This window comes from Pseudophryne corroboree, chromosome 1 (genome assembly GCF_028390025.1).
Source record: "Pseudophryne corroboree isolate aPseCor3 chromosome 1, aPseCor3.hap2, whole genome shotgun sequence".
NCBI lineage: Eukaryota > Metazoa > Chordata > Amphibia > Anura > Myobatrachidae > Pseudophryne > Pseudophryne corroboree.
The window spans coordinates 620,436,025-620,580,203 of NC_086444.1; the positions used below are offsets into that span (position 1 = coordinate 620,436,025).

General features: G+C 48.0%; 1 protein-coding gene across 1 annotated transcript; it reads right to left on the minus strand.

Moving 5' to 3' along the window:
* Positions 1-1,277: 1,277 nt before the first annotated feature.
* On the minus strand, positions 1,278-118,609 carry MIER2 (MIER family member 2). Its single transcript, XM_063954689.1, has 13 exons — positions 118,568-118,609; positions 118,077-118,160; positions 117,868-117,999; positions 117,678-117,762; positions 68,133-68,173; positions 47,592-47,655; positions 29,319-29,467; positions 29,045-29,126; positions 28,734-28,828; positions 15,965-16,089; positions 5,083-5,159; positions 4,766-4,795; positions 1,278-2,390 (listed from the first exon to the last, which is right to left on the minus strand). Exons 1-13 carry the CDS (start codon positions 118,607-118,609, stop codon positions 2,104-2,106), a joined length of 1,293 nt encoding a protein of 430 aa, XP_063810759.1. The 3' UTR covers positions 1,278-2,103.
* Between the last annotated feature and the right edge of the window lie 25,570 nt (positions 118,610-144,179).

Consider the following 144,179-nt stretch of genomic DNA (forward strand, 5'->3'; position numbering starts at 1 on the left):
ACAATGGAAAAACTCCACTGTATAAATAAAAGTGAAATGTTGCTTGCTAGAAAGCGTTGGATCTCCGTAAGGAGCAAGCCATTTTACATGATGTTTTTTCAGGTTGTAGACGTCTGTATGGACTGAAGAGGAGCCCCTGTACCACATAACTGAGGTCAGTAATAATTTGGGGAAAAAGGGTATTTATAAGCAAAGGTTTTGCAATTCAGTATCTGCGTGCTGTTAATTTCACCTTGGCCCCAGATGGCAGAGGTTGAAATACTACAAGCACTAGAAAGCTTGAACACTTAAAGTTGGCCTGTGCATGCAAGAACCTGTTTTGTCTATGACAAAGGTAAATTGAAAGACCGCACAGGAAAAAAATATATAGGTTAAATTGATACAAATATATGAAATATTTATGTCTCTCCTATAACTGACATATGAGAATTAGTAGCATAAATTCACAGCATATTCCAAAAACCACTTTAGGACCTTAATCCCTGTTGACACACATTGGATTGCCAGTAGTACTACCCAGGATCATAACTCATATCTATTAGGTTACCGACACAAAAGAGAGAAGGAAAATAACTTTCTGGGGGCACACTTTCATTGCGACATATGTTTATGAACTTATTAGGTAACTTTTAATAACTTATTAAAAACTTCAGCTAATGGGGGTGTTCATTTTCCAAATTTGAAATTATATATTCATGCAGGAATAACTATCAAGATTGTATTTATGGTTCGGATCTTTATACCATTCTCGAGATTGAACAATCCTTGTTACCAACCAACATCCAGGTTCTTTGCATAATTTTGTCCAAAAGTATGGGTCTACTCACGCAGTCCAGGTGACATCATCAGTTAGGTCCCTAACATATTAAAGGTTCAAGTCCAGGGTGTGGGGCCACCTGATTTGGCTTGGGTGGGCTGCTTCAGGGCATCACAATGTAACACTTAGCACTTTACAGCACCCTATTTGTTTTTATCAATGTAACACTTTTAACCCATTTATTATTCTCTCTCACCCATGTAACATTCGACCCATAGTAGATTTAACACTTTACTTGCTATCTTTCACTAGTGTGGTGCCTTGGGGTGGTTTGGTTGTGCCGGATACAATAATCCAGCAAAAGGTAGATCAAAGCACCAGATGCATTTTGAATGCAGATTATATTTGAAGCTACATCTTTTCCTATATTTATATAGAAAAGTGATGTAACACTAAGGAGCAGTGCTATATAAAATAAACCTGAAACACATTTCCAATGAGAATGAGTAACCATAAAGAATTTAAATAAGAAATGTCATTTATTTGTGACTGCTAAAAGGGCAGATTTTTGTAATATGTCACTTTATTGATTTTATGGTTACAAAACCAAATAAAAATTGGCTCCAATTTACCTTTAAACAGAGATGGTGCAAAATACACAGATGCTGAGTACATAACATGGGATGTACATCCTACAGGAAATCTTATAGGAAGGTTTTGATACAAATGCTCCTCTAGGGTCCAGCATTACAATTTCTCTAAATAGGAAATTAACAAAATAATGACTCAATAACGGATCATTCCTTAGACGGGTGGAAACCTGTCCAGAATCTTAGGAATACTTACTGTTAAATCAGCAACATTAAAATGATTACGTTTGTTTCCCATAATGAAATCATGTGAGACAAGCAAACAAATGGATATTTACCAAAGACAACCAAGAAGATTTTGCAGCATGACTCTCCTTGGCAGCATACTAACCCACAGTGAAATGAATAAAACAAAGAAAAACATAGGTACAGTATGAGGGGCATTTCACGTACATCTTCTGTGTGTGCTTACAGTACCTTACAGAACATAAAATTAAATAAATTGCTGAACTAAGTCCAGCACCTACGCAATACTTGGAATAAAAAGCTGTCACAATTTCTGGTACTGTTAGGTATATCTTCCTGAGTTAAATAAACTGAGCATCAATATCCCAATGGCTGATAATAACACAAGGAGCTGGTGAATCATCTGCTACAGTGGACAGAAACCCCCCCCCCCAAAAAAAAAAAAAAAAAAAAATGTCCAAAGCAGCCTTGTCCTTCAGTTAATTTATAAGATATGAAATGCCAAACAGGTCAGGGGGAGAGAGTATTGGTACAAAGAAGAGATGGTCTTGACAGAAAGCCTGCAAGAGACAAGTCGGCCATGCTAAACGTGTCCAGATGGTGGTCTTGTTTCCTCACGTCAGGCATTAAGGGCAGTTCTGGACGACGGAGGTCTCGACTGATCTGATCACTGTTCATTGGAGGAGGTTCTTGATGATCCCCTTGGTTGGCACAAGGTAGGGAGTGAAGTTCGCAAGTAAACTGACCATTAGTGCAGGAGCAGGAACTGTCCTGAGAGGAATTCTTCTTGGAAGCAGCTGTGCTCAATTAGAGAAAATCAATGACATGACCAGATGTTATATATCACTGAGAAAGGCAACAGAGGAACAAGCTGTATTGAGTGGCGCGCTGATAAGCCAAAGAAGAGAAATTGTAACACATTCCTAGGTCTATTGTAAGTGTTTGAGAGGTTATAATTACATATACCTGACTGCCGAAAAACTAACAAAGCCTCTACCTGTTGGCATATATAACATGATATAACTTGCAACACACTCTTCTGTCTTAAAATATTAAAACCATGGGAGATTATTTATAATAAAATACACAGAGAAAAGATATTCAGCAGTGATTGTGTAAAGATATACAATTATTTGCAGTATTAAATTACATCCACTTTCTTCTCATATGAGATTAGAGAGGTTGAACTTTTAAATCTGAAAATAGGATTTTTGGTATTTACCATTAAATCCCTTTCTCCAGTATATGCTCACAACATCCAAAAGTGACAAGTGACCCTAACTGGTTGTAGATATCCCAAAAGCAGGAAGAAGAATTTCCTGATTATGGTGAAAAGCAGGCAATGCCTTTGGTTGAAAGGATGTCTCTGTGGGCCTAATTCAGAGTTGATCGCAGCAGCAAATTTGTTAGCAGTTGGGCAAAACCATGTGCCCTGCAGGATGTGCAGATATAACATGTGCAGAGAGAGTTAGGGTGTGTACACATGGTGAGATCCTTGCTATGCCCGATTTTCACTTGCGATTTCCCTTGAACTCCCCGGAGCCCAGATAGCACAGATTTTGACTAACTTTTCTTGAGATCTGTACTATGTGTGCTTACGATTTTGGTTTATGTGAGATTTTGGCTTATGTGAGATGTCATTGACATGTGAGATGAACTAGATAGTACACCGATCTAGCAAGGATTGACTTGCCTGCACAGTCTATCTTTTCTTTCGATGACGACCTGGCGGGACCGCGCATCGGGATCGAATCGGGATCGCAAGGTGACTTTCACCCTGCGATCTGCACTAACTTTTCTTGCGATTTTGACTATATAGTCAAAATAGAAAGAAAATAATTCACCGTGTGTACACACCCTTAGATTTGGGTGGGGTGTGTTCAATCTGAAATCTAAATTGCAGTGTAAAAATAAAGCAGCCAGTATTTACCCTGCACAGAAACAAAATAACCCACCCAAATCTAACTCTCCCTGTAAATGTTATATCTGCCCCCCCTGCAGTGCACATGGTTTTGCCCAACTGCTAACAAATTTGCTGCTGCGATGAACTCTGAATTACCCCCTGTGTGTAATACTGTCCTATCTTAATGTATCACATTTCCAGTGGTTCAAGTGGTGGTAACTGAAGAGTTGATAAAGCAAGGTTCTATCAGACTATGGAGTTTTTTCCAGACTCTATGATAACTGTATGAGGATACCTGCATCCTAGCCCTAATTATTCCGTAGCTAAACTAAAAGATTGAGCTCTGAAGTGAAAATATCTTACTTCGATTGCAAATCAAAGAAAGCAATGGTGTCCTTCCTAAATTGGCACATGGAGGTAGGCATCCTTGAAGTTTATGCATGCCAAGAATTTGTGTACCTCCACGCCATATATTATTATGATCTCACAGATTCCATTTTCAATCTGTCTATACACAGCCTTAAGTTTAGAGTACAACGGGTGGCTGTGCAGGATGACGGCCGAACTCGGAAATCGTTTTAAAGGGGCAATCATGTACAAAGCATGGTTTAGCATGGTACATGACTGCCTCCTTAAAATAAACTTCCGAGTTTGTCCGGGACCCTGCCCTGCCGCCAAACTCGGACATTATTACATCCCGGCCCAAGTTCAAGTTTGGTCCTTAACTCCTGTCCGGTTTCTGGAAGGAAAATAGATTGGAGTAAAACCCTCAGGGTTTCCCGATTGCCTGGTACAGAAATAATTACTCCTGAAGCCGGAAGAGATTCTATTAACTACTGTAAAGCCAGACACTTTTCCTTGTCTATTGGTGGACCCGGGAAGCAGGGGATATAACCTTTCTGTATGATACCAGTCATACAGGGGCTTGAAGCGGACATTCTTACTGATGCCTAAATGACAGTAGATGAGCATCCACCACAGAGATGTCTGTGAGTATGCCCTTCCCATCATATGGTCTCATCATGAAGCTTAGGAGCTTCTCATTGGTCTGGCTCCTTCCAACCTGTTTAAGTCTGTTAACCTCTTCAAGAACCAACTCAGAACAAAGAAGCCCCTCTTTTAGCCTTATAAGATGCTGACAGGTTCCTTGTTGAAAAGGAGGCCGAAATGAACGAAGCCTGGTATTCTTAGCAGAAGAACTACCCAACGGTACAATCACTAACCACAAAATCTTTGAATTCAATAAGAATGCACCCAATGCAGACTCACCTAAATAATCTGCTTCTACCTTAATTTGCTCTGCAATGTAAAGTAACTGAGATTTAGACAGATCTGTTTGAATACCTTCCTCCATAATGTAAGATCCTTGGAAACCCATGCTGAAGAAATATTAAGCGTTAGAGCTGTCCCTGTGGCTACATAAATTGATTATAGCATGCTCTCACTCAAAAAAACACAGATGATGTAAAATATAAATGAATGGGCAATAATGTAGTTTTTATAATCAAGGACAGTAAAACACAGCTAGCAGAAAATCAGTGTATCACAACATCCAGACAATACAAATGCACTGGAATTTGTCTTACCAGCAGCTCCCCTGCCAAATACAGATTCACGTAATCCAAATGGACACTCCAAATTTGGCACGTCACACTCATACTCTCTAGCAGTGGAGAGAAAACAATTTCCACTTTAGTGTGTACACAAGCTTTACCTTAAGAAACAAAAAGGAGAGTTTTGGTAGACTTACCACTGCTAACTCTCTTTCTGCGAGGTACATTGGGTTCCACAGGGAAACATCGGGGTGTAGAGTAGCTCTTGATCCAGAGGCACCAACAGGCTAAAGCTTTAGGCTGCCCCAATTGCCTTGCACAATTGTTCTGCGGACGCGCCACGGAGGGCCGCCCAAGAAGGTCCAACAGACTGAGTAGAATGGGCATTAATAGCAGCAGGAGCCGGGAGACCAGTCTGCGCATAAGCTTGTGCAATCACCATTCTAATCTATATGGCCAAGGTTTGCTTATTCGCAGGCCAGCCACGTTTGTGAAAACCAAACCAAACAAAAAGGGAATCTGACCTCCTGATAGAGGCAGTCCTCTCCACAGACACACATATATATATATATATATATATATATATATATATATATATATTCTCTAACGTCCTAAGTGGATGCTGGGGACTCCGTAAGGACCATGGGGAATAGCGGCTCCGCAGGAGACTGGGCACATCTAAAGAAAGCTTTAGGACTAACTGGTGTGCACTGGCTCCTCCCCCTATGACCCTCCTCCAAGCCTCAGTTAGATCTCTGTGCCCGAACGAGAAGGGTGCACACTAGGGGCTCTCCTGAGCTCTTTGTGAAAGTTTTAGTTTAGGTTTATTATTTTCAGTGAGACCTGCTGGCAACAGGCTCACTGCATCGAGGGACTAAGGGGAGAAGAAGCGAACTCACCTGCGTGCAGAGTGGATTGGGCTTCTTGGCTACTGGACATTAGCTCCAGAGGGACGATCACAGGTCCAGCCTGGATGGGTCCCGGAGCCGCGCCGCCGGCCCCCTTACAGAGCCAGAAGAGCGAAGAGGTCCGGAAAATCGGCGGCAGAAGACGGTCCTGTCTTCAGATAAGGTAGCGCACAGCACCGCAGCTGTGCGCCATTGCTCTCAGCACACTTCACACTCCGGTCACTGAGGGTGCAGGGCGCTGGGGGGGCAGCGCCCTGAGACGCAATAAATCGATAAAAACCTTATATGGCTAAAATAAATGCATCACATATAGCTCCTGGGCTATATGGATGCATTTAACCCCTGCCAGAACATACAGAAAAACGGATGATAAGGCCGCCGAGAAGGGGGCGGAGCCCATCTCCTCAGCACACTGGCGCCATTTTCCCTCACAGCTCCGTTGGAGGGAAGCTCCCTGGCTCTCCCCTGCAGTCACTACACTACAGAAAGGGGTTAAAAAAGAGAGGGGGGCACTAATTAGGCGCAGTATAAATAATACAGCAGCTATAAAGGGGAAAACACTTATATAAGGTTATCCCTGTATATATATAGCGCTCTGGTGTGTGCTGGCAAACTCTCCCTCTGTCTCCCCAAAGGGCTAGTGGGGTCCTGTCCTCTATCAGAGCATTCCCTGTGTGTGTGCTGTGTGTCGGTACGTTTGTGTCGACATGTATGAGGAGAAAAATGATGTGGAGACGGAGCAGAGTGTCTGTAATAGTGATGTCACCCCCTAGGGGGTCGACACCTGAGTGGATGTACTGTTAAAAATTACATGACAGTGTCAGCTCTGTATAAAAGACAGTGGTTGACATGAGACAGCCGGCTACTCAGCTTGTGCATGTCCAGACGTCTCATGGGCCGTCAGGGGCTCTAAAGCGCCCGTTAACTCAGATGGCAAATACAGACGCCGACACGGATACTGACTCCTGTGTCGACGGTGAAGAGACAAACCGTGTTTTCCAATAGGGCCACACGTTACATGATTGAGGCAAAGGAAAATGTTTACACATTTCTGATAATATGAGTACCACCAAAAAGGGGTATTATGTTGGTGAAAAAAAAAAAAAACTACTTGTAGTTTTCCTGAATCTGAGAAATAAAATGAGGTGTGTGATGATGCGTGGGTTTCCCCCCGATAACAATTGATAATTTCTAAAAAGTTATTGGCAGTATACCTTTTCCCGCCAGAGGTTAGGGTGCGTTGGGAAACACCCCCTAGGGGGGATAAGGCGCTCACACGCTTGTAAGAACAAGGGCTCTACCCTCTCCTGAGATGGCCGCCCTTAAGGATCCTGCTGATAGAAAGCAGGAGGGTATCCTAAAATGTATTTACACACATACTGGTGTTATACTGCGACCAGCAATCGCCTCAGCCTGGAGGTGCAGTGCTGGGTTGGCATGGTCGGATTCCCTGACTGGAAATATTGATATCCTAGATAAGGATAGTATATTATTGCCTATAGAGCATTTAAAAGATGCATTTCTATATATGCATAATGCACAGCGGAATATTTGCCGACTGGCATCAAGTATAAGTGCGTTGTCCAATTCTACCAGTAAAATGGTCAGGTGATGCGGATTCCAAACGGCATTTGGAAGTATTGCCTTTAAAAGGGGACATTTGGGGTCGGTCTTTTAGACCTGGTGGCCACGGCAACAACTGGGAAATCCACGTTTGTACCCCAGGTCGCCTCTCAAAATAAGACGCCGTATTATCAGGCGCAGTCCTTTGTTGGCAAGCGGACAAAAGGTTCCTCTTTTCTGCTCGTGACAGAGGGAGAGGAAAAAGGCTGAAGAGATTACCCAGTTCCCAGGAACAGAAATCCTTTCCCGCCTCTGCAAAAGCCCTCAGTATGACGCTAGGGCCTTACAAACTCAGGCACGGTGGGGGCTAGTTCTCAATGAATTTCAGTGCGCAGTGGGCTCACTCGCAAGTAGACCCCTGGATCCTTCAGGTAATATCTCAAGGGTACATATTGAAATTCGAGACGTCTCCCCCTCGCCGTTTCCAAAAGTCGGCTTTACCGACGTCTCCCTCTGACAGGGAGGCAGTTTTGGAAGCCATTCACCCAGCAGGTGATAATCAAGGTACCCCTCCTGCAACAGGGAACGGGGTATTATTCCACACTATTGTGGTACCGAAGCCAGACGGCCCGGTGAAACCGATTCTAAATCTAAAATCTAAAATCTTTGAACACTTACATACAGAGGTTCAAATTCAAGATTGAGTCACTCAGAGCAGTGATTGCGAACCTGGAAGAAGGGGACTACATGATGTCTTGGGACATCAAGGAAGCTTACCTTCATGTCAAAGTTTACCCTTCTCACCAAGGGTACCTCAGGTTATGGTACAGAACTGTCACTATCAGTTCAGACGCTGCCGTAGGGATGGTCCACGGCACCCCGGGTCTTTACCAAGGTAATGGCCGAAATGATATCCCTTCGAAGGAAGGGAATTTTAGTTATCCCTTACTTGGACGATTCCCTGATAAGGGTAAGATCCAGGGAACAGTTGGAAGTCGGTGTAGCACTATCTCAGGTAGTGTTGCGGCAGCACGACTGGATTCTCAATATTCCAAAATCGCAGCTGGTTCCGACGACTTGTCTTCTGTTTCCTAGGAATGTTCCTGGACACAGTCCAGAAAAAAGGTGTTTCTCCCGGAAGAGAAAACCAGGGAGTTATCCGAGCTAGTCAGGAACCTCCTAAAACCGAACCAAGTCTCAGTGCATCAATGCACAAGGGTTCTGGGTAAAAATGGTGGCTTCCTACGAAGCAATCCCATTCGTTAGATTCCACGCAAGAACTTTCCAGTGGAACCTACTGGACAAATGGTCCAGGTCGCATTTTCAGATGCATCAGCGGATAACCCTGTCACCAAGGACAAGGGTATCCATCATGTGGTGGTTGCAGAGTGCTCATCTTCTAGAGGGCCGCAGATTCGGCATTCAGGACTGGGTCCTGGTGACCACGGATGCCAGCCTGCGAGGCTGGGGAGCAGTCACACAGGGAAGGAATATCCAGGGCTTAGGGTCAAGCCTGGATACATCACTTCACATAAATATCCTGAAGCTAAGGGCCAATTACAATGCTCTAAGCTTAGCAAGACCTCTGCTTCAAGGTCAGCCGGTGTTGATCCAGTCGGACAACATCATGGCAGTCACCCACGTAAACAGACAGGGTGGCACAAGAAGCAGGAGGGCAATGGCAGAAGCTGCAGGGATTCTTCGCTGGGCGGAAAATCATGTGATAGCACTGTCAACAGTATTCATTCCGGGAGTGGACAACTGGGAAGCAGACTTCCTCAGCACGACCGCCACCCGGGAGAGTGGGGACTTCACCCAGAAGTCGTCCACATGATTAAAAAACTCGACAGGTATTGCGCCAGGTCAAGAGACCCTCAGGCAATAGTTGTAGACGCTCTGGTAACACCGTGGGTGTACCAGTCAGTGTATGTGTTCCCTCCTCTGCCTCTCATACCCAAGGTACTGAGATTGATAAGATGGAGAGGAGAAAGCACTATATTCGTGGCTCCGGATTGGCCAAGAAGGACTTGGTAACCGGAACTTCAAGAGATGCTCACGGAGGATCCGTGGCCTCTACCTCTAAGAAGGGACCTGCTCCAGCAAGGACCCTGTCTGTTCCAAGACTTACCGCGGCTGCGTTTGACGGCATGGCGGTTGAACGCCGGATCCTGAAGGAAAAAAGGCTTTCCGGATGAAGTCATCCCTATCCTGATCAAAGCCAGGAAGGATGTAACCGCAAAAACATTATCACCGCAATTGGCGAAAATATGTTGCGTGGTGCGAGGCCAGTAAGGCCCGACGGAGGAAATTCAACTGGGTCGATTCCTACATTTCCTGCAAACAGGAGTGTCTATGGGCCTGAAATTGGGGTCCATTAAGGTTCAAATTTGCGGCCCTGTCAATTTTCTTCCAAAAAGAACTAGCTTCAGTCCCTGAAGTTCAGACGTTTGTAAAAGGAGTACTGCATATACAGCCTCCTTTTGTGCCTCCAGTGGCACTTTGGGATCTCAATGTAGTTTTGGGTTCCAAAAGTCACATTAGTTTGAACCACTTAAATCTGTGGAGTTAAAATATCTCACATGGAAAGTGGTCATGCTGTTGGCCCTGGCCTGGGCCAGGCGCGTGTCAGAATTGGCGGCTTTATCCTGAAAAAGCCCTTATCTGATTTTCCATTCGGACAGGGCGGAATTGAGGACTCGTCCTCAGTCTCTCCCCAAGGTGGTTTCAGCGTCTCACCTGAACCAACCTATTGGTGGTGCCTGCGGCTACTAGGGACTTGGAGGCCTCCAAGTTGCTAGACGTTGTCAGTGCCCTGAAAATATATGTTCCAGGACGGCTGGAGTCAGGAAATCTGACTCGCTGTTTATCCTGTGTGCACCCAACAAGCTGGGTGCTCCTGCTTCTAAGCAGACTATTGCTCGTTGGATTTGTAGTACGATTCAGCTTGCACATTCTGTGGCAGGCCTGCCACAACCAAAAATCTGTAAATGCCCACTCCACAAGGAAGGTGGGCTCATCTTGGGCGGCTGCCCGAGGGGTCTCGGCTTTACAACTTTGCCGAGCAGCTACTTGGTCAGGAGCAAATACGTTTGTAAAATCCTACAAAATTAATATCCTGGCTGAGGAGGACCTGGAGTTCTCTCATTTGGTGCTGCAGAGTCATCCGCACTCTCCCGCCCGTTTGGGAGCTTTGGTATAATCCCCATGGTCCTTAGGGAGTCCCCAGCATCCACTTAGGACGTTAGAGAAAATAAGAATTTACTTACCGATAATTCTATTTCTCATAGTCCGTAGTGGATGCTGGGCGCCCATCCCAAGTGCGGATTGTCTGCAATACTTGTACATAGTTATTGTTACAAAAATCGGGTTATTATTGTTGTGAGCCATCTTTCAGAGGCTCCTCTGTTATCATACTGTAAACTGGGTTCAGATCACAGGTTATACGGTGTGATTGGTGTGGCTGGTATGAGTCTTACCCGGGATTCAAAATCCTTCCTTATTGTGTACGCTCGTCCGGGCACAGTATCCTAACTGAGGCTTGGAGGAGGGTCATAGGGGGAGGAGCCAGTGCACACCAGTTAGTCCTAAAGCTTTCTTTAGATGTGCCCAGTCTCCTGCGGAGCCGCTATTCCCCATGGTCCTTACGGAGTCCCCAGCATCCACTACGGACTATGAGAAATAGAATTATCGGTAAGTAAATTCTTATTATATATATATATATATATATATATATATATATATATATATATATATATATATATATATATATATAATATACACATACGAAGAGCCCGTACCACATCCAAAGACCGCTGTTTGGAGTACAAATCAGAAGAGATATAGACCGGAACCACAATCTCTTGGTTAAGGTGAAAAGATGACACCACCTTAGGCAAATAACCTGGGCGAGTTCCATGAACTGCCCGGTCACGATGAAATATTAGAAAGGGTGGACGACAGGACAATGCGGCTAAGTCCGACACCCTTCTTGCAGAGTGAATAGCCAGTTAAAACAAGATCTTGGCCGTGAGCCATGTAAGGTCCACCGTCTCAAGGAGTTCAAATGGAGGCTCTTGTAGGGCATTCATGACAACAGACAGATCCCATGGAGCCACAGGAGGGACATAGGGAGGCTGAATCCATAAGACACTCTGAGTGAATGTATGTACATCAGGTATAGACGCAATTTTTCTCTGAAACCATACCGACAAGGCAGATATGTGAACCTTGAGGGAGGAGAGATGAAGGCCTAAGTCCAGGCCTCTTTGCAGAAAAGCCAGAATTCTGGAAGTTCTGAATATGTATGCATCATAATTCTTATCAACACAACAGGTGAAGTAAGAATTCCAGACCCTGAAATAAATCTGAGCAGATACTGGTTTGCGGACTTTTAACATAGTTTGGATGACCGCCTCAGAGAATCCTTTGGCTCTCAGGAGTGATACCTCAAGAGCCAAGCCATCAAAGCCAACCTGGCCAGGTCTGGATAAAGACAAGGGCGCTGAAGAAGTAGAAGAGGGCGCTCTGTCGATAGACCCTGCAGGTCTGAGAATCAATGCCGTCTGGGCACGCTGGAGCGACTAGAAATAGAAATCTTCTACTTGTTTGAACTTCTGCAGGACCCTGGGCAGGAGTGACACTGTAGGGAACACGTAGGGCAGCCAAAAGTTCCATAGAATTGCCAGTGCATCCACGAACGCTGCTTGAGGATCCCTGGTCCTTGATGCAAAGACCAGATTTTTGACACTTCAATCATAGCCATGCGGCTTGGAGTGCCTCCTTGATGGTTTATGTACACCACTGTAGTGGCATTTGTATGACCATACTTGAACTGACCTGTTCTGTACCAGAGGCAGGGCGAGAGTCAATGCATTGGACACCGCCCGCAACTCCAAAATGTTATTGGGAGGAGTGGCTCCTCCTTGTTCCAGCGACCCTGAAAAGAGTGTTGCTCCAACACCGCACCCCATCATCTCAGACTCGCGTTCGTTGTCAGCAGGATCCAGAAGGGACGGCCCCTGCTCAAGTGCTGGTCCCATAGCCATCAGGTGAGCAACAGACAAGCCTCCGGAGTCAAAGTGATCATGTGAGATCTGATCAGATGAGGTAAGCCGTCCCACTTGGAAAGGATTAACCTCTGCAGAGGGCGAGAATGAAATTGAAAGTACTCTACGATGTTGAATGCAGACACCATCAGGCCAAGTACTTGCACCGCCGAGTGTATCAACACTCTGGGGCGACAAAGGAAGCATCTTTTCCTGTTCTGAAGTCTCAGGACTTTTTCTGGAGACAGAAACAGTCGTTGACTGTGTGTGTACAGGAGTGCCCCCAGGTGCACCATGACCTGAGCTGGGACCAGCGAGGATTTCTTCCAATTGATGAGCCACCCGTAGGCTTGTAGGAAGCTTACCATCAGTTGCAGATGACTGAGGAGGACATCGTAGGAGTTTGCCAGAATCAGCAAGTCGTCCAGATACGGCAGGATCCCGACTCCCTGGCGACGGAGATGGGCCGTCAGTATGGCCATGACCTTGGTGAAGATCCGAGGAGCCGTAGCCAGTCCAAATGGCAGAGCCTGAAACTGATAGTAAACGTTGCCAATAGCAAACCGCAGATACTGCTGATGCAACATGGCAATAGTTATATGCAGGTACGCATACTGTATATCCAGGATTACCATATAGTTTACGGGTTCCATAGCCAGTATAGTTGAGCACAGTGTTTTCATACGGAACTTGGACACTTTTACAAACTTGTTCAGTGATTTGAGGTTGAGTATAGGCCGGAAAGACCCATTGGATAGTAACCTCTGCCTCTCTGAGCCAGAGGAAATGGCACTACCACTCCTATATTCAGGAGAGAACTTTAACGGATCTGAAGGTATAACCGTGGTGCAAAACTGGCAAGGGGGACGTCTCTTGAAGGAGACTGCATACCCGTAAGAGACCACTTCTTGCACCCATGCGTCTGAAGTGGTCATTAACCAGACCTGGGCGAACTGCAGAAGTCAGTCTCCCACCCCGGGGTCCCCCAGGGGTAGGCCCGTCCCGTCATGCGGTAGTCTTGTCTTGTTTAGAAGCAGACTGATGGCCCGCTGAGGACTGCTTTGCCTTGAGCTTAGTGGTTTTGGGAGCACGAGATTGTATCAGGTATGCCTGAACTTTTGCTTTCCCTTGAGGCCGAAAGGTACGAAAAGTGGTACCTTTTGCCTTCTGTGCAGAAGGATTGGTATTTGGGAGAAAGGCAGTCTTAGCAGCCTCCAATTTATTTATGTCTTCCTCAAACAAAATGTCCCCCTTTAAAGGGGAGTACCTCCAAGGTCTTTTTGGAGTCTAGGTCTATCTTCCATGATGTCAACTACAGAATACGGCGAGCAAGGACAGACGTAGTCGACACCTTGGATGACACACCTGCCTCAGAGTACGCCTCCTGAATGTAATAGGCGGCGGTGGTAATGTGAGACAGGTATTGTCAGATATTTTCTCCGGCAGCTCTTCCTCTAATGCCTGAACCCATGCTTCAATTTCTTTTGCAGCCCAAGAGGCCGTAATAGTGGGTCTAGGTACAGCACCTGTAAAAGAGTAAATAGATTTCAGGCATTCCTCCACACGCTTATCTATCGGGTCCTTCAGTAAAGTGACAGTGGTGACAGGCAGAGTGGATGACACCACTAGGCAGGTGACATGAGAATCCACTGGCTGTGAATTTTCCCACTTGTTACATAACTCCGCAGGGAGAGGATAGCGAGCCAAGACAGAGGGCATTTCTTCCCTGGATTAGACCAGGGCTCCTGCCTGATGCCCACCAAATGGTCAGAATGGGGTAATAGATTTTTAACCACCTTCTGCCATTTAAACGTATCAGTTTTCTTAGCCACAGTGGTGGAATCCTCATCATCAGTGATTTGTAGGATTTGCGTAATAGCAACCACAAGGGCAGGGACATCAATTTGCAATGGAGAATCCTTGTCAGAAACACCTGATTCAATGTCTGACAGGACAGTATGCTCCCCCTCCTCTTCAGATGAAACATCTGGGAGATTTGTGGATTGTGAGGAGGAAACAGCCTGTTTAGATGACCCAGAGACATTAGAGTGACCTGGAGTAGATTTTTATCTGACCAAGGAATGATTTAATTGCTGCAACTGGTTAGACAAATTTTCCGCCCAAGGCGGATTAACCATAGGGACAATTTGTGGCTGTAATGGCACATATGGTCCCATAGGGGGTGTAAGACGTTGCACCAGAGTACCCAGTAGGTTTGTGAACGCAGACCAGGGTGGCTCCTGATTGGTTACAGCACGATCCTAGTATCATCAGAATACTTGTGCAATATATCCTGTAAATAGGTAAATTTTTTCTTAACTAACACCGTCTGTATAAAGACATGTAGAATACTCAAGTGTTTATAAAGTCACAGCGTTGTATACAGACGGCTTTACAATGCAGACCTTGCCCTGCAGTCCCAGAGACTAGCGGCTACTATGCTTATAAGATGGCGCCCAGTGTCTCAGTTAGGGAGTGAAGGAGAGTGTGAGGCAGCTCCAGGGCGGGAAAACCTGCAGTAGATGTCGCCCTGGGATGGGGAGAGGCTACAGGTCACGCGCCAGCTCCCCTATGCTGGACTTCCACCCCAGGTACTAGCAAGCCTTATTAAATCGGGCGTTAGTACACCCAACCTGTGCTCTATTGCCCTGGTGGTCTAGTGGGATCCCTGCTCAGTGACAGTGTCCACGCCAGCGCCGCGAACAGTCTCCCTAGGTCACGGACGGAATGCGATTTAATGGCGGGTACCGCCTGGAGGACCCTCTTACCTCCTCCCCGTAGCAGCCACGCGAACCAGGAGAGTGACTGCGACTGTGTGCCTAAAGCCGGAGTGTCTCTGCTGCAAGTACCCCAAAACAGGCCGCGAGAGTATGCGACGCCGCTTGGGAGGTGATGGAGCTGCAGTGCTTAAGTGTCACCATGACATACAGTGCTGACAGCCCAGTTTTGAAGAAACTGTCTGTCAGAAAAAGCTTTTTCAGGGTTGCCCAGTGCAGCCCACCTGTTAAGTGACCTGCTACTGCAGACACCAACTGAAACTCAGCTCACAGTGCCTGGAGGCGGGGTTATAGAGGCGGTCCCAATGCATTCTGGGACAGCCTAAAGCCTTAGCCTGTTGGTGCCTCTGGATCAAGATCCACTCGACACCCCGATGTTTCCCTGTGGAGACCAATATAACCTGCTGCAGAAATAGTTTTATATATAATATAATAAAATAAATAATAATAATAATAATAATAATAATGATATATTAACACCGTGTTCAAATATGGTTAGTACAAATAATAAAAAATAAATAAAACACTATGTGGTGCAAAGCATAAGTGAACTCTATCCTTTTATTAGTGATGGATCCTTGTTTTCCACACTGTATAATCATCATAACGTATGACCACTCACACTGATGTTGCATTTATCAGCTGCTTCCTCCTGCCCAAGCGACTCTGTGTGAAATGCTCATAGCGCTCAGACTTCTTCCAGGCGTAGTAGTACTGTACGCACTCGCCTACTGACCGTGTGCGGACCTTTGGAAGAGACATTGTGATGGGATTTATGAAAACTAGTGAACAAATAACTGTAATGCTATAACTCGTAGTAGTCACATTCTGTGATTTTTCTAGTATATTATATATATATATATATATATATATATATATATATATATAATAGAAAGCAAGGTCTGATTACTTAATGTTTCTTCACCCAGTCTTTATTTATGTTCCCCAATGAAGTCTGAGTCTACAGATTACCATGGACTATCATATGACCTCTTGCAAATGCACTATATCACTTGCACATAAATACACCCACTTCATGAGACATATAAAAAATACAAAGATGCATAATAATAGGATTTTAATTACCTACCGTAAATCCTTTTCTCGTAGTCTGTAGAAGATGCAGGGGTCCACATTAGTACCATGGGGTATAGATGAGTCCACCAGGAGCCATTGGCACTTTAAGAGTTTGAGAGTGTGGGCTGGCTCCTCCCACCAGACTCAGTCTAGAAACTGTGCCCGAGGAGAGGGACATCTTCGAGAGAAGTATTATACACAGATAATGGCGAGATTCATACCAACTCACACATACAAGGCACATCAAGCTAACTAGCTTGAAAACTCAGCAACTGCTGAAACATTACTTACCAAGTAACAATACAGTACTTAACTAAACCAAGCTGTACTGAACCATAAAACCACTGCAGGATCACGAAGCGCTGGGCGGGCGCACAGCATCCTCTAAGGACTACGAGAAAAGGATTTACCGGTAGGTAATTAAAATCCTATTTTCTCTTACGTCCTAGAGGATGCTGGGGTCCACATTAGTACCATGGGGATGTACCATAGCTTGAGATATAGAGGATCGCACAGACATGTAATATGATCAACTTATTTTATTATATGTTATTGTCTTTTCCCCATTTAGAAAGTTATCATACAAATGAAATAAAATATCTATTGGGGGATGCTCCTGGAATAGAAGTTTGGCATACAGTATTGGTCAAGAAGAAAAGAAAAAGTATTCCTTTTAATAAGGCACACTAAGACTATTACATATTGAATTTACTTCAAGTCATTATCCCGTAGAAAAATGACCATTAATATTAAAATATAACTTTTCTTAAATATACATTATTAGCCAGCGAAATATGTGAAAGTGAAAAGAAAAAGTGTATAAGTAAAATAAAGTGATAATAAAAAGCTAAACCACTGGATTTCTGTGTGCTTGGTTTTTATTTTCCCGTATCGGGATATATTTCTTATGTTGCTGAATAAAATATACTTCGGCTGCTGCAACACTGTTGCTTTTCAGAAATGCTGTAGTGTGAATTATTGTATACTTTGTATCTATTGTGGGGTAATCCCAATAATGTTGTTATGCCCGAGCTTAATTATTAATAGAGCCTCAAATTGTTGGTGATAATGGAGAATAACAAAGTAATTTCAATATGTAATAGTCTTAGTGTGCCCTATTTAAGGAATACTTTTTCTTTTCTTCTTGACCAATACACAATGTACCAAAGCTCTCAGAACGGTAGGGAGGGCTTGGAGGCTCCTGCAGAACTGACTGACCAAACTTTAGGTCCTCAGAGGCCAAAGTATCGAACTTGTAGAACTTTCGAAACGTGTTCGACCCAAACCAAGTAGCCGCTCGGCAGAGTTGTAAAGCCGAGACACCCCAGCCAGCCGCCCAGGAAGAACGCACCTTACGCGTAGAGTGGGCCTAAAGACAGACGTAGGACACGGCAAGCCTGTCGTAGAATACGCATGCTGGATAGTGAACCTGATCCAGCGAGAGATAGTCTGCTTAGAAGCAGGACACCCAATTTTCTTGGGATCATTCAGAACAAATAAAGAGTCCGATTTTCTGTGACGAGCAGTCCTCTTCACATAGATTTTCAGAAGCCTTACAACATCCAAGGACTTTGATGAGATTGAGGAGTCAGTCGCAACTGACACAATAGGTTGGTTGATATGAAAAGCCGACACAACCTTCGGAAAGGGACTGCTGATGTGTCCGGAGCTCAGCTCTATCTTCATGGAAGATCAAGCAGGGGCTTTTACAGGACAAAGCCCCCAACTCCGACACACGTCTAGCAGAAGCTACGGCCAACAAAGTGACAGCTTTCCACGTGAGAAACTTGACCACAACCTCCTGTAGAGGCTCAAACCAATCCGATTGGAGGAACTGCAATATCACGTTAAGATCCCAGGGCGCCATAGGTGGTACAAAGGGAGGTTGGATGTGCAGAACTCCCTTCAAAAAAGTCTGAACCTCAGGGAGGGCAGCCAATTGTTTCTGGAAGAAAATGGATAAGGCCGAAATATAGACCTTCATGGATCCCAACCTCAGGCCCATATCCACACCTGCTTGCAGGAAGAGGAGAAACTGTCCCAGTTGAAACTCCACCGTAGGAAACTTTTTGGACTCGCACCAAGATACATATTTTTTCCAAATACGATGGTAATGTTTAGACGTTACTCCTTACCTAGGCTGTATCAGGGTAGGAATAACCTTGTTTGGAATGCCCTTCCGAGCTAATATCTTGCGTTCAACCTCCATGCTGTCAAACGTAGCCGTGGTAAGTCTTCATAAGTGAACGGCCCCTGCTGCAGCAGGTCCTCCCGAAGAGGAAGAGGCCTCGGCTCTTCTAGCAGTAGATACAGAAGATCTGCGTACCAAGTCCTTCTTGGCCAGTCTGGAGCAATGAGGATCGCTTGAACTCTTGTTCTCCTTATGAGCTTTAGAACTCTTGGAATGAGTGGAAGTGGAGGAAACATGTACACCGACTGGAACACCCACAAAGACACTACGGCACCCACCGCCACGGCTTGCGGGACCCTCGAGCTGGAACAATATCGCCGAAGCTTCTTGTTGAGACGAGAGGCCATCATGTCTATTTAAGGTACACCCCAAAGATCTGTTACCTCCTTGAACACATCCGGATGGAGACCCTACTCCCCTGGATGGAGATCATGTCTGCTGGGGAAGTCCGCTTCCCAGTTGTCTACTACTGGAATGAAGATTGCTGACAGCGCCAATGCGTGTTTTTCTGCCCAGAGGATGATTCTTGTTACCTATGACATTGCAGCTCTGCTTTTCGTTCCGCCCTGTCGATTTATGTAAGCCCAGTGGCTTACAGTTCGTTACATTGTCCAACTGCACTTGAATGGCCTGGTTTCTCAGAAGATGGGCCGCTTGGAGAAGACCGTTGTAGACGGCTCTTAGTTCCAGAATGTTTATCGGTAGGCCGGCTTCCAGACTTGACCACCTTCCTTGGAAGATTTCCCCTTGAGTGACTGCGCCCCAGCCCCAGAGACTTGCATCCGTGGTTAGAAGGATCCAGTCCTGAATCCCGAACCTGCGGACCTCCAGAAGGTGTGGAAATTGAAGCCACCAGTGGAGTGAAATCCTGGCTCTTGGCGACAGACGTATTCTCTGGTGCATGTGTAGATGAGATCCCAACCACTTGTCCAGGAGATCCAGTTGGAAGGGCCGAGCAAGAAACCTCCCATACTGCAGAGCCTCGTAAGAGGCCACCATCTTCCCCAGAAGGCGAATGCACTGATGAACCGAGACCTGGCTGGCTTCAGGACATCCCAGACCATTGTTTGTATCACCAACGCTTTCTCCTCCGGAAGAAATGCCCTCTGCACCTCCATGTCGAGGATCATTCCCAGAAAAGACAACCTCCTGGTTGGTTCGAAATGTGATTTCGGAAGATTCAGGATACAACCGTGTTCCCTGAGCAGATGAGTCGTGAGAACAATGGACTGTAACTGCTTCTACTTGGACGATGCCTTTATTAGCAGATCGTCCAGGTACGGGATTATATTCACCCCTTGTCTGCAGAGGAGAAACATCATCTCCGCCATCACCTTGGTGAACACCCTCGGTGCCGTGGAGAGGCCGAATGGTAAGGCCTGGAACTGAAAATTATTGTCTAACAGTGCAAATCGGAGATAAACCTGATGCGGCGGCCAAATCGGAATGTGGAGGTACGCATCCAGGGATACCAGGAATTCCCCCTCCTCCAGACCTGATATCACCGCCCTCATAGACTCCATCTTGAACTTGAACTCCCTCAGAAAGGGGTTTAGTGATATTAAGTTCAAAATGGGCCTGACCAAACCATCCGGTTTCGGTACCACGAAAAGGTTCGAATAGTAACTGGTTTTGCAAATGAGGTGGAACTGGTACAATGACCTGTGACTCCACCAACTTTTGGATGACTTCTTGTAGGATAGCCCTGTCTGCCAGCATAGCTGGCAATCCTGATTTGAAGAATCGGTGAGGTGGGAGATCCTGAAACTCCAGCCTGTATCCCTGGGACACAATATTCTGCACCCAGGGGTCCAGACCGGACGACACCCAGACATGGCTGAAACGTCTGAGCCTAGCCCCCACCGGCCCTACTTCCAGGACGTGCAGGCCAACCGTCATGCTGAGGACTTTGATGTACCCCAAGCAGGCTTCTGTTCCTGGGAACCCGCCGCAGCAGGTTTCTTGGATTTTGCCCGACCTCCTCTAAAGAAGGTGTTAGACGGCTTGGCCTTTCTTGTTTTAGCAGTCCGAAAGGACTGTGATGCAGCTGAAGAAAATAGGATTTTGGTACTTACCAGGTAAATCCTTTTCTTTGAATCCATAGGGGGCACTGGAGTACTCTTGGGATATGGACGGGCTTCCGTAGGAACAGCACTGAATATTTAAATTTAGAACACTCCACCCCTCCATATCCCCGAGTACCTCTCAGTGTTTTTTACTGAGCCGAACAGGAACTATAGAGATGTTGACAATGGAGTATTACATATAACATAACTGACAATAACGAAGTTAACACATAACGTTACTGACAACTAAACAGTTGACACCCTAACCAGCACTTGTAATTTGAACCAGTCGGTGAAAGTGTGTTACCATAAGATCCTCAGAACTAACCACAACTAGGTAAAACTGCTCTGGGTGGGCGTCCAGTGCCCCCTATGGATTCAAAGAAAAGGATTTACCTGGTAAGTACCAAAATCCTATTTTCTTTATCATCCACTAGGGGTCACTGGAGTACTCTTGGGACGTACCAAAGCTTCCCCCGTGGGCGGGAGAGCTGTTTGGCACCTGTAACACTAGGCGGCCAAAGCTAGATGCTGATGCCGCAAACGTATCAAACTTGTAAAAGCGCACAAACATGTGCACTGAAGACCATGTAGCCGCACGGCAAAGCTGCGTCGTAGAAGCCCCACGACCAGCTGCCCATGAAGTTCCCACAGAACGTGTGGAATGAGCGGTTACTGACGTAGGCGGTTGTAACCTAGCATGAAGGTAAGCCTGACGTATGGTCAGTTTTATCCATCTGGATAAAGTTTGTTTAGACGCTGGCCAACCTATCTTGGCAGCATCATAGAGAACAAACAACGTATCCGTCTTACGAACTGAAGACGTTCGGGATACATAAATGCGTAATGCGCGTACCACATCCAGAGTTCCAGAATGTGCTGTCAACACAGGAACTACTATTGGTTGATTGATGTGAAAAGATGACACTACCTTTGGTAAGAAAGCGGGATTCGTCCGAAGTTCCGCTCTGTCATCATGAAACACCAAATACGGTGCCTTACATGACAAGGCACCCAAATCCGAAACACGCCTTGCCGAAGCTAAGGCTAGGAGAAAAATTGTTTTCCAAGTGAGAAACTTTATATCCACTTGCTGTAAGGGTTCAAAATATGAAGACTGTAAGAACTCTAAAACCAGATTCAAGTCCCATGGCGCTGTAGGTGGAATGAATGGAGGCTGTACTCTGAGTACACCTTGGAGAAAAGTGCGTATAGACGGCAATAGAGCCAATCGTCTTTGAAAATAAATTGACAAAGCAGATACCTGCACCTTTAGTGTAGATAAACGCAGTCCTCCATCTAACCCTGTTTGTAGAAACAACAAAAGGCGGCATAACTTGAAAGATGATGTCGGAAATTTCCGAGCTTCACACCAACCTATATAGGCACGCCATATTCTGTAATAATGAGCTGCCGTAACCGGCTTCCTAGCTCGTAACATGGTTGGTATAACTGAATCTGGAATGCCCTCTCTTCTTAAGAGGGCGGTCTCAACAGCCACCCCGTCAAACGCAGCCGCGCTAAATCGGGGTAAAGGAACGGACCCTGTTGTAACAGGTCTGGACGTAGCGGGAGCGGCCAAGGATCGTCTGCGAGTAATCCTCGGAAATCCGAGAACCAAGCTCTCCGAGGCCAATGAGGCGCCACTAGTATGACTGTGACCGACTCCCTTTTGATTCGTTTTAGCACCAGAGGGAGCAACGGAAATGGTGGAAACAGATACACAAGACTGTACGGCCACGCGACAGTGAGAGCATCCACCGCCACTGCCTTTGGATCTCTTGTTCTGGACACATACTGGAACGTTTGGTGATTGTGTCGAGACACCATCAGGTCCACCTGAGGATAACCCCATTTCTGAACCAACATGTGAAACACTTCTGGATTTAATGCCCATTCGCCTGGATGAAAATCCCGACGACTGAGATAATCCGCTTCCCAGTTGTCCACTCCCGGAATGAACACTGCCGACAATATCACCTGGTGGCATTCCGCCCAATTGAGGATACGAGCTACTTCCCGCATTGCCATGCGGCTTCTCGTTCCTCCTTGTTTGTTGATGTATGCGACCGCCGTCGCATTGTCCGACTGCACTTGGACAGGCTGAGAGCGAAGCATATGCACTGCTTGTCGTAGCGCATTGTAAATTGCGCGGAGTTCTAGGACATTTATAGACAGCAATTTCTCGTGATCCGCCCAGAGACCCTGGAGCTGACAATTTTGAATTACCGCTCCCCAACCTCTGAGACTGGCGTCCGTAGTTAGAATTATCCAATTCCAACCCCCGAACCGTCTTCCTGCGGTTAAATTGTGTTCCTTGAGCCACCAGAGCAGAGATACTCTTGCCCTTGGCGACAACCTCACCCTGTGGTGAATCTGCAGATGCGAGCCTGACCACTGGGCGAGCACATTCAGTTGAAATGGACGAGAGTGAAATCTTCCGAATTGAAGCGCCTCGAAAGCTGCCACCATTGTGCCTAAGAGGCGAATGCACAAGTGTACCGACACTGTGCTTGGTTTGAGCACTAATTGTACTAGATGGCGTAGAATTTGTACTTTCTGCTGTGGTAGGTAAATTCTTTGATTGACCGTATCTAGAATCATACCTAGGAATTGAAGGCGTTGAGACGGAATTAGATGTGATTTCTTGAAGTTGACAATCCACCCGTGGTGAACCAGTACATCGTATGTTAGCAGCGCATGTTGGAGAAGTATCTGTTGAGACGGAGCTTTGATGAGCAGATCGTCTAAATACGAAACTATTGTCACTCCCAGGGATCTGAGATGAGCTATCATCACAGACATCACTTTGGTGAATACCCGAGGTGCTGATGACAGGCCAAACGGTAGAGCCTGAAACTGGTAATGGTTCTGGCGTATTGCAAACCGTAAGAATTTCTGATGAGGCTGCCAAATTGGAATGTGTAAGTACGCATCCTTGAGATCTAGCGCAATCATAAATTCCTTTGGCTCTAACCCCGCAATCACCGAACGCAGAGACTCCATTTTGAATCTGTAGTAAGTTACGTACTGATTGAGACCCTTTAAGTTCAATATTGGTCTGACTGAGCCATCCGGCTTTGGTACTACAAACAGACTTGAATAATAACCCTGACCCTGTTGGTGTACAGGGACCGGAATCAAAACTGCTGAATCCAGTAGGGACTGGATGGCAATTTGCAGAACCGTCCTCTTGTCGTCCGACAGAGGCAATCCTGTCTTGAAAAACCGCAGAGGCGGAAGACAGTCGAACTCTATTTTGTAACCTTTTAACACTAAATTGCGGATCCACCCATCCGCGGATGTGTGGAACCACGCCAAATGGAACGTCTGAAGACGTGCTCCCACAATCGGAGAACCGAGATGGGCTGGTAGCCCGTCATGCCACTGGCTTGTCGGTAACCTTAGCGTCTTGGCGAGTTGTGTTGGTTTGTTGGAAACCACGTCCGCGACCACGTCTAGCAGGCGTGGCTGTTCCCCTGCCACGTCCTCGAAAGGGCTGAGGTCTAAAGGATTTGAATGAAGGTCCAGCGTACCTTCTTCTTGATACCGGTGGAGGCAATGGTAAGAAAACAGACTTACCTCCCGTAGCCTCAGCAATCCATGCGTCCAATTCAGGACCAAACAACTTCTTGCCATCGTAAGGCAACGCTTCTATACCTCGTTTGACCTCTGCCTCCTCATGATAAGCACGCAGCCAGAGTGCTCCTTGTGCCGTAACTAGCGACAATGAAATACGAGAAGTGAGCTGACAGACATCAGTAGACGCTGTACAGAGATACTCGACAGCCTCAATCATTTGATTTACAAGAAGTATCAGGTTTTCGTCATGTAAAAGAGATTTCAGTTCTGTAAGCCATATTATGAGCGCCTTAGTGACCCAAATGCCAACCAATCCAGGTCTCAGCATCACACCTGCTGCTACATACATGGATTTTAGCATAGTTTCTATCTTGCGATCTGAAGGGTCTTTAAGCGTAGTAGCTGCTGGCACTGGTATGGTTAATTTCTTGGTAAGCTTTGACACTGAAGAATCAACTATTGGTGGATTCTCCCATGTACATGTTACCGAGTCTGGAAACGGGTAACTAGACTTAAATCTGCGAGGTATAGAAAACAGTTTATCTGGATTCTGTCGTGTTTCTACTAACATCTGATTAAGAGATTCCGACACAGGAAAACTTATTGGAGTTTTTTGTCGTTTAGTAAATACGACCTGATCATTTGTGAGAGGCTCCTCAGTTTCAGTAAACTTCAGAGACTGACGTACCGCTCTGATGAGATCATCAATGCCGGAACTGTTAAAATCCTCGCCATCTGACTCCACTTCGCCCTCCTCACCCTCATCTTGTTCCGTGAGGTCTGGCATGGAATCGTCAGAATGCAACATAGCAGACACTGGAAAATCATAAGACATATGAAATTTATCCCGTTTACCCAAAATGGATTTGGACCTTACGCAAGGCTGAGACGCCTCCGGTAGTTCTGGCGGTCTCACCCTAGACTCAGATCTTACCGTTTCCCGCTCCTGACGAGCGGCGGTCAATTCTGATTGTAACCTATCCAGTACATTTACTAACATACCCCACGGAGGGTCCGGTGAGGAAATTGGTTGTAAAACAGGAGCAGAAATGGTATTCTGAACCGAATTCACAAAACATACTGTACATGTGGTAGATCCATCCGGTAATACACTGTTACAGACTTTGCAATTATGCTTTTTAGTTTTTGCTGGTGCCTTACTCATTATGGCGACAGACAATACAAAACACAAAAACCAGACACCTGCACGACTCAGTAAAATAGCAGTAAGGTGTCTCTGTATATAAATGTGGCCAAGTGCAGTACACGTGGCCAGTACTGTGAAATGTGATCCCAAATTCCCACTAACACCCCTGCGCCTCCGGTGGAGTAGAGATGTAGTACTGGAACGTTCTGGAATCACAGCAGGAAGACACAGGAAGCATGGTTAAACATGGCTGTCATGCATGCTTACACATATAATCCTAGTGCTGGTTACAAACTTTCACTGATTATAACCCTGCAATTATCCCTGCAGCCTAGCATCTGGTGCTGCAGTATTTGTTATGCCGCTTATTGCCCCCTTATTTATTTATTTATTGCCCCCCCCTTCCTCACCCTTGTGTAATGGCTGCCTGCTCTTTCCGAATCAGAGCAGCGGCAGCGCAGCGTGTGGGGCCCCAGCGGGTATCGCCGAGCGCTGTGTCTGAGCCCGGGTGAGCAGCGCGTCAACCAGCGGTGGGACCCGGAGCAGTAGCGGCGGCCGGCTCCGTGAGCGAGAGAGCTGCGGCGCCGGCACCCTCTGAGCGGCAGATCAGCGGCGGCCTGTGTGCGGAAGAACTGCTGTGGCCGTCGCCATGTGGGGAGGGCGGCTGAGTGGGGAGAGCAGCGGCGGGACGGGCGGCTAAGTGGAGCGAGCAGCGGCGCTAAGCGCTAACAATGTCCCCACACCTCGGGGCGGCAGCGGGAGCTGACCGCCCCGTTCACATACCTTTATCCTGCAGCTTGTGAGGAGGCTCCGACGGGGCTTCTGAACAAGCGCCGGCCAGCCTGTGCAGGAGGCTGTGTGTGTGGCTGTGAGGGAGCTCTTTCAGAGAGGCCCGACACGCCCCTGCTGCTATCAGCAGCTGTACTATCCCTGACCCTGCCTTTTGGAAGGGGGAAAGGGATGTAAAATAGAAAAAATAAAATCAAATAAAAATAAAAATTCTTCAAAGTAATCGTGACTTGAGTCACAGAGCTGTTGCTACGTCGAGCACAGAAAAAACACTGAGAGGTACTCGGGGATATGGAGGGGTGGAGTGTTCTAAATTTAAATATTCAGTGCTGTTCCTACGGAAGCCCGTCCATATCCCAAGAGTACTCCAGTGACCCCTAGTGGATGATAAAGAAAAGGGTTTCTTCGTAGCAGGTGCAGCTGAGGGAAGAAAAGGTGACTTACTCGCTGTTGCCGTGGAAATCCACGCATCCAATGCTTCCCAAAAGAGAGCCTGACCTGTGTAGGGTAGGTTCTCCACATCGGCCGACCACTGGCGCAGCCAAAGTCCTCTACGAGCTGAGAAAGACATGTAAGATATCCCTGCAGCCATCGAACCCAGGTCTTTCATCCTGCAGAATCCTGTACGTTACGTAAAAACAATACAACGTCACTTTTATCCATTGTATCTGAATCTTCAAGTAACGTGCCTGACCACTTTACTATAGCTTTGGAAATCCATGCACAGGCAATAGTAGGATGTAGTATCGCCCCTGAAGCCGTGTATATGGATTTGAGCTTAGTGTAAATTTTGCGATCAGCCGGTTCTTTTAACACAATAGATCCTGGCACAGGTAAAACCACCTTTTTTGAGAGTCTGGAAACAGATGCGTCCACTTTGGGTGGGTTTTCCCATTTTTTCCTATCCTCCTCAGGAAAAGGGAAAGCAACCAGAACCTTTCTGGGGATCTGAAATTTTTTCTCCGGGTTTTCCCAGGATTTTTAAAATATAGCTTTTAATTCCTTAGACGCAGGGAAGGTTAGCGAGGCTTTCTTATTGTCAGTAAAGTAAGCCTCCTCAACCTGCTCAGGTGTTGTATCAGTAATATTCAACACATCTCTAATGGCCTCAATCATCAACTGCACCCCTTTTGCAAGAGATGCCGCCCCCCCGCAGCACATCCCCATCACCGTCTGCTGTGTCAGAATCGGTATCCGTATCATCTTGCATAATCTGGGCAAGATCACGTTTTTGAGAGCGCACGTTAGGGGGCCCTAAGGTAACAGAACCGGACCAAACTGCCATAGAGTTCTGTAAAACCTGAGTTGCAGTCTCATTTTGTGCAACCCTAGTAGAAATCTGAGAAATCATATTTTTAAGAGAGACTAACCACTCAGGCTCCCTTGCAGGGACCTGTGCTAACACAGTGAAATCCTGATTACACAGAATGGATCATCCTGAGAGGAATTATCCTCTGCAGCATATGACACAGAGTCCCTGGACATAGGTTTATGGAGACAACAAATCTCCCCCCCCCCCCCCCCCCCCACACACACACGGAAGGGGCAGACAGAGTTTCCCCCCAAGAATGCCAAGGGAGAGACAGAGATTGGAGCCAACCCACACACAGCGCTTCAATATAGGGAAACCACTTCCCGGCGCTTACTGTGTACCTTAATAGGTTACACAGTACAGATATATTCAGTCTCCCCCCAAATCTACAACCCCCTGGTACCGTACAAGATAGCTGGAGTTGGTTTGGAGGGACAGCTCTCCCTGTCAGCTCTTCTGCAGGCAGGAAAATGGAGCTGAACGCTGCTGGGTCCGCTTTGAGAAGCTCCGCCCCCTTTCATGGCGCTGCTTCCCGCTCTCCTGTAGATTATACTGGCCTGCGGAAGTGTGCTGGCAGTGATCCTGGGACCCTGACAGGCTTTCCGAACAGTGTAGGGTGTAGGTGCTGGCTCAGGGCGCCCCTCACAGCGCCACACTATGTACCGCTGAGCCCCGGAGCGCAGTTAGTACTGCGCTCCATACCCTGTTGCCGCCATCTTCACACCGGCTCCCCGCTTGCTAGGGGGGCCGGTGACTGACTCGCCACTGATCTTCTGGCTCTGTAAGGGGGTGGCAGCATGCTGCTGGGGTGAGCGATCCCCTGTGGCGGGCAACGTTCGATCCCCTCACGAGCTCAGTGTCCCATCAGCGGAGATAGTGGCTCAGACCCCGCAGGGCGGACACTACTCCCCTTCCTTAGTCCCTTGAATCAGGGAGGCTATTGCCAGCAGCTGACAGGTGCCTAAACTCTTATCAAAATAATAAAACTAAAAGAACTCCTATGGGTCTCCCCTAGTCTGGTATGAGGGGCATAGAGGGAGGAGCCAGCCCACACTCTCAAACTCTTAAAGTGTCAATGGCTCCTGGTGGACCAGTCTATACCCCATGGTACTAATGTGGACCCCTGCATCTTCTAGGACTTGAGAAAAAAGCCTTAATATATCCCAAAACACTATATAAATAAAGAGAAAGCGCACATTTAAACACTGTATCTGCAACCCGCCTCACCTTGTTGGCTTGGATAAGGTGGAAGTTTTTCCCATATACTCGAAACCCTTGCTCAAAACTTCGACATTCGTCCTCACTCCAAGCACAGAGGTGACCTGCGGAGGAAAGAGGACAATATACAGATATAACAAAAAAATGCAATCATAATGCAGTAGATCCCTTGATATCGTCATCAAAACACTTATTATTCCCAACTTAAAATCTGGATCTAATTCAATTAGATGATATAGTACATACATCAGATGTGTGATAACACTAGTATGATTTGGCTTTATCATTAGGGTCATTTTATTCAATGACCCATCTTTCACCTTGTACAACCTTGACGTTAAAGCAGAGCCTTCGCAGAGCCTCCTCTGTGTGAAATCTACACTTCACCAACTCGTAGAGAGCCTGATAAGAAGGAAAATAGTCTATCAGTGTATGTTAGCAGAACATGGAGATTATGTCAGCCAATGGGTTGCAATCCTAAAGTACCAAATAGAAAACCTAATCAGAAAAGTAAAGAACAGCAAGTGAAGGATCATAACTACTCTATGCACAAGGAAGGAACAGCCAATCAATGATGGCCATTCGCTCTCTCACCTGTTCGTTATCCCTCACATGTCCCTCTTCTTGGCTATATTCTTCCCCAGATCTTTGCTGACATTCTGCTGCGCGACTCAGGTAGTTCTCCACTTCTCTCTCTGGAAGAACATTGGGATCCCAAAGCAGTTGGTCTTTCTCCTGAGAATCTGAAGAGAATATACAGATAGTGATGTGATGAAGCAACGTGACACAACATCTCCAGCCATCTCTGCTGTGGGCTACTCTAGTGCATTGTCTATGCTCAGATAACCAACATGTTGTATGCAATAAAGATTGCTGTGACATACATTAGCTACATATAAACACATTGATATAAAAGATAAGGAGTACCTTATACAAAGGGAAAACAAAGTTTAGGTTTTGATTTACCCATAAACATAGTTGCCAATGATTTACTGTAGTACCATAAGCAATCTGGAAATGATGAAGCCTATACAAAACTTTGCCCAACTAACAGATGTGTAAATAACTAGGTGCAAAAAAGTAAAAAATTACCAACCAATGTTACAGAAAAAAAGATGGTGTTGCACTTATATTGGGTCCTTATTTAATACAAACTAATGGTGCCCATACACTTGAGAGATAATCGGTGCTAACCTTCGATTTCGACAGCATCTGTGAGAGAAATCGAAGGATTGTATGCACATTTTAGGTACCTTTCAACGCGATGCGCGGGCACGCTGGTCGAATCTCACGTCTCAAGATAGTATGTGCTGCACTTAATATTTATCGAATCGCAGTGCGATCGCATGTGTTTTTTTAAAACACATGCTATATATCGCACTGCGATGTGCGATGGGGACCCGCCCGGAGCAGATGGAGGCCGCTCCCACTCGGCGGTGACGTGCCCATCACGTGATTACCAAAAACCAGACGCCTGGAAGTTCTGAAAGTATATGCATCATAATTCTTAGCAGCACACCAGGTGAAGTAAGAATTCCAGACCCTGTAATAAATCTGAGCCGACGCTGGTTTACGGGCTTTTAACATAATTTGAATGACCGCCTCAGAGAATCCTTTTGCTCTCAGGAATAAAGCTTCAAGAGCCACGCCATCAAAGCCAGTCTGGCCAGGTCCGGGTAGACACATGGGCCCTGAACGAGGAGGTCTGGGCGTTGAGGAAGTAGAAGAGGATGCTCTATCAAGAGACCCTGCAGGTCTGAGAATCAATACCGTCTGGGCCACGCTGGAGCGACTAGAAGTAGTATTCCTCCTTCTTGCTTGAACTTCCGTATTACCCTGGGCAGGAGTGACACTGGAGGGAACATGTATGGATGCCGAAAGTTCCATGGAATTGCCAGTGCATCCACGAACGCTGCTTGAGGATCCCTTGTCCTTGCTCCGAAGACTGGAACCTTGTGATTGTGTCGAGACGCCATCAGGTCTACATCTGGTAGGCCCCACTTGTCCACTAGGCGTTGAAAGACTTCTGGATGAAGACTCCACTCTCCGGCATGCATGTCCTGATGACTGAGGAAGTCCGCTTCCCAGTTGAGGACTCCTAGAATGAACACTGCCGATATGGCTGGCAGATGGCGTTCCGCCCACTGGAGGATTTTTGACACATCCATCATTGCCATGCGGCTTCGAGTGCCGCCCTGATTTATGTATGCCACCGTGGTGGCGTCTGACTGTACTTGAATAGGCCTGTTCTTTATCAGAAGCAGGGCAAGTGTCAACGCACTGAACACTGCCCACAATTACAGAATGTTTATCGGAAGGAGAGATTCATCCCTGGTCCACCGACCCTGGAGAGAGTGTTGCTCCAACACCGCACCACAACCTCGCAGACTGGCGTCCATTGTCCGGAGGACCCAGTTGGAGATCCAGAAGGGATGGCCCCTGCTCAATTGTTGGTCCTGTAGTCCCCAGCTCAGGGACAGACGGACCTCCGAAATCAAGGAGATCATTTGAGACCTGATCCGATGAGGCAGGCCGTCACACTTGGAAAGGATTAACTTCTGCACTCTCTGGCGAGAGAGGAAGCATCTGATCTTGTCTTGAAGTTTCAGGACCTTCTCTGGAGACAGAAACAGTCTTTGGCTGTGAGTATCCAGCAGCGCACCCAGGTGCACCATGCTCTGAGCAGGGACCAGTGAGGACTTCTTCCAATTGATGAGCCACCCGTGGGCTTGTAGGAATTGGACAGACAACGCCAGTTGACTGAGGAGGACATCTTGGGAGTTCGCCAGAATCAGCAAGTCGTCCAGATACGGCAGGATCCTGATTCCCCGACGACAGAGGAAAGCCATCATCACTGCCATGACCTTGGTGAAAATCCGAGGTGCCGTGGCCAGTCCAAAAGGCAGAGCCTGGAATTGAAAATGAAGGTTGTCAATAGTAAACCGCAGATATTGCTGATGCGAAATGGCAATAGGTATGTGCAGGTAAGCATCCTGTATGTCCAGGGATACCATATAGTCCTCGGATTCTATGGCAAGCAAAATAGAGCGCAGGGTTTCCATACGGAATTTGGACACTCTCACAAATTTGTTTGAGGTTGAGGACAGGACGGAAAGACCAATTTGGTTTCAGAACAAGAAAAATGGGCGAATAGTAACCCCTGCCTCTCTGGGACAGAGGTACCGGCACTACCACTCCTGTTTCCTGGAGGGATTGTACAACCAGGTGTAGAGCTTGCGCTTTCACCGGATCCGAGGGGATTACCGTTGAACAGAACAGGGGAGGGGGACGTCTCTTGAAAGAGGTTGCGTACCCGTGAGAGACAACTTCCCGCACCCAGGCGTCTGAAGTGGTCTTCAACCAGGCATGAGCGAACTGCAGAAGTCTGCCTCCCACCCTGAGGTCCCCCAGGGGGAGGCCCGACCCGTCATGCAGCAGACTTGTTTTGTTTGGAAGCAGGCTGACAGGAGGCCCAGGATTGTTTAGATTTAGGCTTTGTGGTTTTGGAAGCACGAGCCTGTCGCGGATACGCTTGACCCTTTGCTTCCCTGGAGGTCGAAAGGAACGAAAAGTGGTGAATTTAGTCTTCGGAGCAGAAGGATTAGTATTTGGGAGGAACGCAGTCTTGGTCGTAGCCAAGTCAGTTACAATCTTGTTCAGATCCTCCCCAAATAGGATGTCTCCCTTAAAAGGGAGCACCTACAAGGTCTTTTTGGAGTCCAGGTCCACCTACCAGGACCTCAACCACATAAATCGATGAGCCAGGATAGACGTAGTAGATGCCTTGGCCGTCATCACTCCTGCGTCAGAGGCCACCTCCTGAATATAATGGGAGGCTGTGGTAATATAAGACAGATATTGTCTGGCAGTGACAGAAAAATCCTGGGGCAGCTCATCTTCAATTGCTTGAACCCATGCTTCAATTCATTTTGCAGCCCAAGAGGCTGCCATAGTGGGTTTATTCATAGCACTGGTAAGAGTGTTAATAGACTTCAGGCAACCCTCCACACGCTTATCCGTCGGTTCCTTCAGCGAGGTGACGGTGGTGACAGGCAGAGTCGAGGACACCACAAGGCAGGCGACATGAGAGTCCACTGGCGGTGGAGTTTCCCATTTGTTACTCAACTCCGCAGGGATAGGGTAACAAGCTAGCATCTTCTTGGACAGGGAAAACTGCTTTCCTGGAGACGCCCAGGATTCCTGACGTATGTCAATTAAATGGTCAGAGTGTGGTAAGACTACCTTAGCAACCTTCTGACGTTTGAATTTATCAGGTTTCTAAGATGTAGAAGTGGGTTCAGCGTCATCCTCCATTTGGAGAATCAGCTTAATAGCCTCCACTAGGTCAGGAACATCAACCTGTCTTATAGAATCCTCATCAGAAGCAACTGTATCAGTGTCTGACGGATCAGTACATTCCCCATCTTCATCAGAAGAATTATCCGAAATATTAGTGGATTGGGAAGAAGAAATGGCCTGCTTGGAGGACCCCTTGGCCCCTTTCGAGGGGTAGGTTGAGCAATAAAAGATTGATATAATTTTTGCACCTGAGTAAACAGTGAATACGCCCATGGCGGGTTTACCACAGGAACAAAAAATATATATATATATATATATATATATATATATATATATATGAGACCCTGACGCACCTAGCCTCCGAGGGTACAGAATAAAGCGATAGCGAGTAGTGTGATACACAAGAATGGATTCCACACAACAGCTCCAGGCACACACAGTCACAGGTACAATGCACAGGTTATTACATATAAATCAATAAAACTGCACTGGACTAGTAATTTACATATTACAATGTATGAGTATAGATAACGAGATTTATGGTAAGAACTTACCATTATTATATCTCTTTCTGCGAGGTACACTGGGCTCCACAAGGAATAACATCGGGGTGTAGAGTAGGATCTTGATCTGAGGCACCAACAGGCTAAAAGCTTTGACTGTTCCCAAGATGCACAGCGCCGCCTCTTCTATAACCCCGCCTCCGTGCACAGGAGCTCAGTTTCGTTAACCAGTCCAATGCAGTAGCAGGTACCAGAGACGACAATCGTTAGTAACCACATACACCACACACACACTACAGGAGAGGGTGTCAGCGGCTAACGTCATACCAACCCAAACAAGCCAAGTGCGTCAGGATGGGCGCTTTGTGGAACCCAGTGTACCTCACAGAAAGATTTAACAACGGAAAGTTCTTACCATAAATCTCGTTTTCTGCTGCGGGGTACACTGGGCTCCACAAGGATTAACATCGGGGATGTCCTAAAGCAGTTCCTTATGGGAGGGGGACGCACTGTAGCGGGCACAAGAACCCGGCGTCCAAAGGAAGCATCCTGGGAGGCGGATGTATCGAAGGCATAAAACCTCAGTGTTCACTGAGGACCACATAGCCACCTTGCAAAATTGTTCAAGGGTCGCACCATGGCGGGCCGCCCAAGAAAGTCCGACAGACCGAGTAGAATGGGCTTTAATGGTAGCAGGAGCTGGATGGCCAGCCTGTACATAAGCATGTGCAATTACCATTGTAATCCATCTGGCCAAGGTCTGCTTGAAAGCAGGCCAGCCACGTTTGTGAAATCCAAAAATCAGACTTCCTAATGGAGGCAGTTCTCTTCACATAGATACAGAGAGTCCGTACCACATCCAAAGACCGCTCTTTGGAAGACAACTCACGAGAACTAAAGGCCGGAACCACAATCTCCTTATTAAGGTGGAAGGAAGACACCACCTTGGGTAAATAACCCGGACACGTTCTAAGAACCGCCCGGTCATGGAGAAAAATTAGATAGGGGGACTTACAGGATAAGGCACCCAAGTCCGAGACCCTTCTAGCTGACAGAATAGCCAGCAAAAACAAAACCTTAAGGGAAAGCCACTTAAGGTCTGCAGACGCAAGAGGTTCAAACGGAGACTCTTGCAAGGCCTCCAGAACCACCGAAAGATATCAAGGGGCCACGGGTGGTACATAAAAAGGCTGAATCCGCAACACACCCTGAGTGAAAGTATGAACATCCGGTAGGGTAGCAATCTTTCTCTGAATCCAATCCGACAAGGCAGAAATGTGAACCTTGAGGGAGGCCAGACGAAGGCCTAAGTCCAGCCCCTGTTGTAGGAAGGCCAACAGTTTGACCGTACTAAACTTGAAAATGTCATGATTATGAGACGCGCACTAAGTAAGAATTCCAGTCCCTATGGTAAATCCGGGCAGAAGCCAGCTTACGGGCCTTCAACATAGTTTGAATGACCGCTTCAGAAAAACCCTTGGCCCTCAAGACGGAAGCTTCAAGAGCCACGCCGTCAAAGCCAGACAGGCCAAATCCTGGTAAACACAAGGGCCCTGAACAAGGTGGTCTGGTCGTTGTGGAAGTAGAAGGGGACGATCTAGCGTGTGGCCCTGTAGATCGGAGAACCAGTGCAGTCTGGGCCACGCTGGAGCGATCAGAAGTAGGATTCCTCCTTCTTGCTTGAACTTCCTTATTACTCTGTGCAGGAGTGACACTGGAGGGAACACGTACGGCAGCCGAAAGTTCCATGGAATTGCCAGAGCGTCCACGAACGCTGCTTGAGGATCCCTTGTCCTTGCTCCGAAGACCGGAACCTTGTGATTGTGTCGAGACGCCATCAGGTCAACATCTGGAAGGCCCCACTTGTCCACGAGAAGTTGAAACACCTCTGGATGGAGGCTCTACTCTCCGGCGTGTACGTCCTGGTGACTGAGAAAGTCCGCTTCCCAGTTTAGGACCCCCGGAATGAACACTGCGGATATGGCCGGCAGATGGCGTTCTGCTCACTGAAGAATCCGTGATACTTCCCTCATTGCCATGTGGCTTTGAGTGCCGCCTTGATGATTGATGTAAGCCACCGTGGTGGCGTTGTCCGATTGTACTTGAACAGGTCTGTTCTGTATCAAATGCTGGGCCAGGTTCAGTGCATTGAACACCGCCCGCAGTTCCAGAATGTTTATCGGGAGTAGAGAGACTCCTCCTCGGTCCACCGGCCCTCAACACCGCGCCCTACCCTCTCAGACTGGCATCCGTTGTCAGCAGGACCCAGTTGTATATCCAGAAGGGACGACCCCTGCTCAATCGATGGTCCTGAAGCCACCAGCTCAATGACAGGCAGACCTCCAGAAACCAGTAGATCATTTGAGATCTGAACCGGTGAGGCAGGCCGTCCCACTTGGCAAGAATTAACTTCTGCAGAGGGTGAGAATGGAACTCCACCATGGGTGGAACTCCACCATGTCGAAAGCCGACACCATGAGACCTAGCACTTGCATTGCCGAATGTATCGACACTTGCGGACGAGATAGGAAGCATCGAATCCTGTCCTGAAGCTTCAGGACTTTCTCCTGAGACAAGAACAACCGCTGGTTATGAGTGTACAATAACGCTCCCAGGTGCACCATGCTCCGAGCAGGAACCAGGGAAGATTTCTTCCAGTTGACTAGCCACCCGTAGGCTTTCATGAACTGGACAGTCAGATCTAGATGACAAAGGAGAATTTCTGGGGAATTTGCCAGGATCAACAAATCGTCCAGGTACGGCAAGATCCTGACCCCTTGACGGTGGAGTACAGCCGTCATTACCACCATTACTTTGGTGAGGGGGACATTTCTTGAAGGATACGGCATAACCTCGAGTGACGACTTCCCTTACCCAGGCATCTGAAGTGGTCTTCAACCATTCCTGGGCAAAACCTAGAAGCGGGTCCCCCACCCTGAGATCCCCCAGGGGGAGGCCCGCCCCGTCATGCGGCAGGCTTGTCAGTTTTGGAAGCAGGCTGACGGGAAGCCCAGGCCCGCTTTGGTCTGGGCTTGGCAGGTTTCGATGTACGAGCTTGTTTCGGGTACGCCTGACCTTTTGCTTTTCCTGGAGGATGAAAGGGCCGAGAGAAAGTACTTTTAGCCTTCGGTGCAGAAGGAGCCAGACTTGGTAGGCAAGCTGTTTTAGCAGAAGCCAGTTCAGCCACAATCTTATTGAGGTCTTCTCCAAAAAGAATGTCTCCCTTAAAAGGAAGCACCTCCAGGGTTTTCTTAGAATCCATATCCAGGATCTTAACCAAAGGATACGTCGACCCAAGATGGACGTAGTGGCAGCCTTGGCCGCCAGCACACCGGCATCGGAAGCCGCCTCCTTAAGGTAAAGAGAAGCCATGGCAATATACGAGAGACATTGTCTAGCATGATCAGAAGCGTTGGAAGGTAGCTACGCCTCCAGCTCCTGAGCCCATGCTTCAACAGCTTCAGCAGCCCATGTCGCTGCAATGGTTGGTCTATGCATAGCCCCCGTTAGGGTGTAAATCGCTTTCAAACAACCCTCCACACGTCTATCCGTCGGTTCCTTCAGAGAGGTGACGGTAGTCACTGGCAGAGCTGAGGAAACTACGATGCGTGCAACATGTGAATCTACAGACGGAGGAGTTTCCCAATTTTTACATAGCTGCGTAGAGAGAGGATAGCGAGCCAACAGTCTCTTATGCGGTGTGAATTTTGTTCCCTGATTTTCCCAGGATTCCTGATGTATGTCAGCCAGGTGTTGAGAATGAGGTAAAACTTGTTTAACCACCTTCTTACGTTTAAATCTGTCCAGATTTTTAGAGACAGCCGCAGGCTCAGGTTCATCAGCGACTTGAAGAATGAGCCTGATAGTCTCAATCAAATCAGGGACATCCACCAGTAACTTCCCTTCCCCATCAGAAGCATCAGAGTCAGTGTCTGTGGGGTCAGTATATGCACCATCCTCCTCAGAGGATGTGTCCGGAACAGCGGTGGATTGTGAGGAAGTGGTGGCCTGTTTAGAAGACGTCTTAGGTGGGCGAGAGTGAGACTTATTTTTAGTCAGCGATCGGTTCAAGTGCTGTAACTGAGATGAAATTTGATCTGCCCATGGCAGATTGACTGCAGGGACCATAAACCTCTGCACTGGCATAGGAGGTCCCACAGGGGGCGTAAGTTTTGTTACCAACGTATTTAATAAAGTGGAGAAGGTAGCCCAAGGTGGGTCATTATTGGCCCCCGGTGCTACAGACCGACTGGGAGGTAAGGAACGCCCAGAACCTGAACTCTCTGCTGCCATGTTTTCCTCAAAAGTGTTTGCAGCATCACCTCCATGCAATGTGGGAGAAGCCCCAGTTCCATTGCCCCGTGTAGCTGACATAACGATAAGCTCAATAACAGGCAACCTAGTACAATATTAGCAGCAATATAACTAGCAAGAACTCCCAGGGTAGTGTGTCAGCACAAACCGGAAATCCAAGAGATATATGGTGACTATAAATCACAGAGAAAAATACACAGTAAGTATATCTTGTGAAACAACTATATTAGTTAATAAACCTGAAGCACTTAGCCCCCTCAGGTTACAGAATATAGTAGTAGCAAGCTGAGTGAAACACACGAGATGGAAGCCACGCAGCAGCTACATGCACACACACATATAGTCACAAATGTACAATGCAGAAGTTATACCAAATAATAAAACTGCACTGGACTAGCAATACAAAGTAATACTCAGGATAGCTATATATATATATATATATATATATATATATATATATATATATATATATAAAAACAACGGAAGGAGGCGGCACTCAGAGACTTTCAAATATCAAATGTGAAGTAGTTTTAATGACACATCTACGAAGCCCCGTTGTCAGGACGGGGGCTACAGCTCCGAAACGTAGATGTGTCATTAAAACTACTTCACGTTTGATATTTGAAAGTCTCTGAGTGCCGCCTCCTTCCGTTGTTTATATTGAGGGCTGCTCTGTCCATGAGGAAGGCACCGTGAGCACATTATCATTGCAGCCGAGGGCCTGCTGGAGTGCCGGACCTGTGTGTGTGTGTGTGTGTGTGTGTGTATGTATGTGTATATATATATATATATATATATATATATATATATATATATACACACACATACATATATATATATATATATATATATATATATATATATATACATACACACACACACACACACACACACACACACACACACACAGTAGATATATAAAAACACAGTAAATACTGGCTGTATATCACAGGGTGTTTGTACCACACAGCCCTGACTGTATGCACCCTTTCTTCACTAACACTGTCTACTGACAGGTAGAATACTTAAGTGTCCTGTAAAATGCATGGCGCTGACAAGCAGGCGGCTTTACAGAGGAGGACTTGCCCAAGCAGTCCCAGGAACAGCGCAGCAAAGTGTAATGGCGGTTGACAGGGAGTGAGGGAGAGAAATGCAGCTCCAGGGAGGGAACATTTACCCAAATGGTGCCCTGGGGCTAGGGGAGGGGCTACAGGTCAGGACTTATCCCCCTGCTGGCTTCCCCACCGGGCGCTGCGGGCTGCAATGAAACGGGTTTTAACAGAGATAAAAACCCAACCTATGCCCTGTGTCCCGGAGGCTAGTGGAGCGGCTGCCCCTTATAGTGTCCATGCCAGCACGTGCGGTCCGCCTCCCACGGCCGCGCCGGATCGCGATTACAGCGGGCCAAAGAGACCCCTTACCCCCCCTTTGAACGCGGCCACGTGATCCGGGAAACAGCGGCGAGTGTGTGACTAACCGAGAAGAACACCGGAGCCCCCGCTGTAGTTACCCGGCAACCAGGGCGCGGGAGTATACAGCGCCGCTGTGGGAGTGATGGAGCTGCAGCAGGGGATGTCTGACAGACATCTAAGGGGCCCTACTCATTACATGATGCGCCGCCGAGGTGCCCGACGGCCGAAACGGCCGACGAGCGACCCGGCGGCGGGGGGGCAGTGACGGGGGTAGTGAAGTTTCTTCACTCCCCCCGTCACGCGGCTGCATTGAAGTGCAGGCAAATATGGACGAGATCGTCCATATTGGCCTGCATGCACAGCCGACGGGAGACCAGCGATGAACGAGCGCAGGGCCGCGCATCGTTCATCGCTGGAGTCTCCACACTGAAAGATATGAACGAGTTCTCGTTCATTTATGAACGAGATCGTTCATATCTTTCAGAAAATCGACCAGTGTGTAGGGCCTATAACACTGCTGCAGCCCTTGGAAGTTTTCAATTATTCTTTTTTCTTCTGAAAAATAGCTTTTCTTAGGGCTGCAGGAGCAGCCACCCTGTTGTATGCCTGCTTACTGCATGGCACCAACTTACAAACTGAGCTCCTGTGCATGGAGGCGGGGTTATAGAGGAAGCGGCGCTGTGCATCTTGGGAACAGTCAAAGCTTTGAGCCTGTTGGTGCCTTGGATCAAGATCCTACTCTACACCCAGATGTTAATCCTTGTGGAACCCAGTGTACCCCGCAGCAGAAATAACAATTCACAGTAGATACTGGATGTATATCACAGAATACTTGTACTAAATATTCAGATAGCAGTACACTTGTTCTTAACTAACACTGTCTAAAATGACATGTAGAATACTTAAGTGCCTGTAAATGCACAGCGCTGATGAGACAGGCGGCTTTACAGAGGAGGCAGATCCCTGCAGTCCCGGAGATCAGCCTAGCTAGTAGTGAAGATGGCGCAACAATCTCTGTCAGGGAATGAGGGAGAGTGAAATGCAGCTCCAGGGCGGGAACACCAGCAGTAGATGACGCCCGGAGCTGGGGGATGGGCTACAGGTCAGCGCCTTATCCCCTCTGCTGGACTTTACCATCAGGTACTGTGGAGCCTACGTAAATCGGATTTTTAACAAATCCAACCTGTACTCCTTGCCCTGGTGGATATAGTGGGGTCCCTGTGCGGCACAGTGTCCACGCCAGTGGCGCGCTCCATCTCCTGGGACCGCGACCGGAACGCGATTTACCTTACCTCCTCTCTTCTAGTGCAGCCACGCAATCCTGGAGAATGACAGCGGTGGTGTGCCTGAAAAAACGGTGTGTTTACTCTGCAAATACCAGGGAACCAAGCCGCAGAAGTATGCAGCGCCGCTGAGGAAGATGATGGAGCCGCAGCACAGCATCTCATAAAGACATAGAAAGTGCTTTGGCCCTTGAAGTCTTCTAAAAAGCTCTTTTCAGGGCTGCCTATCGCAGCCCCACCTGTTAGCTGCCTGCACTGAGGCACCAACTTACAAACTGAGCTCCAGTGCCTGGAGGTGGGGTTATAGAGGAGGCGGTGCAGTGCATCCTGGGAACAGTCAAGCTTTAGCCTGTTGGTGCCTCGGATCAAGATCCAACTCTACACCCCGATGTTATTCCCCGTGGAAACCAGTGTACCCCGCTGCAGAAAATTATTATTACATTTATGGCATAGCCCACAAGAAATAGTCCTGACCTTCCCACTCCCAAAAGCTTTTTAACTGTAAGAAGAAACACTATATTATGAAGCCACTCACATACTCACAGCATAACAAAATATCCTGTAAATCATGGAGTAAAAGGCCTAATTAATCAAGTGGCTAACCTATACAATAGCACTATAAAGAAAAGCGATGGTTAAACATACACCGGTACCAATGTGCAGGTAGGATTTTGTGAATGTGGCCAATCCATCCATTCTGCATGGCTAAACATTAAGATTTGACAGAGCGCCAATAGTACAGTCAAACAATGACCCTATACACAGTCAGCTGTGTCCCAACCAAATCTATGGCAGATCTTGGCTGAGATTTAACAGATCTTGAGAAGATGTTGCTTGAGAAAGCCTTTTTGGGCCCATACACTCTGCAGCTAGTTACCTTTCCTAACTAACTGCCAAAACGGGATCGGCATGAAATACCTCCAATCAAAATCCCGACGGTTGAAATCCCGACAGCAATTGACAGACGGTCAAAATCCTAACAAGGTCAAAATCCCGACATGGACAAAATACCGACATTTAAAATACCGACAAGGTCAAAATACGACATGTAAAATGCAGATAGGTCAAAATACCAACATGCGTTTTTCATGCGCTCGACACACTATTATATTCCCCCTCCAGGTCCACTGGGATGGTAAAGTATGAACAAGTCGGTTTCAATGAAAAAAATAAGAATTTACTTACCGATAATTCTATTTCTCATAGTCCGTAGTGGATGCTGGGGACTCCGTAAGGACCATGGGGAATAGCGGCTGCGCAGGAGACTGGGCACATCTAAAGAAAGCTTTAGGACTATCTGGTGTGCACTGGCTCCTCCCCCTATGACCCTCCTCCAAGCCTCAGTTAGGATACTGTGCCCGGACGAGCGTACACAATAAGGAAGGATTTTGAATCCCGGGTAAGACTCATACCAGCCACACCAATCACACCGTATAACCTGTGATCTGAACCCAGTTAACAGCATGATAACAGAGGAGCCTCTGAAAGATGGCTCACAACAATAATAACCCGATTTTTGTAACAATAACTATGTACAAGTATTGCAGACAATCCGCACTTGGGATGGGCGCCCAGCATCCACTACGGACTATGAGAAATAGAATTATCGGTAAGTAAATTCTTATTTTCTCTAACGTCCTAAGTGGATGCTGGGGACTCCGTAAGGACCATGGGGATTATACCAAAGCTCCCAAACGGGCGGGAGAGTGCGGATGACTCTGCAGCACCAAATGAGAGAACTCCAGGTCCTCCTCAGCCAGGATATCAATTTTGTAGAATTTTACAAACGTATTCGCTCCTGACCAAGTAGCTGCTCGGCAAAGTTGTAAAGCCGAGACCCCTCGGGCAGCCGCCCAAGATGAGCCCACCTTCCTTGTGGAGTGGGCATTTACAGATTTTTGGCTGTGGCAGGCTTGCCACAAAATGTGCAAGCTGAATTGTACTACAAATCCAACGAGCAATAGTCTGCTTAGAAGCAGGAGCACCCAGCTTGTTGGGTGCATACAGGATAAACAGCGAGTCAGATTTCCTGACTCCAGCCGTCCTGGAAACATATATTTTCAGGGCACTGACAACGTCTAGCAACTTGGAGGCCTCCAAGTCCCTAGTAGCCGCAGGCACCACCAATAGGTTGGTTCAGGTGAAACGCTGAAACCACCTTGGGGAGAAACTGAGTACGAGTCCTCAATTCCGCCCTGTCCGAATGGAAAATCAGATAAGGGCTTTTTCAGGATAAAGCCGCCCATTCTGACACGCGCCTGGCCCAGGCCAGGGCCAAAAGCATGACCACTTTTCATGTGAGATATTTTAACTCCACAGATTTAAGTGGTTCAAACCAATGTGACTTTTGGAACCCAAAACTACATTGAGATCCCAAAGTGCCACTGGAGGCACAAAAGGAGGCTGTATATGCAGTACCCCTTTTACAAACGTCTGAACTTCAGGGACTGAAGCTAGTTCTTTTTTGGAAGAAAATTGACAGGGCCGAAATTTGAACCTTAATGGACCCCAATTTCAGGCCCATAGACACTCCTGTTTGCAGGAAATGTAGGAATCGACCCAGTTGAATTTCCTCCGTCGGGCCTTACTGGCCTCGCACCACGCAACATATTTTCGCCAATTGCGGTGATAATGTTTTTGCGGTTACATCCTTCCTGGCTTTGATCAGGATAGGGATGACTTCATCCGGAATGCCTTTTTTCCTTCAGGATCCGGCGTTCAACCGCCATGCCGTCAAACGCAGCTGCGGTAAGTATTGGAACAGACAGGGTCCTTGCTGGAGCAGGTCCCTTCTTAGAGGTAGAGGCCACGGATCTTCCGTGAGCATCTCTTGAAGTTCCGGTTACCAAGTTCTGCTTGGCCAATCCGGAACCACGAATATAGAGCTTACTCCTCTCCATCTTATCAATCTCAGTACCTTGGGTATGAGAGGCAGAGGAGGGAACACATACCCTGACTGGTACACCCACGGTGTTACCAGAGCGTCTACAGCTTATTGCCTGAGGGTCCCTGGACCTGGCGCAATACCTGTCGAGTTTTTAATCATGTGGGAGACTTCTGGGTGAAGTCCCCACTCTCCCGGGTGGAGGTCGTGCTGAGGAAGTCTGCTTCCCAGTTGTCCACTCCCGGAATGAATACTGCTGACAGTGCTATCACATGATTTTCCGCCCAGCGAAGAATCCTTGCCGCTTCTGCCATTGCCCTCCTGCTTCTTGTGCCACCCTGTCTGTTTACGTGGGTGACTGCCGTGATGTTGTCCGACTGGATCAACACCGGCTGACCTTGAAGCAGAGGTCTTGCTAAGCTTAGAGCATTGTAAATGTCCCTTAGCTTCAGGATATTTATGTGAAGTGATGTCTCCAGGCTTGACCATAAGCCCTGGATATTCCTTCCCTGTGTGACTGCTCCCCAGCCTCGCAGGCTGGCATCCGTGGTCACCAGGACCCAGTCCTGAATGCCTAATCTGCGGCCCTCTAGAAGATGAGCACTCTGCAACCACCAAAGGAGGGACACCCTTGTCCTTGGTGACAGGGTTATCCGCTGATGCATCTGAAGATGCGACCCGGACCATTTGTCCAGCAGGTCCCACTGGTGCGTGGAATCTGTCGAATGGGATTGCTTCGTAGGAAGCCACCATTTTACCCAGAACCCTTGTGCATTGATGCACTGAGACTTGGCTCGGTTTTAGGAGGTTCCTGACTAGCTCGGATAACTCCCTGGCTTTCTCCTCCGGGAGAAACACCTTTTTCTGGACTGTGTCCAGGATCATCCCTAGGAACAGAAGACACGTCGTCGGAACCAGGTGCGATTTTGGAATATTGAGAATCCAATCGTGCTGCCGCAACACTACCTGAGATAGTGCTACACCGACCTCCAACTGTTCCCTGGATCTTACCCTTATCAGGGAATTGTCCAAGTAAGGGATAACTAAAATTCACTTCCTTCGAAGGAATATCATCATTTCGGCCATTACCTTGGTAAAGACCCGGGGTGCCGTGGACCATCCATACGGCAGCGTCTGAACTGATAGTGACAGTTCTGTACCATAAACCTGAGGTACCCTTGGTGAGAAGGGTAAATTTTGACATGAAGGTAAGCATCCTTGATGTCCCGAGACATCATGTAGTCCCCTTCTTCCAGGTTCGCAATCACTGCTCTGAGTGACTCAATCTTGAATTTGAACCTCTGTATGTAAGTGTTCAAAGATTTTAGATTCAGAATCGGTCTCACCGAGCCGTCCGGCTTCGGTACCACAACAGTGTGGAATAATACCCCGTTCCCTGTTGCAGGAGGGGTATCTTGATTATCACCTGCTGGGAATACAGCTTGTGAATGGCTTCCAAAACTGTCTCCCTGTCAGAAGGAGACATCGGTAAAGCCGACTTTAGGAAACGGCGAGGGGGAGACGTCTCAAATTCTAATTTGTACCCCTGAGATATCACCTGAAGGATCCAGGGGTCTACTTGCGAGTGAGCCCACTGCGCGCCGAAATTCATTGAGACGGGCCCCCCCACCGTGCCTGATTCTGCTTGTAAAGCCCCAGCGTATACTGAGGGCTTGGCAGAGGCGGGAGAGGGTTTCTGTTCCTGGGAACTGGCTGATTTCTGCAGCCTTTTTCCTCTCCCTCTGTCACGGGGCAGAAATGAGGAACCTTGTCCACGAAAAGACTGCGCCTGATAATACGGCGTCTTCTCATGTTGAGAGGCGACCTGGGGTACAAACGTGGAATTCCCAGCTGTTGCCGTGGCCACCAGGTCTGAAAGACCGACCCCAAATAACTCCTCCCCTTAATAAAGCAATACTTCCAAATGCCGTTTGGAATACGCATCACCTGACCACTGACGTGTCCATAACCCTCTACTGGTAGAAATGGACAACGCGCTTAGACTTGATGCCAGTCGGCAAATATTCCGCTGTGCATCACGCATATATAGAAATGCATCTTTTAAATGCTCTATAGGCAAAAATATACTGTCCCTATATAGGGTATCAATATTTTCAGTCAGGGAATCCGACCACGCCAACCCAGCACTGCACATCCAGGCTGAGGCGATTGCTGGTCGCAGTATAACACCAGTATGTGTGTAAATACCTTTTAGGATACCCTCCTGCTTTCTATCAGCAGGATCCTTAAGGGCGGCCATCTCAGGCGAAGGTAGAGCCCTTACAAGCGTGTGAGCGCTTTATCCACCCTAGGGGGTGTTTCCCAACGCACCCTAACCTCTGGCGGGAAAGGATATAATGCCAATAACATTTTAGAAATTATCAGTTGTTATCGGGGGAAACCCATGCATCATCACACACCTCATTTAATTTCTCAGATTCAGGAAAACTACAGGTAGTTTTTCCTCACCGAACATAATAACCCTTTTTTGGAGGTACTCGTATTATCAGAAATGTGTAAAACATTTTTCATTGCCTCAATCATGTAACGTGTGGCCCTACTGGAAGTCACATTCGTCTCTTCACCGTCGACACTGGAGTCAGTATCCGTGTCGGCGTCTATATCTGCCATCTGAGGTAACGGGCGCTTTAGAGCCCCTGACGGCCTATGAGACGTCTGGACAGGCACAAGCTGAGTAGCCGGCTGTCTCATGTCAACCACTGTCTTTTATACAGAGCCGACACTGTCACGTAATTCCTTCCAACAGTTCATCCACTCAGGCGTCGACCCCCTAGGGGGTGACATCACTATTACAGGCAATCTGCTCCGTCTCCACATCATTTTTCTCCTCATACATGTCGACACAAAAGTACCGACATACAGCACACACACAGGGAATGCTCTGATAGAGGACAGGACCTCACTAGCCCTTTGGGGAGACAGAGGGAGAGTTTGCCAGCACACACCAGAGCGCTATATATATATACAGGGATAACCTTATATAAGTGTTTTTCCCCTTATAGCTGCTGTATAGTTAATACTGCGCCTAATTAGTGCCCCCCTCTCTTTTTTTAACCCTTTCTGTAGTGTAGTGACTGCAGGGGAGAGACAGGGAGCTTCCCTCCAACGGAGCTGTGAGGGAAAATGGCGCCAGTGTGCTGAGGAGATAGGCTCCGCCCCTTTTTCACTGACTTTTCTCCTGCTTTTTTATGGATTCTGGCAGGGGTTAAATGCATCCATATAGCCCAGGAGCTATATGTGATGCATTTTTTTTTGCCATCCAAGGTGTTTTTATTGCGTCTCAGGGCGCCCCCCCCCAGCGCCCTGCACCCTCAGTGACCGAAGTGTGAAGTGTGCTGAGAGCAATGGCGCACAGCTGCAGTGCTGTGCGCTACCTTGTTGAAGACAGGACCTCTTCTGCCTTCTGGCTCTGTAAGGGGGCCGGCGGCGCGGCTCTGGGACCCATCCAAGCTGGGCCTGTGATCGTCCCTCTGGAGCTAATGTCCAGTAGCCTAAGAAGCCCAATCCACTCTGCACGCAGGTGAGTTCGCTTCTTCTCCCCTTAGTCCCTCGATGCAGTGAGCCTGTTGCCAGCAGGTCTCACTGAAAATAAAAAACCTAATCTAAAACTTTCACTAAGAAGCTCAGGAGAGCCCCTAGTGTGCACCCTTCTCGTTCGGGCACAGAGATCTAACTGAGGCTTGGAGGAGGGTCATAGGGGGAGGAGCCAGTGCACACCAGATAGTCCTAAAGCTTTCTTTAGATGTGCCCAGTCTCCTGCGGAGCCGCTATTCCCCATGGTCCTTACGGAGTCCCCAGCATCCACTTAGGACGTTAGAGAAAAATCATTAAAAACTCATGTCGGCATTTTGACCTGTCTGCATTTTGACCTTGTCTGTATTTTAAATGTCGGTATTTTGTCCATGTCGGGATTTTGACCTTGTCGGGATTTTGATCGTCGGTAAATTGCTGTCAGTATTTAGACCGTCTGGATTTTGATTGGAGGTAAATTGACTGCATCCTGCCAAAATAGTTCAAAGTTCGTAATATCCATAATATTTTTTTAAATATACTTCATAACTACTAGTTTGAGTCTAAATCCGGTTTGCTAAATGAAGACTAACCTAACACTACCCTGTAGCATGTTTATATATCTCCACTCATTTCCTTACCTCTTCCACCTGTTGGGGTATATCTCATATATGGGAGCTGAGGCTCAGACCCAAACATGGCCTCCTGGAAGAAGAAAAAATATTAAAACAGAATATTTATTCAACCAATAGCAGAGAATTCAAAATGATTTCTAAAAAAGTTATAAAAGTATGGCAATATGCTTTCATAATTGCACTCATCTAGGAAAATGTGTTCTAAAGCTGCCAGTTGATCCTGCAGTAATATTTTATATTGGGTCAATTACGAAACGTTCTGTTGTAACAAATGTAACAAAAGGTCTGGCTTTACATAATGGAAGCAAGCATTTTGTCAGCTGTACCAATGAGAATACATCCTATGACTTCAGGAGGACCCGTGACATCACAGAAACAACATTAAGCATGCTGACCTCTGTCAGATCTCAAACTAGGGTCTATGTAAAGAAAATGATGTACGTGTGTGAGATAGCTCATATAGGGGTAATGTGGGCTTCCCTTCTAGACAAAGCAAAAATGGCTTCCCCATTGGATATTTGAAAGCTATCGTGCCAGAAAATGTGTGCTACAGTGATGTGATCACTGTGCAGTGTACAGATGCATCCTCATACATCAAGACCCAATACGCCATGAAGCGCAAGATGTCTGGCTTGAGTGAGCCGACAGGTACTGTGTATCTCTGGTAATGTCGGGCTTCTTTTTTGGACACTTCTATATGTCTGTGGACTTAGGGCCTGATTCAGTGAAGACAGCTGCAAGTGCGGTTTTCTTTGCAATGCAACTGCTGATATTGGCAAGTGAAGATGACATCCAGAAATTAAGAGAGACATCTGCCGGAGCGACTGCAACTCATTTGCAATTGTGCACAAAATATGCAGCTTATACACAAGAGCGGGAAACATCGACTGCTCAAGTAGGTATATGGCTAAGCAGACTAGACACAGCAGTAGTCACGCAGGTGCCATGCTTTTGTACACTTAAGTTCGTAGCTGACGTCGGACAACGGCCATGACACACCAGCGTTTTTACGACCACTCCCCACTAACACCATTTTAACACCCCCAAACGGTCACTTCCTGTCAATCACACTGCGATGGAATCATCATTGTATGCAATGTGTATGCCGCACACATACAGTTTGCCAATAATCGCTCCGTTATGTAGAACATTGGCTTTGCGTAATTCTCTGAATCAGGCCCTGAGTTTGTATACAGGGCTGAACAGAACTTGTGTTGGAAAAAAGCTGTGGTTGCTATATTGTCACAGACATACAAGTGTCATATCAAATTAATCAGCAGTCTCTCCTCGTGCATCGTAGTCACATTGCATTGCGACTAAGATAAATTTTTGGCAAAAAAGAAGCAAAAAAAAAAAAAAAAAAAAAAAGACTTTCAGTGCTAGAAAATTCTCGCGTGACTTGGCATGCAAAGAGGAGCTGTTTGGCGTGACTGCAGGAAATATTTATAAGGACATAGTTGTATATGGGGCCTGATTCAGAGTAGCGCGCAATTTCATCTGTGAACGGAACTCAAGATTTTTAACAAACTGACCACGGCACCGGAGCCTGCTTACACAAATTTAAAGCAAGTACGGGCAATTCAGGGTCATGGATCTCAGTCATATTTCCTCTTGTGGCTGAGTGGGTGTAACTGAGCGGGAATTGGTCCGCACACCAGAGCTCGTCACTGTACACGCCCAACCACCTCTGAGACTGGATAAGCACCCTCACTTGGCAGTTTCCCCAGGCTCCACCACCACCACGTGGCACTGCATCACATCCGGAAGTTTTTCTAATACCAGGTACTGCCAGTTTCACACTTTTCACCTTCTTGTAAAAAAATTCTTAATTGGAGCAACACTGCTCACCAGGAATCGCAGACTCAAAACAGGCACACCACTACTAGGGATAGACACTGTCCACAATGAGACACTGTGTGCACATCAAACTGCTATTAAACCATCCAGACTGAAGAGGAACCAGGAGCTCAGAAGGGTCACAACAGCAGGCGCAACTTGCAACTGCTCACCTACCAGTAGGTTACCCCTTTATCAGAGTATCTCTACAAGTGCGTGACGATGCCACTATTTTCTCTGTACCACAGGTCTACCGATGGACACATGCTGGTCAAAAACCACACAGTAAAAGTTCTCCCTAAAGGATTTACCTCACCTACCCCCAGACCCTCCAATCTTATAGAGTGGGAGTATAGCAATAGCTATGTGCTCCACAAAAAGAGAATACCTGAATATGCTGCCAGCACCATCTTTAAAGAAGCACCGTGACGACTTACGGATAAATGGTCGATTTCCCAACTACAGTATATCAGTCTCCTCATTTCACACCACACTACAGCACTACATACCTGCACGCACCCTCCAAGCACAACCACAGAATATCACATATACGAACTACTCACACACTACACAACAAAAAAGATTTCATTATTTGTTCAGTAATAATTTTTTTTTAATGAAAATGCACGTAGCCATGATAAAATTTAAACTTTAAGTGTGCTTTAAATGTCCAAATGATATGTAGCCTGTATTTTTCCTTCACATCAATTCCCATATTATAAGGTTTATGTTACAGGATGACTATGCTGGCAGGATCCCCGCCAAGGTGTCCCGTTTTTATTTGTGCTTTTTTTTTGTTTTTTTTAAATACAGTAACTCTAGGCTGGTACAAATATGTGCTAATAATAACTGCTATAACAAGCAGATTAATGGGGGCAGCATGGCCACTTTAATGAAGACAACTCTGAAAACAGGCAGAGATCCACATTTTCTAGCATGGAATGTGGCTGCAATTGCAGCCACCATATGTGCAACTCTAAATCAGGCCTAAGGTATGTGACATGTATTCTTGTTAGTCCTATCAAACAAAGGCAGCCATTTTACTTACCAAAGATTGCAACAATATGGTTTAAGCATATTAAAATAAGAATTTACTTACCGATCATTCTATTTCTCATAGTCCGTAGTGGATGCTGGGAACTCCGAAAGGACCATGGGGAATAGCGGCTCCGCAGGAGACTGGGCACAAAAGTAAAAGCTTTAAGACTAGCTGGTGTGCACTGGCTCCTCCCCCTATGACCCTCCTCCAAGCCTCAGTTAGGATACTGTGCCCGGACGAGCGTACACAATAAAGAAGGATTTTGAATCCCGGGTAAGACTCATACCAGCCACACCAATCACACCGTACAACCTGTGATCTGAACCCAGTTAACAGCATGATAACAGAGGAGCCTCTGAAAAGATGGCTCACAACAATAATAACCCGATTTTTGTAACTATGTACAAGTATTGCAGACAATCCGCACTTGGGATGGGCGCCCAGCATCCACTACGGACTATGAGAAATAGAATTATCGGTAAGTAAATTCTTATTTTCTCTGACGTCCTAGTGGATGCTGGGAACTCCGAAAGGACCATGGGGATTATACCAAAGCTCCCAAACGGGCGGGAGAGTGCGGATGACTCTGCAGCACCAAATGAGAGAACTCCAGGTCCTCCTCAGCCAGGGTATCAATTTTGTAGAATTTTACAAACGTATTTGCTCCTGACCAAGTAGCTGCTCGGCAAAGTTGTAAAGCCGAGACCCCTCGGGCAGCCGCCCAAGATGAGCCCATCTTCCTTGTGGAGTGGGCATTTACAGATTTTTGGCTGTGGCAGGCCTGCCACAGAATGTGCAAGCTGAATTGTACTACAATTCCAACGAGCAATAGTCTGCTTAGAAGCAGGAGCACCCAGCTTGTTGGGTGCATACAGGATAAACAGCGAGTCAGATTTTCTGACTCCAGCCGTCCTGGAAACATATATTTTCAGGGCCCTGACAACGTCTAGCAACTTGGAGTCCTCCAAGTCCCTAGTAGCCGCAGGCACCACAATAGGTTGGTTCAGGTGAAACGCTGAAACCACCTTAGGGAGAAACTGAGGACGAGTCCTCAATTCCGCCCTGTCCGAATGGAAAATCAGATAAGGGCTTTTACAGGATAAAGCCGCCAATTCTGACACGCGCCTGGCCCAGGCCAGGGCCAACAGCATGACCACTTTCCATGTGAGATATTTTAACTCCACAGATTTAAGTGGTTCAAACCAATGTGACTTTTTGGAACCCAAAAACTACATTGAGATCCCAAGGTGCCACTGGAGGCACAAAAGGAGGCTGTATATGCAGTACCCCTTTTACAACGTCTGAACTTCAGGGACTGAAGCTAGTTCTTTTTGGAAGAAAATTGACAGGGCCGAAATTTGAACCTTAATGGACCCCAATTTCAGGCCCATAGACACTCCTGTTTGCAGGAAATGTAGGAATCGACCCAGTTGAATTTCCTCCGTCGGGCCTTACTGGCCTCGCACCACGCAACATATTTTTGCCAAATGCGGTGATAATGTTTTGCGGTTACATCCTTCCTGGCTTTGATCAGGATAGGGTTGACCTCATCCGGAATGCCTTTTTTCCTTCAGGATATGGCGTTCAACCGCCATGCCGTCAAATGCAGTCACGGTAAGTCTTGGAACAGACAGGGTCCTTGCTGAAGCAGGTCCCTTCTTAGAGGTAGAGGCCACGGATCCTCCGTGAGCATCTTTTGAAGTTCCGGTTACCAAGTCCTTCTTGGCCAATCCGGAGCCACGAATATAGTGCTTACTCCTCTCCATCTTATCAATCTCAGTACCTTGGGTATGAGAGGCAGATGAGGGAACACATACACTGACTGGTACACCCGCGGTGTTACCAGAGCGTCTACAGCTATTGCCTGAGGGTCCCTTGACCTGGCGCAATACCTGTCGAGTTTTTCCCAACGGTTTATAATCATGTGGAAGACTTCTGGGTGAAGTCCCCACTCTCCCGGGTGGAGGTCGTGTCTGCTGAGGAAGTCTGCTTCCCAGTTGTCCACTCCCGGAATTGCTGACAGTGCTATCACATGATTTTCCGCCCAGCGAAGAATCCTTGCAGCTGCTGCCATTGCCCTCCTGCTTCTTGTGCCACCCTGTCTGTTTACGTGGGTGACTGCCGTGATGTTGTCCGACTGGATCAACACCGGCTGACCTTGAAGCAGAGGTCTTGCTAAGCTTAGAGCATTGTAAATGGCCCTTAGCTTCAGGATATTTATGTGAAGTGATGTCTCCAGGCTTGACCATAAGCCCTGGAAATTCCTTCCCTGTGTGACTGCTCCCCAGCCTCGCAGGCTGGCATCCGTGGTCACCAGGACCCAGTCCTGAATGCCGAATCTGCGGCCCTCTAGAAGATGAGCACTCTGCAACCACCACAGGAGGGACACCCTTGTTCTTGGTGACAGGGTTATCCGCTGATGCATCTGAAGATGCGACCCGGACCATTTGTCCAGCAGGTCCCACTGAAAAGTTCTTGCGTGGAATCTGCCGAATGGGATTGCTTCGTAGGAAGCCACCATTTTACCCAGAACCCTTGTGCATTGATGCACTGAGACTTGGCTCGGTTTTAGGAGGTTCCTGACTAGCTCGGATAACTCCCTGGCTTTCTCCTCCGGGAGAAACACCTTTTTCTGGACTGTGTCCAGGATCATCCCTAGGAACAGAAGGCAAGTCGTCGGAACCAGCTGCGATTTTGGAATATTGAGAATCCAACCGTGCTGCAGCAACACTACCTGAGATAGTGCTACACCGACCTCCAACTGTTCCCTGGATCTTACCCTTATCAGGGAATCGTCCAAGTAAGGGATAACTAAAATTCCCTTCCTTTGAAGGAATATCATCATTTCGGCCATTACCTTGGTAAAGACCCGGGGTGCCGTGGACCATCCATACGGCAGCGTCTGAACTGATAGTGACAGTTCTGTACCATAAACCTGAGGTACCCTTGGTGAGAAGGGTAAATTTTGACATGAAGGTAAGCATCCTTGATGTCCCGAGACATCATGTAGTCCCCTTCTTCCAGGTTCGCAATCACTGCTCTGAGTGACTCAATCTTGAATTTGAACCTCTGTATGTAAGTGTTCAAAGATTTTAGATTTAGAATCGGTCTCACCGAGCCGTCCGGCTTCGGTACCACAACAGTGTGGAATAATACCCCGTTCCCTGTTGCAGGAGGGGTACCTTGATTATCACCTGCTGGGAATACAGCTTGTGAATGGCTTCCAAAACTGTCTCCCTGTCAGAAGGAGACATCGGTAAAGCCGACTTTAGGAAACGGCGAGGGGGAGACGTCTCGAATTCCAATTTGTACCCCTGAGATATCACCTGAAGGATCCAGGGGTCTACTTGCGAGTGAGCCCACTGCGCGCTGAAATTCATTGAGACGGCCCCCCACCGTGCCTGATTCTGCTTGTAAAGCCCCAGCGTCATACTGAGGGCTTGGCAGAGGCGGGAGAGGGTTTCTGTTCCTGGGAACTGGCTGATTTCTGCAGCCTTTTTCCTCTCCCTCCGTCACGGGGCAGAAATGAGGAACCTTTTGCCCGCTTGTCCACGAAAAGACTGCGCCTGATAATACGGCGTCTTCTCATGTTGAGAGGCGACCTGGGGTACAAACGTGGATTTCCCAGCTGTTGCCGTGGCCACCAGATCTGAAAGACCGACCCCAAATAACTCCTCTCCTTAATAAGGCAATACTTCCAAATGCCGTTTGAAATCCGCATCACCTGACCACTGTCGTGTCCATAACCCTCTACTGGTAGAAATGGACAACGCACTTAGACTTGATGCCAGTCGGCAAATATTCCGCTGTGCATCACGCATATATAGAAATGCATCTTTCAAATGCTCTATAGGCAATAATATACTGTCCCTATCTAGGGTATCAATATTTTCAGTCAGGGAATCCGACCACGCCAACCCAGCACTGCACATCCAGGCTGAGGCGATTGCTGGTCGCAGTATAACACCAGTATGTGTGTAAATACATTTTAGGATACCCTCCTGCTTTCTATCAGCAGGATCCTTAAGGGCGGCCATCTCAGGAGAGGGTAGAGCCCTTACAAGCGTGTGAGCGCTTTATCCACCCTAGGGGGTGTTTTCCAACGCACCCTAACCTCTGGCGGGAAAGGATATAATGCCAATAACATTTTAGAAATTATCAGTTGTTATCGGGGGAAACCCACGCATCATCACACACCTCATTTAATTTCTCAGATTCAGGAAAACTACAGGTAGTTTTTCCTCACCGAACATAATACCCCTTTTTGGTGGTACTTGTATTATCAGAAATGTGTAAAACATTTTTCATTGCCTCAATCATGTAACGTGTGGCCCTACTGGAAGTCACATTTGTCTCTTCACCGTCGACACTGGAGTCAGTATCCGTGTCGGCGTCTGTATCTGCCATCTGTGACGGCCTATGAGACGTCTGGACAGGCACAAGCTGAGTAGCCGGCTGTCTCATGTCAACCACTGTCTTTTATACAGAGCTGACACTGTCACGTAATTCCTTCCAACAGTTCATCCACTCAGGTGTCGACCCCCTAGGGGGTGACATCACTATTACAGGCAATCTGCTCCGTCTCCACATCATTTTTCTCCTCATACATGTCGACACAAACGTACCGACATACAGCACACACACAGGGAATGCTCTGATAGAGGACAGGACCCCACTAGCCCTTTGGGGAGACAGAGGGAGAGTTTGCCAGCACACACCAGAGCGCTATATATATACACAGGGATAACCTTATATAAGTGTTTTTCCCCTTATAGCTGCTGTATTGTTTATACTGCGCCTAATTAGTGCCCCCCTCTCTTTTTTAACCCTTTCTGTAGTGTAGTGACTGCAGGGGAGAGCCAGGGAGCTTCCCTCCAACGGAGCTGTGAGGGAAAATGGCGCCAGTGTGCTGAGGAGATAGGCTCCGCCCCCTTATCGGCGGCCTTATCTCCCGTTTTTCTATGTATCCTGGCAGGGGTTAAATGCATCCATATAGCCCAGGAGCTATATGTGATGTATTTTTTTGCCATATAAGGTATTTTTATTGCGTCTCAGGGCGCCCCCCCCCAGCGCCCTGCACACTCAGTGACCGGAGTGTGAAGTGTGCTGAGAGCAATGGCGCACAGCTGCGGTGCTGTGCGCTACCTTATTGAAGACAGGACGTCTTCTGCCGCCGATTTTCCGGACCTCTTCTGCTCTTCTGGCTCTGTAAGGGGGACGGCGGCGCGGCTCTGGGACCCATCCATGGCTGGGCCTGTGATCGTCCCTCTGGAGCTAATGTCCAGTAGCCTAAGAAGCCCAATCCACTCTGCACGCAGGTGAGTTCGCTTCTTCTCCCCTTAGTCCCTCGATGCAGTGAGCCTGTTGCCAGCAGGACTCACTGAAAATAAAAAACCTAATTTAAACTTTTACTCTAAGCAGCTCAGGAGAGCTACCTAGATTGCACCCTTCTCGTTCGGGCACAAAAATCTAACTGAGGCTTGGAGGAGGGTCATAGGGGGAGGAGCCAGTGCACACCAGCTAGTCTTAAAGCTTTTACTTTTGTGCCCAGTCTCCTGCGGAGCCCCTATTCCCCATGGTCCTTTCGGAGTTCCCAGCATCCACTAGGACGTCAGAGAAATATAGATTAAGCTTCATTAAGGCTGGGTACACACTGTCCGATGTGCACCCGATATATCGCACAAGCCGCTGCCTCGTATGATATATCGGTCACATCGGACAGTGTGTACGGGAGATATTGTATATGATGCGCGGCCCGCCGGTCGTATACGATGTCAGGTATCTTTTGTTCTGTACTTGAGAGCAGAAGATGGCTGACAAGCCTACATGCTCCGGGATGTGGGTGGATGCGGTCACAGATGATATATCGTCAGTGAATACACACTGTACGATGTATCGTTTGCGATGTTGCATCTGCCAGACATCGGACAGTGCATACCCAACATGTTATTTTTAAGAACATGGACAAAATTACGTGGGCTATGCTATAAAAGCAGTTCTCTCATTTCTTAGAGTACTGAAAGTTACCAATGAAAGCATTGGACTGAGCAATGATGTAGTACCTGTAGTACAAAATAAATAATGTGTTATGTGGTTATTACTGCTGTGCTGCTGAAGAGTAGAACAGGTTCACAGTGAATATGAAAAGGAAAAATTAAGGGTTCTACAAAATAAATACATGAAAGCATAAATGACTAGCCATGTAACGGATTGTGGCATGACAAAAACAGTAATCTTCTAGCTCCATTTTCCACTGTGTGACATTATTGCCAAATCTGTTTTGATTTGAACATTGTCATTTTATTACACTGAACACATTTATACGAATATTTTACAGTAGTCTAGTTAAGGAACACTGGGGCAGATGTATGAAGCCTAGAACAGTAATAAGAAAGAAAGAAGTGATAAGTGGAAGCTGATAATGCACCAGCCAATCATTACGGATTTGAAAAAACATTGGATTATACTCACCGATAATTCCTTTTCTTCGAGAGACTCCATGGCAGCCTTACATTGGGAATAGAACCTGTCCCCCCCACCCCAGAATAGACAGGACATTTTTTCAGGGACCCCCCCCCCCCATGCTATATATTCAGGCACCAACACTCACGGAAGGGATTCTAATGGCTGCCATGGAGTCTCTTGAAGAAAAGGAATTATTGGTGATAATAATCCGATGTTTTCTTCTTCGTTCCTTCGTGGCAGCCTTACATTGGGATACACCAAAGCTTACTTACACATGTTGGGGCAATAATACCAATAAACACATAATTACTGCATAACCAATATATTTAAGTGTCCCTTGTAGGACTTTATTTCCAAAATGAACTTCTGATACATCCAAAGCATAATGACTTGTGAAAGTATGCACTGATGACCATACAGCTTTCCAGATATCTTTGATTGATGCATCCGCTTTCCTTGCCCAGGATGTTGCCACTGCTCACGTCGAGTGTGCCTTAAGACTTGCTGTTTTTTTCAAACCTTTTTTTTCATGCACAAAACTGATGATCTCTATTATCCATCTCACAATAGTCTGTTTAGTAGGGGCCTGCCCCTTCCTGACTTCTGTCAGTAACACAATTAAATAATTTGCTTTCCTAAATTCCTTTACTCTTGACCTATATATGGAGATCGCCCTTACCAGATCTAAAGTGTGTATCTTTCTGTATAATTTTTTGGTTCAGGAAAAAAATAAGAATTTACTTACCGATAATTCTATTTCTCATAGTCCGTAGTGGATGCTGGGGACTCCGTAAGGACCATGGGGAATAGCGGCTCCGCAGGAGACTGGGCACATCTAAAGAAAGCTTTAGGACTATCTGGTGTGCACTGGCTCCTCCCCCTATGACCCTCCTCCAAGCCTCAGTTAGGATACTGTGCCCGGACGAGCGTACACAATAAGGAAGGATTTTGAATCCCGGGTAAGACTCATACCAGCCACACCAATCACACCGTATAACCTGTGATCTGAACCCAGTTAACAGCATGATAACAGAGGAGCCTCTGAAAAGATGGCTCACAACAATAATAACCCGATTTTTGTAACAATAACTATGTACAAGTATTGCAGACAATCCGCACTTGGGATGGGCGCCCAGCATCCACTACGGACTATGAGAAATAGAATTATCGGTAAGTAAATTCTTATTTTCTCTAACGTCCTAAGTGGATGCTGGGGACTCCGTAAGGACCATGGGGATTATACCAAAGCTCCCAAACGGGCGGGAGAGTGCGGATGACTCTGCAGCACCAAATGAGAGAACTCCAGGTCCTCCTCAGCCAGGATATCAATTTTGTATAATTTTACAAACGCATTTGCTCCTGACCAAGTAGCTGCTCGGCAAAGTTGTAAAGCCGAGACCCCTCGGGCAGCCGCCCAAGATGAGCCCACCTTCCTTGTGGAGTGGGCATTTACAGATTTTTGGCTGTGGCAGGCCTGCCACAGAATGTGCAAGCTGAATTGTACTACAAATCCAACGAGCAATAGTCTGCATAGAAGCAGGAGCACCCAGCTTGTTGGGTGCATACAGGATAAACAGCGAGTCAGATTTCCTGACTCCAGCCCTCCTGGAAACATATATTTTCAGGGCCCTGACCACGTCTAGCAACTTGGAGTCCTCCAAGTCCCTAGTAGCCGCAGGCACCACAAATAGGTTGGTTCAGGTGAAACGCTGAAACCACCTTAGGGAGAAACTGAGGACGAGTCCTCAATTCCGCCCTGTCCGAATGGAACATCAGATAAGGGCTTTTTCAGGATAAAGCCGCCAATTCTGACACGCGCCTGGCCCAGGCCAGGGCCAACAGCATGACCACTTTCCATGTGAGATATTTTAACTCCACAGATTTAAGTGGTTCAAACCAATGTGACTTTTGGAACCCAAAACTACATTGAGATCCCAAAGTGCCACTGGAGGCACAAAAGGAGGCTGTATATGCAGTACCCCTTTTACAAACGTCTGAACTTCAGGGACTGAAGCTAGTTCTTTTTGGAAGAAAATTGACAGGGCCGAAATTTGAACCTTAATGGACCCCAATTTCAGGCCCATAGACACTCCTGTTTGCAGGAAATGTAGGAATCGACCCAGTTGAATTTCCACCGTCGGGCCTTACTGGCCTCGCACCACGCAACATATTTTCGCCAATTGCGGTGATAATGTTTTTGCGGTTACATCCTTCCTGGCTTTGATCAGGATAGGGATGACTTCATCCGGAATGCCTTTTTTCCTTCAGGATCCGGCGTTCAACCGCCATGCCGTCAAACGCAGCCGCGGTAAGTCTTGGAACAGACAGGGTCCTTGCTGGAGCAGGTCCCTTCTTAGAGGTAGAGGCCACGGATCCTCCGTGAGCATCTCTTGAAGTTCCGGTTACCAAATCCTTCTTGGCCAATCCGGAGCCACGAATATAGTGCTTACTCCTCTCCATCTTATCAATCTCAGTACCTTGGGTATGAGAGGCAGAGGAGGGAACACATACCCTGACTGGTACACCCACGGTGTTACCAGAGCGTCTACAGCTATTGCCTGAGGGTCCCTGGACCTGGCGCAATACCTGTCGAGTTTTTCCCAACGGTTTATAATCATGTGGAAGACTTCTGGGTGAAGTCCCCACTCTCCCGGGTGGAGGTCGTGCTGAGGAAGTCTGCTTCCCAGTTGTCCACTCCCGGAATGAATATTGCTGACAGTGCTATCACATGATTTTCCGCCCAGCGAAGAATCCTTGCAGCTTCTGCCATTGCCCTCCTGCTTCTTGTGCCACCCTGTCTGTTTACGTGGGTGACTGCCGTGATGTTGTCCGACTGGATCAACACCGGCTGACCTTGAAGCAGAGGTCTTGCTAAGCTTAGAGCATTGTAAATGGCCCTTAGCTTCAGGATATTTATGTGAAGTGATGTCTCCAGGCTTGACCATAAGTCCTGGATATTCCTTCCCTGTGTGACTGCTCCCCAGCCTCGCAGGCTGGCATCCGTGGTTACCAGGACCCAGTCCTGAATGCCGAATCTGCGGCCCTCTAGAAGATGAGCACTCTGCAACCACCACAGGAGGGACACCCTTGTCCTTGGTGACAGGGTTATCCGCTGATGCATCTGAAGATGCGACCCGGACCATTTGTCCAGCAGGTCCCACTGGAAAGTTCTTGCGTGGAATCTGCCGAATGGGATTGCTTCGTAGGAAGCCACCATTTTACCCAGAACCCTTGTGCATTGATGCACTGAGACTTGGCTCGGTTTTAGGAGGTTCCTGACTAGCTCGGATAACTCCCTGGCTTTCTCCTCCGGGAGAAACACCTTTTTCTGGACTGTGTCCAGGATCATCCCTAGGAACAGAAGACAAGTCGTCGGAACCAGCTGCGATTTTGGAATATTGAGAATCCAACCGTGCTGCAGCAACACTACCTGAGATAGTGCTACACCGACCTCCAACTGTTCCCTGGATCTTACCCTTATCAGGGAATCGTCCAAGTAAGGGATAACTAAAATTCCCTTCCTTTGAAGGAATATCATCATTTCGGCCATTACCTTGGTAAAGACCCGGGCTGCCGTGGACCATCCATACGGCAGCGTCTGAACTGATAGTGACAGTTCTGTACCATAAACATGAGGTACCCTTGGTGAGAAGGGTAAATTTTGACATAAAGGTAAGCATCCTTGATGTCCCGAGACATCATGTAGTCCCCTTCTTCCAGGTTCGCAATCACTGCTCTGAGTGACTCAATCTTGAATTTGAACCTCTGTATGTAAGTGTTCAAAGATTTTAGATTTAGAATCGGTCTCACCGAGCCGTCCGGCTTCGGTACCACAACAGTGTGGAATAATACCCCGTTCCCTGTTGCAGGAGGGGTATCTTGATTATCACCTGCTGGGAATACAGCTTGTGAATGGCTTCCAAAACTGTCTCCCTGTCAGAAGGAGACATCGGTAAAGCCGACTTTAGGAAACGGCGAGGGGGAGACGTCTCGAATTCTAATTTGTACCCCTGAGATATCACCTGAAGGATCCAGGGGTCTACTTGCGAGTGAGCCCACTGCGCGCTGAAATTCATTGAGACGGGCCCCCCACCGTGCCTGATTCTGCTTGTAAAGCCCCAGCGTATACTGAGGGCTTGGCAGAGGCGGGAGAGGGTTTCTGTTCCTGGGAACTGGCTGATTTCTGCAGCCTTTTTCCTCTCCCTCTGTCACGGGGCAGAAATGAGGAACCTTTTGCCCGCTTATCCACGAAAAGACTGCGCCTGATAATACGGCGTCTTCTCATGTTGAGAGGCGACCTGGGGTACAAACGTGGATTTCCCAGCTGTTGCCGTGGCCACCAGGTCTGAAAGACCGACCCCAAATAACTCCTCCCCTTAATAAGGCAATACTTCCAAATGCCGTTTGGAATACGCATCACCTGACCACTGACGTGTCCATAACCCTCTACTGGTAGAAATGGACAACGCACTTAGACTTGATGCCAGTCGGCAAATATTCCGCTGTGCATCACGCATATATAGAAATGCATCTTTCAAATGCTCTATAGGCAATAATATACTGTCCCTATCTAGGGTATCAATATTTTCAGTCAGGGAATCCGACCACGCCAACCCAGCACTGCACATCCAGGCTGAGGCGATTGCTGGTCGCAGTATAACACCAGTATGTGTGTAAATACATTTTAGGATACCCTCCTGCTTTCTATCAGCAGGATCCTTAAGGGCGGCCATCTCAGGAGAGGATAGAACCCTTACAAGCGTGTGAGCGCTTTATCCACCCTAGGGGGTGTTTCCCAACGCACCCTAACCTCTGGCGGGAAAGGATATAATGCCAATAACATTTTAGAAATTATCAGTTGTTATCGGGGGAAACCCACGCATCATCACACACCTCATTTAATTTCTCAGATTCAGGAAAACTACAGGTAGTTTTTCCTCACCGAACATAATACCCCTTTTTGGTGGTACTCGTATTATCAGAAATGTGTAAAACATTTTTCATTGCCTCAATCATGTAACGTGTGGCCCTACTGGAAGTCACATTTGTCTCTTCACCGTCGACACTGGAGTCAGTATCCGTGTCGGCGTCTATATCTGCCATCTGAGGTAACGGGCACTTTAGAGCCCCTGACGGCCTATGAGACGTCTGGACAGGCACAAGCTGAGTAGCCGGCTGTCTCATGTCAACCACTGTCTTTTATACAGAGCTGACACTGTCACGTAATTTCTTCCAACAGTTCATCCACTCAGGCGTCGACCCCCTAGGGGGTGACATCACTATTACAGGCAATCTGCTCCGTCTCCACATCATTTTTCTCCTCATACATGTCGACACAAAAGTACCGACATACAGCACACACACAGGGAATGCTCTGATAGAGGACAGGACCCCACTAGCCCTTTGGGGAGACAGAGGGAGAGTTTGCCAGCACACACCAGAGCGCTATATATATATATATATATACAGGGATAACCTTATATAAGTGTTTTTCCCCTTATAGCTGCTGTATAGTTAATACTGCGCCTAATTTGTGCCCCCCTCTCTTTTTTAACCCTTTCTGTAGTGTAGTGACTGCAGGGGAGAGCCAGGGAGCTTCCCTCCAACGGAGCTGTGAGGGAAAATGGCGCCAGTGTGCTGAGGAGATAGGCTCCGCCCCCTTATCGGCTGCCTTCTCACCCGTTTTTTTATGTATTTTGGCAGGGGTTAAATGCATCCATATAGCCCAGGAGCTATATGTGATGCATTTTTTGCCATCCAAGGTGTTTATTATTGCGTCTCAGGGCGCCCCCCCCAGCGCCCTGCACCCTCAGTGACCGGAGTGTGAAGTGTGCTGAGAGCAATGGCGCACAGCTGCAGTGCTGTGCGCTACCTTGTTGAAGACAGGACGTCTTCTGCCGCCGATTTTCCGGACCTCTTTTGCCTTCTGGCTCTGTAAGGGGGCCGGCGGCGCGGCTCTGGGACCCATCCAAGCTGGGCCTGTGATCGTCCCTCTGGAGCTAATGTCCAGTAGCCTGAGAAGCCCAATCCACTCTGCACGCAGGTGAGTTCGCTTCTTCTCCCCTTAGTCCCTCGATGCAGTGAGCCTGTTGCCAGCAGGTCTCACTGAAAATAAAAAACCTAAACTAAAACTTTCACTAAGAAGCTCAGGAGAGCCCCTAGTGTGCACCCTTCTCGTTCGGGCACAGAGATCTAACTGAGGCTTGGAGGAGGGTCATAGGGGGAGGAGCCAGTGCACACCAGATAGTCCTAAAGCTTTCTTTAGATGTGCCCAGTCTCCTGCGGAGCCGCTATTCCCCATGGTCCTTACGGAGTCCCCAGCATCCACTTAGGACGTTAGAGAAATGCTGGTAACTTGGGGCCAAATGTAAGAGTGAGAGTTTCAATAAGTAAGAGATTTGGTAAGGTTTTGCAGTTTTTCTTAAAGTGGCAATCATTTACACAGCAAGATCAGCCTGGTTTTGCAGTGTAAATGATTGCCACGTTAAAAAAAACTGCAAAACCTTACCAAATCTCTCACTTTCTGAAACTCTCACTCTATTACATTTGGCCCGTGATATCTTAATTTAGATAAAATACCGATACCACTTTTGGGACAAATTTTGGGTTTGTTCTTAGTATTATTCTATCTGGTCTTATATTTATGTATGGCTATTCTGCCCATAAGGCCTGTATCTCGCTCAGTCTTTTAGCAGATGTGATTGCTATTAAGAAGACCACCTTTCATGTTAGATGCCCGAGATCAACCTACTTCGGTGGTTCAAACGGAGCCTCCATCAAAGCTTTTAGGATTAAATTCAGATCCCATGGAGCCATAGCAGGTCTAATTTGCGGCTTTATCCTTTTCATTGCTTGACAGAACTTTTTTACTAGATCATTTTCCACTAGTTTCACATCCGAAAGTACACGAATACCTGTTATTTATAATTTTTTTTAAGAGTGCCAACTGACAGGCCAATAACAAATCGTTCAATGTAGAAACTATAACACTTGTGCGACATCTGCTTCAAGGGTTTTGAACTGATCTCCAATAAATTATATGAATGTCTTCCATACTGTATAGTATATTTATGAAGAGTTGTCTTTTATTTGCTTGTAACAAGATCTGAACCACTTGTTCGGAAAGTTCTTTTCTCCTCAATCTCCACGCCATTAAACTGAGAAACACCGGGTTCTGATAAGTTAATGGACCTTGCACCAACATGTCTGGCTGTACTGGTAACATCCAAGGTTCCTCTACTGACATTTGTAGTGCCATTGAAAACCAGGCCCTTCTTGGCCAACATGGTAAAATTGCTATTACCTCTGCCTTTTCTTCTCTATATTTCTTGAGTATCTGGTATATTATTGGAAGAGGCGAGAAGGATAATATACCCAAGGATATTCGGGCGCTGTGAGGCGAGATGCTCTGCTAAGCGGCAGCCTAGTTTGAGAGGGAAGTCACTCCCAATATATAATCACGAAAAAAAGAAGAAAGGTGGCTGCGCTGCAAGGGGGAAAGAGCAATGATCCACTAAATGTGTACAATTAAAAACAAATTTATTAAAAGCGCTAACTGATTAAAAAACAGCAATATTCTGTACATTTAAATGTGCCATGTGCATACAAAAAATATATATGAAATGAGAATTTTTTTACCCAGAATAATGGTTCAGGACATGTATCATAAGGCTCTGTAGGATCCGTTCCAAATATTGCCCTGGAGTGCTAAAAGTCCAGTTATATTCCACTGTGGAGAGTCCCTTTTATATGGTAATTAGAGAGTCCTTTACAAATTCCATATGCCGCTAGAGGGTTGAAGATGGAATACAGTGTCCCATATGCAGTGGGTACCTCATGCAGTGCAGTAATTGGATGGTGCCTCCCTGGGACTCCTCTGGAAAACTGGAAAGAATTGGTAAGGGCTGGTCCGGATCTAGTTGAGAAGAAGTCCTGCTCCAATGGATAAAAACCTGACGCGTTTCGCTGCGTATGCCTTGCAGCTTTTTCAAATTTTATTATATTATTATTATTGGAAGAGTTAGGAAGACGTAACAGAGATTGAAAGTTCATACTTGTGCCAGTGCATCTACTCCTTTTGTCCCTGGTACAAAATGTCTTGAGAAAAACTGCATCACCTTCTTGTTTACATTTGTTGCCATTAAATCTATTTTTGGACAACCAAACCTGTCCACGACTGCTTGAAGTGACTGTTTTTAATTCCACTCTCCTGGCGACAGCTCGTCTGCTCAAAAAAATCTGCCATGAAGTTCTGTTTTCCTGACGTGTATTGCTGATATGGAAAGAAGATACTTTTCTCTCCAACAAATAATTTTACCTAATTCTGTCATAAGGCTGTGACTTTTGGTGCCTCCCTGGCAATTTATGTATGGTACTGCCTTCCTGTTGTCTGAGAATATTCTTAAATGAGATCCTCTGATTTGATCTTGGAAATGAGACATTGAATTCCATACTGCCTTTAACTCGATTAGATTTGAGGATGACTTTACTTCATGAATATTCCACCAACCTTGCTCTACCTAATAGATGCGCTCCCCAACCTTTTGAACTTGCACCTGTTGTTAGTATTAGATACTGTGGCTGTATCAAACTTGTTGCTCTGTCCTAGTTCTATACTTCTCCACCAGTTCATTGAAGAGTTTGTCTGTTGTCCTAACTTTATGTAAGGATGATGGGGTACTCTCCTCTGCAAATACTTTACTATATTCCACTGCAGATCCCCGATATGCCATCTTGCCCAGGGCACAACATTTATCGTTGACGACATCATCCCCAACAGTTTTAACCCTGTTCGAAGCTGGACCTGCTTTCTTGCACCTCTCTAATTAACTTTATTATCTTCACATACCTTTCCTCTGATAGTTTGATTTGGAAACACTGAGTATTTGTACACCTAAGATTTAAATACTTCAGGTAGGGTTCTAGATGACTTTTCTTTCCGTTGATGATCAAACCATTTCTTTGAAAGAATTGTATTGTTTGATACATACTTTCTTCCACTATCTTTTTTGTCCCACTTGACACCAATATATCGTCCAGATACGGCCATATGAGGATTCCTTGTTTCCACAGATGAGCTATCATGACTACCAATACCTTTGTAGACGTCCTTGGTGAAGTGGACAGTCCGAAAGGAAGGCATGTGAACTGGTAATGTTTTCCTGCAACCCAGAACTTCAGAAATTTCTGACACTCCTTTCTTACCGGGATATGAAAGTAAGCATCTTGCAAATCAATAGAACTTAGAAAGTCCCTCGGTTTAATTCCTGCTAAAATTAACTTTAGCGTCTCCATATGGAACTTTCTTGTCCGGATATGTTTGTTTAGATCTCTCAGATCTAGGATGGTCCTGAAGTATCCCAAGGGCTTTTTTACTGCAAAAAGATGTGAATAGAGCCCTGTTTTCTCTTCCATCGCTGGTACTTCCTCTACTGCTTGAAGTTCTTTCAAACTTTTTACACTGTTTTGTATTGCAATCCTTTCTGGTTTAGTGACTGGTGTTTTTGCTACAGTAGTATAAACCTCCGCCTTCTTGATCTTCACCTGATAGCACTTGAACACCCATTTGTCTTCTGTAAATTGGGTCCATACGTTTGCAAATTGTAGCAGCCTTCCTCCCACTGGTATAACAGGAGGAGATAACCTGTAGTCATTGTCGCATTAAATCCGAAAATTCTGACAAAACACCTGTCGAGATATTCCTGATGAATATCTACTGTTATACCGACGGCCCGGTCTGTAACTCTTGGCTTCCCTATATTGTTGTCTCGATTAAGGGAATTTATGTTTCTTCTGTCCTGAGGCAATCGATAGGACTTACCTCCAGACATCCTATGTATCACAGAATCTAAATCACTCCTAAACAAGAAACCACCTTCATACGGCAGTGTTGCCAGCCTATTTTTAGAGCTTGCATCTACCATCCATGATTGTAGCCATAATGCCCTTCTGGCTACTACTCCTGTGGCCATAGATCTTGCTGAGAATGTTACTACATCCAAGGATGCCTCACAGAGATACTCTGCCGCTCTCTGTATAACTTCCAAATTCTTGAACAAGTATTGCTTATAAATTCTCACTAATATCAGTATACAATGTTGAACCCCAAAGTCTCAGAGCACGAGAGACCGAAGCCGTATCTATACCAGCTTTCAAAGATACAACGGTAGAAATATGTAATTTTTAAACACATTTTGCATTTTTTTTGTCCATGGTGTCTTTAAATGCTGCACCATCATCAAGAGGGATTATTATTTTAGTCATAATTTCTGCTACTGCGGCATCAACCTTAGGTAATGGACACCACTTTAAGACATCTTCATCTTTCATTGGATACATCTGCTCTATCCGATACAAGTTACCCTGTCTCTTATCCAGATTTTCCACTCTTTAAGCACAATCTCCTTTATTACCTTGTGAACAGGAAATTTTCTACATTTTTTTTCTCTCTGTCTTCAACCCGGGCTCAGAGCTACTGCTGAAAGCTCACCGGAGACCTCCTGGGATACATCGCCAGTGTCCCGGTGTATACTGGCATCTTGCTGTAACCGAAGTCATTCCGGGGAGCCACCTCGCCTTGGCTAAACCGACGCACTGGGCATGACCAGAAGACGTTTTTCCTCAAAATAACAAACTTCGCTGCTTTGTACTATACTCATGTAAGACAGGAAAAAAAAACGCATGCAAGAAGGATGAGCCGGAATATATAGCCTGGGGCGGGCGATCCCTGAAAAAACTTTGTCTATACGGGGGGTGGGGTTTGGGAGCAGGTCCTATGCCCAATGTAAAGAAAGAAGAAATGACAGTCAGGAGCTGACTGGCCGGTGCATTATCCCCTTCCACGTATCACTTCTTGTATCACTTCTCCATGCTTAATACATCTGCTGCCCCACTAAGCCTTAAATTAAGAGCGAAAATGGCTTGCTACACTGTTATGGCAGATGATCTGGCACTAGGGTTAAATATATACATTATGCATATGGCATCACCCTTTGAAGACAATTTTCTTTTCTTTTTTTTTAATTTGCAGTGTCTCTAGTAAACAAAATAGACAGGAGCTAGTATTTACAAAAATGTCTCTGTGTCTACTAGATTAAGATGCAATATCAACAAGAGTTGAAAATGCTTCTAGCCTGCAATTCAGTTAGGAGGGCCTGGCTCCATATACATTGGTAATGTTTGGATACATGTCCTTATGTCATGTTTACCTCAGCCCTCATCTCAGACTCCACTGTCCAGTCATCTGGAGCTGTTGAAATAAACAAAATGTCCATATTAATTCCACAGAGTCAACATCCCAATGACTACATAACTAGATATAAATGGTGCCAACAGAATTCCATGCTTCAATTCTTAAGCAACTCTGTTACCAATTCTATTCCAATTCACATACAAGTGCAAAAATTAAAAGACTACATTTTCCATATTATTTCCTCTCTTGCTAATATCAGCAAATATACATATGGACTTCCAGAAGAAAACATCTCATTCAGTGGTTCCTAAACTGGGTGCCATGGCATGCTGCAGGGCACTTGCAAGGGTGCCTTGGGTTGGTGGTAAAGGACCAAATCAAATTATTTATAATATAAATATGTGGACAAACAGAAGTGGACCCTTGATAATCCACATGACTGAAAGATGACAAGTTCGCACAATTACATCATTTAATAAAAACAATTCTGAATTTCTCAACAAGAAACTTTTCGCATAGAGGAGCAATGATTCAAGGAAGTTTGGGAACCACTGATGTAGTTGGGTAACTTCAGATGAAAATATTTGTGTATTGATTTTTTATATTATAATATATATATATATATATATATATATATATATAAAAATAAAAATATACACACACACACACATATACATACATTATATATATATATATATATATATATATATATATATATATATATATATATATACACAGGTTGAGTATCCCTTATCCATATATTCCGAAATACGGAATATTCCGAAATACGGAATTTTTTGAGTGAGAGTGAGAAAGTGAAACTTTGTTTTCTGATGGCTCAATGTACACAAACTTTGTTTAATACACAGAGTTATTAAAAATATTGTATTAAATGACCTCCAGGCTGTGTGTATAAGGTGTATATGAAACATAAATTAATTGTGTGAATGTAGACACACTTTGTTTAATGCACAAATGATTAAAAATAATGACTAAAATGACCTTCAGGCTGTGTGTATAAGTTGTATATGTAACATGAATGTATTGTGTGCTTAGATTTAGGTCCTATCGCCATGATATCTCATTGTGGTAAGCAATTATTCCAAAATACGGAAAAATCCGATATCCAAAATACCTCTGGTCCCAAGCATTTTGGATAAGGGAGACTCAACATATATATATATATATATATATATATATACACACACACACACACACACACACATACATACATATACACACACATATTGATCAGCATAGCAGTAAAACCACTGACAGGTGAACTGAACATTGATTATCTTGTTACAATGGCACCTGTCAATGGGCACCCAAGGCTCAGTGATGCTCATGGGTAGCGAAGGTTAGCTGGTCTGGTCCTATCCAACAGAAGAGCTACTGTAGCACAAATTGCTAAGAAAAAATAAGATTTTAAACCTACCGGTAAATCTTTTTCTCCTAGTCCGTAGAGGATGCTGGGGACTCCGTAAAGACCATGGATTATCGACGGGCTCCGCAGGAGACATGGGCACTTTAAGACTTTAAATGGGCGTGAACTGGCTCCTCCCTCTATGCCCCTCCTCCAGACTCCAGTTATAGGAACTGTGCCCAGAGGAGACGGACATTACGAGGAAAAGCATTTAATTAAGGGTGAGACAAATACCAGCTCACACCACAAACACACCGTACAACATGGTATATAAGTAAACCAGTTAACAGTATGAACAACAAAAATCAGCAAAAGCCTGATTTCAACTGTAACACCACCTTTGTGTAACCTTACCAATAACTATATACAGTTATTGCAGATTTCAGTCCGCACTGGGACGGGCGCCCAGCATCCTCTACGGACTAGGAGAAAAAGATTTACCGGTAGGTTTAAAATCTTATTTTCTCTTACGTCCTAGAGGATGCCGGAGACTACGTAAAAACCATGGGGTTTATACCAAAGCTCCAGACCGGGCGGGAGAGTGCGGATGACTCTGCAGCACCGATTGAGCAAACACGAGGTACTCATCAGCCAGGGTATCAAACGTATAGAATTTTGCAAAAGTGTTGGAACCCGACCAAGTAGCTGCTCGGCAAAGCTGTAACGAGACACCACGGGCAGCCGCCCAAGAAGAACCCACCTTCCTAGTGGAATGGGCCTTAACCGATTTTGGTAACGGCAATCCAGACGTAGACTGAGCCTACTGAATCATGTTACAGATCCAGCGTGCAATAGTCTGCTTGGAAGCAGGCGCGCCAATCTTGTTGGCCGCATATAGGACAAACAGTGCCTCTGTTTTTCATAATACGAGCCGTTCTGGCTACATAGATTTTTAAAGCCCTGACCACATCAAGGGACTTGGAAACCTCCAAGACATCCGTAGCCACAGGCACCACAATAGGTTGGTTCATGTGAAACGACGAAACCACCTTGGGTAGAAATTGAGGACGAGTTCTCAATTCCGCTCTATCTACATGGAAAATCAGATAGGGCCTCTTGTGAGTCAAGGCCGCCAATTCGGACACCCGCCTTGCAGATGCCAAGGCCAATAACATGACCACTTTCCAAGTGAGAAATTTCAAGTCAACAGTCTGAAGAGGTTCAAACCAATGTGATTTAAGGAACTATAACACCACGTTAAGGTTCCACAGTGCCACTGGGGGCACAAAAGGAGGTTGGATGTGCAGTACTCCCTTCACAAAAGTCTGCACTTCTGGAAGAGAGGCCAATTCCTTCTGAAAGAATATTGATAAGGCCGAAATCTGCACCTTAATGGAGCCTAACTTTAGGCCCATATCCACTCCTGTCTGTAGAAAATGGAGAAAACGACCCAGCTGGAAATCCTCCGTAGGAGCATTCTTGGATTCACACCAAGACACATACTTCCTCCAGATACGGTGATAGTGCTTCGCCGTTACCTCCTTCCTAGCTTTAAGTAGAGTAGGGATGACTTCCCCTGGAATACCTTTCCTAGCTAGGATTTGGTGTTCAAACATAATCGCGGTAAGTCCTGGAACACACACGGCCCCTGTTGTAACAGGTCCTCTCTGAGAGGAAGAGGCCAAGGATCTTCCGTGAGCATTTCCTGAAGATCTGGATACCAGGCCCTTCGAGGCCAATCTGGAATAATGAGTATCGTCTGAACCTTTGTTCTTCTTATGAGTCTCAATATTTTTGAGATGAGTGGAAGTGGAGCGAACACATAGACCGCCTGATACACCCATGGTGTTACTAGCGCGTCCACTGCTATCGCCTGAGGGTCCCTTGACTTGGAACAATATGTCCGAAGCTTCTTGTTGAGGCGAGACGCCATCATGTCTATTTGAGGGAGTCCCCAGCAACTTGTCACTTCTGCAAAGACCTCCTGATGAAGTCCCCACTCTCCTGGATGGAGATTGTGCCTGCTGAGGAAGTCTGCTTCCCAGTTGTCCACTCCTGGAATGAATACTGCTGACAGAGCGCTCACATGATTTTCAGCCCAGCGAAGAATCCTGGTGGCTTCCGCCATTGCTGCTCTGCTCCTTGTTCCGCCCTGTCGGTTTACATGCGCCACGGCTGTGATGTTGTCTGACTGGATCAGAACGGGTAGGTTGCGAAGAAGATGCTCTGCCTGTCTCAGGCCGTTTTATATGGCCCTTAATTCCAGCACATTTATGTGCAGACAAGCCTCCTGGCTTGACCATATTCCCTGAAAGTTTTTCCCTGTGTGACCGCTCCCCATCCTCGGAGGCTCGCGTCCGTGGTCACGAGAACCCAATCCTGAATTCCGAATCTGCGACCCTCTAGAACAGGGGTGGGGAACCTCCGGCCCGCGAAGCCGTTTGGTCGGGCCAACCAGCTTGTGTCAGTGAGACACGCTGCCGCTCAGTCCGGCGGCAGCGTGTCTCAGCTGTCAGAACAGGGAGGAGAGCGCGGCTGTCGGGTGGGAGCGGCGGCGTGTATGACTTGAAACCAGCCGCCGGTTCGTGAGCCAATCAGAGCTTGCGGACCGGCAGCCAATCAGAAGCCGCGGCTGCCGGTTCGCGAGCTCCGATTGGCTCTCGAACCGGCGGCTGGTTTCAAGTCCTACATGCCGCCGCCCAACATAGCCGCGCTCTCCTCCATGTCCCACCGAAAGCAGCACGGTAAGCAGCACAGAGGGGAGGGGCGGGGCAGGGCATCTGTATACCTGGCACTGTGGGGGGCATCTGTATACCTGGCACTGTGGGGGGCATCTGTATACCTGGCACTGTGAGGGCATCTGTATACCTGGCACTGTGAGGGGCATTTGTATACCTGGCACTGTGGGGGCATCTGTATACCTGGCACTGTGGGGACATCTGTATACCTGGCACTGTGAGGGCATCAGTATACCTGGCACTGTGGGGACATCAGTATACCTGGCACTGTGGGGACATCTGCATACCTGGCACTGTGAGGGGCATTTGTATACCTGGCACTGTGGGGGCATCTGTATACCTGGCACTGTGGGGGCAATTGTGGATCTGGCACCGCACTATTGGGGGCATATGTGTATCACGTCCCATTTTAACTGGCCACACCCATTTTTTGGCGCGCGCGCCTCCGGCGCGCACACACAGTACCTCTAAGGGGCAGACCTACTGGGGGGCAGGGTAATTTTTTAGGTTGAGAATTTTTGTATGGCCCCCGAAGGATTTTATAAATATCCAAATGGCCCTCGGTAGAAAAAAGGTTCCCCACCCCTGCTCTAGAAGGTGAGCACTCTGGAGCCACCACAGGAGAGAGATCCTGGCCCTGGGGGACAGGCTTATCATCCGATGCATTTGGAGATGGGACCCTGGCCACTTGTTCAGTAGGTCCCACTGAAAAGCTCTTGCATGGAACCTGCCAAACGGAATGGCCTTGTAGGCCGCCACCATCTTTCCCAACACTCGAGTGCATTGATGAATCGACACTCTTTTTGGTTTCAGCAGATCCTTGACCATGTTCTGGATTTCCTGAGCTTTTCCCACTGAAGAAAAACCCTCTGTCTTTCCGTATCTAGAATCATGCCCAAAAACGACAGCCGAGTTGTCGGAACCAACTGCGACTTTGGCAAATTTATAAGCCAGTCGTGTTGTTGTAGCACCCTCAGAGAGAGATCCACGTTTTTCAGTAATTGTTCTCTTGATCTCGCTTTTACCAGGAGATCGTCCAAGTACGGGATAATTGTGACACCCTGCTTGCGCAGGAGCACCATCATTTGTGCTATTACCTTGGTGAAAATCCTCGGGGCCGTGGAAAGCCCAAACGGCAACGTCTGAAATTGGTAATGACACTCCTGCACAGCGAATCTCAGGAACGCCTGATGAGGAGGGTATATGGGGACATGAAGGTATGCATCCTTTATGTCTAGTGACACCATAAAATCCCCCCCCCCCCACGTCCAGACTGGAGATCACTGCTCGGAGAGATTCCATCTTGAAATTGAATCTCTTCAAATACAGGTTTAGGGATTTTAGGTTCAGAATCGGTCTGACCGAGCCGTCTGGCTTCGGGACCACGAATAGAGTTGAATAAAACCCTTTCCCTGTTGTAATCGGGGAACCATGTTAATCACTTACTGTTGACACAGCTTTTGTATTGCCGCTGAAACTACTGTTCTCTCTGGGAGAGAAGCTGGTAAGGTCGATTTGAAAAATCGGTGTGGAGGCACGTCTTCGAACTCCAGTTTGTACCCTTGGGTCACAATTCCTAGCACCCAAGGATCCAGGTCCTACTGAACCCAGACCTGGCTGAAGAGCCGAAGACGTGCCCCTACCGGTGCGGACTACCGCAGGGGAGCCCCAGCGTCATGCGGTGGATTTGGCAGAAGCCGGAGAGGACTTTTGCTCCTGGGAACTAGCCATAGCTGGTGTTCTTTTCCCTCTTCCTCTACCTCTGGCGAGGAAAGATGATCCACGCCCCTTTCTGAATTTATGAGACCGAAAGGACTGCATCTGGTATTGAGGCGTTTTCTTTTGCCGTGGGGGAACAAAAGGCAAAAAAGACGACTTACCCGCGGTAGCTGTGGAAACCAGGTCCGCAAGGCCATCCCCAAACAAAACTTCACCTTTGTAAGGCAAAGCCTCCATAAGGCTCTTGGCGTCAGCATCACCAGTCCATTGACGGGTCCACAGCGACCTCCTAGCTGAAATTGCCATGGCATTGGCCCTTGATCCCAAGAGGCCAATATCACTCGCAGCCTCCCTTAGGTATAACGCTGCGTCCTTGATGTGACCCAAAGAACAGTATATCCCTGTTGAGGGTGTCCATGTCAGATGACAAGTTATCTGCCCAACCTGCAATTGCGCTACTCACCCATGCCAACGCAACTGCCGGTTTGAGGAGGGCTCCCGTAGTCGCATAAATTGATTTTAAAGTGGTTTCCTGCTTGCGGTCCGCAGGATCCTTTAGGGTCACCGTGTCCGGGGAGGATAGGGCCACTTTTTTGGATAACCGCGTCAAGGCTTTATCCACCGAGGGTGATGATTCCCACCGTAATCTGTCCTGTGAGGGAAAAGGATACGCCATAATAATTCTCTTGGGAATCTGCAGTTTCCCAAGCCTTTTCAAATAGAGCGTTCAGTTCATGAGATGGGGGAAACGTTACCTCACGTTTCTTCTCCTTAAACATACAGACCCTTGTGTCAGGGACAGAGTGGTCCTCTGTGATATGTAATACATCTTTTATTGCTATAATCATGTACTGAATACTCTTGGCCACCCTGACACCCCCAAACACACTGAATTATAGGAGACAGACCCACAATGAGGTCTTTTGGAGAGACAGAGAGGGAGTTTGCCAGCTCACACCCAGCGCCGCCACGTTCTGAAATATTAACAATACCTCAGACCTGTAAGCGCTTATATATATATATATATATATATATATATATATATATAAAAAATAAATATAATCAGCACCAAATTATTGTGCCCCCCCCCCCCCCTCGTTTTGCACCCTGTTACTTGTGTATAGCAGGGCAGGGTCCGGGAGCAGCGTCTCTGCAGCAAGCTGTGGAGAAAATGGCGCTGGTTAGAGCTGAGGGAAGAAGCCCCGCCCCCTTGATGGCAGGCTTTGGTCCCGCTATTATTTATACTGGCAGGGGTTTGTATACCCTGCCTATGCAGTGTATATACTATGCCAGTCTAGTATCTGAGGTAAATTTTGCTGCCCAGGGCGCCCCCCCTGCGCCCTGCACCCTTGTAGTGCCTTGTGTGTGTGTGTGGGAGCAATGGCGCGCAGTGCGACCGCTGCACGGTACCTCACGAAGATCTGACGTCTTCTGTCGCCTCTGAAGTCTTCTTGCTTCATATACTCATCCGGCTTCTATCTTCCGGCTCTGTGAGGAGGATGGCGGCGTGGCTCCGGGAATGAACAGCTAGACGACACCAGTGTTCAGACCCTCTGGAGCTAATGGTGTCCAGTAGCCTAAGAAGCAGAGACCATCAGTCTAGGAAAGTGGCCTACTTCTCTCCCCTCAGTCCCACGAAGCAGGGAGCCTGTTGCCAGCAGTACTCCATGAAAATAAAAAACCTAACAAAGTCTATTTTCTAGAGAAACTCAGTAGAGCTCCCCTAGTGTGTGACCAGTCTCCTCTGGGCACAGGATCTAACTGGAGTCTGGAGGAGGGGCATAGAGGGAGGAGCCAGTTCACGCCCATTTAAAGTCTTAAAGTGCCCATGTCTCCTACAGAGCCCGTCTATACCCCATGGTCCTTACGGAGTCCCCAGCATCCTCTAGGACGTAAGAGAAAAGTTAATTCTGGCTATGATAGAAAGGGTTCAGAACATACAGTGACTCGCAGTTGTCAGGTTAGAGTGCCCATGCTTACCCCTGTCCACTTCCAAAACCGTCTATAACGGGCATGTGAGTATAAGAACAATGAAAAAAGGTGGCCTGGTCTGATTGTTATGGATGAGTACCTGGAACTCCGGGGAGAATGCGACAACTGGGAAGTTCCAGTACTCACAGGTAAAGCTGCAGCTAGAATTGATGTCTGCAGCAACTCGTGCTCTACCCCTGACTCCATTACCCCTCTTAGTGGTCGGATGGTGCTTGCGGTGCTAGTGTTCTTTTGCCCACGGCAGCCGCGTTTGAATTGGCGAATTAGGTCCACCCAAACTTCGATGCCCCCCGGTCTTATTAAGTGACAAGGCACCAACCGAGACTGCGAGTGAGTAAGGGGGAATCTAACCCTGCAACACCAATGCACGAGTGATATTGAGAACAACAATGGTTTTAGATGTTATAAGCAAATAAACAGTGAGAGCATCAATGCTCAGGGATGTTAAAGATATAAATATAAACAAAGAACTGTTAAGGTCCATACACATTAGACAAGCGACGTCGTCTAATGTTTCCCCCTGCCGGGCCGGCCGACTATACACACTGAGCGATATGACCGCTCACATCGCTCAGTGACGTCACGCCTCCGCCAGCCCTGCATGCAGGTCGTGGACGACAGTCCAGATCCTGCATGCACGCACTGCTGACAGCGGCGATCTTTGCCGACCCGCGGGGGCTGCACATCGGTCGTCGCTGGCTGCATACGCACTTGCTGATAAAATGAGCAACGTCACTCAGGGAGAGGGAAAATGAGCGACGTCGCTCATTTTATCGCCAGGTGTGTATGGGCCTTTAACGTGGATACTCTACGAAAACCTGAACACCAACTGGCAAGATCTGGTCAAGAATCGATCAAAGTCTCCAGGTCACAGCACAACACAAGCAGGATCTCCAACGAGCTGACAGGATCACACAGAAGTAAGAACTATCACCAGCGTCTTTGAAGTGACCAGGAAGAGAATATAAATGGTGCTGCACCAATCACAGAAGAAACTCCTTAATTGCAAATATCGTGCAGCTGTCCTGCTGCACGTCCTTGTACACAGCTGGGTACTTAGTTACCCAGCAATGGGGAACGCTATCTGCCTCCGGCGTCCTTGTTGCTAGGGATCCGGGGGCTCACATCGCCCGGCGTCTGCCTGCTGCTAGGCGCCAGATGGGGACCAGAAAGCCTTGCGCTCGGCGTCCGCCTGTTGCTAGGCGCCGGGCGGGGGTCAGCGGGAGGTGTGCTAACACTGATGAATTGCGTTTTCTTTTACATCGTGTGGATGGCCAGCTGCGAATGCGTCATTTAACTGGGCAAGAAATGGCACCGGGATACACTATGAGGATAGCAGAGGCAGTGTGATGCTTTGGGCAATGTTCTGCTGGGAGACCTTGGCTTCCTGGAATTCATGTGGATGTTACTTTGACACCTACCTAAACATTGTTGCAAACCAAGAATACCCTTCATGGCAATGGTATTCCCTGATGGAAGCGGCCTCTTTTAGCAGGATAATGCGCCCTGTCACACTGCAAACATTGTTTAGGAATGGTTTGAGGAACATGGCAAAAAGTTTAAGGACACTTTCAGATGTCTTGTGAAGTCCTTGCCTGAATGGGTCAGACCTGTTTTGGTGGGTAGAGGGGGAGGGATCTACACAATATTAGGCAGGTGGTTTTACTGTAATTGGCCGATCGGTGTGTATGTATTTTTTTTTTCTCTGAGATGTAGACAGCTTGTCTCAGTCTCTACATGGATGTACAGCTCCACGCAAAAACCCTGAGTGATGACCCAGTCATTTAAAGTTTTTATGCAACGGTCCATAACACTATTCCTGTCTTCATAAGTCCATTTCGCAGTGTTGGCCCAGGCATGCCCCTTTTTTCTTGCCGCAGAACAGTTGTACTTTACCTGTTACCTGAAAATTTATATTAACATAAGTGCACTAGCGTGCAAAAAGTCTTTGGCCAACTAAAGTAATTGTTAATAAAAGACAAAATGAAGTGAAATAATGAAAATATTTATTCATAATAATGTTTAACAAGTGTGACAGGAACACTGGAGTAGTGTTTGAGGGCAGGTATGTTTGTGCCAGGTTCTTGTCCTACATGTTTTAGAAAAAAGAAACTTCAAAGAAAATGTTTGTTTTGTTAGCAGCTTTTCAGTCTGTTGGAAAAGCTGGATAAGGGTCCTAGGAGATAGGGAAGGGACAAGTTCCAGCCATTGGGCCCAGTTCGGGTCTTTGGCCTTCAAGAGGGCTAATCAGGGCTTTCAGCTGTGTAAGAGTGTTATAGGGATGCTAGCCTGATCAGTGTGTGCAGACTGCCTGGGAAGAAACTGCAGAATCTCTGTGAGGGAAACCTGCGTCCTTATACATGTGAGCCACACAGTACTTACTGGAAAAACTCTGTGTTTTGTTTAGAGACAGTCAGGTATATCTTGTGTATAGTTAGTGCCGGACAAGCAAGGCATTTTCTTTTGATGTTTATTATTTTCTGCTTAATAAAACTGGTTGCGGCCAGTTGCACCACAAAACTGGACTTGTATGATCTCTCAGCTGCTGCACACTGCTGTCAACCCCAGGAGATGGCGCCTGTTCCCCTACAGTGTTACAAGTTGGTGGAGAATGCGAGCAATCCATTCTGCGCATAAGTGAAAGCAGCAGCTTTATGAGACCTGCCGAAAACTGTGGTTTATGCAGATACAGCCCAGTGTGAAGCTGCTGAGACTCACCCCTTAAGATTCAAAATATGTCCTGGGTGAAAGCAGCTACAAAGCAGCCCGAAAAACCTGTTGACATGGAGGAACTTTTTAAGGTCATGCTGCAAGCTACAGCGGCTCAGCAGGAGGCCAACAGACAACAGCAGGTGGACATTGAGGAGAATAGGAGACTACAGCAGGTGGCTCTTGATGAACTCTACAGGCAACAACGTCAGGATAGAGAAGCCTTAACAGAAGTGGTGCAGCACGGACTGGAGATGTCGCCGCCACTGCTCCAACCAGCTCTAGTTCCATACGGGCCAGTCACTTCCTGCAGAAAATGATGGAGGCTGATGATGTGGAGGCATATCTGACCATGTTTGAAAGGACTGCCGAGCGTGAGAACTGGCCTAAAGCACAGTGGGCCAGTCTGCTAGCACCTTTTCAGGTGAGCCCCAAAAAGCATACTTTGATTTAAGCCATGCCGAGGCTCGGGACTATGAAAAACTAAAAACTGAGATCTTGACCCGCCTGGGAGTCACGCTGTCAGTACGGGCACAACGGGTGCACCGTTGGGTGTATACCATAGAGAAGCCTCCTCACTCACAGATGCACGACCTTATTCACCTAACCAAAAAATGGTTACAGCCAGAGACATTAACTGGTCCCCAGATGGTTGAAAGAGTCGTCATGAACCGCTATTTGAGATCTTTGCCCATGGTCCTGCGCAAGTGGGTGAGTCAAGGAAATCCAGATACAGCTGACCAGTTAGTGGACATGGTAGAGAGGTAATCTGGCAGCAGAGGAACTACTGATGACTACCCAGCAACCCCTAGAACCTCAACAGCACCCTTCAGTAAAGACTGGTAAGACTGTTCCGTGGGAAAATGTTGCTGGGCGGTTAAGAGAACGCAAAACTGGAGACTGTAAATACTGGCCCTGGAGACAGGCCAATGGGGCTAGAAAGGTCTCTGCCGCCCAAACGAGTTGATAATCATGTGTTTAAATGTTTTAGGTGTGGTATGCCAGGTCATGTTGTTGCCAATTGCCCAGTCAAGCAAGAACGCATGCAATGTGATGCTGCCTTTGAATGTCGCAGAATGTTTTTCTTTGCTAGGTTAGACTGTACTGTTGTACCTTCACCTGAGCTGGAAAAAAATAGGATTTTAATACCTACCGGTAAATCCTTTTCTCTTAGTCCGTAGAGGATGCTGGGGTCATCATAGAACCATGGGGTATAGACGGGATCCGCAGTAGACTTGGGCACTTTAAGACTTTGAATGGGTGTGAACTGGCTCCTCCCTCTATACCCCTCCTCCAGACTCCAGTTATAGGAACTGTGCCCAGGGAGACGGACATTTCGAGGAATGGATTTATTGTTAAACTAAGGTGAGATTCATACCAGCTCACACCTCAAGCATGCCGCACAATGTGGCATTCAACAGAACACAAGCCAACAGCATGAACAATTGCAGCAACATGCTGACAATAAATGTAACACAACATGTGTGTAACCACAACTAATAACTGCAGATACAGTACGCACTGGGATGGGCGCCCGGCATCCTCTATGGACTAAGAGAAAAGGATTTACCGGTAGGTATTAAAATCCTATTTTCTCATACGTCCTAGAGAATGCTGGGGTCATCATAGAACCATGGGGTTATACCAAAGCTCTAGACTGGGCGGGAGAGTGCGGATGACTCTGCAGCACCGATTGACCAAACTTAAGGTCTTCATCGGCCAAGGTGTCAAACTTGTAGAACTTTGCAAAATGTTTGACCCCGACCAAGTAGCTGCTCGGCAAAGTTGCAATGCCGAGACCCCCCGGGCAGCCGCCCAGGATGAGGCCACCTTTCTAGTAGAATGGGCTTTTACCGATTCCGGTAACAGCAATCCAGCCGTGGAATGAGCATGCTGAATCGTGTTACAGATCCAGCGTGCAATGGTCTGCTTGGAAGCAGGACACCCAACCTTGTTGGGAGCATACAGGACAAACAGAGCCTCCGTTTTCCTAATCTGAGCCGTTCTGGCGACATAAAATTTTCAAAGCTCTGACCACATCCAGAGATTTTGACTCAGCGAAGGCGTCAGTAGCCACAGGCACCACAATAGGTTGATTCATGTGGAAAGAGGAAACCACCTTCAGTAGAAATTGTTGACGTGTCCTGAATTCAGCTCTATCTTCATGGAAGATTAAATAAGGGCTCTTGTGAGACAAGGCCGCTAACTCAGACACCTGCCTTGCAGATGCCAAGGCCAACAGGATGACCACTTTCCAAGTGAGGAATTTCAACTCCACCTTCCGTAAAGGTTCAAACCAATGTGATTGAAGGAACTGCAATACCACATTAAGATCCCATGGTGCCACTGGAGGCACAAATGGAGGTTGGATGTGCAACACGCCTTTCACGAAAGTCTGAACTTCTGGAAGGGAGGCCAATTGTTTCTGAAAGAAAACCGATAAGGCCGAAATCTGTACCTTAATTGAGCCCAACTTTAGGCCCGCATCCACAAAATGTCCTAGCCGAAACTCCTCCGTAGGAGCCCCCTTGGATTCACACCAAGAAACATATTTTCTCCAAATACGGTGGTAATGTTTAGACGTTACCCCTCTTCTGGCCTGAATAAGTGTAGGAATGACTTCAATGGGAATACCCTTACGGGCAAGGATTTTGCGCTCAACCGCCATGCCGTCAAACGTAGCTGCGGTAAGTCCTGATACACGCACGGCCCCTGTTGTAACAGGTCCTCGCGTAGAGGAAGAGGCCAGGGATCTCCTATGAGTAATTCCTGAAGATCTGGATACCAAGCCCTCCTTGGCCAGTCTGAGACAATGAGGATCGCCCGGATCTTTGTTCTTCTTATGATCTTTAGAACCTTTGGAATGAGAGGAAGTGGAGGGAATACATACACCGACTGAAACACCCACGGTGTTACCAGTGCATCCACTGCAATTGCTTGAGGGTCCTGTGACCTGGAACAATATCTCTGAAGCTTCTTGTTGAGACGAGATGCCATCATGTCTACTTGAGGAACTCCCCAACGACTTGTCACCTCTGCGAAGAGTTCTTTGTGGAGGCCCCACTCTCCTGGATGGATATTGTGTCTGCTGAGGAAGTCTGCTTCCCAGTTGTCCACTCCTGGAATGAATATCGCTGACAGAGCGCTTGTATGCTTTTCCGCCCAGCAGAAAATCCTTGTGGCTTCTGCCATTGCTGCTCTGCTTTTCGTTCCGCCCTGACGGCTTATGTACGTTACTGCTGTTACATTGTCCGACTGGATCAGTACAGGTAGATCTCGAAGAAGATGTTCCGCTTTCAGAAGGCCGTTGTAAATGGCCCTTAACTCCAGAACATTTATGTGGAGACAAGTTTCCTGACTTGACCATCTTCCTTGGAAGTTTTCTCCCCTTGTGACTGCCCCCCAGCCTCGGAGGCTTGCATCCGTGGTCACTAGGATCCAGTCCTGTATCCCGAACCTGCGCCCCTCTAGGAGGTGAGAGCTGTGCAGCCACCACAGGAGTGATACCCTGGTTTTGGAAGACAGGATTATATTCCGGTGCATGTGTAGGTGGGACCCGGACCACTTGTCCAACAGGTCCCACTGGAACACTCTGGCATGGAACCTGCCAAACTGAATGGCTACGTAGGCCGCCACCATCTTCCCCAGAAACCGAATGCATTGATGGATTGACACTCTTGCTGGCTTCAGAATTTGTTTGACCAGACTCTGAAGTTCCAGAGCCTTTTCCACTGGAAGAAAGACTCTCTGTAGTTCTGTGTCCAATATCATTCCCAGAAACGACAACCGCGTCGTCGGAATCAACTGTGATTTTGGCAAGTTTAGGAGCCAACCATGTTGCTGAAGAACTGTCAAGGAGAGTGCAACTTTTTACCCCAACTGGTCCCTGGATCTCGCCTTTATCAGGAGATCGTCCAAGTATGGGATAATCATGACTCCTTGCTTGCGAAAGAGAACCATCATCTCCGCCATCACTTTGGTGAAAATCCTCGGAGCCGTGGACAGACCAAACGGCAACGTTTGAAATTGGTAATGACAATCCCGAATTGCAAACCTCAGGTAAGCCTGATGCGGAGGATAAATGGGAACATGTAAGTATGCATCCTTTATGTCCACCGACACCATAAAATCCGCTTCCTCTAGACCGGAGATCACTGCTCGGAGAGACTCCATCCTGAATTTGAATTTCTTTAGGTAGAAATTTAGGGATTTCAGGTTTAGGATTGGTCTGACCGAGCCGTCCGGCTTAGGGACCACAAACAGGCTTGAATAAAAGCCTTCTCCCTGTTGTGACTGGGGAACCCTGACGATAATAGGATTTTAATACCTACCAGTAAATCCTTTTATCTTAGTCCGTAGAGGATGCTGGGGACTCCAAAAGGACCATGGGGTATAGACGGGATCCGCAGGAGACATGGGCACTTTAAGACTTTAATGGGCGTGAACTGGCTCCTCCCTCTATGCCCCTCCTCCAGACCTCAGTTATAGGAACGTGCCCAGAGGAGACGGACATTTTGAGGAAAAGGATTTTGTTAAACCAAGGGTGAGATACACACCAGCTCACACCACAACACACCGTACAACATGGTATACAACTAAAACCAGTTAACAGCGTGAACCAAAGAGATCAGCAACAGGCTGACCTTTAGCAAAACACAACCTTTGTGCAACATAAGCAATAACTATGTACAATTACTGCAGATAGAGTCCGCACTGGGACGGGCGCCCAGCATCCTCTACGGACTAAGAGTAAAGGATTTACCGGTAGGTACTAAAATCCTATTTTATCCTTCGTCCTAGAGGATGCTGGGGACTCCAAAAGGACCATGGGGTTTATACCAAAGCTCCAGACCGGGCAGGAGAGTGCGGATGACTCTGCAGCACCGATTGAGCAAACATGAGGTCTTCATCAGCCAGGGTATCAAACTTGTAGAATTTTGCAAAAGTGTTTGAACCCGACCAAGTAGCTGCTCGGCAAAGCTGTAATGCCGAGACGCCTCGGGCAGCCGCCCAAGATGAGCCCACCTTCCTAGTGGAATGGGCTTTCACCGATTTCGGTAACGGCAATCCAGCCGTAGAATGAGCCTTCTGAATCGTATTACAGATCCAGCGTGCATTAGTCTGCTTAGAAGCAGGAGCGCCAACTTTGTTGGCCACATACAGGACAAACAGCGCCGCTGTTTTCCTAACACGAGCCGTTCTGGCTACATAAATTTTCAGAGCTCTGACCACATCAAGAGACTTGGAATCCGCCAAGGCTTCAGTAGCCACAGGCACCACAATAGGTTGGTTCATGTGAAACGACGAAACCACCTTAGGCAGAAATTGTTGACGAGTTCTCAATTCCGCTCTATCCACATGGAAAATCAGATAGGGGCTTTTGTGAGACAAAGCCTCCAATTCGGACACCGCCTTGCGGACGCCAAGGCCAATAGAATGACAACTTTCCAAGTGAGAAATTTCAACTTAACCTTTTGTAAAGGTTCAAACCAATGTGACGTAAGGAACTGTAACACCACGTTAAGGTCCCACGGTGCCACTGGGGGCACAAAGGGAGGTTGGATGTGCAGCACACCCTTCACAAAAGTCGTTACTTCTGGAAGTGAGGCCAATTCCCTTTGAAAGAAAATTGATAAGGCCGAAACCTGCACTTTAATGGAGCCTAACTTCAGGCCCGCATTCACACCTGCTTGCAAAAAGTGGAGAAAACGACCCAGCTAAAATTCTTCCGTGGGAGCCTTCTTGGATTCGCACCAAGACACATATTTTCTCCAAATACGGTGATAATGCTTCGCCGAAACCTCCTTTCTAGCTTTAAGTAGAGTGGGGAGATGACTTCCCCAGGAATACCCTTTCTAGCTAGGATTTGGCGTTCAACCGCCATGCCGTTAAACGCAACCGCGGTAAGTCCTGGAACACGCACGGCCCCTGCTGCAACAGGTCCTCTCTTAGAGGAAGAGGCCAGGGATCTCCTGTAATTCCTGAAGATCCGGATACCAGGCCCTCCGTGGCCAATCTGGAACAACGAGTATCGCCTGAACCCTTGTTCTTCTTATGATCCTTATCACCTTTGGGATGAGTGGAAGTGGAGGGAACACATAGACCGACTGAAACACCCACGGTGTCACTAGTGCTTCCACTGCTATTGCTTGAGGGTCCCTCGACCTGGAACAATATGTCTGAAGCTTCTTGTTGAGGCGAGACGACATCATGTCTATTTGAGGAAGTCCCCAACGACTTGTCACTTCTGCAAAGACCTCTTGATGAAGACCCCACTCTCCTGGATGGAGATCGTTTCTGCTGAGGAAGTCTGCTTCCCAGTTGTCCACTCCTGGAATGAAGACCACTGACAGAGCACTTGCATGTTTTTCCGCCCAGCGAAGAATCTTGGTGGCCTCCGCTATCGCCGCTCTGCTCTTAGTTCTGCCCTGGCGGTTTATGTGCGCCACGGCTATAATGTTGTCCAACTGAATCAGGACGGGCAGGTCGCGAAGATGTTTCCGCTTGCCGAAGGCCATTGTAGATGGCCCTTAACTCCAGCACGTTTATGTGCAGACAAGCTTCCTGGCTTGACCATTTCCCCTGGAAATTTTGTCAGTGTGTGACTGCTCCCCAACCTCGGAGACTCGCGTCCGTGGTCACCAGAACCCAATCCTGGATCCCGAACCTGCGACCCTCTAGAAGGTGAGAACTATGGAGCCACCACAGGAGAGAAACCCTGGCCCTGGGTGACAGGCTTATCTTCCGGTGCATGTGCAGATGGGACCCGGACCACTTGTCCAGCAGGTCCCACTGAAAAGTTCTTGCATGGAATCTGGCAAACGGAATGGCCTCGTAGGCCGCCACCATTTTCCCCAGTACTCGAGTGCAGTGATGAATCGACACTCTTGGCGGTTTCAGAAGTTCCTTGACCATGTTCTGGAGTTCCTGAGCCTTTTCCAACGGGAGAAAGATCCTCTGCAGTTCCGTGTCCAGAATCATGCCCAAAAACGACAGCCAAGTTGTCGGAATCAACTGCGACTTTGGTAAATTTAGGATCCAGCCATGTTGTTGCAGCACCTTCAGAGAGAGCGCAACGCTTTTTAGTAACTGCTCCCTTGATCTCGCCTTTATCAGGAGATCGTCCAAGTATGGGATAATTGTGACCCCTTTCTTGCGCAGGAGCACTATCATTTCCGCCATTACTTTGGAGAAAATCCTCGGGCCGTGGAAAGACCAAACGGCAACGTCTGAAATTGGTAGTGACAATCCTGAACAGCGAACCCCAGGAACGCCTGATGAGGATATATAGGGACATGTAGGTATGCATCCTTTATGTCGACTGACACCATAAAATCACCCCCCCCTCCAGACTGGAGATCACAGCTCAGAGAGATTCCATCTTGAATTTGAATCTTTTTAAATACAGGTTGAGGGATTTTAAGTTCAGACTCGATCTGACCGAGCCATCCGGCTTCGGGACCACGAACAGGGTTGAATAAAACCCTTTCCCCTGCTGTAACGGGGGAACCGTGACAATGACTTGCTGGTGACACAGCTTTTGTATCGCAGCACACACTACCTCTCTCTCTGGGTGAGAAACTGGTAAGGCCGATTTGAAAAATCGGTGTGGAGGCACGTCTTGGAACTCCAGTTTGTATCCTTGGGTCACAATTTCCAGCACCCAAGGATCCAGGCCCGAGCGAACCCAGACTTGACCGAAGAGCTGAAGACGTGCCCCCACCTGTGCGTCATGCGGTGGATTTGGAGCCTGGGAGGACTTCTGCTCCTGGGAGCTTGCCACATCCGGCGATCTTTTTCTTCTTCCCTTACCTCTGGCCGCGAAGAAGGAAGATCCACGTCCTTTTCTGAATTTATGAGACCGAAAGGGCTGCATCTGGTATTGAGGCATTTTCTTTTGTTGTGGAGGGACAAAAGGCAAAAATGAAGACTTACCCGCGGTAGCTGTAGAAACCAGGTCCGCGAGGCCCTCACCAAATAAAACATCACCTTTAAGGGCAGGGCCTCCATAGCCTTTTTAGAGTCAGCATCACCATTCCACTGATGAGTCCACAACGCCCTCCTAGCCGAGACTGCCATGGCATTGGCCCTTGATCCCAAGAGGCCAATATCTCTCGCCGCTTCCCTTAGATATATTGCTGCGTCCCTGATATGACCCAGCGTCAAAAGTACGTTATCCTTATCCAGGGTGTCTATGTCAGATGACAAGTTATCTGCCCACCTTTCAATAGCGCTACTCACCCATGCCGACGCCACAGCCGGCCTGAGCATCGTACCCGTAGTTACAAAAATAGATTTTAAGGTAGTTTCCTGCTTACGATCCGCAGGATCCTTTAGGGCCGCCGTGTCAGGGGACGGTAGCGCCACCTTTTTGGACAAACGCGCCAGAGCTTTGTCCACCATGGGTGAGGATTCCCACCGTAACCTATCCTGCAAGGGAAAGGGATACGCCATAGCAATCCTTCTGGGTATCTGCAGTCTCGTCAGGGGATTCCCAAGCTTTTTCAAAAAGAGCGTTCAGTTCATGAGAGGGAGGAAACATTACCTCAGGTTTCTTTCCCTTAAACATACAGACCCTTGTGTCAGGGACAGTGGGGTCTTCTGTGATATGTAACACCTCTTTAATTACCACAATCATGTACTGAATACTCTTGGCCACCTTAGGATGTAACCTGGCATCATCATAATCGGCACTGGAGTCGGAATCCGTGTCGGTATCCGTGTTTGCTATCTGGGTAAAAGGACGTTTCTGCGACCCTGAGGGAGCCAGAGATTGTGACAAACCATCTCCCATGGATTGTCTCCATGCTTGGTTCTGAGACTCAGATTTGTCTAACCTCTTATGCAATAAAGCCACACTTGCATTTAAAACATTCCACATATCTACCCAATCAGCAGTCGGTGGTGCCGACTGAGTCACTCCCACAATCTATTCAGTCTCCACACCTGCCTCCTCCTGGGAAGAGCCTCCAACCTCAGACATGTCGACACACACGCACCGACACCCCCAAACACACTGGGCTATAGGGAACAGACCCACAGTAAGGTCCTTCAGAGAGACAGAAAAGGAGTTTGCCAGCTCACACCCAGTGCCTCACCGGTCTGAAGAAATTAAATAACGCCCCAGAACTGTAAGCGCTTTTATACCAAATAATCAACACCAAAATTTTGTGCCCCCCCCTTCTTTTCGTGCACCGTTACTTGTGTACAGCAGTGAAGGGCCAGGAGCAGCGTCTCTGCAGCAAGCTGTGGAGAAAATTACGCTGGTTAGAGCTGAAGGAGGAAGCCCCGCCCCTTACCCGACACGCTTCGTTCCCGCTTTTATTTATACTGGCGGGGGTCTGTATACATTGCCTATGCCAGTCTCAAATGAGGATACATTGCTGCCCAGGGCGCCCCCCCTGCGCCCTGCACCCATACAGAGACGCTTGTGTGAGGGAGCAATGGCGCTGCGCGGTACCTCAGGAAGATCTGAAGTCTTCTGCCGCCTTTGAAGTCTTCTTGCTTCTACTACTCACCCGGCTTCTCTCTTCAGGCTCTGTGAAGGGGGCGGCGGCGCGGCTCCGGGAACGAGCAGCTAGGCGCACCAAGTGATCAGACCCTCTGGAGCTAATGGTGTCCAGTAGCCTAAGAAGCAGAGCCTTTGAACTCACAGAAGTAGGTCTGCTTCTCTCCCCTCAGTCCCACGAAGCAGGGAGCCTGTTGCCAGCAGTGCTCCCTGAAAATAATAAACCTAACAAAAGTCTTTTTTAGAGAAACTCAGTAGAGCTCCCCTAGTGTGCACCCAGTCTCCTCTGGGCACAGAATCTAACTGAGGTCTGGAGGAGGGGCATAGAGGAAGGAGCCAGTTCACGCTCATTAAAGTCTTAAAGTGCCCATGTCTCCTGCGGATCCCGTCTATACCCCATGGTCCTTTTGGAGTCCCCAGCATCCTCTAGGACGAAGGAGAAAACTTAATTTTGACACAACTTTTGTATTGCGTCGCAAACTACCTCCCTGTCCGGAAGAGAAGCTGGTAAGGCCGATTTGAAAAACCGGCGAGGGGGAACGTCTTGAAACTCCAGCTTGTACCCTTGGGATACTATTTGCAAAACCCATGGGTCTAGGTCCGAACGAAACCAAAACTGACTGAAGAGTTTGAGACGTGCCCCCACCGGTACGGACTCCCGCATAGGAGCCCCAACGGCATGCGGTGGAAGTGGCAGAAGCCTGGGCTGACAAGGCTGGTGATCATTTACCTCTTCCCCTTCCTCTAGTAGCAAGGAAGGAAGAACCCCGGCCCTTTCTGTATTTATTGGGCCGAAAGGACTGCATCTGATAGTGATGCGTTTTCTTTTGTTGTGGAGGAACATAAGGCAAAAAGGAAGACATACCCGCGGTAGCTGTAGATACCAAATCATCAAGGCCGTCACCAAAGCCTTACCTTTATATGGTAAAGATTCCATACTTTTCTTGGAATCCGCATCAGCATTCCATTGGTGAATCCACAACGCTCGTCTAGCCGAGACTGCCATGGCATTGGCCTTTGATCCCAAAAGACCAATATCTCTCGCAGCTTCCTTAAGGTATGCTGCAGCGTCCTTGATATAACCCAGCGTCAAGAGGACGCTATCCCTATCTAGGGAATCTATTTCAGAAGCCAAGTTGTCTGCCCACTTTTCGATAGCACTACTTACCCACGCAGACGCTATGACAGGTCCGAGTAGCGTACCTATGGTCGCATAAATGGACCTTAACGTAGTTTGTTTATGATCCGCAGGATCCTTAAGGGCCGCCCTGTCAGGTGACGGGAGAGCCACCTTTTTAGACAAACGTGACAGGGCCTTGTCCACGGTGGGGGGTGACTCCCACTTTTCCCTATCCGCCGAGGGAAATAGATAAGCAACCGTAATTCTTTTGGGAATCTGAAACTTTTTGTCAGGAGCTTCCCAGAGTTTTTCAAATAGCGTGTTCAGTTCATGAGAGGGGGGAAATGTTACCTCAGGTTTCCTTTCCTTATACATACAGACCCTTTTATCAGGGACAGCCGGGGCCTCAGTGATATGTAGTACCTCTTTAACCGCCACAATCATGTACAGAATGCTCTTTGCAAATTTTGGATCTAATCTGGAATCGCTATAGTCGACACTAGAATCAGAGTCCGTGTCGGTATCAGTGTCTGCCAACTGGGCCAGCGTACGTTTCTGTGACCCTGAGGGGACCTGACTTTGCAATAACATATCTTCTACAGATTTCTTCCATGCCTGGGTCTGAGACTCAGACTTATCTAGCCTCTTACTAATAAGAGTCACATTAGCATTCAAGGCGTTCAAAACATTTATCCAATCCGGTGTCGGCGGTGCAGACAGGGTCACCCCCGCAGCCGTTTGTGTCCCTAATACAGCCTCCTCCTGAGAAGAGCCTTCAGCCTCAGACATGTCAACACATGTGCACCAAACACCAACAGACACACCGGGCCTATAGGGGACAGACCCACAGTAAAGCCTGTTAGAGAGATACAGAGGGGATTTGCCAGCTCACACCCCAGCGCCCAATCAGCGGTTCTGAAGCGCCCAATAAATGCCTCAGACCTGTAGCGCTTTTAATATAAGGTATATTTTACCAAATTAGCCAGTGCCCCCCCCCCCCGTTTTGCACCCCGATACTTGTCAGTGTGAAGGAAGGACCAGCGTCTCTGCAGCCTGATGGAGAGAAAATGGCGCTGAGTGAGTTGTGAGGATGAAGCTCCGCCCCCTTAATGGCGCGCTTCTGTCCCGCTTCTTCTATGATTATACTGGCGGGGGTTTTGGACAGTGCCTCGGCACTAATGTCCCTCTTTTGCCAGTGTCCACTGAGGATTTATTAGCTGCCCAGAGCACACACCCCCCCGCGCCCTGTAGTGCTGTGTATATGTGGGAGCTTGGCGTGAATGCCTTCACTGAAGTCTTCTTTTCTTCAGCTACTCACCTGTCTTCTGACTTCTGGCTCTGTAAGGGGGTGACGGCAGGCTGCGGGAGTGAGCATCTAGGCGTACCCAGCGATCAGCACCCTCAGGAGCTAATGGTGTCCTGTAGCCAGAAGCAGAGCCCTTGAACTCACTGGAAGTAGGTCATACTCCTCTCCCCTAAGTCCCACGAAGCAGGGAGACTGTTGCCAGCAACCTCCCTGAACATAAAAAACCTAACAAAAAGTATTTTTCAGAGAAACTCAGTAGAGCTCCCCTGTAGTGCGTCCAGGCACAATTCTAAAACTGGAGTCTGGAAGAGGGGTATAGAGGGAGGAGCCAGCTCACACCCTTTCAAAGTCTTACATGTCTCCTGCAGATCCCATCTATACTCCATGGTTCTATGATGACCCCAGCATCCTCTAGGACGTATGAGAAACAAATGTGTGTAGTGTCCCTAGATGGTAATTGGGTAGAGGCATTGCTAGATTCAGGAAGTTTAGTTACCCTCGTGAAAGCTGGTAAATAAAGGTCCAGCAAATAACTATTGGGGTAACTTGCATACATGGGGATACTCAACACTATGTCACTGCTGAAGTGAATATAGAAACCTTTTGTGGGTCAGCAATTGTTAAAGCAGGACTGGTTCCCACCTTGGTGCATGGGGCCATCATAGGGAAGGATTTTCCTCATTTTTGGAAATTGTGGGAATCCCGTTTAGCGACAGGTGTGAGCAGTAAAGTGCCAGTTGACAATACCTGTGATTTTATGGCTGTGTGTCCTCTGAACTTTCTGACCCTTTACCTTTTGCTAGTTTGGCTGGGGAAGTGACAGAGGACCCTCTTACTGGGAACAGAGACATAGTAGTTAGAACTGAAAGTGTGCCTGACCTTGAGGTAAAGAAGGATCTGTTTGCGTCTGAACAGTTAAGGGATCCTACCTTAATAAAGGCTAGAAAGAATGTTAAGGTTGTTAATGGGGAACCTGTGGTACCAGGTGACAGGGTTACGTATCCCCACATGGCCGTCTGTAATGAGCTCTTGTACCAAATGGTCAAAAGGGGTGAGGATGTGGTGGAACAGCTGGTAGTTCCCCAGCCTTATAGGAGAACAGTGTTAGACTTAGCTCATAGTCACATTACAGCAGGACATTTAGGAGCAGAAAAAAACCACAGAGAGTTTTACAAAGATTCTTTTGGACAGGGGTTTATAAAGGGGTGTCTGAATATTGTTCTTCCTGTCCTGAATGCCAGTATCATGCCCCTAGACCCCATTTCAGGAGCCCAATAGTTCCCATGCCTATTATAGAGGTCTTGTTTGACAGAATTGCCATGTATCTCGTGGGGCCCTTGTTAAAGTCTGCTCGGGGCCATCAGTGTATCCTGGTTATAATGGATTATGCCACTCGATATCCTGAGGCTATCCCTTTACGCAATATCACAACCAAAGCGATAGCTAGGGAGCTGGTGCAGGTTTTTAGTAGGTTGGGAATACCAAAAGAAATCTTGACTGACCAAGGTACCCCATTTATGTCGAGGGTCATGAAAGAATTGTGCAAATTATTTAAGGTCACTCACCTCAGGACATCCGTCTACCATCTCCAAACTGATGGGTTGGTAGAAAGGTTTAATAAAACATTAAAAAGTATGTTAAAAAAGGTTGTAGATAGAGATGGGAAACACTGGGATTGTTTGTTGTCATACTTGTTATTGGCCATTAGAGAAGTTACTCAGTCCTCTACGGGGTTTTCTCCATTTGAGTTATTGTACGGTAGACACCCCAGAGGGCTGCTGGACATTGCCAAAGAGATGTGTGAAGGACAGCCCACTCCTCTTAAAAGCATTATTGAACATGTAACACAAATGCAGGATAGGATTGCAGCCGTGGTACCTATTGTCAGAGAGCACATGGAACAGGCCCAAAGTGCTCAACAGAGGGTATATAACCGGAATGCCAGGGTACGGGAATTTGCTCCTGGAGATAGAGTTCTTGTTTTGGTACCCACTGTGGAAAGCAAGTTTTTAGCTAAATGGCAGGGACCATTTGAGATCAGGGAAAAAGTGAATGAGGTTAACTATAAAGTATACCAACCGGGAAAGAGAAAACCCGAACAAATTTACCATGTTAACTTAATAAAACCCTGGAAGGATAGGTTGTCTCTGTCAGCTGAGCCTTGCCCTTCTGTGTCTTCACCTCGTTTGCTTAATAAAACTGGTTGCGGCCAGTTGCACCACAAAACTGGACTTGTATGATCTCTCAGCTGCTGCACACTGCTGTCTACCCCAGGAGACGGCGCATGTTCCCCTACAGTGTTACACAAGATATTGTAACTAAACATTATTAAAATTATTTATAATTATATAGTACAGCGGTGGCCAACCTGTGGCTCTTGAGCCGCATGTGGCTCTTTCTTTATTCAAATGTGGCTCCCAACACTCTAAATCATGTGAGCACAACAGATACAGAAACCGCTGCACTCCAGCCAGACACGCAGCAGCACTACAGGGACTGAAAACTGAAGGTGTCAGATACTAGAGGTGAGACACCCACAAGCAAACAGAGGACACATTAGGGACTGCTGCAATGGCACGAGTTGATGGGTGGGCTGTAGCGATATATGAGGGTGGGCTAGAGTGACCCATGGCAGAGCTGGCTGGAGAGACACAGGAGGGTCCTGGCAGGAGTGACGTGGGAGGGTGCTGGAAGTAGTGACACATGGGAGATATGGCTGGAGTGACATAGGAGGGTGGTAGCAGGAGTGACACATGGGAGAGCTGGCTGGAGTGACATAGGAGGGTGGTAGCAGGAGTCACACATGGGGGAGCTGGCTGGAGTGACAGAAAGATGTTGGCTGGAGTGACACATGGGGGAGCTGGCTGGAGTAGTGACACATGGCTGGAGTGACACATGGGGAGCTGAAGTTTATTATGTGAATCTGTCTTTTTCAATTATTTTTTGTGAAAATGGCTTTTTTCAATGGATCTGGCTTTAAAAAATGTATTTTATGTCATTCTGGCTTTTTCAATGTATTTTATACCAGGAGTGTGGTGTAGCAGGCACGAGGCCACATTCCATTTTTGCATGCGCGCCATCGGCTCGATGTCGGCTCTTTGACGTACCTAACAAGGTTTTTTGGCTCTTTGTCACTGACTGGTTGGCTACCCCTGATATAGTATAACATACATTTCTGATTAAAGTTAGCTTTCATCAATGTGTCTTCCTTTGGCGTGTATCACTGCCAAAGTTATGCCTCTCCAAGCCTCGTTCAGATATTCCCATCATTTTGTAGTATTTGTTGGAGCCATTATACAAACTTTCCTGTCTAATTTATCCCAGAGTTTCTCAATGGGATTGAGATCAAGTGACTGAGTTTGCCATGTCATAATTTGTACAACTTTTGCTTTTCTTTACTTTTCTAATAATTGATACACAGTTTAGATGTATGCTTAGATATGTTATCTTGTTGCATGATTAACCCCTTTACAATATTTAGACTTCCACTTGGTACAGCGTGATGTACTAAAATACTGTGGTGTTGTTATTTGAACCTAATCTCCATCCTAATTTAAACCTTTCCTCCATCAAAACCACCCTAAATCATGACATGTTTAACTGTATGACTTATACAAATATCTAATACACATTCTCCAACCATTCATAGAATATACTGATGTCTTCTGGTTACAAAAGGTAAAATTTGGACTCGTCGCTCCAAAATACTTTTTCTCTACTGATTCAGTGTCCAATACCGATGTTCTTTGGCCCATAGAAGGGGTTTTACTTTATTTACAGACCTCAGCAATGGTTTTCTGCAAGTAATGTGACCATTTAGACCTACATTATGCAGATGACTTTTAACTGTATCAACTGATACTGAAGTTTGTCTGACGTCTTTGATTGCAGTTGTTGGGAGTCTTAGGTTTTCCTTACTCATTCTAATAATGTATTTCTCTTACCTTTTTGATGTACACCTGGGTCGTCTAGAACATTTTTTAGTCACATTTGTGCCTGTTTCTTTCTATCGAGCTAATGTATACGATAAACTAGACCATGGAATTATTATTATTATTATTTTTTTTTTTAACAATTTGGTCAATGAGTATAGACTTCTTCATAAAGAGTTTGAATGTTGCCACGCAATTCCGTCTTTTCTTCATTTTGAAAAAGTTAAGGTTATTATTATTAATTTTAACATTGTAAAAAAGGAAGCTAAAACAAAACAAAATTTAAATATTCAATTAAAAAATAATAAGAATTTACTTACCGATAATTCTATTTCTCATAGTCCGTAGTGGATGCTGGGGACTCCGTAAGGACCATGGGGAATAGCGGCTCCGCAGGAGACTGGGCACATCTAAAGAAAGCTTTAGGACTATCTGGTGTGCACTGGCTCCTCCCCCTATGACCCTCCTCCAAGCCTCAGTTAGGATACTGTGCCCGGACGAGCGTACACAATAAGGAAGGATTTTGAATCCCGGGTAAGACTCATACCAGCCACACCAATCACACCGTATAACCTGTGATCTGAACCCAGTTAACAGCATGATAACAGAGGAGCCTCTGAAAAGATGGCTCACAACAATAATAACCCGATTTTTGTAACAATAACTATGTACAAGTATTGCAGACAATCCGCACTTGGGATGGGCGCCCAGCATCCACTATGGACTATGAGAAATAGAATTATCGGTAAGTAAATTCTTATTTTCTCTAACGTCCTAAGTGGATGCTGGGGACTCCGTAAGGACCATGGGGATTATACCAAAGCTCCCAAACGGGCGGGAGAGTGCGGATGACTCTGCAGCACCAAATGAGAGAACTCCAGGTCCTCCTCAGCCAGGATATCAATTTTGTAGAATTTTACAAACGTATTTGCTCCTGACCAAGTAGCTGCTCGGCAAAGTTGTAAAGCCGAGACCCCTCGGGCAGCCGCCCAAGATGAGCCCACCTTCCTTGTGGAGTGGGCATTTACAGATTTTTGGCTGTGGCAGGCCTGCCACAGAATGTGCAAGCTGAATTGTACTACAAATCCAACGAGCAATAGTCTGCATAGAAGCAGGAGCACCCAGCTTGTTGGGTGCATACAGGATAAACAGCGAGTCAGATTTCCTGACTCCAGCCCTCCTGGAAACATATATTTTCAGGGCCCTGACAACGTCTAGCAACTTGGAGTCCTCCAAGTCCCTAGTAGCCGCAGGCACCACAAATAGGTTGGTTCAGGTGAAACGCTGAAACCACCTTAGGGAGAAACTGAGGACGAGTCCTCAATTCCGCCCTGTCCGAATGGAACATCAGATAAGGGCTTTTTCAGGATAAAGCCGCCAATTCTGACACGCGCCTGGCCCAGGCCAGGGCCAACAGCATGACCACTTTCCATGTGAGATATTTTAACTCCACAGATTTAAGTGGTTCAAACCAATGTGACTTTTGGAACCCAAAACTACATTGAGATCCCAAAGTGCCACTGGAGGCACAAAAGGAGGCTGTATATGCAGTACCCCTTTTACAAACGTCTGAACTTCAGGGACTGAAGCTAGTTCTTTTTGGAAGAAAATTGACAGGGCCGAAATTTGAACCTTAATGGACCCCAATTTCAGGCCCATAGACACTCCTGTTTGCAGGAAATGTAGGAATCGACCCAGTTGAATTTCCACCGTCGGGCCTTACTGGCCTCGCACCACGCAACATATTTTCGCCAATTGCGGTGATAATGTTTTTGCGGTTACATCCTTCCTGGCTTTGATCAGGATAGGGATGACTTCATCCGGAATGCCTTTTTTCCTTCAGGATCCGGCGTTCAACCGCCATGCCGTCAAACGCAGCCGCGGTAAGTCTTGGAACAGACAGGGTCCTTGCTGGAGCAGGTCCCTTCTTAGAGGTAGAGGCCACGGATCCTCCGTGAGCATCTCTTGAAGTTCCGGTTACCAAATCCTTCTTGGCCAATCCGGAGCCACGAATATAGTGCTTACTCCTCTCCATCTTATCAATCTCAGTACCTTGGGTATGAGAGGCAGAGGAGGGAACACATACCCTGACTGGTACACCCACGGTGTTACCAGAGCGTCTACAGCTATTGCCTGAGGGTCCCTGGACCTGGCGCAATACCTGTCGAGTTTTTCCCAACGGTTTATAATCATGTGGAAGACTTCTGGGTGAAGTCCCCACTCTCCCGGGTGAAGGTCGTGCTGAGGAAGTCTGCTTCCCAGTTGTCCACTCCCGGAATGAATACTGCTGACAGTGCTATCACATGATTTTCCGCCCAGCGAAGAATCCTTGCAGCTTCTGCCATTGCCCTCCTGCTTCTTGTGCCACCCTGTCTGTTTATGTGGGTGACTGCCGTGATGTTGTCCGACTGGATCAACACCGGCTGACCTTGAAGCAGAGGTCTTGCTAAGCTTAGAGCATTGTAAATGTCCCTTAGCTTCAGGATATTTATGAAGTGATGTCTCCAGGCTTGACCATAAGTCCTGGATATTCCTTCCCTGTGTGACTGCTCCCCAGCCTCGCAGGCTGGCATCCGTGGTTACCAGGACCCAGTCCTGAATGCCGAATCTGCGGCCCTCTAGAAGATGAGCACTCTGCAACCACCACAGGAGGGACACCCTTGTCCTTGGTTACAGGGTTATCCGCTGATGCATCTGAAGATGCGACCCGGACCATTTGTCCAGCAGGTCCCACTGGAAAGTTCTTGCGTGGAATCTGCCGAATGGGATTGCTTCGTAGGAAGCCACCATTTTACCCAGAACCCTTGTGCATTGATGCACTGAGACTTGGCTCGGTTTTAGGAGGTTCCTGACTAGCTCGGATAACTCCCTGGCTTTCTCCTCCGGGAGAAACACCTTTTTCTGGACTGTGTCCAGGATCATCCCTAGGAACAGAAGACAAGTCGTCGGAACCAGCTGCGATTTTGGAATATTGAGAATCCAACCGTGCTGCAGCAACACTACCTGAGATAGTGCTACACCGACCTCCAACTGTTCCCTGGATCTTACCCTTATCAGGGAATTGTCCAAGTAAGGGATAACTAAAATTCTCTTCCTTTGAAGGAATATCATCATTTCGGCCATTACCTTGGTAAAGACCCGGGCTGCCGTGGACCATCCATACGGCAGCGTCTGAACTGATAGTGACAGTTCTGTACCATAAACATGAGGTACCCTTGGTGAGAAGGGTAAATTTTGACATAAAGGTAAGCATCCTTGATGTCCCGAGACATCATGTAGTCCCCTTCTTCCAGGTTCGCAATCACTGCTCTGAGTGACTCAATCTTGAATTTGAACCTCTGTATGTAAGTGTTCAAAGATTTTAGATTTAGAATCGGTCTCACCGAGCCGTCCGGCTTCGGTACCACAACAGTGTGGAATAATACCCCGTTCCCTGTTGCAGGAGGGGTATCTTGATTATCACCTGCTGGGAATACAGCTTGTGAATGGCTTCCAAAACTGTCTCCCCGTCAGAAGGAGACATCGGTAAAGCCGACTTTAGGAAACGGCGAGGGGGAGACGTCTCGAATTCTAATTTGTACCCCTGAGATATCACCTGAAGGATCCAGGGGTCTACTTGCGAGTGAGCCCACTGCGCGCTGAAATTCATTGAGACGGGCCCCCCACCGTGCCTGATTCTGCTTGTAAAGCCCCAGCGTATACTGAGGGCTTGGCAGAGGCGGGAGAGGGTTTCTGTTCCTGGGAACTGGCTGATTTCTGCAGCCTTTTTCCTCTCCCTCTGTCACGGGGCAGAAATGAGGAACCTTTTGGCCGCTTATCCACGAAAAGACTGCGCCTGATAATACGGCGTCTTCTCATGTTGAGAGGCGACCTGGGGTACAAACGTGGATTTCCCAGCTGTTGCCGTGGCCACCAGGTCTGAAAGACCGACCCCAAATAACTCCTCCCCTTAATAAGGCAATACTTCCAAATGCCGTTTGGAATACGCATCACCTGACCACTGACGTGTCCATAACCCTCTACTGGTAGAAATGGACAACGCACTTAGACTTGATGCCAGTCGGCAAATATTCCGCTGTGCATCACGCATATATAGAAATGCATCTTTCAAATGCTCTATAGGCAAAAATATACTGTCCCTATCTAGGGTATCAATATTTTCAGTCAGGGAATCCGACCACGCCAACCCAGCACTGCACATCCAGGCTGAGGCGATTGCTGGTCGCAGTATAACACCAGTATGTGTGTAAATACATTTTAGGATACCCTCCTGCTTTCTATCAGCAGGATCCTTAAGGGCGGCCATCTCAGGAGAGGATAGAACCCTTACAAGCGTGTGAGCGCTTTATCCACCCTAGGGGGTGTTTCCCAACGCACCCTAACCTCTGGCGGGAAAGGATATAATGCCAATAACATTTTAGAAATTATCAGTTGTTATCGGGGGAAACCCACGCATCATCACACACCTCATTTAATTTCTCAGATTCAGGAAAACTACAGGTAGTTTTTCCTCACCGAACATAATACCCCTTTTTGGTGGTACTCGTATTATCAGAAATGTGTAAAACATTTTTCATTGCCTCAATCATGTAACGTGTGGCCCTACTGGAAGTCACATTTGTCTCTTCACCGTCGACACTGGAGTCAGTATCCGTGTCGGCGTCTATATCTGCCATCTGAGGTAACGGGCGCTTTAGAGCCCCTGACGGCCTATGAGACGTCTGGACAGGCACAAGCTGAGTAGCCGGCTGTCTCATGTCAACCACTGTCTTTTATACAGAGCTGACACTGTCACGTAATTTCTTCCAACAGTTCATCCACTCAGGGGTCGACCCCCTAGGGGGTGACATCACTATTACAGGCAATCTGCTCCGTCTCCACATCATTTTTCTCCTCATACATGTCGACACAAAAGTACCGACATACAGCACACACACAGGGAATGCTCTGATAGAGGACAGGACCCCGCTAGCCCTTTGGGGAGACAGAGGGAGAGTTTGCCAGCACACACCAGAGCGCTATATATATACAGGGATAACCTTATATAAGTGTTTTTCCCCTTATAGCTGCTGTATAGTTAATACTGCGCCTAATTTGTGCCCCCCTCTCTTTTTTAACCCTTTCTGTAGTGTAGTGACTGCAGGGGAGAGCCAGGGAGCTTCCCTCCAACGGAGCTGTGAGGGAAAATGGCGCCAGTGTGCTGAGGAGATAGGCTCCGCCCCCTTATCGGCTGCCTTCTCACCCGTTTTTTTATGTATTTTGGCAGGGGTTAAATGCATCCATATAGCCCAGGAGCTATATGTGATGCATTTTTTGCCATCCAAGGTGTTTATTATTGCGTCTCAGGGCGCCCCCCCAGCGCCCTGCACCCTCAGTGACCGGAGTGTGAAGTGTGCTGAGAGCAATGGCGCACAGCTGCAGTGCTGTGCGCTACCTTGTTGAAGACAGGACGTCTTCTGCCGCCGATTTTCCGGACCTCTTCTGCCTTCTGGCTCTGTAAGGGGGCCGGTGGCGCGGCTCTGGGACCCATCCAAGCTGGGCCTGTGATCGTCTCTCTGGAGCTAATGTCCAGTAGCCTAAGAAGCCCAATCCACTCTGCACGCAGGTGAGTTCGCTTCTTCTCCCCTTAGTCCCTCGATGCAGTGAGCCTGTTGCCAGCAGGTCTCACTGAAAATAAAAAACCTAAACTAAAACTTTCACTAAGAAGCTCAGGAGAGCCCCTAGTGTGCACCCTTCTCGTTCGGGCACAGAGATCTAACTGAGGCTTGGAGGAGGGTCATAGGGGGAGGAGCCAGTGCACACCAGATAGTCCTAAAGCTTTCTTTAGATGTGCCCAGTCTCCTGCGGAGCCGCTATTCCCCATGGTCCTTACGGAGTCCCCAGCATCCACTTAGGACGTTAGAGAAATATATTTTAAATAAAAAAATAAGATTTTAAACCTACCGGTAAATCTTTTTCTCCTAGTCCGTAGAGGATGCTGAGGACTCCGTAAGGACCATGGGGTATAGACGGGCTCCGCAGGAGACATGGGCACCTAAAAGAACTTTCTAGAATGGTGTGCACTGGCTCCTCCCTCTATGCCCCTCCTCCAGACCTCAGTTAGAGAACTGTGCCCAGAGGAGATGGACAATACGAGGAAAAGATTTTGTTAATCTAAGGGCAAGATTCATACCAGCCCACATCAATCATACCATATAACCTGGAATACACCTAACCAGTTAACAGTATGAACAAACAGTATCGGTCCAAGACCGATTCTAACTGTAACATAACCCTTATGTAAGCAATAATAAGAATTTACTTACCGATAATTCTATTTCTCATAGTCCGTAGTGGATGCTGGGACTCCGTAAGGACCATGGGGAATAGCGGCTCCGCAGGAGACTGGGCACAAAAGTAAAAGCTTGAACTAGCTGGTGTGCACTGGCTCCTCCCCCTATGACCCTCCTCCAAGCCTCAGTTAGGATACTGTGCCCGGACGAGCGTACATAATAAGGAAGGATATTGAATCCCGGGTAAGACTCATACCAGCCACACCAATCACACCGTACAACCTGTGATCTGAACCCAGTTAACAGTATGATAAACGAAGGAGCCTCTGAAAAGATGGCTCACAACAATAATAACCCGAATTTTGTAACAATAACTATATACAAGTATTGCAGACAATCCGCACTTGGGATGGGCGCCCAGCATCCACTACGGACTATGAGAAATAGAATTATCGGTAAGTAAATTCTTATTTTCTCTAACGTCCTAAGTGGATGCTGGGACTCCGTAAGGACCATGGGGATTATACCAAAGCTCCCAAACGGGCGGGAGAGTGCGGATGACTCTGCAGCACCGAATGAGAGAACTCCAGGTCCTCCTCAGCCAGGGTATCAAATTTGTAGAATTTAGCAAACGTGTTTGCCCCTGACCAAGTAGCTGCTCGGCAAAGTTGTAAAGCCGAGACCCCTCGGGCAGCCGCCCAAGATGAGCCCACCTTCCTTGTGGAATGGGCTTTTACAGATTTTGGCTGTGGCAGGCCTGCCACAGAATGTGCAAGCTGAATTGTACTACAAATCCAACGAGCAATCGTCTGCTTAGAAGCAGGAGCACCCAGCTTGTTGGGTGCATACAGGATAAACAGCGAGTCAGATTTCCTGACTCCAGCCGTCCTGGAAATATATATTTTCAGGGCCCTGACTACGTCCAGTTACTTGGAGTCCTCCAAGTCCCTAGTAGCCGCAGGCACCACAATAAGCTGGTTCACGTGAAACGCTGAAACCACCTTTGGGAGAAATTGAGGACGAGTCCTCAATTCTGCCCTATCCGTGTGAAAAATCAGGTAAAGGCTTTTATAAGATAAAGCCGCCAATTCTGAGACACGCCTGGCTGAAGCCAGGGCTAACAGCATTACCACCTTCCATGTGAGATATTTTAATTCCACAGTGGTGAGTGGTTCAAACCAATGTGATTTTAGGAACCCCAAAACCACATTGAGATCCCAAGGTGCCACCGGGGGCACAAAAGGAGGCTGTATATGCAGTACCCCTTTGACAAACGTCTGGACTTCAGGCACTGAAGCCAGTTCTTTTTGGAAGAAAATCGACAGGGCCGAAATTTGAACCTTAATGGACCCTAATTTTAGGCCCATAGACAGTCCTGTTTGCAGGAAATGTAGGAAGCGACCCAGTTGAAATTCCTCTGTAGGGGCCTCTTTGGCCTCACACCACGCAACATATTTTCGCCAAATGCGGTGATAATGTTTCGCGGTTACATCCTTCCTGGCCTTTATCAGGGTAGGGATGACTTCTTCTGGAATGCCTTTTTCCTTCAGGATCCGGCGTTCAACCGCCATGCCGTCAAACGCAGCCGCGGTAAGTCTTGGAACAGACAAGGTCCCTGCTGGAGCAGGTCCTTTCTTAGAGGTAGAGGCCACGGGTCCTCCGTGAGCATCTCTTGAAGTTCCGGGTACCAAGTCCTTCTTGGCCAATCCCGAACCACGAGTATAGTTCTTACTCCTCTCCTTTTTATGATTCTCAGTACTTTTGGTATGAGAGGCAGAGGAGGGAACACATACACTGACTGGTACACCCATGGTGTTACCAGAGCGTCCACCGCTATTGCCTGAGGGTCCCTTGACCTGGCGCAATATTAGTTTTTTGTTGAGACGGGACGCCATCATGTCCACCTTTGGTTTTTCCCAACGGTTTACCATCTCTTGGAAGACTTCTGGATGAAGTCCCCACTCCCCCGGGTGAAGGTCGTGTCTGCTGAGGAAGTCCGCTTCCCAGTTGTCCACTCCCGGAATGAACACTGCTGACAGTGCTATCACATGATTCTCCGCCCAGCGAAGAATCCTTGCAGCTTCTGCCATCGCCCTCCTGCTTCTCGTGCCGCCCTGTCTGTTTACGTGGGCGACTGACGTGATGTTGTCCGATTGGATCAATACCGCCTGACCCTGAAGCAGGGGTTTTGCTTGACTTAGGGCATTGGAAATGGCCCTTAGTTCCAGAATGTTTATATGAAGAGATGTTTCCATGCTTGACCACAAGCCATGGAAATTTTGTCCCTGTGTGACTGCTCCCCAGCCTCTCAGGCTGGCATCTGTGGTCACCAGGATCCAATCCTGAATGCCGAATCTGCGGCCCTCTAGTAGATGAGCACTCTGCAGCAACCACAGAAGAGACACCCTTGTCCTTGGCGACAGGGTTATCCGCTGATGCATCTGAAGATGCGATCCGGACCATTTGTCCCGAAGATCCCACTGAAACGTTCTTGCATGGAATCTTCCGAATGGAATCGCTTCGTAAGAAGCCACCATTTTTCCCAGGACCCTCGTGCACTGATGCACCGACACCTGGCCTGGTTTTAGGAGATTCCTGACTAGCTCGGATAACTCCCTGGCCTTCTCCTCTGGGAGAAACACCTTTTTCTGGACTGTGTCCAGAATCATTCCTAGGAACAGGAGACGTGTCGTTGGAATCAGCTGCGATTTTGGAATATTTAGAATCCACCCGTGCTGACGTAACACTAACTGAGATAGTGCTACTCCGACTTCTAACTGTTCCCTGGACCTTGCCCTTATCAGGAGATCGTCCAAGTAAGGGATAATTAAAACGCCTTTTCTTCGAAGAAGAATCATCATTTCGGCCATTACCTTGGTAAAGACCCGAGGTGCCGTGGACAATCCAAACGGCAGCGTCTGAAACTGATAATGACAGTTTTGTACTACAAACCTGAGGTACCCTTGGTGAGAAGGGTAGATTGGGACGTGGAGATAAGCATCTTTGATGTCCAGAGACACCATATAGTCCCCTTCTTCCAGGTTTGCTATCACTGCTCTGAGAGACTCCATCTTGAATTTGAACCTCTTTATGTAAGTGTTCAAGGATTTTAAATTTAAAATTGGTCTCACCGAGCCGTCCGGCTTCGGTACCACAAACAGCGTGGAATAATACCCCTTTCCCTGTTGTAGGAGAGGTACCTTGATTATCACCTGCTGGGAATACAGCTTGTGAATGGCTTCCAAAACTGCCTCCCTGTCGGAGGGAGACTTTGGTAGAGCAGACTTCAGGAACCGGCGAGGGGGAGACGTCTCGAATTCCAGTTTGTACCCCTGTGATACTACCTGCAGAATCCAGGGGTCCACTTGCGAGTGAGCCCACTGCGCGTTGAAATTTTTGAGACGGGCCCCCACCGTGTCCGAGTCCGCTTGTAAAGCCCCAGCGTCATGCTGAAGACTTGGCAGAAGCAGAGGAGGGCTTCTGCTCCTGGGAAGAGGCTGCCTGGTGCAGTCTTTTTCCTCTTCCTCTGCCCCGGGGCAGAAATGAGTGGCCTTTTGCCCGCCTGTACTTATGGGAACGAAAGGACTGAGTTTGAAAAGACGGTGTCTTTTTCTGCTGAGAGGTGACCTGGGGTAAAAAGGTGGACTTTCCGGCCGTTGCCGTGGCCACCAGGTCCGATAGACCGGCCCCAAATAACTCCTCCCCTTTAAACGGCAATACTTCCATATGTCGTTTGGAATCCGCATCCCCTGACCACTGTCGCGTCCATAACGCTCTTCTGGCAGAAATGGACATAGCACTCACTCTTGATGCCAGGGTGCAAATATCCCTCTGTGCATCACGCATATATAGTAATGCATCCTTCAAATGCTCTATAGTTAGTAATATACTGTCCCTATCCAGGGTATCAATATTTTCAGTCAGGGAATCCGACCACGCCACTCCAGCACTGCACATCCAGGCTGATGCGATTGCTGGTCGCAGTATAACACCAGTATGTGTGTATATACCCTTCAGGATATTTTCCAGCCTTCTATCCGCTGGTTCTTTGAGGGCGGCCGTATCAGGAGACGGTAACGCTACTTGTTTAGATAAACGTGTGAGCGCTTTATCTACTCTAGGGGGTGTTTCCCAACGCGCCCTAACCTCTGGCGGGAAAGGGTATAGTGCCAATAATTTATTAGAAATTAGCACTTTTTTATCGGGGGAAACCCACGCTTTATCACACACCTCATTTAATTCATCTGACTCAGGAAAAGCTACTGGTAGTTTTTTCACTCCCCACATAATACCCTTCTTTGTGGTACTTGTAGTGTCAGAAATGTTCAATGCCTCCTTCATTGCCGTGATCATGTAACGTGTGGCCCTACTGGACATTACGTTTGTCTCCTCACCGTCGACACTGGACTCAGTATCCGTGTCTGGGTCTGTGTCGACCCACTGAGGTAACGGGCGTTTTATCGCCCCTGACGGTGTCTGAGACGCCTGGACAGGCACTAATTGATTTGTCGGCTGTCTCATGTCGTCAACAGTTTTTTGTAAAGTGCTGACATTGTCACGTAGTTCTTTAAATACAACCATCCAGTCAGGTGTCGACTCCCTAGGGGGTGACATCACTAATACAGGCAATTGCTCTGCTTCCACATCATTTTCCTCCTCATACATGTCGACACAATCGTACCGACACCCAGCACACACACAGGGAATGCTCTGATAGAGGACAGGACCCCACTAGCCCTTTGGGGAGACATAGGGAGAGTTTGCCAGCACACACCAGAGCGCTATATATATATATATATATATATATATAGGGATAACCTTATATAAGTGTTACTCCCTTTTATAGCTGCTGTTTATAATTTAGCTGCCAATAGTGCCCCCCCTCTCTCGTTTTTACCCTGATTCTGTAGGGACTGCAGGGGAGAGTCAGGGAGCCGTCCTTCCAGCGGAACTGTGAGGGAAAATGGCGCTTGTGTGCTGAGGAGATAAGGCCGTCGTGAAGGGGCGGAGCCTATCTCCCGCTTTTTTCTGGAAAACTGGCAGGGGTTTAATACATCCATATAGCCCAGGAGCTATATGTGATGTATTTCTTTTGCCATCCTAAGGTATTTCTGTTATTATTGCGTCTCAGGGCGCTCCCCCCCAGCGCCCTGCACCCTCAGTGACCGGAGTGTGAAGTGTGCTGAGAGCAATGGCGCACAGCTGCAGTGCTGTGCGCTACCTTAGTTGAAGACAGGAACGTCTTCTGACGCCAATTTCACCGGACCTCTTCGTTCTTCTGGCTCTGTAAGGGGGCCGGCGGCGCGGCTCCGGGACCCATCCAGGCTGAACCTGTGATCGTCCCTCTGGAGCTAATGTCCAGTAGCCTAAGAAACCCAATCCACTCTGCACGCAGGTGAGTTCGTTTCTTCTCCCCTTAGTCCCACGATGCAGTGAGCCTGTTGCCAGCAGGACTCACTGAAAATAAAAAACCTAAAATAAACTTTTACTCTAAGCAGCTCAGGAGAGCCACCTAGCATGCACCCTTCTCGTTCGGGCACAAAAATCTAACTGAGGCTTGGAGGAGGGTCATAGGGGGAGGAGCCAGTGCACACCAGCTAGTTCAAGCTTTTACTTTTGTGCCCAGTCTCCTGTGGAGCCGCTATTCCCCATGGTCCTTACGGAGTCCCAGCATCCACTTAGGACGTTAGAGAAAACTATATACAAGTCTTGCAGATTTTCCGCACTGGGACGGGCGCCCAGCATCCTCTACAGACTAGGAGAAAAAGATTTACCGGTAGGTTTAAAATCTTATTTTCTTTTACGTCCTAGAGGATGCTGGGGACTCCGTAAGGACCATGGGGTTTATACCAAAGCTCCCAATCGGGCGGGATAGTGCGGATGACTCTGCAGTACCGACTGAGCAAATGCTAGGTCCTCATCAGCCAGGGTATCAAACTTGTAGAATTTAGCAAAAGTGTTTGACCCCGACCAAGTTGCTGCTCGGCAAAGATGTAATGCCGAGATGCCCCGGGCAGCCGCCCAAGAAGAGCCCACCTTCCTAGCGGAATGGGCCTTTACTGAATGCGGTAACGGCAATCCAGCCGTAACATAAGCCTGCTGAATCGTGTTACAGATCCAGCGAGCAATAGTCTGCTTCGAAGCAGGCGCGCCAATCTTGTTGGCAGCATACAGGACAAACAATGCATCTGTTTTCCTAATTCTAGCCGTCCTGGCTACATACATTTTTAAGGCCCTGACTACATCCAGGGACATGGAATCCTCCAAGTCACTCGTAGCCACAGGCACCACTATAGGTTGGTTCATATGAAATGAAGACACCACCTTGGGAAAAAATTGAGGACTCGTCCTCAATTCCGCTCTATCCACATGAAAAATCAAGTAAGGGCTCTTGTAAGACAAGGCCGCCAATTCTGACACACGCCTCACAGATGCCAAGGCTAACAACATGACCACCTTCCAGGTGAGAAATTTTAACTCCACCGTTTTAAGGGGTTCAAACCAGTGTGATTTAAGGAACTGCAACACCACGTACAGGTCCCATGGTGCCACTGGGGGCACAAAAGGAGGCTGGATCTACTTTTACAAAAGTCTGGACTTCTGGAAGAAAAGCCAATTCCTTCTGAAAGAATATTGACAAAGCCGAAATCTGTACTTTAACAGAGCCTAACTTTAGGCCCATATCCACTCCTGTCTGTAGGAAGTGGAGAAAACGACCCAGATGGAAATCTCCCGTAGGAGCATTCTTGGTTTCACACCAAGAGACATATTTCCGCCAGATACGGTGATAATGTTTTGACGTTACCTCCTTCCTAGCCTTTATTAGAGTAGGTATGACCTCCTCCGGAATACCCTTCTCCGCTAGGATCCGGCGTTCAACCGCCATGCCGTCAAACGTAACCGCAGTAAGTCTTGGAACAGACAGGGCCCCTGCTGTAACAGGTCCTCTCTTAGAGGAAGAGGCCAAGGATCTTCTGTGAGCATCTCCTGAAGATCTGAGTACCAGGCCCTTCGAGGCCAGTCTGGAACAATGAGTATTGTCTGTACTCTTTTTCGTCTTATGATCCTCAACACTTTTGTGATGAGAGGAAGCGGAGGAAACACATAGACCGACTGGAACACCCATGGCGTTACCAGAGCGTCTACTGCTATTGCCTGAGGGTCCCGGGACCTGGCACAATACCTCCAAAGCTTCTTGTTGAGGCGTGACGCCATCATGTCTATTTGAGGAACTCCCCAGAGACCCGTTATCTCTGCAAAGACTTCTTGATGAAGTCCCCACTCACCTGGATGGAGATCGTGTCTGCTGAGGAAGTCTGCTTCCCAGTTGTCCACTCCCGGAATGAAGACAGCTGACAGAGCGCTTACGTGATTTTCCGCCCAGCGAAGAATCCTGGTGGCTTCCGCCATCGTGACTCTGCTTCTTGTACCGCCTTGGCGGTTCACATGAGCTACTGCTGTGACATTGTCTGATTGAATCAAAACCGGTAGGTTGCGAAGAAGATTCTCCGCTTGTCGAAGGCCATTGTATATGGCCCTTAGCTCCAACGCGTTGATGTGTAGACAGGACTCCTGGTTGTCACGATCTAGGTAATTCCTTATCAGTATTTACCTTCCAAATGCCTCCTGAGACTGTCCCAGTGTTCCAAGCCTGGATTCCATCTGCACTGTCTGTGTGCAGCACGCTGCATCTCATTGTCTCAAATCTCTTTACTGTGATTCTGGCAGCTTCATGGTTAAAGCTCACATTCAAGTTACAAACAATCTTTCCCTCCAAAAGCTACCATGGGCACAGCCATGTTTTCCTAATCACATGTTACCTTTCAGCTATCAGCTGCACTCTGCTCTCAGCCTGATTACACAGCAGCTGCACTCTGGTCTCTGGTTAATCAGCCAGCCAATCCCTGCTACCCAGCAGGTATAAATATCCTGTTCCTGGGGTGGAAAGATGTCAGTGCTTCAATTGTCTTCAGTGATTCCAGTGTGCAGTTCTCCCATGGACTTTCTCTGCAGTACAGCCTGACTCCCTGGTGATTATACTCTGCAGTGTAACCCGACACTCCAGTCTACCCTGATTCACCTGTGTCTGAACTCCGGCTTCCCAGCAGCCATTCTCCAGCTTCTTCTCCAGCGATTCCCAGCATCACTTCATGCTTCACCTGTGCTTCTAAGTACAATAGTGCATTTCTATCTGCGAACCCCAGCTTCACTCAAAGCTTACCAACGATCTCAAAGTAACCATCGGTGTTCCGTCATCGATTCCAAGTCACCATCGGTGTTTCGTCATCGATCCCAAGTATTTCTCTGAACTGTGTTTCCTATTACCAGTACCAAGTCATCAGTATTCCTCTGAACTGTGTTTAATAAAACCTTTGAACTTTCCCTTGTTGTCGTGGTCACGCCTTCGGGCATTTGTTCTAAAGGTTCCCTGCATGTCCAAGAACCCTGTACTGCCTCCCAGGTACACATATACCTCAGCCCCTACAACTGAGGCTTCCCCCTGGTCAGCACCAGCCTTCAGTTGTGACAGTAAGCACTGACTCAATGGATCCGGCCGGAGACCAGGTCCAAGCGACCAGGCCGATGCAAGAATTTGCAGCCTGCCTTGAACGTCAGGAGACTGCACAGGGCCATGTGATCCGCTGTCTCCAGGACCTCTCCTCTCGACTGGATGGAATACAAGTAACCCTCCGTGGTTCAGGGGCGTCCAGTGTGCCGACTGCAGTACCTTTGGTGGTATCCCCACCCACCATTCCCGTTTCTGCTCCTTGTCTCCATTTACCGACACCTGCCAAGTTTGATGGTTCCGCAAAAGCCTGTCGGGGTTTCCTAAATCAGTGTGAGATATATTTTGAGTTACAGCCTGGCAGTTTCCCAACTGACCGCACCAAGGTTGCTTACATCATCTCCCTCCTCAGTGGTTCTGCCCTCGATTGGGTATCACCTCTATGGGAGAAATCTGATGCCCTGCTCTCTTCATATGCAGATTTCGTGGCAACCTTCAGGCGCATCTTTGATGAACCAGGTCGTGTGACCTCTGCCTCCTCTGATATCCTTCGGCTACGTCAGGGGACACGAACAGTCGGTAAATATCTGGTACAGTACCAGATCCTAGCGTCCGAAATTTCCTGGAATGATGATGCTCTTTACTCAGCCCAAGGAGGGGCGTCTGTGTCTACAGCCCAAGGAGGGGCGTCTGTGTCTACAGCCCAAGGAGGGGCGTCTGTGTCTACAGCCCAAGGAGGGGCGTCTGTGTCTACAGCCCAAGGAGGGGCGTCTGTGTCTACAGCCCAAGGAGGGGCGTCTGTGTCTACAGCCCAAGGAGGGGCGTCTGTGTCTACAGCACAAGGAGGGGCGTCTGTGTCTACAGCACAAGGAGGGGTATCCAAAGTTCAAGCTCTAGTAGGGGCATATGAGTCTTCTCAAAAAGGAGTTTCTGATCTGTCAACCCCAGGAGGGGTGCTGGAGAAAACAACCCTGAGAGAGGTGTCTGATTCATCAACCCCAGGAGGGGTCCCCAAAGTTTCAGTCCCAAGGGAAGTATCCAGAGCCAAGTTCCCAGATGGAAATTTTTGTGCTACAGATGCAGTTATAAACTCCTGTTTGCCGTCTTCAGAGAGCACCACCCTGTTGGCATCCAGCATGGACCAGGTCCAGGATGGTCTAACTGAACACTCGGATACCACTCATTCCGGTTCTAACCGGATTCTGACTCCTTCAGTTCCAGCTGATTCAACTGTCTTTAGACTCAATCCGGTTCCATCCGTCTGTCTGAAGATTCCTTCGGTTACAGCCGATTCCGATATCTCTGGACCCAATCCGGTTCCATCCGTAGGTCCAAAGACTCCTTCAGTTCCAGCTGATTCAACCGTCAATCCGAAGACTCCTCCGGTCCCAGCCGGTTCAAGCTTTTCTGGACCCAATCCGGTCCCATCCGTCTGTCCAGATCAGCCTCCTTCGCTTCCAGCCAATTCCAATACCTTCGGATCTAATCCGGTCCTATCCGTCGGTCTAAAGTCTCCGCCGGTCTCAACCGGTTCAAGGTTGTCTGGACTTAATTTGGTCTCGTCCATAGATCCGGTACAGTCTCCTCTGGTCCCAGCCAGTTCAAGTTCATCAGGATTCAATCTAGATCCTTCCATTTGTTCAGGTAAAGAACTTATAAGAAGTGTCCTGGGGCCACTCCTAAAGGAGGGGATGCTGTCACGATCTAGGTAATTCCTTATCAGTATTTACCTTCCAAATGCCTCCTGAGACTGTCCCAGTGTTCCAAGCCTGGATTCCATCTGCACTGTCTGTGTGCAGCACGCTGCATCTCATTGTCTCAAATCTCTTTACTGTGATTCTGGCAGCTTCATGGTTAAAGCTCACATTCAAGTTACAAACAATCTTTCCCTCCAAAAGCTACCATGGGCGCAGCCATGTTTTCCTAATCACGTTACCTTTCAGCCTATCAGCTGCACTCTGCTCTCAGCCTGATTACACAGCAGCTGCACTCTGGTCTATGGTTAATCAGCCAGCCAATCCCTGCTTCCCAGCAGGTATAAATATCCTGTTCCTGGGGTGGAAAGATGTCAGTGCTTCAATTGTCTTCAGTGATTCCAGTGTGCAGTTCTCCCATGGACTTTCTCTGCAGTACAGCCTGACTCCCTGGTGATTATACTCTGCAGTGTAACCCGACACTCCAATCTACCCTGATTCACCTGTGTCTGAACTCCGGCTTCCCAGCAGCCATTCTCCAGCGATCCCCAGCATCACTTCATGCTTCACCTGTGCTTCTAAGTACAATAGTGCATTTCTATCTGCGAACCCCAGCTTCACTCAAAGCTTACCAACGATCCCAAAGTAACCATCGGTGTTCCGTCATCGATTCCAAGTCACCATCGGTGTTCTGTCATCGATCCCAAGTATTTCTCTGAACTGTGTTTCCTATTACCAGTACCAAGTCATCAGTATTCCTCTGAACTGCGTTTAATAAAACCTTTGAACTTTCCCTTGTTGTCGTGGTCACGCCTTCGGGCATTTGTTCTAAAGGTTCCCTGCATGTCCAAGAACCCTGTACTGCCTCCCAGGTACACATATACCTCAGCCCCTACAACTGAGGCTTCCCCCTGGTCAGCACCAGCCTTCAGTTGTGACACTGGTCTGACCATAGTCCCTGAAAATGTCTTCCTTGGGTGACTGCTCCCCATCCTCGGAGGCTCGCGTCCGTGGTTACCAGGATCCAGTCCTGAATGCCGAACCTGCGACCCTCTAGAAGGTGAGCACTTTGTAGCCACCATAGAAGAGACACCCTGGCCCTGGGGGACAGTGTTATTTTTTGATGTAATTGTAGATGGGACCCAGACCATTTGTCCAGAAGATCCCATTGAAACGTCCTTGCATGGAACCTGCCAAAGGGAATGGCCTCGTAAGTTGCCACCATTTTCCCCAGAACCCGAGTACATTGATGAGCTGACACTCTTTTCGGCTTTAGTAGTTCTCGGACCATGTTCTGGAGGTCCTGGACTTTTTCCAACGGGAGGAAAACTTTCTTTTGTTCCGTGTCCAGTATCATGCCTAAGAACGGTAGTCGAGTTGTCGGAACCAACTGTGACTTTGGTAGATTGAGAATCCACCCATGTTGTTGAAGCACTCTCTGAGAGAGTGACACGTTCTCCAGTAATTGCTCGCTTGATCTCGCTTTTATCAGGAGATCGTCCAAGTATGGGATAATTGTGACTCCTCGCTTGCGCAGGATCACCATAATTTCCGCCATTATCTTGGTGAAAATCCTCGGGGCCGTGGACAGCCCAAACGGCAACGTCTGAAACTGATAATGACAATCCTGTACTGCGAATCTCAGGTACTCCTGATGAGAGGGATATATGGGGACATGAAGGTAAGCATCCTTTATGTCCAGTGACACCATAAAATCCCCCCCTTGCAGGCAGGCTATCACCGCTCGGTGCGATTCCATCTTGAATTTGAATCTTTTCAGGTACAGGTTCAGGGATTTTAGGTTTACAATGGGCCTTACCGAACCATCCGGCTTCGGAACCACAAATAGGGTTGAATAATACCCTTTTCCCTGTTGGCTCAGGGGAACCCTGATAATCACTCGCTGTTGACACAGCGTTTGAACTGCAGCTAGCACTACTTCCCGCTCTGGGGTAGAAGCTGGTAAGGCAGACTTGAAAAATCGGAGTGGGGGCACCTCTTCGAATATCAGCTTGTAGCCCTGGGAGACTATTTCTATCACCCAAGGGTCCACGTCTGACTGAACCCAGACTTGGCTGAATAGTCGAAGGCGTGCCCCCACCTGTGCGGACTCCAGCAGGGGAGCCCCAGCGTCATGCGGTAGACTTCGTGGAAGCCGGGGAGGACTTCTGCTCTTGGGAACCAGCCGCAGCAGGTGTCCTCTTGCCTCTACCCTTACCTCTGGCGAGGAAAGAGGAGCCCCGACCTCTTCTGGATCTATGCGACCAAAAGGACTGCATCTGATATTGTGGGGGTTTCTTTTGCTGTTGGGGAACAAAAGGTAAAAAGGTCGACTTACCCGCGGTAGCTGTAGAGATCAGGTCCGCGAGGCCGTCCCCAAACAATACATCACCTTTGTAAGGTAAAACCTCCATATGCCTTTTTGAGTCTGCATCCCCCGTCCATTGGCGGATCCATAAGGCTCTTCTTGCCGAAATAGCCATAGCATTGGCTCTTGAACCCAGTAAACCAATGTCTCTTTGAGCGTCCCTCATATATAAGACTGCATCCTTAATATGAGCTAATGTTAACAAAATTGAATCCCTATCTAGGGTATCAAGGTCAGCTGACAGTGTATCCGTCCAAGCTGCTACTGCACTACATACCCATGCCGACGCAATTGCTGGTCTAAGCAAAGTACCAGTATGAGTGTAGATAGACTTTAGTGTAGTCTCTTGCCTGCGGTCCGCAGGATCCTTAAGGGCCGCTGTGTCAGGGGACGGTAGCGCCACCTTCTTGGAAAGGCGTGTTAAGGCTTTGTCCACTGTGGGAGAGGATTCCCAACGTACCCTGTCCTGTGTAGGGAAAGGGTACGCCATAAGAACCCTTTTGGGAATCTGCAGTTTCTTATCTGGAGTTTCCCATGCTTTTTCACATAACTCATTAATTTCATGGGAAGGAGGAAAGTTTATAACTTGTTTCTTTTCCTTTAAACATGTGTATCCTCGTGTCGGGCACCGAGGGCTCATCAGTGATATGTAACATCTTTTATTGCAATAATCATGCACTGAATACTTTTTGTCACCCTGGGGTGCAATCTTGCTTCATCATAGTCGACACTGGAATCAGAGTCCGTGTCGGTATCTGTGTCCCTTATTTGTGAGAAGGGACGTTTCTGAGACCCCGACGGGTCCTGTGAGTCGGTATAATCCGTAGATTGATTACCTGCCGACGCACTGGACTCTGCTGTGTCCAGTCTTTTATGCAGTGAAGCTATACTAGCATTTAACATATGCCACATATCCATCCAATCCTGAGTCGGCACCGCCGACTGAGACACACCACTCATCTGTTCCACCTCCTCTTTGGATAAGCCTTCCGTTTCAGACATGCCGACACACGTACTGACACCCCCCACACACTGGGATATAACTATAAGGGAACAATTCCCTAAAGAAGGCCCTTTGGAGAGACAGAGAGAGAGTATGCCAGCACACACCAGCGCCAACTGACCCAGGAAAAAAACAACAACCCCGATAGCGCTTTTATATATATAAATGTATATAGATTTCCCCACTCACTGCGCCTTAATTATGTGCCCCCCTCTCTTTTTTTCAGCCCTCTGATGCTCAGCAGGGGAGAGTCCGGGGAGCCAGCGTTCTCTGCAGCCTCTGTGGAGAAAATGGCGCTGGTTAGTGCTGAGGGATCAAGCTTCGCCCCCTCACGCGGCGGGCTTCGGTCCCGCTCGTGAATTTGAAAAAAATGGCGGGGATCCGTGGTTTACTGCCTCCACAGCCTAACTACATACTTTTTTGCCTAAAACGAGGTTAATTGCTGCCCAGGGCGCCCCCCCTGCGCCCTGCACCCATCAGTGCCATGTGTGTGTGTAAGTGTGGGAGCAATGGCGCGCAGCTTCCTGCTGCGCGCTTACCTCATGAAGATCTGAAGTCTTCTGCCGCCTGATGTCTTCTTATGTCTGACATACTCACCCGGCTTCTTTTTTCCGGCATCTGTGAGGAGGATCGCGGCGCGGCTCCGGGACGAACTCCAGGGTGAGACCTGTGTTCCGACTCCCTCTGGAGCCAATGGTGTCCAGTAGCCTAAGAAGCAGAGCCCTTAACTCTTAAGAAGTGGGTCTGCTTCTCTCCCCTCAGTCCCACGATGCAGGGAGTCTGTTGCCAGCAGAGCTCCCTGAAAATAAAAAACCTAACAAAATTATTTTTACAGAAAACTCAGGAGAGCTCCCTGTAATGCACCCTATCTCCTCTGGGCACAAGATCTAACTGAGGTCTGGAGGAGGGGCATAGAGGGAGGAGCCAGTGCACACCATTCTAGAAAGTTCTTTTAGGTGCCCATGTCTCCTGCGGAGCCCGTCTATACCCCATGGTCCTTACGGAGTCCCCAGCATCCTCTAGGACGTAAGAGAAATATTATTGAATCAACTTACATAACATAATGGCCAGCTCTAAATTACGTACTTAAGCATACCAATAAACTCTTGGGACTTCAATGAAAATGAAATATGCTTGTGTTTACAAATAATACGGTAAATTAAGTAGAGTGCATTTGAAGTAAAGTCCTAAAGTCTTATTTCTAATCATGATAATGATTTTAGGAAGCAATTACAGTTGATATTACTCAAGACAGAGCAATATAAGTAAACATATAATCTTTGGCCACAGACTTTTGCACGCTAGTGTATGTGTTGATTGTTTTAAGAGCATAACAACTTGTTTCATCCTTGAAGAGTTTGGAACGTTTGGATTTTTTTTTCCAACACTGCTGCATATTTTATTGTAGGAATCATTACTTTGTGTATTTTTATAATGGAGTATCATATCAGTGAAAATACAAGGGTAGTCCAGAAAGTAGAGACTGATTGGCTGCTTTTTAAACAGAGTACCTTTGTCTACTTCTCCACATAATCACCTCCAGTTGCTGACTACAATCTTTAATTTTTCATCACATCCAAAACGTTTTCCATTTAAGAACTATTTTACCTTAGTAAAAAGGTGAAAAAACGTTCGGAGCAAAGTCCAGACTATAGGGTGGATGATCAAAAATCTCCCACCCACAACTGTGATAAGTGCCCCAGTCGATCTTCACCATGAACTGTTCACACCACCACACATCTACTTTAATTGACAGTAAGTTTCGGCAGGCCTTTCTGAGTATTCAAAAATCAAATAACACTCCTCATTTCAAAGTTAGAGGGACTCTGTATCATAGGGTTCATAACAACGCACAACACCATCATACACAACCGTAACTGTACGCCACTCGCACAGCACTTAGAAAACAGGTTAAGGAGACCAAGGGAGCGAATCAAATGTTTGAGAGTTTGTTAGCCCCATGGGTGTCTACCGGAGCTATTCAAATGTTGCTCTGATCAGACACCCATTAGCCGCATCAGTCACATTTCAGCTCACACCTACGGAGGCTGCAAGCTGAAATGTGTGAAAAGTCGGCTGTTTGGGCGACTAAACAGGACTTTTCCCAGTCGCACCCATTAGTTTAGACGGGTTTTGCTGCTTATACGGCTAAACCCCGTCTAACTGGGCTCGATAAGCATGATAATTAAAGGGCGCCTAAAACAACTGAATAGCAACAATGGGTGTTATCGCGTAAGAACAAACATTTGAATAGCCACCAAGTGTCATGAATTTGGGAGGGTGAATGACCTGTGCGGCAGGAATACGCAAAACGATCTTTACTTTCAGAATTACCCTTGTATATTTAGCCCACGTTTGCCATTCTCAAAAGTTTTTCTCTCCAATGATCTGTCAAGTTATTTAGAAGATGAAAAAATGAAGGGACAATGAAAACGAATATAAATCAAGTGTATTAAAGTTAAATTACTCAATAATTAAAGGCCTGCTATTACGTATTACTGAATAACAGTTGACACATTTGAACTCCTGGAGATTTTTTTTTCCAGACTGGTATGCCTTCTAAGTACATTACTGTTGCAACAGTGACATGGTTCCGCCAGAGGCAAGTGGTTTCAATTCATTCCTATGGCAGCTATAAGATGGTGCTTTTCCATTCTCCTTTATTGGAGGGTCTTAGTTAGATGGATTGACCTGACTGGTCTTAATACTACATACAATTATCAAAAGCAAAAGTAGGTCACACTGGGGGGTAAAATTACCTGAGAAATTCATTTTTCGAGATTTTTTCCAATGTTTCACCCGTTTTTTTGGTTGTTTTATTTTACAGGATATACAATTTGGTTGCCTGTAAAAAAAAAAATTTTCACGAAAACACACAGGTTCAGTGAAACCCGTGTGTTTTTGGTAAAAACAGCACCGCTTTCCGGGGATGTTGTTTTGCCTGCCTGAGGCAGGCGACACAAAATACCTAAATGAGCGGCGCCGGCTTACTGGGGCTAATTGGATATTCCCCGCTGAAGCAAAAGGCCACGCCTAATTGGATAACCCCCACTGAGAAAAGTATGACTGGACAACATAATTTTGACATGATGATCGGTTCACATGCGTGCCCTCCCCCACCTCTTAAATTGGAGAAATAAGAGCAATGCATATGAAGGGAAATACTTAAAACTGAGATCTACATATGTTGTTTAAAATTAAATGAGCCCATTTGCTCTGTTTGTCTTAAAAAGAAAATGCATTGCACAGAATTATAATCAAAACCTTCAAGGGGGATAGTGATTTTGACCCCACCTTATTTTCACAAATACCTTTTCTATGTACTCACAATCAGCAAAGCAGGGGGAAAGATCTGCAGACCCTCCAGAAGCCAGGGACGGAGACATCTGTGTAGGTTGTGTGGAAACTTGATCCTGAGTAAAAACATAACGGGGCACTAAGTACATTTCTAGACAAAACAATTTATATAAGCGTTTAGAGGTCTTGAATCCAGGTGCAGTTTGCCTTGTGGTTATTACCTGGTGCAGACAGACAAGGGGCTGCGTGGATTCAGATAGAGTATTCTCTATTTCACTGTCTGATAAAGGGTCTGATGCTTCATAGCCATAAAATGACAATAAATCCTGGAAGGCCAGCTCCTCCTCTTCCACCTGAAACAAAATTATACTCAGTTCAACAACACCCCAAAAAACATTCACATCTCTCTAAACCATATTTAACTTCTAACCTGTATGTCCCGAGTGGCCCAGGATGCTTGCTGCTCCTCCTGCGCCAGTGTCTCAGCTAATATTAACCCTTTTTTGGCAGTGGACTACTGAAGGATACAGAGCAGGTGAAGAGGTTACAGTTTGAAACAAATTGCATGTAGTACTGCATGCAGCCAGATGGTGTCCCTAAAACCACACAAAATACATTAATTCCCATCAGAGACTACAATAATGATAATCCTTTATCTAGTTACAATTGCAGGCTTTAATAAATAAAAAACACACAAACAGGATTTACAGTATAGCTACAAATCTAATACAGATGTGTAACAGGCCTGCAGCTGTAGCCAAAGAAGCCATAGCATGTATTGTAATAAAATGACGTGTTCAGGAATGATTTCATGAGTAGCAGCTATGGCTTGCTGGAGCAGCATGAGAAGGGGGCTCACAGGCAAGTTCCTTGTAGCATGTACAAAAGAACAAAGTTAATCCAGCGAGGAGATATACCTACAGTGTGCAAGCCCCATGTCTCCGGGAGCTGTGCTATTTGCATGACTTCACCTCCACAGAGGAACGTTCTGAAAACTGATTCAGAGTCAATGCATTGGGCGAGATTCAGCGACTAGATTTCCTCCTCTGTGGTAGTTGGCCTAAGATATCATTACCCCCCATGTTATGTACATTGTGGTCTGTGATGCTACATAAATACATTTACACAGTATCTTATTCGTTCACGGTGTGTACTGACGGCACAGGGAGGGAGTTAGAGCTGGAGAACTACTGCCATTACATACACAGGCTGGATACAACGTATCTATGAGCATGGATACAATAATGACAGCGGCTGCTACTTCTCTGCGGACACCTGTGTGGGGGGCCAGCCGCAGCCGCCACTCACCGGCTCTTTATTATCAATGGGTGACACATGCGAGGCAGTTGGGGCTGACAGGTCTGTGCCCCCTCACACACAGGCACAAGGACACACATACAACACCGGGCACTGCCGCCGATGCTGTGAGCTCGAAGGAGCGTTACCCCATCCACCACAGCCAGTACGCGAGTGACTGCACTATATTTTATATATGTATATCACACGTAGGTAAAACTTCCGGCAGGACCCAGTGTGAGCCGCATGCATCGCTCTGTACCCTCCCCGCAGGGTCCCTCCGGGCGGAGTCAGCCCCGGTCGTGCCACACCCTAGTCCCGGTTACCTCCAGCCGCCGAGCACCGGAGCAGGAGGAGCAGCGTGGCCCGGATGTGAAGGGCGAACACGATTGGCAACCAGGCGGAAGGAGGGGCGTGGCCCAGGTAGAGGCGTCACGTGACGCGCATGGGCTCACACAGCTTGGGAGACCCCCATAACCGGCGTTGAGTGCGAGCTGGAACCGGTGTAGTTAGCGGTCACCAGCAGCGGCCACAGGGGGCGTCGCTGTGGCCGAGCCTGGCATTCCGGGCAGCACATGGGTGCTTGGAGGACGATGTGTAAACCGTTAGAAGCATAGCCAGCTAGCTAGAGGTGGGAGATATGGGGATTTGGTTTTCTTTCTCATCCATGAGAAGTTGAGACAGGTTACCTTTGAGAAGGAGATTTATGAAACAATGGAGAGAGATAAAGTACTAACCAATCTGCTCCTGTCATTTTTCAGCTGTTTGGTTAATACTTTATCTCCAGTCTCCCAATCTTTGATAAATCCCCACATCCCCGTAGTGACGATAATAAGAATTTACTCACTGGTAATTCTATTTCTCGTAGTCCGTAGTGGATGCTGGGTACTCCGTAAGGACCATGGGGAATAGATGGGCTCCGCAGGAGACTGGGCACTCTTAAGGGCTGTAACACACTGGCCGGTTTCTCCCGGATGGCAAAAAGCCGGACAAACTTTGTCCGGCTTTTTGCCATCCGTGAGAAACCGGCAGAGTCTTGCACACAGGACGGCTTTGAGCCGTGTGTGATGCTGTGCGCATGCGCAGCATCAGACACGGCTTCAGAAAAAAACGTGTGTGAAGTGAAAGCTCCCCTTCACACACACGGTTCACTGGCTGCAAAGACGGCCCGGCGGCCGCCGGACCTTCCAGTGGTGAGACCCGGCTGCAACCCGGCAGCCGGGGCCGTGCAGTGTGAAGGGACCCTAGCCCTCACACTGTTAACTACAATGCCGGCACGGGAAAAAGCCGTCCGGCTTTTTCCCGGCCGGCAAATGCCGGGTAGTGTGTTTTAGCCCTAAAGAAAAGATTAGGTACTACATCTGGTGTGCACTGGCTCCTCCCTCTATGCCCCTCCTCCAGACCTCAGTTAGGGAAACTGTACCCGGAAGAGCTGACATTACTAGGAAAGGATTTGGAATCCAGGGTAAGACTCATACCAGCCACACCAATCACACCGTACAACTTGTGATAACTATACCCAGTTAACAGTATGAACAACAACTGAGCCTCATTCAACAGATGGCTCAGAACAATAACCCTATAGTGAAGCAATAACTATATACACGTATTGCAGAAAGTCCGCACTTGGGACGGGCTCCCAGCATCCACTACGGACTACGAGAAACAGAATTACCGGTGAGTAAATTCTTATTTTTTCTGACGTCCTAGTGGATGCTGGGTACTCCGTAAGGACCATGGGGATTATACCAAAGCTCCCAAACGGGCGGGAGAGTGCGGATGACTCTGCAGCACCGAATGAGCAAACTCAAGGTCCTCCTCAGCCAGGGTATCAAACTTGTAGAATTTTGCAAACGTGTTTGATCATGACCAGGTAGCAGCTCGGCAAAGTTGTAAAGCCGAGACCCCTCGGGCAGCCGCCCAAGAAGAGCCCACCTTCCTCGTGGAATGGGCTTTTACTGATTTAGGATGCGGCAGTCCAGCCGCAGAATGAGCCTGCTGAATCGTGCTACAGATCCAGCGAGCAATAGTCTGCTTAGAAGCAGGAGCACCCAGCTTGTTGGGTGCATGCAGGATAAACAGCGAGTCAGTTTTTCTGACCCTAGCCGTCCTGGAAACATAGATTTTCAGGGCCGGACTACGTCCAGCAACTTGGAAGCCTCCAAGTCCCGAGTAGCCGCAGGCACCACAATAGGTTGGTTTAAATGAAACGCTGATACCACCTTAGGGAGAAATTGGGGACGAGTCCTCAATTCTGCCCTGTCCATATGGAAGATCAGATAGGGGCTTTTACATGAGAAAGCCGCCAATTCTGACACACGCCTAGCCGAAGCTAAGGCCAATGACCACTTTCCACATGAGATATTTTAGCTCCACGGTCTGAAGTTGCTCAAACCAATGTGATTTTAGGAAATCCAACACAACGTTGAGATCCCAAGGTGCCACTGGAGGCACAAAAGGGGGCTGAATATGCAGCACTCCCTTGACAAACGTCTGAACTTCAGGCAGTGAAGCCAGTTCTTTTTGAAAGAAAATAGACAGGGCCGAAATCTGGACTTTTATGGATCCCAATTTTAGGCCCATAGTCACTCCTGACTGTAGGAAGTGCAGAAATCGACCCAGCTGAAATTCTTCTGTTGGGGCCTTCATAGCCTCACACCAAGCAACATATTTTCGCCATATGCGGTGATAATGTTTTGCTGTCACATCCTTCCTAGCTTTTATCAGCGTAGGAATGACTTCAACCGGAATGCCCTTTTCCATCAGGATCCGGCGTTCAACCGCCATGCCGTCAAACGCAGCCGCGGTAAGTCTTGGAACAGACAGGGCCCCTGCTGTAACAGGTCCTGTCTGAGAGGCAGAGGCCAAGGGTCCTCTGAGATCATTTCTTGTAGTTCCGGGTACCAAGTCCTTCTTGGCCAATCCGGAACGATGAGTATAGTTCTTACTCCTCTCTTTCTTATTATCCTCAGTACCTTTGATATGAGAGGAAGAGGAGGGAACACATAAACCGACAGGTACACCCACGGTGTCACTAGAGCGTCCACAGCTATCGCCTGAGGGTCCCTTGACCTGGTGCAATATCTTTTTAGCTTTTTGTTGAGGCGGGACGCCATCGTGTCCACCTGTGGCCTTTCCCAATGATTTACAATCAGCTGGAAGACTTCTGGATGAAGTCCCCACTCTCCCGGGTGGAGGTCGTGCCTGCTGAGGAAGTCTGCTTCCCAGTTGTCCACTCCCGGAATGAACACTGCTGACAGTGCTAGCACGTGATTCTCCACCCATCGGAGAATCCTTGTGGCTTCTGCCATCGCCATCCTGCTTCTTGTGCCGCCCTGTCGGTTTACATGGGCGACCGCCGTGATGTTGTCTGACTGAATCAGCACCGGCTGGTTTTGAAGCCGGGGTTTTGCCTGACTTAGGGCATTGTAAATGGCCCTTAGTTCCAGAATGTTTATGTGTAGGGAAGCTTCCTGACTCGACCATTGTCCTTGGAAGTTTCTTCCCTGAGTGACTGCCCCCCAACCTCGGAGGCTTGCATCCGTGGTCACCAGGACCCAGTCCTGTATGCCGAATCTGCGGCCTTCGAGAAGATGAGCACTCTGCAGCCACCACAGCAGAGACACCCTGGCCCTCGGGGACAGTGTGATTAGCCGATGCATGTGAAGATGCGATCCGGACCACTTGTCTAACAGATCCCACTGAAAGATCCTTGCATGGAACCTGCCGAATGGAATTGCCTCGTAAGAAGCTACCATCTTTCCTAGGACTCGCGTGCAGTGATGCACCGACACCTGTTGTGGTTTTAGAAGATCTCTGACCACAGATGACAACTCCTTGGCCTTCTCCTCCGGGAGAAACACCTTCTTCTGTTCTGTGTCCAGAATCATACCCAGGAACAGCAGACGCGTCGTAGGAACTAGCTGCGACTGGGATATTCAGAATCCAGCCGTGCTGTTGTAGCACTTCCTGAGATAGTGCTACTCCGACCAACAACTGCTCCCTGGACCTCGCCTTTATAAGGAGATCGTCCAGTACGGGATAATTATAACTCCCTTCTTCCGAAGGAGTATCATCATTTCGGCCATTACTTTGGTAAATACCCTCGGTGCCGTGGACAGACCAAACGGCAACGTCTGGAATTGGTAATGGCAGTCCTGTACCACAAAACGGAGGTACACCTGGTGAGGTGGGTAAATGGGGACATGTAGGTAAGCATCCTTGATGTCCAGTGATACCATGTAATCCCCCTCTTCCAGGCTTGCAATAACCGCCCTGAGCGATTCCATTTTGAACTTGAACTTCCTTATATAAGTGTTCAAGGATTTCAAATTTAGAATGGGTCTCACCGAACCGTCTGGTTTCGGTACCACAAACATTGTGGAATAGTAACCCCGTCCCTGTTGAAGGATGGGAACTTTGATTATCACCTGCTGGAGGTACAGCTTGTGAATTGCCGCCAGTACTACCTCCCTGTCCTGGGGAGTAGCTGGCAAGGCTTATTTGAGGTAACGGCGAGGGGGAGACGTCTCGAACTCCAGCTTGTATCCCTGAGATACCACTTGTAGAACCCAGAGATCCACCTGTGAGCGAACCCACTGGTCGCTGAAGTTCCGGAGACGGGCCCCCACTGCACCTGGCTCCACATGTGGAGCCCCAGCGTCATGCGGTGGACTTAGTGGAAGCAGGGGAGGATTTTTGTTCTTGGGAACTGGCTGTATGGTGCAGCTTTTTCCCTCTACCCCTGCCTCTGGGCAGAAAGGACGCCTCTACCCCTGCCTCTAACCCGCTTGCCTTTCTGAGGCCGAAAGGACTGTACCTGATAATACGGTGCTTTCTTAGGTTGTGAGGAAACCTGAGGTAAAAAAGTCGACTTCCCAGCTGTTGCTGTGGATACGAGGTCCGAAAGACTGTCCCCAAACAATTCCTCACCCTTATAAGGCAAAATTTCCATGTGCCTTTTAGAATCAGCATCACCTGTCCACTGCCGAGTCCATAATACTCTCCTGGCAGAAATGGACATTGCATTAATTCTAGATGCCAGCTGGCAAATGTCCCTCTGTGCATCTCTCATATATAAGACTACGTCTTTAATATGCTCTATGGTTAGCAATATAGTGTCCCTGTCAAGGGAATCAATGTTATCAGACAGGGAATCAGACCACGCTGCTGCAGCACTACACATCCATGCTGAAGCAATAGCAGGTCTCAGTATAGTACCTGAGTGTGTATACACAGACTTCAGGATAGCCTCTATCTGCAGGCTCCTTTAAGGCGGCCGTATCCTGAGAAGGCAGTGCCACCTTTTTTGATAAGCGTGTGAGCGCCTTGTCCACCTTAGGGGATGTCTCCCAGCGTAACCTATCCGTTGGCGGGAAAGGGTACGCCATTAGTAACCGCTTAGAAATTACTAGTTTCTTATCTGGGGAACCCCACGCTTCTTCACACAATTCATTTAACTCATCAGATGGGGGGAAAAGTCACTGGCTGCTTTTTCTCCCCAAACATAATACCCTTTTTTGTGGTAACCGGGTTAATGTCAGAAATGTGCAACACATTTTTCATTGCCGTAATCATGCATCGGATGGCACTAGTGGATTGTATATTTGTCTCATCCTCGTCGACACTGGAGTCATACTCCGTGTTGACATCTGTGTCTGCCATCTGAGGTAGCGGGCGTTTGAGCCCCTGACGGCCTCTGAGATGCCTGGGCAGGCGCGGGCTGAGATGCCGGCTGTCCCGAAGCTGCGTCATCGAACCTTTTATGTAAGGAGTTGACACTGTCGGTTAATACCTTCCACATATCCATCCACTCAGGTGTCGGCTCCGCAGGGGGCGACATCACACTTATCGGCACCTGCTCCGCCTCCACGTAAGCGTCCTCATCAAACATGTCGACACAGCCGTACCGACACACCGCACACACACACCGGGAATGCTCTGACTGAGGACAGGACCCCACCAAGTCCTTTGGGGAGACAGAGAGAGAGTATGCCAGCACACACCACAGCGCTATATAATCAGGGATTTACACTAAGAAAAGCGATTTTCCCTATAGCTGCTTTTATATATAGTTTTGCGCCAAAATTTAGTGCCCCATCTCTCTTTTTTACCCTTGATGTCTGGAAACTGCAGGGGAGAGCCTGGGGAGCTGTCTTCCAGCGGAGCTGTGAAGAGAAAATGGCGCCGGTGTGCTGAGGAAGATAGCCCCGCCCCCTTCTCCCGCTTTTTTATCTGTATAATGGCGGGGGATTATGCACATATACAGCTTAAAAGCTGTATTATGTGTCAATTAGCCATGTAAGGTACTCTAATTGCTGCCCAGGGCGCCCCCCCCCCCCCCCCCAGCGACCTGCACCCATCAGTGACCGGAGTGTGTGGTGTGCATAGGGAGCAATGGCGCACAGCTGCAGTGCTGTGCGCTACCTTAATGAAGACCGAAGTCTTCAGCCGCCGATTTCCTCCGGTTTCTTCCGTCTTCTGGCTCTGCAAGGGGGACGGCGGCGCGGCTCCGGGAACGGACGATCGAGGTCGGGCCCTGTGTTCGATCCCTCTGGAGCTAATGGTGTCCAGTAGCCTAGAAGCACAAGCTAGCTGCAAGCAGGTAGGTTTGCTTCTCTCCCCTAAGTCCCACGTAGCAGTGAGTCTGTTGCCAGCAGATCTCACTGAAAATAAAAAACCTAAGAAATACTTTTCTTTCTAGGAAGCTCAGGAGAGCCCCTAGAGTGCATCCAGCTCTGGCCGGGCACAGATTCTAACTGAGGTCTGGAGGAGGGGCATAGAGGGAGGAGCCAGTGCACACCAGATATAGTACCTAATCTTTTCTTTAGAGTGCCCAGTCTCCTGCGGAGCCCGTCTATTCCCCATGGTCCTTATGGAGTACCCAGCATCCACTATGACGTCAGAGAAAAATAAAGCTTTCAGGGGGAAAAATGACTGGACTGATCTCATGTTACGTGAATGGATAAAAATGTCTATTCACCCATTGGCAGATCTCTGTGCCCTTTATCTGTATGCTTGGTTTGTTGCCCATCAGTGCATACTTGTACCAGCCTACAGTAGGTGCTAAACAAGTTTGAAATGTGTATTTCTCTGACGTCCTAGTGGATGCTGGAAACTCCGTAAGGACCATGGGGAATAGACGGGCTCCGCAGGAGACTGGGCACTCTAAAAGAAAGATTAGGTACTATCTGGTGTGCACTGGCTCCTCCCTCTATGCCCCTCCTCCAGACCTCAGTTAGAATCTGTGCCCGGCCAGAGCTGGGTGCTCCTAGTGGGCTCTCCTGAGCTTGCTAGAAAAGAAAGTATTTGTTAGGTTTTTTATTTTCAGTGAGATCTGCTGGCAACAGACTCACTGCTACGTGGGACTGAGGGGAGAGAAGCAAACCTACCTGCTTGCAGCTAGCTTGTGCTTCTTAGGCTACTGGACACCATTAGCTCCAGAGGGTTCGAACACAGGGCCTGACCTTGATCGTCCGTTCCCGGAGCCGCGCCGCCGTCCCCCTTGCAGAGCCAGAAGACAGAAGAAGAAGCGATGAAATCGGCGGCAGAAGACTCCTGTCTTCATTAAGGTAGCGCACAGCACTGCAGCTGTGCGCCATTGCTCCCACAGCACACCACACACTCCGGTCACTGTAGGGGGCAGGGCGCTGGGGGGGTGGGGGGGGGGGGGGGGCGCCCTGGGCAGCAATTCTAATACCTTTTGGCATAAAATACACATAATACAGTCAGTTAACTGTATATGTGTAAAAACCCCCGCCATTAAGTTACAGAAAACGCGGGACAGAAGCCCGCCGCTGAGGGGGCGGGGCCTTCTTCCTCAGCACACCAGCGCCATTTTCCCTTCACAGCTCCGCTGGAAGCTCGCTCCCCAGGCTCTCCCCTGCAGTATCCAGGTACAAGACGGGTTAAAAAGAGAGGGGGGGCACATAAATTTAGGCGCAAATCGATACAGACAAGCAGCTATTGGGAAAATTGCTTATTAGCAGTGTAAATCCCTGTGTTATATAGCGCTGTGGTGTGTGCTGGCATACTCTCTCTCTGTCTCCCCAAAGGACTTTGTGGGGTCCTGTCCTCAGTCTGAGCATTCCCTGTGTGTGTGCGGTGTGTCGGTACGGCTGTGTCGACATGTTTGATGAGGGTTACGTGGAGGCGGAGCAGATAAATGTGGTGTCGCCCCCGACGGGGCCGACACCTGATTGGATGGATATGTGGAAGGTCTTAACCGACAGTGTCAACTCCTTACATAAAAGGTTCGATGACGCAGCAGCCTTGGGACAGCCGGGGTCTCAGCCCGCGCCTGCCCAGGCGACTCAGAAACAGTCGGGGGCTCATAAACGCCCGCTAGCTCAGATGGTAGACACAGATGTCGACACGGAGTCTGACTCCAGTGTAGATGAGGATGAGACAAATGTACAGTCTACAAAGGCCATCCGATGCATGATTACTGCAATGAAAGATGTATTGCACATTTCTGACATTAACCCGGTTACCACCAAGAGGGGTATTATGTTTGGGGAGAAAAAGCAGCCAGTGACTTTTCCCCCATCTGATGAATTAAACGAATTGTGTGAAGAAGCGTGGAGTTCCCCTGATAAGAAACTAGTGATTTCTAAGAGGTTACTGATGGCGTACCCTTTCCCGCCAACGGATAGGTTACGTTGGGAAACATCCCCTAGGGTGGACAAGGCGCTCACACGCTTATCTAAAAGGGTGGCACTGCCGTCTCAGGATACGGCCGCCCTAAAGGAGCCTGCGGATAGAAAGCAGAAAGCTATCCTGAAGTCTGTGTATACACACTCTGGTACTCTACTGAGACCTGCTATTGCTTCAGCCTGGATGTGTAGTGCTGCAGCAGCATGGACGGATACCCTGTCAGACAACATTGATTCCCTCGACAGGGATACTGCTTTGCTAACCCTCGAACATATAAAAGACGTCGTCTTATATATGCGGGATGCCCAGAGGGACATTTGCCTGCTGGCATCTAGAATTAATGCAATGTCCATTTCTGCCAGGAGAGTATTATGGACTCGGCAGTGGACAGGTGATGCTGATTCTAAAAAACATATGGAGGTTTCTCTAACGTCCTAGTGGATGCTGGGAACTCCGTAAGGACCATGGGGGGATAGCGGGCTCCGAAGGAGGCTGGGCACTCTAGAAAGATTTAGGACTACCTGGTGTGCACTGGCTCCTCCCACTATGACCCTCCTCCAAGCCTCCGTTAAATTTCGTGCCCGGCCGAGGTTGGATGCACACTAGGGGCTCTCCTGAGCCCTTAGAAAGAAAGTATAATTTTAGGTTTTTTATTTTCAGTGAGACCTGCTGGCAACAGGCTCACTGCAGCGAGGGACTAAGGGGAGAAGAAGCGAACTCGCCTGCTTGCAGCCGGATTGGGCTTCTTAGGCTACTGGACACCATTAGCTCCAGAGGGATCGACCGCAGGCCCAGTCCTTGGTGTTCGGTCCCGGAGCCGCGCCGCCGTCCCCCTTACAGAGCCAGAAGCAAGAAGAGGTCCGGAAAATCGGCGGCAGAAGACATCAGTCTTCACCAAGGTAGCGCACAGCACTGCAGCTGTGCGCCATTGCTCCTCATGCACACTTCACACTCCGGTCACTGAGGGTGCAGGGCGCTTGGGGGGGGGCGCCCTGAGCTGCAATAAAAACACCTTGGCTGGCAAAAATACCACAATATATAGCCCTAGAGGCTATATATGTGGTAAATTCCCCTGCCAGAATCCAGAAAAAAGCGGGAGAATAGGCAGCGGAAAAGGGGCGGAGCTATCTCCCTCAGACACACTGGCGCCATTTCTCCTTCACAGATCCGCTGGAAGGAAGCTCCCTGGCTCTCCCCTGCAGTCTACACTTCAGAACAGGGTAAAAACAGAGAGGGGGGGCACTAAATTTGGGCGCAATACATATATAATATAAAAAGCAGCTATAGGGGACATAACTTAGTTAGTCCCTGCATTATATAGCGCTCTGGTGTGTGCTGGCATACTCTCACTCTGTCCCCCCAAAGGGCTTTTGTGGGTCCTGTCCTCATTCGGAGCATTCCTTGTGTGTGTGCGGTGTGTCGGTACGGCTGTGTCGACATGTTTGATGAGGATAATGATGTGGAGGCGGAGCAGATGCCTTTAGAAGGGATGTCACCCCCTGCGGGGCAGACACCTGAGTGGATGGGCTTATGGAAAGTAATGAGTGCACGTATAGACTCCTTATATAAGAAAATCGACGACATGCCAAATGTGGGACAGCCGACTTCTCAGCTCGTGCCTGCCCAGGCGTCGCATGGGTCGTCAGGGGCTCTAAAACGCCCGCTACCTCAAGCAGACCCAGATGTCGACACGGATACTGACACCAGTGTCGACGACGATGAGTCAAACCTGATGCCCACTAAGGACATTCACTGTATGATTGAGGCAATGAAAGAGGTGTTAAACATTTCTGATATAACTACTGGTACCACTAAAAAGGGTATTATGTTTGGAGAGAAAAAACTACCCGTAGTTTTTCCCCCATCAGATGAATTAAATGAAGTGTGTGAAGAAGCGTGGGCTTTCCCTGATAAAAAATTGGTAATTCCTAAGAAGGTACTAATGGCGTTCCCTTTCCCGCCAGAGGATAGGTCACGTTGGGAAACACCCCCTAGAGTGGATAAAGCGCTCACACGTTTGTCTAAAAAAAGGTGGCACTACCGTCTCCGGATACGGCCGCCCTCAAGGAACCTGCTGATAGAAAGCAGGATGCGATCCTGAAGTCTGTATATACACACACAGGCATTATACTTAGGCCAGCTATTGCGTCAGCTTGGATGTGCAGTGCTGCCGCTGCGTGGTCAGATAAACTGTCAGAAAATATTGACACATTAGACAGAGACACGATCCTGTTAACCATAGACCATATAAAAGACCCAGTCTTATATATGAGAGATGCACAAAGGGAAATCTGCCGATTGGCATCTAATGAAAGTGCATTGTCCATTTCTGCTAGGAGAGGCTTATGGACTCGCCAGTGGACAGGAGATGCAGATTCAAAAAAGCACATGGAAGTGTTACCATATAAGGGTGAGGAATTATTTGGGGATGGTCTCTCGGACCTAGTTTCCACAGCAACGTCTGGGAAGTCAGCATTTTTACCCCATGTCCCCTCACAGCCTAAGAAGGCGCCGTTTTATCAGGTTCAGTCCTTTCGGACCCAGAAAAACAGGCGTGGAAAAGGCGGGTCCTTTCTGTCCAGAGGCAGAGGTAGGGGAAAAAGACTGCAACAAACAGCAGGTTCCCAGGAGCAAAAGTCCTCCCCCGCTTCTTCTTCCAAGTCCGCCGCATGACGGTGGGGCTCCACAGGCGGAGCCAGGTACGGTGGGGGGCCGCCTCAAGAATTTCAGCGATCAGTGGGCTCGCTCACAGGTGGATCCCTGGATCCTTCAAATAGTATCTCAGGGGTACAAACTGGAATTCGAGGCGTCTCCACCCCACCGGTTCCTAAAATCTGCCTTGCCGATTGCTCCCTCAGACAGGGAGGCGGTGCTAGCGGCAATTCACAAGCTGTATTCCCAGCAGGTGATAATCAAGGTACCCCTACTTCAACAAGGTCGGGGTTACTATTCCACACTATTTGTGGTACCGAAACCGGACGGTTCGGTGAGACCCATTTTAAATGATGATACTCCTTCGAAAAAAGGGAGTTTTAATTATCCCGTACTTGGACGATCTCCTAATAAAAGCGAGGTCCAAGGAACAGTTGTTGGTGGGAGTAGCACTATCTCAGGAGGTGCTGCACCAGCACGGCTGGATTCTGAATATCCCAAAGTCACAGCTGGTTCCGACGACACGACTACTGTTCCTGGGTATGATTCTGGATACAGTCCAGAAAAAAGTGTTTCTCCCGGAGGAGAAGGCCAGGGAGTTGTCATCTCTAGTCAGAGACCTCCTGAAACCAAAACAGGTATCAGTGCATCGCTGCACGCGGGTCCTGGGAAAGATGGTGGCTTCTTACGAAGCAATTCCCTTCGGCAGGTTCCATGCCAGAATCTTTCAGTGGGACCTGTTGGACCAGTGGTCCGGATCGCATCTTCAGATGCATCGCTTAATAACCCTGTCTCCAAGAACCAGGGTGTCGCTACTGTGGTGGCTGCAGAGTGCCCATCTTCTAGAGGGCCGCAGGTTCGGCATACAGGACTGGGTCCTGGTGACCACGGATGCCAGCCTTCGAGGCTGGGGGGCAGTCACACAGGGAAGAAACTTCCAAGGACTATGGTCGAGTCAGGAGACTTCCCTTCACATAAATATTCTGGAACTAAGGGCCATCTACAATGCCCTAAGTCAAGCAAAATCCCTGCTCCTACACCAGCCGGTGCTGATCCAGTCAGACAACATCACGGCAGTCGCCCATGTAAATCGACAGGGCGGCACAAGAAGCAGGATGGAGATGGCGGAAGCCACAAGAATTCTCCGATGGGCGGAGAATCATGTACTAGCACTGTCAGCAGTGTTCATTCCGGGAGTGGACAACTGGGAAGCAGACTTCCTCAGCAGACACGACCTCCACCCGGGAGAGTGGGGACTTCATCCAGAAGTCTTCCAGATGCTGGTAAACCGTTGGGAAAAACCACAGGTGGACATGATGGCGTCCCGCCTCAACAAAAAGTTAAAAAGATATTGCGCCAGGTCAAGGGACCCTCAGGCGATAGCTGTGGACGCTCTAGTGACACCGTGGGTGTACCAGTCGGTTTATGTGTTCCCTCCTCTGCCTCTCATACCAAAGGTATTGAGAATAATAAGAAAGCGAGGAGTAAACACCATTCTCGTGGTTCCGGATTGGCCAAGACGAGCGTGGTACCCGGAACTTCAAGAGATGCTCTCAGAGGACCCGTGGCCTCTACCGCTCAGACAGGACCTGCTACAACAGGGGCCCTGTCTGTTCCAAGACTTACCGCGGCTGCGTTTGACGGCAGGGCGGTTGAACACCGGATCCTAAAGGAAAAGGGTATTCCGGAAGAAGTAATTCCTACGCTTATTAAGGCCAGGAAAGATGTTACGGCAAAGCATTATCACCGCATATGGCGGAAATATGTTGCATGGTGCGAGGCCAAAAAGGCCCCAACAGAGGAATTTCAACTAGGTCGATTTCTGCATTTCCTGCAAGCAGGAGTGAATATGGGCCTAAAACTAGGCTCCATTAAAGTACAGATCTCGGCTCTGTCGATTTTCTTTCAAAAAGAACTAGCTTCAGTACCTGAAGTTCAGACATTTGTGAAAGGAGTGCTGCATATTCAGCCCCCATTTGTGCCTCCTGTGGCACCTTGGGATCTCAACGTGATGTTGAGTTTCTTAAAATCACATTGGTTTGAGCCACTAAAAACCGTGGATCTGAAATATCTCACGTGGAAAGTGGTCATGTTATTGGCCTTGGCTTCAGCCAGGCGAGTGTCAGAATTGGCGGCTTTATCATGTAAAAGCCCTTATCTGTTTTTCCATATGGATAGGGCAGAATTGAGGACTCGTCCCCAGTTTCTCCCTAAGGTGGTGTCAGCGTTTCACCTGAACCAGCCTATTGTGGTGCCTGCGGCTACTAAGGATTTGGAGGACTCCAAGTTGCTAGACGTTGTCAGGGCCCTGAAAATATATGTTTCCAGGACGGCTGGAGTCAGAAAATCTGACTCGCTGTTTATCCTGTATGCACCCAACAAGCTGGGTGCTCCTGCTTCTAAGCAGTCTATTGCTCGCTGGATTTGTAGTACAATTCAGCTTGCACATTCTGTGGCAGGCATGCCACAGCCAAAATCTGTAAATGCCCATTCCACAAGGAAGGTGGGCTCATCTTGGGCGGCTGCCCGAGGCGTCTCGGCTTTACAACTTTGCCGAGCAGCTACTTGGTCAGGGGCAAACACATTTGCAAAATTCTACAAATTTGATACCCTGGCTGAGGAGGACCTGGAGTTCTCTCATTCGGTGCTACAGAGTCATCCGCACTCTCCCGCCCGTTTGGGAGCTTTGGTATAATCCCCATGGTCCTTACGGAGTTCCCAGCATCCACTAGGACGTTAGAGAAAATAAGAATTTACTCACCGGTAATTCTATTTCTCGTAGTCCGTAGTGGATGCTGGGCGCCTATCCCAAGTGCGGATTGTCTGCAATACTTGTAAATAGTTATTGTTAACTAAAGGGTTATTGTTGAGCCATCTGTTGAGAGGCTCAGTTGTTTTTCATACTGTCAAACTGGATATAGTATCACGAGTTGTACGGTGTGATTGGTGTGGCTGGTAAGAGTCTTACCCGGGATTCTAAATCCTTCCTTATTATGTCCGCTCGTCCGGGCACGGTGTCCTAACTGAGGCTTGGAGGAGGGTCATAGTGGGAGGAGCCAGTGCACACCAGGTAGTCCTAAATCTTTCTAGAGTGCCCAGCCTCCTTCGGAGCCCGCTATCCCCCCATGGTCCTTACGGAGTTCCCAGCATCCACTACGGACTACGAGAAATAGAATTACCGGTGAGTAAATTCTTATTTTTGCCTTATAAGGGTGAGGAATTGTTTGGGGACGGTCTCTCGGACCTCGTATTCACAGCAACAGCTGGGAAGTCGACTTTTTTGCCTCAGGTTCCCTCACAGCCTAAGAAAGCACCGTATTATCAAGTGCAGTCCTTTCGGCCTCAGAAAGGCAAGCTGGTCAGAGGAGCATCCTTTCTGGCCAGAGGCAAGGGTAGAGGAAAGAAGCTGCACCAGGCAGCCAGTTCCCAGGAACAAAAATCCTCCCCTGCTTCCACTAAGTCCACCGCATGACGTTGGGGCTCCACAGGCGGAGCCAGGTGCGGTGGGGGCGCGTCTCCGAAACTTCAGCAACCAGTGGGTTTGCTCACAAGTGGCTCTATGGGCTGTACAAATTGTATCTCAGGGATACAAGCTGGAGTTCGAGGCGACTCCCCCTCGCCGTTACCTCAAATCTGCCTTGCCAGCTGCTCCCAGGGAAAGGGAGGTAGTACTGGCGGCAATTCACAAGCTGTACCTCCAGCAGGTGATAATCAAGGTCCCCCTCCTTCAACAGGGAAGGGGTTATTATTCCACAATGTTTGTGGTACCGAAACCGGACGGTTCGGTGAGACCCATTCTGAATTTAAAGTCCTTGAACACTTATATAAAGAAATTCAAGTTCAAAATGGAATCGTTCAGAGCGGTCATTGCAAGCCTGGAAGAGGGGGATTTTATGGTGTCGCTGGACATAAAAGATGCTTACTTGCATGTCCCCATTTACCCACCTCACCAGGAGTACCTCAGATTTGTGGTACAGGACTGTCATTACCAATTCCAGACGTTGCCGTTTGGCCTGTCCACGGCACCGAGAATATTTACCAAGGTAATGGCCGAAATGATGATACTCCTTCGGAAGAAGGGAGTTTTCTCTGACGTCCTAGTGGATGCTGGGGACTCCGTCAGGACCATGGGGATTAGCGGCTCCGCAGGAGACAGGGCACAAAATTTAAAAGTTTGACCACTAGGTGGTGTGTACTGGCTCCTCCCCCTATGACCCTCCTCCAAGCCTCAGTTAGGTTTTTGTGCCCGTCCGAGCAGGGTGCAATCTAGGTGGCTCTCATAAAGAGCTGCTTAGAGTAAAAGTTTTGATAGTTTTTTTATTTTCAGTGAGTCCTGCTGGCAACAGGCTCACTGCAACGAGGGACCTAGGGGAGAAGAAGTGAACTCACCTGCGTGCAGGATGGATTTGCTTCTTAGGCTACTGGACACTAGCTCCAGAGGGACGATCACAGGTACAGCCTGGATGGGTCACCGGAGCCGCGCCGCCGACCCCCTTGCAGATGCCGAAGTAAGAAGAGGTCCAGAAACCGGCGGCTGAAGGCTTTTCAGTCTTCATGAGGTAGCGCACAGCACTGCAGCTGTGCGCCATTGCGCTCAGGCACACTTCACACCGGCGGTCACTGAGGGTGCAGGGCGCTGGGGGGGGGCGCCCTGGGCAGCAATGTTAATACCTTTCTGGCTAAAAAGAATACATCACATATAGTCCATGAGGCTATATGGATGTATTTCACCCCTGCCAGGTCTCAGAAAAACCGGGAGAAGAGCCCGCCGGAATAGGGGGCGGGGCCTATCTCCTCAGCACACAGCGCCATTTTCCTACACAGCTCCGCTGCTAGGAAGGCTCCCAGGCTCTCCCCTGCACTGCACTACAGAAACAGGGTAAAAAACAGAGAGGGGGGGCATTTTTTGGCGATATTATATATATTTAAGCAGCTATAAGGAAACAACACTTATATAAGGTTGTTCCTATATAATTATAGCGCTTTGGTGTGTGCTGGCAAACTCTCCCTCTGTCTCCCCAAAGGGCTAGTGGGGTCCTGTCTTCTATCAGAGCATTCCCTGTGTGTCTGCTGTGTGTCGGTAAGTGTGTGTCGACATGTATGAGGACGATGTTGGTGTGGAGGCGGAGCAATTGCCGGTAATGGTGATGTCACCCCCTAGGGAGTCGACACCGGAATGGATGGCTTTGTTTATGGAATTACGTGATAATGTCAGCACGCTGCAAAAGTCGGTTGACGACATGAGACGACCGGCAAACCAGTTAGTACCTGTACAGGCGTCTCAAACACCGTCAGGGGCTGTAAAACGCCCTTTGCCTCAGTCGGTCGACACAGACCCAGACACGGACACCGAATCTAGTGTCGACGGTGAAGAAACGAACGTATTTTCCAGTAGGGCCACACGTTATATGATCACGGCAATGAAGGAGGCTTTGCATATCTCTGATACTGCAAGTACCACAAAAAGGGGTATTATGTGGGGTCTGAAAAAACTACCTGTAGTTTTTCCTGAATCAGAGGAATTGAATGACGTGTGTGATGAAGCGTGGGTTACCCCTGATAAAAAACTGCTAATTTCAAAGAAGTTATTGGCGTTATACCCTTTCCCGCCAGAGGTTAGGGCGCGCTGGGAAACACCCCCTAGGGTGGACAAGGCGCTCACACGTTTATCCAAACAAGTGGCGTTACCGTCTCCTGATACGGCCGCCCTCAAGGATCCAGCTGATAGGAGGCTGGAAAATACTCTAAAAAGTATATACACACATACTGGTGTTATACTGCGACCAGCAATCGCCTCAGCCTGGATGTGCAGTGCTGGGGTGGCTTGGTCGGATTCCCTGACTGAAAATATTGATACCCTGGATAGGGACAGTATTTTATTGACTATAGAGCAATTAAAGGATGCATTCCTTTATATGCGAGATGCACAGAGGGATATCTGCACTCTGGCATCAAGAGTAAGTGCGATGTCCATATCTGCCAGAAGAAGTCTATGGACACGACAGTGGTCAGGCGATGCGGATTCCAAACGGCATATGGAAGTATTGCCGTATAAAGGGGAGGAATTATTTGGGGTCGGTCTATCGGATTTGGTAGCCACGGCAACAGCCGGGAAGTCCACCTTTTTACCTCAAGTCCCCTCCCAGCAGAAAAAGACGCAGTCTTTTCAGCCGCAGTCCTTTCGTTCATATAAGAACAAGCGAGCAAAAGGACATTCATATTTGCCCCGAGGCAAAGGAAAGGGTAAGAGACTGCAGCAAGCAGCCCCTTCCCAGGAGCAGAAGTCCTCCCCGGCTTCTGCAAAGGCCTCAACATGACGATGGGACCTTACAAGCGGACTCAGGGGCGGTGGGGGGTCGCCTCAAGAATTTCAGCGCACAGTGGGCTCACTCGCAGGTGGACCCCTGGATCCTGCAGGTAGTATCTCAGGGTTACAGGTTGGAATTCGAGAAGTCTCCCCCTCGCCGGTTCCTAAAATCTGCTTTGCCAACGTCTCCCTCAGACAGGGCGACGGTATTGGAAGCCATTCACAAGCTGTATTCTCAGCAGGTGATAATCAAGGTACCCCATCTACAACAGGGAAAGGGGTATTACTCCACGCTATTTGTGGTACCGAAGCCGGACGGCTCGGTAAGACCTATTCTAAATCTGAAATCTCTGAACCTGTACATACAAAAATTCAAGTTCAAGATGGAGTCACTCAGAGCAGTGATAGCGAATCTGGAAGAAGGGGATTTTATGGTGTCCTTGGACATCAAGGATGCTTACCTTCATGTCCCAATTTGCCCTTCACACCAAGGGTACCTCAGGTTCGTGGTACAAAACTGTCATTATCAGTTTCAGACGCTGCCGTTTGGATTGTCCACGGCACCCAGGGTCTTTACCAAGGTAATGGCCGAAATGATGATCCTTCTTCGAAGAGAAGGCGTATTAATTATCCCTTACTTGGACGATCTCCTGATAAGGGCAAGATCCAGAGAACAGCTGGAGGTCGGAGTAACACTAACTCAAGTAGTGCTCCAACAGCACGGGTGGATTCTGAATTTTCCAAAATCCCAACTGATCCCGACGACACGTCTGCTGTTCCTAGGGATGATTCTGGACACTGTTCAGAAAAAGGTATTTCTTCCGGAGGAGAAAGCCAGGGAGTTATCCGAACTCGTCAGGAACCTCCTAAAACCAGGGACAGTGTCTGTGCATCAATGCACAAGAGTCCTGGGAAAAATGGTGGCTTCTTACGAAGCGATTCCATTCGGCAGATTCCATGCACGAATTTTTCAGTGGGATCTGCTAGACAAATGGTCCGGATCGCATCTGCAGATGCATCAGCGGATAAAATTGTCGACAAGGACAAGGGTCTCTCTGCTATGGTGGTTGCAGAGTGCTCATCTGTTAGAGGGCCGCAGATTCGGCATACAGAACTGGGTCCTAGTGACCACGGATGCCAGCCTGAGAGGCTGGGGAGCGGTCACACAAGGAAGAAACTTCCAGGGCGTGTGGTCAAGCCTGGAAACGTCTCTTCACATAAATATACTGGAACTAAGAGCAATCTACAATGCTCTAAGCCTGGCAAAACCTCTGCTTCAGGGTCAGCCGGTGTTGATCCAGTCGGACAACATCACGGCAGTCGCCCACGTAAACAGACAGGGCGGCACAAGAAGCAGGAGGGCAATGGCAGAAGCTGCAAGGATTCTTCGCTGGGCGGAAAATCATGTGATAGCACTGTCAGCAGTGTTCACCACATGATTGTAGTCCATTGGGAAAGACCAATGGTGGACATGATGGCGTCCCGCCTCAACAAAAAACTGGACAGGTATTGCGCCAGGTCAAGAGACCCTCAGGCAATAGCTGTGGACGCTCTGGTAACACCATGGGTGTACCAGTCAGTGTATGTGTTCCCTCTTCTGCCTCTCATACCCAAGGTACTGAGAATTATACGGCAAAGGGGAGTAAGAACGATACTAGTGGCTCCGGACTGGCCAAGAAGGACTTGGTACCCGGAACTTCAGGAGATGCTCACGGAAGATCCGTGGCCTCTACCTCTAAGAAGGGATCTGCTTCAGCAGAGACCGTGTCTATTCCAAGACTTACCGCGGCTGCGTTTGACGGCATGGCGGTTGAACGCCGGATCCTAAGGGAAAAAGGCATTCCGGAAGAGGTCATCCCTACCCTGGTCAAAGCCAGGAAGGAGGTGACTGCACAACATTATCACCGCATTTGGAGAAAATATGTTGCATGGTGTGAGGCCAGGAAGGCCCCGACAGAGGAATTTCAACTGGGTCGATTCCTACATTTCCTGCAAACAGGATTATCTATGGGCCTCAAATTAGGGTCCATTAAGGTTCAAATTTCGGCCCTGTCGATTTCTTTCCAGAAAGAATTGGCTTCAGTTCCTGAAGTCCAGACTTTTGTAAAAGGAGTACTACATATACAGCCCCCGGTTGTGCCCCCAGTGGCACCGTGGGATCTCAATGTAGTTTTGGATTTTCTCAAATCCCATTGGTTTGAGCCACTCAAATCGGTAGATTTGAAATATCTTACATGGAAAGTAACCATGCTACTGGCCCTGGCTTCAGCCAGGAGAGTGTCGGAATTGGCGGCTTTATCGTATAAAAGCCCATATCTGATTTTCCATTCGGACAGGGCAGAATTGAGGACGCGTCCTCATTTTCTGCCTAAGGTGGTATCAGCGTTTCACCTGAACCAGCCTATTGTGGTGCCTGCGGCTACTAGCGATTTGGAGGATTCCAAGTTGCTGGACGTTGTCAGAGCATTGAAAATATATATTTCAAGGACGGCTGGAGTCAGAAAATCTGACTCGCTGTTTATACTGTATGCACCCAACAAGCTGGGTGCTCCTGCTTCTAAGCAGACGATTGCTCGTTGGATTTGTAGCACAATTCAACTGGCACATTCTGTGGCAGGCCTGCCACAGCCTAAATCTGTCAATGCCCACTCCACAAGGAAGGTGGGCTCATCTTGGGCGGCTGCCCGAGGGGTCTCGGCATTACAACTCTGCCGAGCAGCTACGTGGTCAGGGGAGAACACGTTTGTAAAATTCCTAAAATTTGATACCCTGGCTAAGGAGGACCTGGAGTTCTCTCATTCGGTGCTGCAGAGTCATCCGCACTCTCCCGCCCGTTTGGGAGCTTTGGTATAATCCCCATGGTCCTGACGGAGTCCCCAGCATCCACTAGGACGTCAGAGAAAATAAGAATTTACTCACCGGTAATTCTATTTCTCGTAGTCCGTAGTGGATGCTGGGCGCCCATCCCAAGTGCGGATTGTCTGCAATACTTGTACATAGTTATTGTTACAAAAAAATCGGGTTGTTTATTGTTGTGAGCCATCTTTTCAGAGGCTCCTACGTTATCATACTGTTAACTGGATTCAGATCACAAGTTGTACGGTGTGATTGGTGTGGCTGGTATGAGTCTTACCCGGGATTCAAAATCCTTCCTTATTGTGTACGCTCGTCCGGGCACAGTATCCTAACTGAGGCTTGGAGGAGGGTCATAGGGGGAGGAGCCAGTACACACCACCTAGTGGTCAAACTTTTAAATTTTGTGCCCTGTCTCCTGCGCTAATCCCCATGGTCCTGACGGAGTCCCCAGCATCCACTACGGACTACGAGAAATAGAATTACCGGTGAGTAAATTCTTATTATTATTATTATCCCGTACTTGGACTATCTCCTCATAAAGGCGAGGTCCAGAGAGCAGTTGTTGGTCAGCGTAGCACTCTCTCAGGAAGTGTTGCAACAGCACGTCTGGATTCTGAATATCCCAAAGTCGCAGCTGATTCCTGCGACGCGTCTGCTTTTCCTGGGCATGTTTCTGGACACAGAACAGCAGAAGGTGTTTCTCCCGGAGGAGAAAGCCCAGGAATTGTCATCTCTGGTCAGGGACCTCCTGAAACCAAAACAGGTGTCGGTGCATCACTGCACGCGAGTCCTGGAAAAGATGGTGGCTTCTTACGAAGCACTTCCCTTCGGCAGGTTCCATGCAAGGATCTTTCAGTGGGATCTGTTGGACAAATGGTCCGGATCGCATCTTCAGATGCATCGGTTGATTACCCTGTCCCCAAGGGCCAGGGTGTCTCTGCTGTGGTGGCTGCAGAGTGCTCATCTTCTCGAGGGCCGCAGGTTCGGCATACAGGACTGGGTCCTGGTGACCACGGATGCAAGCCTCCGAGGATGGGGGGCAGTCACTCAGGGAAGAAACTTCCAAGGCCAGTGGTCAAGTCTGGAGACTTCACTACACATAAATATACTGGAACTAAGGGCCATTTACAACGCCCTGAGGCAAGCAGAGCCCCTGCTTCAAAACCAACCTGTACTGATTCAGTCAGACAACATCACGGTGGTCGCCCATGTAAACCGCCAGGGAGGCACAAGAAGCAGGATGGCGATGGCAGAAGCCACAAGGATTCTTCGATGGGCGGGGAATCACGTGGTAGCACTGTCAGCAGTGTTCATTCCGGGAGTGGACAACTGGGAAGCAGACTTCCTCAGCAGACACGACCTCCACCCGGGAGAGTGGGGACTTCATCAAGAAGTTTTCACACAGATTGTAAATCGCTGGGAACTGCCACAGGTGGACATGATGGCGTCCCGCCTCAACAAAAAGCTAAAAAAAAAAAAATATTGCGCCAGGTCAAGGGACCCTCAGGCGATAGCTGTGGACGCACTAATGACACCGTGGGTGTACCAGTCGGTTTATGTGTTCCCTCCTGTTCCTCTCATACCCAAGGTACTGAGGATAGTAAGAAAGAGAGGAGTAAGAACTATACTCATCGTTCCGGATTGGCCAAGAAGAACTTGGTACCCAGAACTACAAGAAATGTTCTCAGAGGACCCATGGCCTCTGCCTCTCAGACAGGACCTGTTACAACAGGGGCCCTGTCTGTTCCAAGACTTACCGCGGCTGCGTTTGATGGCATGGCGGTTGAACGCCGGATCCTAGCGGAAAAGGGCATTCCGGATGTAGTTATTCCTACGCTGATAAAGGCTAGGAAAGACGTGACAGCAAAACATTATCACCGTATATGGCGAAAATATGTTGCTTGGTGTGAGGCCAGGAAGGCCCCTACAGAGGAATTCCAGCTGGGTCGATTCCTGCACTTCCTACAGTCAGGAGTGTCTATGGGCCTAAAATTAGGATCCATAAAGGTCCAGATTTCGGCCCTATCTATTTTCTTTCAAAAAGAACTGGCTTCACTGCCTGAAGTTCAGACGTTTGTTAAGGGAGTGCTGCATATTTAGCCCCCTTTTGTGCCTCCAGTGGCACCTTGGGATCTTAACGTTGTGTTGGATTTCCTGAAATCACACTGGTTTGAGCCACTTAAGACCGTGGAGCTAAAGTATCTCACGTGGAAGGTGCTCATGCTGTTGGCCTTGGCTTCAGCTATGCGTGTGTCAGAATTGGCGGCTTTGTCATGTAAAAGCCCGTATCTGATCTTCCATATGGACAGGGCAGAATTGAGGACTCGTCCCCAATTTCTCCCAAAGGTGGTATCAGCGTTTCATTTGAACCAACCTATTGTGGTGCCTGCGGCTACTCGGGACTTGGAGGCTTCCAAGTTGCTGGACGTAGTCCGGGCTTTGAAAATTTATGTTTCCAGGACGGCTGGAGTCAGGAAAACTGACTTGCTCTTTATCCTGCATGCACCCAACAAGCTGGGTGCTCCTGCTTCAAAGCAAACTATTGCTCGCTGGATCTGTTGCACGATTCAGCTGGCACATTCTCCGGCTGGACTGCCGCATCCTAAATCAGTAAAAGCCCATTCCACAAGGAAGGTGGGCTCTTCTTGGGCGGCTGCCCGAGGGGTCTCGGCTTTACAGCTTTGCCGAGCTGCTACTTGGTCGGGTTCAAACACATTTGCTAAATTCTACAAGTTTGATACCCTGGCTGAGGAGGACCTTGAGTTTGCTCATTCGGTGCTGCAGAGTCGTCCGCACTCTCCCGCCCGTTTGGGAGCTTTGGTATAATCCCCATGGTCCTTACGGAGTTCCCAGCATCCACTAGGACGTCAGAGAAAATAAGAATTTACTCACCGGTAATTCTATTTCTCGTAGTCCGTAGTGAATGCTGGGCGCCTGTCCCAAGTGCGGACTCTCTGCAATACATGTATATAGTTATTGCTTCACTAAAGGGTTATTGTTATGATCCATCCGTACAAGGAGGCTCAGTTGTTGTTCATACTGTTAACTGGGTATAGTTATCACAAGTTGTACAGTGTGATTGGTGTGGCTGGTATGAGTCTTACCCTGGATTCCAAATCCTTTCCTTGTTATGTCAGCCCTTCCGGGCAATTTCCTTAACTGAGGTCTGGAGGAGGGGCATAGAGGGAGGAGCCAGTGCACACCAGATAGTACCTAATCTTTCTTTTAGAGTGCCCAGTCTCCTGCGGAGCCCGTCTATTCCCCATGGTCCTTACGGAGTTCCCAGCATCCACTACGGACTACGAGAAATAGAATTACCGGTGAGTAAATTCTTATTTTTTGCTTCCATCCAAATCTACACAGCCTGCAGATGCTTTAACATGTCCTCAATGAACTTTGCCTAGGCAGGAATGCTTTGTTACAGTACTGTCCTACATCTTCAGTCATAAGTGGAGGTGCGTTTCCAGCTGCATCACCTAGACCTGTGTTCACTCTATTCAAAACCATGCAATATACACTACGCTCAACAAACAGGTATACAGATGTGTCCACATACGTCTTTGCTATATCCTAACATGTATATCACAGTTTTGCATGCAATAGACTTAGAGATTTAGCCATGTCTTGTGATTTTTCCTAATTTGCTTCTTTAATATGTTTTCTCTGACGTCCTAGTGGATGCTGGGAACTCCGTAAGGACCATGGGGAATAGCGGCTCCGCAGGAGACTGGGCACAAAAGTAAAGCTTTAGGACTACCTGGTGTGCACTGGCTCCTCCCCCTATGACCCTCCTCCAAGCCTCAGTTAGATTTTTGTGCCCGGCCGAGAAGGGTGCACACTAGGGGCTCTCCTGAGCTTCTTAGTGAAAGTTTAGTTTTAGGTTTTTTATTTTCAGTGAGACCTGCTGGCAACAGGCTCACTGCATCGAGGGACTAAGGGGAGAAGAAGCGAACTCACCTGCTTGCAGAGTGGATTGGGCTTCTTAGGCTACTGGACACCATTAGCTCCAGAGGGACCGAACACAGGCCCAGCCTCGGAGTCCGGTCCCAGAGCCGCGCCGCCGGCCCCCTTACAGAGCCAGAAGCAAGAAGAGGTCCGGAAAATCGGCGGCAGAAGACATCCTGTCTTCACCAAGGTAGCGCACAGCACTGCAGCTGTGCGCCATTGCTCCTCAGCACACTTCACACTTCGGTCACTGAGGGTGCAGGGCGCTAGGGGGGGGCGCCCTGAGCAGCAATAAAAACACCTTGGCTGGCGAAAATACATCACATATAGCCCCCAGGGCTATATGGATGAATTTTAACCCCTGCCAGATTCCACATAAAAGCGGGAGAAAAGGCCGCCGAGAAGGGGGCGGAGCCTATCTCCTCAGCACACAGGCGCCATTTTCCCTCACAGCTCCGCTGGAAGGACGTCTCCCTGACTCTCCCCTGCAGTCCTGCACTACAGAAACAGGGTAAAAAAGAGAGGGGGGCACTAATTGGCGTAATATTAACAATATAGCAGCTATAAGGGGGAAAAACACTTATATAAGGTTATCCCTGTATATATATATATAGCGCTCTGGTGTGTGCTGGCATACTCTCCCTCTGTCTCCCCAAAGGGCTAGTGGGGTCCTGTCCTCTGTCAGAGCATTCCCTGTGTGTGTGCTGTGTGTCGGTACGTTGTGTCGACATGTATGAGGAGGAAAATGATGTGGAGGCGGAGCAATTGCCTATAATAGAGATGTCACCCCCTAGGGAGTCGACACCTGAGTGGATGAGCTTA

Excerpts from the sequence above, each read along its gene's own strand:
- MIER2 (XM_063954689.1), bottom strand. The coding sequence starts at position 118,609 with ATGCAAATAGCACAGCTCCCGGAGACATGGGGCTTGCACACT. Across the intron at positions 117,763-117,867 it reads CCCTTGTCTGTCTGCACCAG|GATCAAGTTTCCACACAACC; the intron begins GTAATAACCACA and ends GTTTTTACTCAG. Across the intron at positions 29,127-29,318 it reads ATGTGAGGGATAACGAACAG|GCTCTCTACGAGTTGGTGAA; the intron begins GTGAGAGAGCGA and ends CCTTCTTATCAG.